This window comes from Eleginops maclovinus, chromosome 11 (genome assembly GCF_036324505.1).
Source record: "Eleginops maclovinus isolate JMC-PN-2008 ecotype Puerto Natales chromosome 11, JC_Emac_rtc_rv5, whole genome shotgun sequence".
NCBI lineage: Eukaryota > Metazoa > Chordata > Actinopteri > Perciformes > Eleginopidae > Eleginops > Eleginops maclovinus.
The window spans coordinates 25,228,669-25,372,847 of record NC_086359.1 but is presented as its reverse complement, the minus strand read 5'-3'; the positions used below and the strand labels follow the sequence as shown (position 1 = coordinate 25,372,847).

The window sequence follows — 144,179 nt, the reverse complement described above, 5'->3', positions numbered from 1 at the left end:
GATTTTCTGAGCCTAACAAAAAGGTTTTTTTAAAAACCATAAGGCTCTTTACGGGTCATTAAACCTTTCAATTTGTTAACTTTGTTTCTTTTGTACCCTAACCAGATCTGAAGTCGTAATGACAAGTTCACGTTCCCACGGTGACATAAACACATTTTCGATACCTTTATCAAAATAAAAGTCTTTTGCATCTAAGACGGAAGGTGGCATAAGCCTCTATGAATTATTCAAATAATAAATGATCATTTAGGCACATATCAAATTAGGCACAAATGAATGTAAATAATACTACTTCCATAGGGTTATTTAGGCTACAGGTTGTTTATGTCAAACAATGTCAGAGTAGGTCTGAAAAGCCAGGTTTAATTTTGGCCGGTAAAAATATGATGGTAATATGCTGGTAATTATTTTCATCTACCAGTCATGTTGGCTGGTAAGCCAAAAAGTTAATGTCGAGCCCTGGATGCAGAGTTTGAGGATTCAAACGCACGAGGGGGTGAGTGCAATCAATAATCTTTACTGAAAAGGTTCGGTAAACAGGTAGGCAGTTCAAAAACAAATAAAACCATATCCAGTATGGGAAAGGCAGTAGAGGAGTCCGATGGTCACAGTCACAGTCCAGGTTCGATGCACGGCAGGCAGGTCAGATATAGAAGTACCGGCGAGGAAGAGGCAAAAGAGTCGTCGTTGAGGCAGGCAGGATGGTTCGATGCACAGGTAGATGATCTGAAGTAATAATCAATTCCACCAAGATGATTTAGTAAAACGACTCGCATTAACTAAGGCCAAGTGCACAATCCAACGCAAATTCGACACCACCGTGGCTGTGAGACACGTACGCCGCCAGCCAAACAAGTTATAATCGGCCATCTAATGCTGTTGTTACACACACAAAGCATACAGGTCCACGCAGTAAAATGCAGTCAATTAACCATCAACACATAGGCCCACACAGCTACTAAACATCAAAATTGGATTTGTTTTCACTCACCATTGACGCTACTTCTTTATGAGGAAAGTGGCACTCCTCGCAGCAGTGCGCTTGATGAATTCGTCTGCGATTACATCCAGATTCCTATTTCTTGATACATCCTTGTGAGTGTTCAATACAGCAATATGGGTCAGTCTTGCTTGCCCCATCGTGGACCTCAAATAAGTTTTAAGTCGCCGCAGGCCTGAAAATGACCTCTCTGAACTGCAGGATGTTACTGGGACAGTCAGTGCGAGTTTCACTAGTTTGGTCATCTCTGGCAACATGATTCTCAGGTGCTCTCCCTGATTGCCTTTTAGGAAGTCCACTACATCTTGAAAAGAAGCTAGGCGAACTCCTCGTTGCTTTGCTAAGTCAATGCACATATCACGATGCAGCCTGAGCCTTTTCTCATCCAAATCATCCCTATAGAACTCCATGATGCTTTTGCAGTCACCCTTCCCGATCAGAAAATCCTCAACATCTTGCATGCGTTCGAATACAGAAGGACTAAACCTGCAGTCCAGGCATGTTGACGCTGTATCCATGATCTCAAAGAATTGCTGTCGGTACATTGTTTCTGGTGTTTGAAAGCAGTGCGGCAAACCTCCATCTTCCAGTCGGCGGGGTATTTTTCTTGGCCTTGGCACAGCTGGGCTCTCCAAATTCAAGTCATGTGCTGCTGCAGTTGTGTTTTCCCAAAATCCTTGGAATCCTTCTTCACGAAGACACTTTATGTCTTCTCTGAGCGTGTCAACCATCTGCCTAGCTTTCTGTAGGTGCAAACTCCTCTTTTGGAGTGCAGCATTGACTGTTTCCATGCGAGAGAAGAATTTCAGCATGAGTTTCAAAGAGAAAAAAGTGCTAAATTTCTGCAGGTGCAAAAGAAAACCGTAGGCTTTACCTCCTGCGTCACCTTTTTCGTTCAGAGACAGGTCCTCCAGAAATTCCAGTAGCGCGCTGTAGTTGGAAGCAATGGCTTGTAACGAGGCCGTTGTCATGGTCCAGCGCGTCGGGCATAACGGTTTCAAAGATGATGCGTCTTTGCCTTGAAACTCTTGGAACCAGGTGAGTCGCTTTGGGGAATTTCTGATGAGTGTTACCATGTCACGAATAAGTACCATGAAGTTCCGACATGGTGGAATGTTTTGGGCGACATCATGCACAACCAAATTCATAACATGAGCAGTGCAATGGATGTACTGTGCTCGGGGCTCCAGCTCCCGCATGCGAGCCTGTAGACCTGTTCTAATGCCAGACACATTTGACGCACCGTCATAGCATTGTCCTCTGCATTTACTGACTGGCAGTGAGAATCTAACCAAAACGTCTTTTAAAAGCTGAAAAAGGGTTTCTGCTGTCGTTTTTGATGTCTGATAAAATCCAAGAAAAAGTTCCTCTGGTTCCAGATCTTCAGTCACAAAACGGAAGCAGATAGACACCTGCTCTTTGACCGTAATATCGGCGGTCTCATCCATAATCACAGAGAAAAACTCAGCAGACTTAATTTCTCCAATTAGCGTTCTCATCACATCATGGGCCATAATTTCAGTCATCTCGTTGAGGATGTCATGAGATAGCCACTTGCTCTCCTTCCGAGCCAGCCATGACTGTAACTCCGGGATATCTTCTGCACGTAAGTTTAGCAACTGTATCAAATTGGAAGCCTGGTCTGTTTTTCCTCGAATGGCCAATCCCTGACACGAGAGATATTGAATAGACGATAGGACAGCCAACAAAGCTATTCTGGCATCAGACATCTGCTTTAGTTTTCCAGCAGAAATAGAAGCGGCAACATTAACACCTGCATTAGCAGCAGCAACAATGCTAGCAGCAATGCGATGCAAATTTGACTTTTCATGAGATCTGAATCGTTCCAGTGCTTTAGATCAGCTGGAAAAGCCATCCTGTACAAAACCTTTGAACGATTCTTGATCGTGTGTTGTTGATGGAAGCGGAGCATTCATTTTTTTAGCAGTTGTGCAAACTTCACAAAATACCTTGTCTTTGGTGGTGGCATATGCTATCCACGGGAATTTCGTCTTCCAACTAGCCTGAAATGACCGTCCTTTTTTCCGCACACCTTCACTGCTTTGGTTATCTTCGTTAGGCCTACCGTTAGTTGACTGGGCACTTGTGGAAGTTTGAGCATCGCTTGATGTTTTTTTTGGGGGGTTTTATCAGAAATCTCTCCATTTCGTAAGCCAGCTGCGCTCTACATTGGCGGTTAAACGGTTTAAATCTTCGTGGGGTGCTCGGCAATCTCCGTGTGTGCGGTTAAATCTCCGTGGGTGCTCGGCAATCTCCGTGGGTGCTCGGGCCCCGAAGCACCCACGGTATCGGCGCCTATGAGCCCAGGAGTCGATTTAAAAGAAACGAAGTGAAGCTCCTCTTATAAGTTTTAAAAGGAGTGTTTAATAAAAAGGATGCAGCAGTAGGTTTTACAAAAGTTTCACAGCTGTGGCTCAATAGCCCGGGACACGCGTCCACAGGCCGCTGAATGAGTGGAGCTCATCAGTAGTTACTGTCTGGCGGTCGGAACAAAAAGAGAGAGATCGATTTCACAATACAAACATGTTTTATAGAACCATCCCTTTCCGGCCATACAATAATTAACTTCGAAATAAGACATGCTCCGGTCTCGTGCTCTCATTGGTTGGTAGCGGGGGGGGGGGGGTCGCCATCTTGAAAGTGATGTCCTGAAGCTCTCACCTACAATATTCTATTATGCAATCCTTCTGAAGTTTATCAGTTATTAAACACGCGACAGTATCATTGCAGCATCAATGAGTGAGAGGTAGAGGCGGTGTGCTTAGGATGTAACTCCACGCGTCCTTCTCCCTCTACTCATATACAATATTAGCTATATGCTATCTGAGGCTAAAAACAACATCCGGTAGTACTACCGGAATTGGACAAATATGATCCGTCCGGAAACAGTGAATTATCTTTTAATGTTCCGTTTCAATATATTGATTATTTCTAACATAATTTAATCATATTAGCCGCTATTAATCAATCAGATCGATGGATTCCACAGAAGAGGAAACTTTGAAGGCCTTTTTCTCAAAATGATGACTCGGTGACAGTCATTATATAATGTGACATATTTTGCTTAATTAGGGTGACCAGATTTGAGGTGGCGAAAAAGAGGACACTTGCGATTGTTGGGGGGTGGGGGGAAGCGCCAGTCAATTTAAGTACACGCTTAATGGTCCCAACAGTGAAAACCAGGCGTTTTCATGAATTTATAAAACCCCCCACTTGCGATTGTTGGGGGGTGGGGGGAAGCGCCAGTCAATTTTTAATGGTCCCAACAGTGAAAACCGGGCGTTTTCATGAATTTATAAAAACCCCACGGACGCTCCGGACAGGACGTAAAAAGAGGACATGTCCGGGCAAAAGAGGACATTTGGTCACCCTAGCTTAATATGTGGAGTACAAAAGCAATGCTGATATCATTAGAAAGCTAGGGATCCCCTCTTTCCAACAGTGTATAACTCAAAATGTGCCTTCGGGTCAATGTGACTGATTTTGATGTGCTAACGTTAGCTAAATTTGAACAACACAGACTGACTGAATCACTAATGCTAACGTTAGCTACATTTGAAAAGTCGGTTTAGCCAGTAAAGTTGGCATGTTTGGTAACTTAACAACGCAAAACGATGTTCAACTGCAACAGCAACGTGATTTAAAAAATGTGCGTTAATTAACAACAATAAGCAGGTCTTACCTTTGGTAACTTGGCAGTCACGAAGTGACGTGTGGCAGACGCAGATGATGAACTGCCCGCGCAAAATGCCTGGGGGCCAGTAGGCAGTAGAACTGACGACCTCCAAATGAGTAGAATTTATCAATATTTTGCGTTTTTTACGCTACTAAAAATATACCATTAATTTCCACTCAGTAATCCACAGCTGATTTTATTTAAACAAAACTAAGTAAAATATAATTAATAAATCATTCAAAATTGTTTGAATTTAGCTTAATGTGATTCCAAACTACACAAACTATTGTGTATAATTTACTTTGTATAATTTATTTAATATTAATTGACCCCAATCCCAGTTTTTACAGTGTACTGTGAAAATAAATAATTATACTATGTGTTGTTTTTTTTTCTCCAATGACCCTCCAGCAATTTTACTATTTTTATTTTCCAATTCTATATTAACAAAATAACAATTTTAAACTCCATCTATTTGGGAAATTTCACAATTAACAGTGTCTGCATTGAATTTTCATTGAGCCTATTCTGAAGCTTGACGTCACGGTAAGTAAATGACCAAACCACTACATCGCCGCAACATTACTTGCGTTACCAAGTGGCAACGTTAGCAAATGACCACACCACTACTTCGCGGTAACGATATTAAAAGCACCATAGGGCAACGTCAGCAAATTACCACACCACTACGTCGCGGCAATGTTACTCCCGGTACCAAGTGGCAACGTCAGCAAATGACCACCCCACTATGTTGCAGCAACGTATTTATTTTACTTGAAGTCGCCATTACCAAATGGCGACTTGTAGGCAATGTTGCCGTCTGGTCGTGTGTTAGCTGGGGCGGCTGTAACCGCCAACTGCGCATCTCTAGTACTTAGGACTCTGGCGCTATATGACGCCCAGGGCTTGGAGGCAGTTTAGAATCTTGGCGACAGATGTCGCCCAAGGCAGTAGACGGGTTAAAGAAAACAATAACAATAACAGGCCAGGGTCAAAAGGAATAGTAATTCTGTATTTTGTAGGTGATCTATATCGTGGTCTATCCCTCCAGCGTTGTCCTCACCACTGTCACTGTCACTCCCAGCGTCTGACACGGCTGGCTCAAACATATATGGTTGGACTCCCAGTGGCTCTGCCACGTCGATTTCTCCATCTAATGACGGCTCAGGGGCATCAGAGAGCTCACTGACGCTTTCATCGTGTTCAGTACCAACAGAAACAGACCAATTTTCGCTGAAATCACTCTAATTAGTACTGCTAGCCATAGTTGCAACATCTCTAATGCACGGTTCTCAGCTCCTTGTTCGCAAACGATCGTGGAAACAGTCAACACAACACCGTAGTTCAAGGCAAATACATAGCTGCAACTTCATGATTATGTATACTTTTAGACAACACAACAGTGGCTAATGTGTATATTCAGGGATGGACTGGGGCTAAAAAAAGGCCCTGGACTTTTTCAACAATTTAGGCCCACAGCCCATACGCGATTTTGTGTTTAAATAACCACTTGCCAGCGTTTCAAGATACTATACCAAAAGCCTTATATTGAAGATATTCACAGATAATAACATTACACAATCAATGATAATTTCTGAGGTGTTTATTTATAACAAAACATCAATAAAACAAAAGTACTTCAGAAGACTCACAAAGAAGGTAGCCCTAACCTGTATTAACTTGAACTTGGAGGTTGCTAATGAAAATGTACTCCATACTGTGGCAGTAAAGGCTTACTCACTGGTCTCTGCAACTGTATCTATAATGAGCTCACTGCACAAGGACGTTAAGATGTCCTTCTCTATGGCCATAAGCATAAATGCTTCAAGGTGTTCCTGGGAATTAGTGCTCCTCAATCTATTCTTTATATATTTGAGGACAGAGAAACTTTCTTTCACAGGCTACTTGGGTCACAGGAAGAGTGAGGAGAAATGTGTAGCCTAGGCCAAGGATGTGATAGGCATCTGTTAACATGTTGTACCATCGTCAAAATCTGGTAACAACATGCTGGGCCGTTTTTACAAGCTTAGCAGGTGCTCAGTTTAAATTCCTCCTCTTCTGTGTCTTTGTTCTCTTCTGCCTCTTCTTCCTCCACTGTCCTAACTTTGTATTCATCCAATACAGACTGTTTCAGACGTGGCCATTGTGCTGCCAAACACTTAAGCTCACTTTGCAAATTAGCAGCAGTTGCATTGCTCTCAAACTTGAGTAAGCATTTGCTCAACCCTTGAAAAGCAGTATCAGGCAGACCTGATAAACAAACTTGGGTAAAGTTTCTTGGGTCAAGGAGAGCCATGTCTGCATAGAGGGAACCATGGGATAGAAAACGCCATTGGAGGCTCCCTGTAACTGTGCCCATCACCTGGTTATGGACCTCTTTTTCATAGGCACTGTTAGCATTTCCAAAGCTCTCATCCCTTGCCATTTCACCATCCATCATATTTGTTCTCCTCATCCTTTTCTCTGGAAGAGCTTCTTCCACTTCCCTATCACATTCCTCCTCAGACAATTTTGTATTTGCCCACTGAACAAAAACATCAGCAGCTTTCTTCACTGACTCAAAATCTCGTGACATGTTCTTGAGGGCATTTTCAGTGCTCAGAACCATTCGGTGAGCAGTTAATATGTCTAAACCATGCGTCTGCAAGTATTTAGAGAGTGGTGAGGGAGTCCAAAGATCCTGAGGAAAAGCTGAGCAGTCAGATCTCTGTGAAACCTCATTAAACCATCCAAACACCCTTTTGCTTTGACACGCGCTGATGTCTTCAGGTTAAACTGGCCTTCAATGTTTTTCAGTGCCCTGATGACATCAGTGTAGACACACTGGCCTGGCTTCCCAAAGGACCCAAAAATCCTCAAGGCAACATCCTTGGCCCACCACCATCACCACTGCAAGAAGCCTTTCCTGAATGGTGTCTTTGACATACCTTAAGACTATAGCACTGGTCTTGGGATGTTATGTCTTGGGTTGTGTCGATCTGCACTGAAAACATCTGAGCCTCTCTAACCTCTTTTGCAATGGTCTCCTGTATAACTTGCTGCACTGTAGAGATGACTTTATTCACAGTGGTTTTGGACAAAAATGTCACAAGAGAGCCTCGACCCTGATCTCCTGTTTGATGCACCTTCTTACTTTTCTAAATGCACTCAGTGAGATGTTCCTTCAGACATACATCATATTTCCCAAGAAGAATTACAAGCTCCAAAAAGTTCCCATGGTCAATACTCAGGTCATCCAATGTGTGAGCTGCTTCAGATTGTGTCCCTCTATAGCTAAGTCCTCTCTTACCAATGACTTTAACTATTTCAACAACTCGTTCCAACACTTGCCGTCTTTTCCTTATTTGGTCTCTGTGGGACACTATTTGGGGACCATGTAGCAGACTGGCTATATCAGCTTTTGATGCACGTAAAAAATATGCTTCAGCACACACCCTATGCATGGCCCGCCTTTCATGCTCCTCTACTTTGATTGACATGCTTCCAGTCCTGCATTCCACTTATGAAGGGATTTGTTTCATATGGCTGCAGAGACAGATTTTGGGGCTTTTACTGGGGGTTGTTCCAGGCTGTGACTGTCTGACTTTGGGCGTTTGAAATGTTGTGATGCTGAGCATCCTGGTGCATCCTGGCACTTCCCTGCACTCTCCCTGTCATCTTTTGAGCTGCAACTATCTTCTTCAACCTGAATTAACAAATGATACATAATGAATGCATATATATATATATATATATATATATATATACAGTGGGGCAAAAAAGTATTTAGTCAGCCACCAATTGTGCAAGTTCTCCCATTTAAAAAGATGAGAGAGGCCTGTAATTTTTATCATAGGTATACCTCAACTATGAGAGACAGAATGAGAAAAAAAAATCCAGAAAATCACATTGTAGGATATTTAAAGAATTTATTTTCAAATGATTGTAGAAAATAAGTATTTGGTCAATAACAAAAGTTCATCTCAATACTTTGTTATATACCCTTTGTTGGCAATGACAGAGGTCAAACGTTTTCTGTAAGTCTTCACAAGGTTTTCACACACTGTTGCTGGTATTTTGGCCCATTCCTCCATGCAGATCTCCTCTAAAGCAGTGATGTTTTGGGGCTGTCGCTGGGCAACACAGACTTTCAACTCCCTCCAAAGATTTTCTATGGGGTTGAGATCTGGAGACTGGCTAGGCCACTCCAGGACCTTGAAATGCTTCTTACGAAGCCACTCCTTCGTTGCCCTGGCGGTGTGTTTGGGATCATTGTCATGCTGAAAGACCCAGCCACGCTTCATCTTCAGTGCCCTTGCTGATGGAAGGAGGTTTTCACTCAAAATCTCACGATACATGGCCCCATTCATTCTTTCCTTTACACGGATCAGTCGTCCTGGTCCCTTTGCAGAAAAACAGCCCCAAAGCATGATGTTTCCACCCCCATGCTTCACAGTAGGTATGGTGTTCTTTGGATGCAACTCTGCATTCTTTCTCCTCCAAATACGACGAGTTGAGTTTTTACCAAAAGTTCTATTTTGGTTTCATCTGACCATATGACATTCTCCCAATCCTCTTCTGGATCATCCAAATGCCCTCTAGCAAACTTTAGACGGGCCTGGACATGTACTGGCTTAAGCAGGGGGACACGTCTGGAACTGCAGGATTTAAGTCCCTGGCGGCGTAGTGTGTTACTGATGGTAGCCTCTGTTACTTTGGTCCCAGCTCTCTGCAGGTCATTCACTAGGTCCCCCCGTGTGGTTCTGGGATTTTTGCTCACCGTTCTTGTGATCATTTTGACCCCACGGGGTGAGATCTTGCGTGGAGCCCCAGATCGAGGGAGATTAGCAGTGGTCTTGTATGTCTTCCATTTTCTAATAATTGCTCCCACAGTTGATTTCTTCACACCAAGCTGCTTACCTATTGCAGATTCAGTTTTCCCAGCCTGGTGCAGGTCTACAATTTTGTCTCTGGTCTCCTTTGACAGCTCTTTGGTCTTGGCCATAGTGGAGTTTGGAGTATGACTGTTTGAGGTTGTGGACAGGTGTCTTTTATACTGATAACGAATTCAAAAAGGTGCCATTAATACAGGTAACGAGTGGAGGACAGAGGAGCCTCTTAAAGAAGAAGTTACAGGTCTGTGAGAGCCAGAAATCTTGCTTGTTTGTAGGTGACCAAATACTTATTTTACCGAGGAATTTACCAATTAATTCATTAAAAATCCTACAATGTGATTTCCTGGATTTTTTTTCTCATTCTGTCTCTCATAGTTGAAGTGTACCTATGATAAAAATTACAGGCCTCTCTCATCTTTTTAAATGGGACAACTTGCACAATTGGTGTCTGACTAAATACTTTTTTGCCCCACTGTACATATATATATATATATATATATATATATATATATATTGATACAGTTGCTAATCTGATATATATATATATATATATATATATATATATATCAGATTAGCAACTGTATCAATATTTATATATATGTTGTTAGGCAATGTACATATAAGTTGATTGTGTAAACATCCGATTCTTATCCTTAAAAAACCTATTCAATATTTCTTCTATATCATAACTTTTAATAAACTATATTGTTCAAGTATGAAGAACACAATGGCTGGGTCTAGGCTACTTTTAATTAGGCTCTGCCAATTCGGAAAAAAAGAGGACAGAATAGTGTTCGCGTTTGTGTGTGAGAGGGAGAAGGAGGGAGAGGCGGGAGAGACTACTAATACGTTCCGTGTCCAAAACGCAAAAGTACCGTTGTCATTTTCCCCTTTTTCTTGCATATCAGACGTGACACTGAAAATGATTGAAATAATCACGCACTACCCGAAATTACGGGTATTTTATTTTATTATGTTCCATATTGCAGTTTGTTCGTGATATTTCACGCATTAACGTTGTCAGCCACAAACACGTCAGGTTGGACTGCCCTGAATCGTGCTGAAAACTCCATGTTTATAGCAACATAACCCAAATAAATAAGTGAGCCTATTATAGCCTAGCCTACTGATGTACTAGGTCAGGGGTGTCAAACTCATTTTCACCGAGGGCCACATCGGCATAATCGTTGCCTTCAAAGGGCCAGATGTAACTTATAAATGTAATTAAATGCAATGTAAAATAAATGTAACTACTCCTTAATGTTAAATAACTCTGAATTTATTTACTTATTCAAGTTACAAATATTACATATGTATTTGCATAGATGTAAAAAAAATATTTTTGCTTGTTGCTCTGTTATTATAACATAAATCCTTTTAATTTGTCAGGTTATGAAACCCACATTACTCCATCAATCAACGATCAAACTATCCAAGTGAATAAAGAAAAATAACATCAAACACAAGTTATGCATTAACTTTGTTCAAAACTTAAAAAAACAAATAAATGTAAACCAACAAGTGTGAGCTGCTAAGAACATGTGTGACAGATGTAGCATTTTACAAAAACCAATGGCTGCACACAGCCTTGAAGGGGGGACGAATCCAACTAATGAGAGATGGTTTGATTACAGCAAACATTTGTCTGCATAAACACATAAAACCGGCAAACACTAAATACATTGCTACACATATAAAGTAATATATGTAATAAACTCAAAATAAGGGTTGTCTCAGTCCACATTGGTCAAGTTTTTAGGTTAGTTTTTGATGAGGAGATGCTGCCTGTCCTTGAACACACCATGTGGATCCCCTCTCCACCATACTCATCCATTGATCATGTTCTGAAAATAACAAACACAAAACAAAATGCAAGCACAATCATTAATTTGCACATAGTTTAACTATTCTTCTTCTTGGTTGAATTACATGTTATTATATTTTATCATAGTTTAACTATTCTTCTTCTTGGTTGAATTGCATGTTATTATATTTTATCATAGTTTAACTATTCTTCTTCTTGGTTGAATTGCATGTTATTATATTTTATCATAGTTTAACTATTCTTCTTCTTGGTTGAATTGCATGTTATTATATTTTATTAGATTTTTAAAAATGCTTACCAATGTGTTTTCTGACCAGATGTCTGACACCGTTTTTCCGTGGCCAGTGTGTCAATGTCTGGTTTTAGGTCCTGTGCTGTAGCAATCTGTAGAACAGCGTGGAGGTTGTCGTCAGCAGTGGCGATTCTAGAGTCTGTTGGGGCCCCAAGCAAAAATTCCCAGGGGGCCCTTCCGACCGGTGTCTTTTACAAATGCTGCTTACGGGCCTTGGCTTGTGCAAATGCTGACACTATGTCCTCCAGATCCACAGACCTTCGCACACTGTGCTCTATTGAAATAAGAGCCAGTCCTGAAAGTCTCTCTTGTGACATGGTTGACCTGAGATAGGTTTTGATTCGTTTTAAAGCTGAGAAACTTCTCTCTCCAGAGGCAACAGTGACTGGAAGAGTTAATAGCAGACGGAAGGCAATGCTGAGATTTCCATAAAGAACCAGAAGCTGTTCCTTGTAAATGTAATCAAGCATCTCTCTTGGGGAGGCAGATACATGATCAGGAAAGGCATAGACAGCAGCCCTGATCTCCAGAACCAAATCCTCAGAATCAATGTCATGTAGTGTGTTTTCCAGTTTCTTGCAGCTGTCTTCAAGTTTGCCACCCTGAATATTTTTTGACATATTTTCTTTGGAGAAGATAAAACCATAAAGGGCATAAACATCCTCCATTTTTGAAAATCTTTCCTCCAAACGAGTGAGGGCTGTGTCCACTAGGGGCAGAAAAAACTCTCTGTTAAAGTGCTCATCTGGAGTGGACTGCGTTTCTTCTCTGCCCTCATACAGGAACTGCCTGGTTGTTTTCCGCTTTCTTTTTTCAGGAAACTTCATATCAATCTCTAGGTTTTCTGCTATCTCTCTAGCATCAGTCTGAGAGGCAGCAAGTCCATTTCCCCTGAAATTCTCCAGATACACTCTCACTGTGCTTGTTTCTCTTTTAAGTGTTTCAAGAGAAACAGTGGGGCTCTGGAGAATCTTGCTGACGTGGTTGATCTGATACAATATGTTGTACCAGATTACAGTGCACATTACAAAACTCCATGTCAGGAGTTCATCCTTAATGCTGGTTGCTGTGGACAATGTCTCTGAGTCCTTCTTCTGCACTGAAAGTTTTTGGAGAGCAGACAAAGCTTGTATGATCTCCGGCAGGTGGTAACGCACCACATTCACACTGTCAATCCTGGCCACCCATCTGGTCACTGACAAAGATTTTACTGTTAACTGTTTGACATGTTCCTGTAAAACTGCCCAGCGTTGCACAGAGTAGCTAAAAGGATTATACAGTCTCTGGAGAACACCAAAAAAGGAGATGGAGACTACTGAAGATTTTGCAGCATCTGCTACAACCAGATTAAGAGTGTGACTACTGCATGGGACACACAGTGCCTTCTCAATCATTTGCAATATTCTTGCTTGAACCCCTTGTTTATGTCCCATCATGTTGCTCCCATTATCGTAGGATTGTCCACGGCAATCTGCAATGCTCAAGCTGAACTGGTCCAGCTTCTCCAGGAATGTGTCACACAGACCTTTGCCAGTGGTGTCTTGAACATCAACAAATCCTACGAAATGTTCAGAGATAGATGCGCCAACTGATGGCTCGCAGTTCACCATTCTCAAGACAACAGAAAGCTGCTCGGTGTGGCTAATGTCAGGAGTACAGTCCATTATGACAGAAAAGTACTTTGCTTTTTTCACCTTTTTGACTATCTCATGAATTACTTTGTCTAGAATTAGTGCTATGATTTCATTTTGGGTTTGACTGCTGAGGTAGTGCACCTTTGTTTCCTTGTTTTGGATCCTCCTCAAATGTTCATTCATGATTGGATCAAATTGTGCCATTAATTCCACCTGTGACAAGAAATTACCATTATGTGGGTCATATAGCACATTTGTATGCCCTCTCAAAGCGAGGTTCCTTTCAGCTAGGTGGCATATTATGGCAATCACTCTGCGTATGACACCTCTCCAGTGCTGCATCTCAAGATGCATCAAATCCTGGTTGATCTGATCAATGGCTGTTTTAGTTTTGAGCCTCATCTGGAGTTCATGCCAAGTTGTCATATAGGTAATGTGTGTTTTGGAATATTCATGTTCCTTTAGATGTCCAGCCAGATTCCTCCAATTTCTGAAACCTCCTTTTGTAAGTGCATTGTCCTGTTTACCAAAACCTTTGCACGCAAAACAGAAGACAGAGTCTGTGCTAACTGAATAAAGAAGCCATGTTCGCTATATCTTTTCCCCATTTCTCATTACCATTTCGTAGTTTTCCTTTGTGAATCTACGTGGATTTTTCTCAGAATTCTGTGGGAAAACCACATCTTTGATCTGCTTAGGCCTATTTGTGACTAATGCACACACTTCAGTATGGCTTAGAACACTTGACCATTCTGCAGGGTCTTCTGATGTGGTCAAAGCTGTTGTAGAAGCAGGTGACGTGTCATGATGAGGGGTAGGAGTTGCAGTCCTGCTGGAGGTGGACGTTGCCGGAACTGAATGACAAAAAAACAAACAAGGTATACATTGTCATAAAGAATCTTTACAGGGCATGGTATATGTTATCAACTAAAGTAAAATGTATTGATTTATTAAACTCAGTCATCTGTATCATAACCTGGGATGGGCACTCGATGTGCCTCTGGTGTCTCTTCCTGCTCATGACAACCACCAGGCGGAGTGTCCACTATCCCACTGGAGGTAGATGTTGCTGGAACTGATATGACAAAAAACAACAGGGTATATATTATCTTAAAGAATCTTTTCAGAGCATGTCACATGTTATCAATTGAAGTCAAATGTATTGAACTCACAGTCATCAGCATCATATCTTGGGATGGGCGCTCGATGTGCCTGTGGTGTCTCTTCCTGCTCATGACAACCACCAGGCAGAGTGTCCACTATCCCACTGGAGGTAGATGTTGCTGGAACTGATGTGACAAAAAACTAAATTGTGTAGTTCTATATTGTCATAAATAATCTTTACAATTAACAATTAAACAGTTACAGTCAACAGTTAACAATTAAAGTGGAACACTGGACTTACGGTTTTCATCGTCAGCATTTGGTAGGGGCACTTGATCTGTTTTACTTGTGGTCATAAATTTAAGTAAAGATCCTGAGGAGAGATATGAAAGAGATTTGTAATTGTTCTCCTTGGGCATAGCTTTCATTATTCATTGCTATCATAGCATTCATAGTAGCTAGCTTAACACTAGCTGCTAGTCTGTCTCCCTGTTAGTTCAACAATAAATAACACTAGTCAGTAGTTCAATAACAGTAGTCATTTACTGTTGATGTTATGCTTAGATCATTATCTGCTCCACTTACCACTGTCTTTCTTTTATCTTCATCATCTTTTTTTTTCTTCTTCTTCTCACAACCAGATGGATAGCTCCTCTTCATTTTCCTCCAGCTTAGTTTCCAATTTAATGAACGATGGCATCACACGGGTTAACGTGAAGTGGGATAACTGACCTAGAGACGTCACCCATTCACTTATGTTCATTTTCGAAACCGGGCGGGAAGTTGGGTTTCTGACTCGGCAAAGCCAATGTCAATCAACATTCCATCCAATCGGAATATGTATACGAAAAGACTCCCTTATTTACTTGACGTTGCGTAGCAACGCTGCGCATGCGCAGTTGGAGAGTAGCACGTTTAAGTTCGCGGCCAAATAGTAATTAACGTAGTTTGTTACTATACAAGTTAAGCGCCTGTAACATCAGTGTTAAATGCGTATGTGCCGGTTGGTGTGCGTACTAGTAGTTGGCTTAACATGCCAGCTCTTGGGGGCCCCCTAGCGGCTCGGGGCCCCAAGCAGTTGCCTGCCTCGCCTGTTCACAAGCTGCGCATCTGGTCTTCAGTGATGCGTGATCTGTGCTTGTTTTTGTTTAGATTCATTATTGAAAACATCTGTTCGCACAGATAGGTGCTCCCAAACATAGACAGAACACGGGCAGCATGAAGTCGAAGCTGCGGCATGAAAGCATGGGGCAGTAGACGGTAAAAGTCCTGGATTGTAGCATCTTGGAAATTTGCTCTCAGGCCACTATCGCTTTGAAGCTCTATTAACTCCATCTGAAGGTGTTGGGGTGCAGTGCACACGTCGGTCAGTTTGGTAGCCAACTGAGCACATGAGAAAGTACCGGGACATGAGGCTGAGATGCTCTGACAAACAGGAAAGTGGGCAAGATTGTCCTGTTTCACTTGGCACATCCATAGGTCAAGTTTACGCTGGAAAGCCGTGATTGTGTCGGATATCTGCGTGATGACTTGTTTGCGTCCCTGCAGCTTCTGATTCAGATGGGCGAGATGCTCTGTTACGTCACACAACATCAAAGTTGAAGAGTTTATCGCCGGCCACTAGAGGGCAGTGTCACTGCTGTCGCTGCCCGGTTATGCCGTGCTCTGACCCGGGAGTGCCGAGCGGCCATTTTAGTTCAAACATTGTTCATTCACTCCGCCTCGAGTTGAGACGTTCGTCCACTCATTCATGAGAATGACTGTTTCCACTATTATATTATACTATATATTATACTATATATATATTATACTGTTATACTGTTATACTCTGTTTCGTGGTATATATTTGTGTTGATTAAATTGCATGGATGTAATACTTTGTCAGCTTATCTTGCTGCATTACTCTGTTTCAGGGTGTCGTCATTCTTGTCAATAAATTACCGAAACTGACATTGAGGAGTGTGTTTCTTCATGACGACACCATGGTCGTTGTTGGATGCCCTGTCCCCGGCTGCGAGTTCAAATCCGATGACTTGTCTGAAGCACTCGTCATTGCTATATTGACGATTCATGGATGTAGCCACCAGCACGCAGCGCCTGTCATGGCCGCGCCAGCCCAGGCCCCAGCCCCTCATGGCCCGAGACTCGATCGGCCCAAAGTTGATGTGGGCGTGGAGGAATAGAACGTGTTCATCCGCCGTTGGAACGTATTCCGCGCCGGCTCAGGCATAGGGGACGCACAGGCCCCCTTCCAGCTGTTTCAGTGCGCTGGGCCTGTACTTGGAGACAGCCTGTTGAAAGCCGTCCCCGACGCCCCTTCCGGACCCTTGCCAGACCTGATCAGCGTCATGCGTTCCCTAGCTGTCATCCCAGTTGCTACATGCGTCCTGCGCACCGAACTACTTCAGTTACGCCAGGAACGCGACGAGGCATTCCGCGCATTTGCTGCCAGAGTGCGGGGTAAAGCAGAGACATGCGCATATAATGCGGTATGCGAGTGTGGTAAGGACGTGGACTATACCGACCACATTATCCGCGATGTGCTGCTCAATGGCATCTATGACTCGGACATACGCCGCGAGACGCTGGGGACAACTGACGTCCTGGTCAAGCCAGTTAACGAGGTGATCGCACTCGTCGAGAACAAAGAGATGGCCCGTAACGCTCTCCCGTGGTCCTCCCTATCAGCCATGTCGTCATTCCGGCGCCTGAAGACGACTCCACAGGCGAGCCCCGCCCCGAGCCCTGCGGACGGGGCTAAACGTGCCTCGTGCCCGGAATGTAAGAGCGTCTTTAACGTCTTCACGGAGGGTTCTCGCGGGTGGAATCCTAAGCCTCACCAGGTGTGCATCGGCTGCTACAGGGCCCGCCGACGACAGAGGCGTCAACAGCCGTCATCCGACAGTCAACAGGCCGCCATGGGGTCGGAGCTGGTATCCCAGGTCTTGTCGGTGCAAGCTGGAGCCTGCCCTGGCCGATGTCGCGGGAGCCTTCGCCGACACCGCGCCCTTACGTCGCACGGCTGTGTCGACAGGCCTGCACCTATCAGACTCGAGCACCACATCTTCTCCAAGGGCGAATGGAGGCGAGCCAGGCTGAGAGACCACCCCCGGGCATTAATCACCATCTCGATGGACATGCCAGTCAGGCTGAGGGATGGCACCAGCAACCGGGGCTCGGCCGACGGAGCTCGAATATCCGCCGTCGCGGACACTGGCGCGCAGTCGGACCTTTGGTCTCTGGAGGAGTTCCTGGCCTGCGGTTTCGCGCGGGACGACCTGCGACCGGTCAGCCTCAGCCTGTCGGCCGCCAACCGCTCCCCTATAGCCATCGAGGGAGCGTTCTTCGCTAGGCTCTCGACGACCTGCAGCGGGGGGCGTACTACATCCTGCCGTTCCATGGTATACGTGAGCAGCTCAGTCCGGGCCATGTACCTCTCCTACGAGTCGTTGCTCAACCTCGGCCTCTTGCCCATTAACTTCCCGTCGGACGACGTTGCAGGGGGGCCCAAGGACAGGCGTAGCCCTGACACGGCTGACACGCCAGTCCAGCCCCTGTCCATCAATGCGACGAGGTCAACCAACGGCGGCTGCGTGGGGCCAAGTGACCCCCGGGACGCCCAGTGCTCATGTCCTCAGCGCACTGTCCCCCTGGCGCGCCCCGCAGTACTGCCGTTCCCTTGTACGCCAGCGAACAATAACCGGATGAAAGGTTGGCTACTCGGGAGATATGCCTCGTCGACATTCAATACTTGCCCCCATCGGGCACTACCATGCATGGAGGGGCCAACTATCGAGATGCACGTGGACCCCGCAGCTACGCCTAAAGCATGCCACACCGCGGCTACGGTGCCTCTACACTGGCAGCGGAGGGTTCACGATGACCTCCTGCGGGACGAAGCCCTTGGGGTCATTGAACGCGTGCCATACGGCGAGCCGGTGGCGTGGTGCCATCGTATGGTAGTCACTCGGAAGCACGACGGTTCCCCCCGCAGGACCGTGGACCTCTCCCCCCTCAACAAGTTCTGCCAACGTGAGACCTTCGCCACTGAGTCCCCGTTCAACCTCGCACGCCGCGTCCCGAAGGGCACCTGGAAGACCGTCACGGACGCCTGGAACGGCTACCACAGTGTTCCCCTGCATAAGTCGGATCGCCACCTCACTACCTTCATCACGCCCTTCGGCCGTTGGCGCTACACCAGGGCACCACAGGGTTTCCTGTCGTCAGGGGATGGCTACAACCGTCGGTTTGACGCCGTCCTCTCGGACTATGAACGCAAGGAACGTTGTGTGGATGACACCATCCACTATGACACCGACCTGGAGCGACTTCCTGACGCGTGTCGGCCGGTCGGGCATTGTGTTGAATCCGGACAAGCTTCAGTTCGCGGAGAGGTGCGTCGACTTCGCTGGCTTCAGGGTGTCGGAATCTACCATCGAACCGCTCCCAAAATACTTGGACGCCATCCGGGACTCCCCCACCCCAGGCTCCACGACGGACATCAGGAGTTGGTTCGGCCTTGTCAACCAGGTGGCTAACTATGCCCAGTTGCGTGACACGATGGCTCCATTTAAGCCGTTCCTCAGCCCACGCTGTGTGTTCCTATGGTCCCCCGTTCTGGAGGAGGCCTTCCAGACGTCCAAGCAAGCCATAATGGAGGCCATCCGCGAGGGCGTGGAGATCTACGACATGCAGAAGCGTACCTGCCTCCGCCCTGACTGGTCCATGCGTGGCATTGGCTACTTCCTGCTCCAGCAACATTGTCACAGTGCCTCGGGCATACCGGACTGCTGTCCAGGAGGGTGGAGGATCACCCTCGCGGGTTCGCGTTTCCTGTCCCCTGCGGAGCAGCGCTATGCGGCCGTCGAGGGAGAGGCCCTAGCTGTGGCCTGGGGCCTGGAACAGACGCGGTACTTCACGCAGGGGTCCGACAACCTCGTCGTGGTCACCGACCATAAGCCGTTGGTGAAAATCTTTGGGACATTCAGGCCACCAGGGACGGGTGTGCAGACTGCAACCGCAATGCTCCGTCACAGGCGGCTACACCCCCCCGGCCGTCCTCACCCCCGTCCACGCCCTTCGAGGCGGTGTTTGCTGACTTCTTCGACTATGGGGGCCGTCACTACCTAGTTGTCGGGGATCGGCTCTCGGGCTGGGTAGACGTCCTGAGCTCTACGGCGGGTACTGCCCTGGCGGGCTCAGCTGGCCTGGTCCAACACCTCCGGTCGTTCTTCGCCACCTTCGGCGTACCGGAGGAGCTCTCGAGCGACGGTGGTCCGGAATTCAAGGCGAGCCACACTGAGGACTTCCTCCGCTTATGGCACGTCAAACACCGTGTGTCTTCCGTTAGCTTTCCGCAGTCGAATGGGAAGGCGGAGGTTGCGGTTCAGATCATCTTCGGCCGCCCCCTTCGTGGCTCGCTTTCCTTCGTGAACCGCCTCGAGAAGTTCTCGAACCCGCATATCTGCCTGCTATGGCGTGAGGCATGGGCGGCGAAGGAGGACGCCCTTCGGACCCGTATGTCCCGTACCACCGAGTCTCTGGGGACTCACTCGAGACCGCTCCGCCCATTGGCACTCGGCGAAAGGGTATTCCTCCAGAACCAGCAAGGCCCGAGCCCCCACAAATGGGACAGGTCAGGGATCGTGGTGGAGTCGCCGGGCCACGACCAGTATCGGGTCAGGGTTGACGGTTCGGGACGTCTGACACTGCGCAACCGGCGGTTCCTCCGTGCCTACACGCCGGCCACACCCTGCGCTCGTGAGCAGTTGACTGCGCCGTCGCCGCCGCCCGCTGCCCTGGGTCATCAGCCCCCACCTATCCACCCGGGCTGGGCGACGCCCCAGGGGATTGCTCAGCGGCTGGCTGTCGGGCCCCGCGACTCCGACGCCTGCTGATGAGGCGTCCTCTGACCTCACTGTTCCTACGGGTGCCTTCCTGGGTGCACCGCTCCCGGTGCCGCAGTCGCCGCCGACGCTGCCCCAGCCGATTCGGCCGGGCCGCGTGAGGAGGCCGCCTGCACGTTACGAGCCCGAGTCTGGCAGCTGGATACGGGTTCTAGACCGTTAACTTATTCCCGCCCATAGCTTTCCGGTCTGGGGGGGATGAAGATTTTATCGCCGGCCACTAGAGGGCAGTGTCCCTGCTGTCGCTGCCCGGTTATGCCGTGCTCTGACCCGGGAGTGCCGAGCGGCCATTTTAGTTCAAACATTGTTCATTCACTCCGCCTCGAGTTGAGACGTTCGACCACTCATTCATGTAAGACTGTTTCCACTATTATATTATACTATATATTATACTATATATATATTATACTGTTATACTACTATACTCTGTTTCGTGGTATATATTTGTGTTGATTAAATTGCATGGATGTAATACTTTGTCAGCTTATCTTGCTGCATTACTCTGTTTCAGGGTGTCGTCATCCTTGTCAATAAATTACCGAAACTGACATTGAGGAGTGTGTTTCTTCAAAAGTCACACAGCCAGTTTGGAACTGACAGTTCAGACAAGGGTTTTCCTTTACTCTGCATGAAAAGAGCAATGTCTTCCCTAAGCTCAAAAAATCGTTTGAGGACTTTGCTCTTACTCAGCCACGTAGCCTACTTCTGTATGGTACGGCACGTCTTCGTGCGCCAGCCCATCTCCTGCAAGTGTAGCAGGTATATAAATATACAGGAATGCATTCCACCAATAATCCCTCACGTTTTATTTTATTGTTCCAATATTATTTATTGTCACTTTTATTTTGGTATGTTTACTACAAAAGACCGTTTTGGGAGCTAATGCTTTTATTTTGAAGTCTTCACTTTCGGCAGTGACGTCATCTACCTGCGTTGCACCCTCTCTCACTCAGTTGTTTGATGGCAGACTGAGGTGAGGAGAGTTTGTCATGTGCTCTTTGTAGATTTCTGTTCTAAATGATGTTTACAGTGTTTATATAATCTGAAACTGTGAAACAAGGTTATAATATCATTCCATGGTGCTAATGTGTTGCTGTGTAGTTGTTTTGCAGAAGTTTGAGTGTTTTAGCAAACTTTTAGTTAAGTGTACTGTTTGGCGGCACTTGTGAGGACTCACACACAGCACCGGCAGCATGTTTAATGGCGTCTTTTCCCCACCACAGACTGGTGTGTTGCAGACGTCCATCTTTATTAATGCTGCTGCATTATTGTCTTTATTTCATGCAGGTATGTTTGTTGCTCCCATGTTTTTGGTCTATTGTGTTTTGTACTATGTGTTTATTTTATTGTTTTATAAGTACTAGTCTCTCAGTTGTTTGATGGCAGACTGAGACTGGTGTGTTGCAGACGTCCATCTGTATTAATGCTGCTGCATTATTGTGTTTATTTCATGCAGAGGAATAAATACGCCACAGTTTCGGTTAAAGACAACAATTGAATCTCCTTGTCCATCAAACACGCACAACACAACGCAGAGTCGTAGCAAGGGTCTGCTGAGAAGTAGGCCCAGACCGGCTACATTGGTGCCGTGACCCGGATGACATCGTGGATCAACACCAGCTTGGTCACCGGAGGTTGTCGGAGGTCAAAACAACAACAAAAAAGAGGTTCCCTTATGAAGGTTATATTGAAGTGGCTTTGTCACGGTTATAAGGACATTGTGTTCTTTTTGAACAAATGTGTGTCAAGTGAAAGAAAAAGACATTGAAAAAAAAGTCCATTGTTTATTGTGAATCAGTATTAACTGTTTTTGTTGACATTAACTATATGTTTTTGAAACAAAAAATTCAATGTAATGGGGAAAGCTGTTCAAAATGTTTCTGGTTTTGGGAGGGGGGCACAACTTCCTGGTTTGGAATTATTTAACTCTCCAGTTGCTGGTTTGGGGAGGGGTGCACCGCTGTTTAACTCTTTTGGGAGGGGGGCACAGCTGTTTAATTCTTCAGTTGCAAGTCCAGGCGACATGATGTCGCCAGCGCCCAGCTACACCCGCCCAGTTATTGTTCCAGACAATGGAGGTTCCCCAGTTCTCACCTCCACCCGTCTACCTAGCCACCCATCCCTTACCGACAGACCTACCTTTTCACTTTCGGCCATCCCAGACAGGAGTGACCCAGCTTTGAGGGATCTCATCGCACACATCGCCCAGCAAGTGGGACAGTCTATATCAGCTCAGTTAAAGGAAGAGAGTCAAGCGAATGAAGGCAGTCAAGCACGGGTTCAGAACTCGGGTGCAGGCCAGTCGCGCGTTGACTCCACACTTAACCTGACTGGTGTGAAGTTAGTCATGCAGTCCGATGTGAGAGAGCCTCCTGTGTACAGAGGAGATGGGTCTGACAAGCTCTCAGTGCATGAGTGGGAGGAGCTCATGGACACGTACTTGAGGAAGAGGAGCATACAGCTGGGTGAGCAGCAACAGGAGATGTTGACTAGATTAATGGGCAAAGCCAGAGACATTGTGAAGATAACGCTCCGTAGCAATCCGTTATTGAAGCCTCACGAGAACCCAAAAGTTATAACTGACATTTTGAAACGGCATTTTGGTGGTGTGTCATGTTCGAGTATGCCCCTTGCAGACTTCTACAGCACTGTGCCTGTAGCAGGAGAGGACCCTGTCGAGTACTGGATCCGCCTTAACAAAGCTGTTGATGCAGCTGAGGAGGGCTTGAGCAGACATGGGAGACATATTGATGATCCCCGTCGAGAAGTAACCATGATGTTTGTCAAGTATTGTCCAGATCCCTCCCTGGCTGCAGTGTTGCGGTTCAAAGCGCCAGAGAAGTGGACAGCTGGTGAAATACAAGAGCATGTTGACCGTTATCAAATCGAAATGAGAGAACAGCTGAACACCAGACCAAACCGCCCCAGCGCAGCAAGACATGTGGCAGCTCATGTTCAAACACCTGTGTCTGAAGAGGTGTCTATGCCTAGCCTTCCAGTGTTGCCCCCTGTCCAGGCTGAAGCGAATGTCACATCTGCTCCTCAGTTTGATGGTAATTGCCTAAAGACTTTGATTGGCCTGCTTGACCGCACACTAGCTCAGAACAGCCAGGCGATGGCTCAGAACAGCCAGCCGATGGCTCAAAACAACCAGCCAATGTATAGGCAGCACCCGTCTGACCAGAGAAAACACTGCAAGGTATGCAAGTCTATGGAACACTCCACTCTAGCACACTGCTGGCGGGAGCGCCTGTGCTTGTCTTGTTTTAAGCCTGGTCATATCAAGAAAGACTGTCAGAGTTACACTCCCGGACGGGAGGACCAGGCCGCACATTCACCTCGAGAGCAGCAGCCTTTAAACTGACTGGCCCGCATTTGGAGAGGGGACGTGTGGGTGAGGACAAACAAACCCTCGGAAGTGACAGTGAATATGAACAGTGTTATGTGAAGTTGTGCGGTGCAGCACCGGCTGGTGTGACGATAATAGCACAGAACACGCATAGAGTTGAGCCATATGATGAGCTATTCTATGCTCCAGTCAATGTGAATAATATGTTCCAGATGCAGAGAATGCTTGATTCAGGTTCCATGGCCTGTACTTTCAGTGAAGAAGCAGTGGAAAAGATGCTGAGTGAAAAAGTATTGTCAGAACCAAGACCGATGACTCAGGAAGTGGTTTTAGTTGGGTGTGGAGGAAAACTCACTAAACCGAAGTGCATGTACGAAGTGGAACTGAAGGTGTATGGGGAGAGCTGCATCGTTCCAGTTCTTGTGGTGCCAGGCCAGCGAGATGATCTCATCATTGGCACAAATGTGATCAAGTTTCTCATGCGCAAGTTGAAGAACAGTGATGATTACTGGCGGCTTATCTCCGTTTGCAGTCTTTCCTCATCCCCAGAGTGTGAACAGTTCTTGGACCTCATGGCGAACACATCCCGTTGGAGGGGTGAGGAGCTACCAGACAAAATTGGCACAGTCAAGCTGAAGCAGTCAGTCACTCTCCTAGCAATGCAAGAACACCTCGTTTGGGGTAAGCTACCTAACGATACTTCCATGTCACCGGGAAGCACTGTGATAGTTGAGCCGACCTCATCCAAGTCCATGCCACGTAACATCATGGTTGGCCGGATCGTGACACCTCTGTGGGGTGATAGGTGGGTCCCCATGAAGGTCACCAATCTGTCTGATAGACCAGTTACGCTGAAGAGGAACTGTAAACTGGCAGATGTGTCCCCCTGCTTAGCTGTAGAAGATTTTGAGCTCCTCCAAGGCTCTAGTCAGATTGACAAGGCTGTCCCAGGCAAGCACCATACACCAACCAGTCCTTCAGATCTCGAACAGAGGCTGCGAGATGTTGGCCTTGACAAACTTGACATACAACCTTGTCATACTAGCCACACAGGGAAGGAGAAGTTAGTCCAACTGCTCGAGTGTTACAACGATGTCTTCTCCAAGCATGAAATGGACTGCGGCGAGACGAAGGGCTTTGTCCACCACATTCGACTTACCGATGATCGCCCATTCCGCCTTCCTTACCGGAGAGTACCCCCTGCTCACTACCAGAAACTACGTCAAGTCTTGACAGACATGGAGGAGCAAGGGATCATTCGGAAATCTGTGAGTGAGTATGCCTCACCACTGGTGATGGTATGGAAGAAGGACGGAAACTTGAGGATCTGCACCGATTTCCGGTGGTTGAATGCGAGAACACTCAAGGACGCCCATCCTCTTCCACATCAGTCAGACTGCTTGGCTGCCTTGGGAGGGAACACCTTCTTCAGCACGATGGACTTAACGTCCGGCTTCTACAATGTCCCCATGGCTGAAGAGGACAAAAAATACACAGCCTTCACCACACCGCTAGGCTTGCATGAGTATAACAGGAACAGGACTGTGCAATAGTCCTGCCTCATTTATGCGCATGATGCTGAGTATATTTGGGGACATGAACTTCAGCAGCTTATTATGTTATTTGGATGACTTGCTTGTTTTCGCATCAACTGAAGAGGAGGCCCTACAGAGACTGGAGGTCGTCTTCCAGCGCCTGCGAGACAACAACCTCAAGTTGAGTCCTAAGAAGTGTCACCTGATGCGATCGTCTGTCAAGTTTCTGGGTCATATCATAGATGGCGGCGGAGTAGCTGTGGATCCCGCAAAGTTGGAAGTCATATCCACTATGTCGAAGTCTGATCTCATGGAAGATGACGGATGTACACCCTCAGTAAGGAGGATCAAATCCTATTTGGGCATGGTGTTCTTCTACCAGCACTTCATCCCTAATTGCTCTTCCATTGCCAAGCCACTCTTTGCTCTGACTGCTGGACAAAAGAGAAGAGGAAGGATGAAAGTGAAAGTGAATGTGAAGGCAGGAACATTCAGGAAACTGAAACCTGATGACTGGACTCCAGAGTGTGACATCGCCTTTGACAGTCTTAAAGAAAGTCTGCTGGACTGTGTGGTCCTTGCACATCCTGATTTCTCACGTCCCCTGATTCTGTCAACTGATGCTTCCTTGGACGGGCTTGGCGCAGTGTTGTCACAAGTAGCAGCTGGTGAAAGTAAAGCCCGTCCCATAGCTTTCGCAAGTAAGACACTGAGCAGCTCTCAGAAGAATTATCCAGCTCACCGGCTTGAGTTTTTGGCGTTGAAGTGGAGTGTGTGTGACAAATTCAGCCATTGGCTGAAGGGCAATTCCTTCACAGTATGGACGGACAATAATCCACTCACATACATAATGACTAAGCCCAAACTCGACGCCTGCGAACAACGATGGGTCGCAAAGCTCGCTCTTTATACTTTCAGTCTGAAGCACATTGCAGGAACCAAGAACGTAGTGGCTGATGCTCTCAGTCGGGACCCGTTTGCCAAGACAGTTGGGCGTAGACTTGTTACAGAGTCCTATGGCAATCTGCTTGCCGAATCTGATGAAGTTGGAGAAAATGGAGTTCAGGATGTCTTTCGCTTAAAGGTCCAGTGTCAGCGGACTGTTGTGATAACGATTCTGAACCCAAGAGCAGACAAGAGACGGTGTTGAATTGATGCAAGAGGGTTTATTGAATGAGGTGGAGGAGCAGGTAGAGGACGCGGAAGCCGGGGGGAGGGTGAGGCAGGCGAGCTGGATTGCGTGATCCGGATAACTGCAGGCAGAGGGAAACAGAGTTAGGTTGTGGTCAAAGGCAACAAGAGACGAGAGTTCGGTAGCGAGGTAACAAGGTAACAAGGTAAACTGGAGCCAGGCACGTATCATTACCACTGTAGAGCGAAGTACGATCTGGCACCGACAGCAGGGAATCCAAGGGTTTATGAAGGGGAGTTGATTGGAGATGACGACCAGGTGAGCATGATTGCAGATGACGGCCAGGTGTGAAGTGAGACAGACAGGGGGAGTGGCAAACCCAGGAGGAGGAAAAACACAGCAGACTGCTGTGACCACAACAGTACCCTCCCCTCAATGGACGCCTCCAGGCGGCCTAGGCCTCTCTGGGTGAGCCAGATGAAAATCCCGGATGAGGGAGGGGTCGAGGATGAGGCCCCGCGAAACCCAGCTCCTTTCCTCTGGCCCATAACCCTCCCAATCCACGAGGTACTGATACCCCCTGCCCCGACGACGAATGTCCAGCAACTGCCGGACGGTGTAAGCTGGGTGGTTGTCAATCAAACGGGGAGGTGGGGGGGGAACGTCCGGGGGGGAGAGGGGACTGGTGGAGACTGGCTTTAAACGAGAGACATGGAAGGTGGGGTGGACGTGCATGGCTGGAGGCAGCTTGAGTGTGACCGCTGAGGGATTGATGACGGAAATAATAGGGAAAGGGCCAACAAAACGAGGGGTTAACTTCTTGGAGCCAGTTGGGGAGATCCCTAGAGGACAATCACACCTGTTGACCCACCCGATAGGCAGGAGCGGGAGCCCGGTGGCGATCAGCAATGCGCCGGTTCTGCTCTGCAGAGCGCAGCAGAGCGGTGCGTGCGTCCCTCCACGTCCTGCGACAACGGCGGAGATGGTGCTGGACCGAGGGGACGGAGATGTAATCCTCCTGAGCAGGAAACAAGGGTGGCTGGTATCCCAGGGAGCATTCGAACGGGGACATGCCGGTGGCAGCACAGGACATGGAATTGTGGGCATACTCGATCCAAGAGAGATGGTCGCTCCAAGCCGAGGGGTTGCGCGCAGCCACACAACGCAGCGCGGTTCCGAGGTCCTGATTGGCTCTCTCAGCCTGCCCATTAGTCTGCGGCTGGTACCCTGATGACAGGCTGACAGAGGCCCCCAGCGCTCGGCAGAAGGCCTTCCACACTTGGGAAACGAACTGGGGACCACGGTCGGAGACGAGGTCAGCGGGAATCCCGTGGAGGCGAACGACATGCTGCACAAGCAGCTGGGCAGTCTCTGTGGCAGTGGGGAGCTTAGGAAGCGCAATGAAGTGAACCGCCTTCGAAAATCTGTCCACAACGGTGAGTATTACAGTGTGGCCCTTAGAGGGAGGAAGACCAGTCACAAAATCAAGGCCAATGTGGGACCAGGGCCGACCAGGAACAGGAAGAGGGCGTAACAGACCAGCAGGAGGTTGATGGGAGGACTTGGCCCGAGCACACACCGTGCAGGCAAGCACGAATGCCCGGGTGTCAGCGTCCATCGCTGGCCACCAAAAGTACCTCTTCAGGAGGGACAGGGTGCGGCCCACGCCAGGGTGACAGGCAAAGCGCGATGTGTGGCCCCACACCAGAACTTGAGAGCGAACCGAACTGGGGACAAAGAAACGGTTAGGAGGGCCGTTGCCCGGATCTGGTTCGGTGACTTGGGCCTTCCGGATGAGGGACTCTATCTCCCAGGTGACAGCAGCAACCTTGAGGCAGGAAGGAGAGAGGATAGTGTCAGGGGAGGCCGGTGTGTTCATAGTGTTAAACTGACGAGAGAGGGCGTCAGGTTTGACGTTACGGGATCCGGGACGGTAGGTGAGGGAGAAATTAAACCGCCCAAAAAACAGGGACCACCGGGCTTGGCGGGAATTCAAGCGCTTAGCTGTCTGGATGTATGACAAATTCTTGTGGTCGGTCCAAACCACGAACGGCTGTTCTGCCCCCTCAAGCCAGTGCCGCCATTCCTCCAATGCCAGTTTCACAGCCAGCAGCTCTCGGTTACCAACATCATAGTTACGTTCAGCAGGTACCAGCCGGCGAGAGAAAAAGGCGCAGGGGTGAATCTTCTCATCAGAAGCTGAGCGCTGGGACAGGACCGCCCCCACCCCCGTGTCAGACGCATCGACCTCCACGATGAACTGCCTGGAGGGGTCAGGTTGGATAAGAATGGGGGCAGACGAGAAAAGTCTCTTAAGACCAGAGAAGGCAGTCTCCGCCTCAGGCGTCCAGGCAAATGGGCGGGCAGGAGAGGTGAGACGGGTGAGAGGTGCTGCAACCCTGCTGTAATCACGGATGAACCTCCGGTAGAAATTGGCAAATCCCAGGAACTGCTGCAGTTTCTTGCGGGAATCGGGAATGGGCCAGTCTGTCACTGCACTGACCTTCTCGGGACAGGTCCTCACTTGCCCGCTCTCAATGATGAACCCAAGGAAGGATACAGAGGTGACACTGAACTCACACTTCTCGGCCTTCACATATAATTTGTTCTCCAACAGCCGCTGAAGAACTTGCCTGACATGCTGGAAGTGTTCCTCCTGGTTGCGAGAGAAAATAAGGATGTCGTCTAAATAGACAAAAACTGAGCGGTTGAGAAAATCCCGGAGGACATCGTTTACCAGGTTCTGGAACACGGCAGGGGCGTTAGTGAGGCCGAAGGGCATGACCAGGTACTCAAAGTGGCCGAGGGGGGTGTTAAAAGCAGTCTTCCACTCATCGCCCTCCCGGATACGCACCAGGTGGTAGGCATTGCGTAGATCCAACTTAGAGAAGACTGTAGCACCCTGCAGCGGCTCAAATGCGGAACTGATGAGGGGCAAGGCATACTTGTTTTTGACTGTAATGTTATTGAGTCCCCTGAAATCAATACATGGACGAAGAGACTTGTCCTTCTTGGCAACAAAAAAAAATCCTGCACCAACAGGAGAAGAGGAGGGTCTCATGAGGCCAGCCGAAAGAGAATCCTTAATATACTTCTCCATGGCCTCCCTCTCAGGACGGGACAAGTTATACAGGCGACTACTGGGCAAAGGGGCGCCGGGGAGGAGATCAATGGCACAGTCATAGGGGCGATGGGGAGGCAGGGTGAGTGCACGACACTTACTAAACACCTCTCCCAGGTCATGATAGATGGGGGGAACCAAGGAGAGGTCGGGGGTTTCCTGGGGCAAGGGGACACCTCCCTCTGTTGGAAACAGGGCAGACTGTAAGCAGGTGGAGTGACAAAAAGTGCTCCAACTCACCACCTTGCCAGAAGACCAGTCAAATTGGGGATTGTGCCGCTTGAGCCAGGGGTGGCCCAGAACCAGGGGAGTAAGGGGAGACAGGATGACGTGAAACTGAAGCATCTCGTGGTGATTACCAGAAACAATTAACTCAAGGGGCTTAGTACAGTGAGTAATAAGGGCCAGGTGGCGGCCATCTAAGGCGTTAGCGTTTAATGGAGAGGGTAATTGTTCCAACTGAATGCCAACCTGAGACGCGAAGCCGGCGTCGATGAAGTTCTCATCCGCTCCCGAATCCACAAGGGCCGATACCGGAAAGGGATGACCGAGGGACAGCAGAGTGGCATCCAGCAGTGAGCGTGCATAGTGAGGAACGGGGACGGAGGGGGCGTGGCTCAGCAGGGCCCCGAGTCTCACTGCCGAGCCCTGTCTTTTGGTAGTGACGGACAGGTGGAGATGAGATGCCCGGGCAGCGCACAGTACAGACACACTCCGGTCTTGATCCGATGAAGCCGCTCCGCTTGGGTAAGACGAGTGCGCCCCAGCTGCATGGGCTCCTCTTCAGTGACTGCATGTGTCACGGGGGCAGAGAGAGCAGCTCTCGGGAAGTGAGGAGAATAGGAAGCAGCGAGTGCCGGGGGTACGGAACTGCCTGTCCTCTCCCTACGCCGCTCGCGTAGACGATTATCCAGCCGGATGGAAAGGGAGATCAGTTCATCGAGAGTGTTAGACTCCTCCCTAGTAGCCAGCTCATCCTTAATTGACTCGCTGAGAGCGGAAAGAAAAAGCCCACATAGTGACCTGTCGTTCCAGCCCGACCTGGCTGCATGGGTCCGGAACTCGACGGAGAACTCAGCTACACTGCGGGAGCTCTGACGAAGGGAAATAAGCCGCTTGGCGGCGTCCCCTCCCTCTACTGGATGATCAAAAACTTTCCTCATTTCGGCTACAAAAAGCTCAAAATTATCGTTGACTGGGGAATCACTGTCCCATAATGCTGAAGCCCACTCTAATGCGTTACCCTTAAGTGACCCCATAATGTAGGCGATCTTAGCCTTTTCAGTGGGATAGGTGAGGGGCTGCTGACTGAAAACTAGTGAACACTGGATCAAAAAGGCTCTGCACATACCATGTCCCCAGCGTAGCGCTCAGGCGCAGGAATGAGAGGCTCACGAGCTCGTGGCAGGTGTGTCGGGAGAGTGGGGGCCGGCGGAGGTGAAGCTGACGGTGGAGGCGCTGTGGTAAGGGGGGCTAGTAAGTCCAATTGCGCACCCATCTGAGTGACTCGGGTAGCGAGATTCTTAAAGGCTTCCATAGCTTCCCGGAGGGCTTGGCTGTGCTCAGCAACCTGAGTGCCTTGGGCGGCGAGAGCTCCGCGGATGCTGTCAATGTCCGCTGGGTCCATTTTGGCCAGATCGTTCTGTTGTGATAACGATTCTGAACCCAAGAGCAGACAAGAGACGGTGTTGAATTGATGCAAGAGGGTTTATTGAATGAGGTGGAGGAGCAGGTAGAGGACGCGGAAGCCGGGGGGAGGGTGAGGCAGGCGAGCTGGATTGCGTGATCCGGATAACTGCAGGCAGAGGGAAACAGAGTTAGGTTGTGGTCAAAGGCAACAAGAGACGAGAGTTCGGTAGCGAGGTAACAAGGTAACAAGGTAACAAGGTAAACTGGAGCCAGGCACGTATCATTACCACTGTAGAGCGAAGTACGATCTGGCACCGACAGCAGGGAATCCAAGGGTTTATGAAGGGGAGTTGATTGGAGATGACGACCAGGTGAGCATGATTGCAGATGACGGCCAGGTGTGAAGTGAGACAGACAGGGGGAGTGGCAAACCCAGGAGGAGGAAAAACACAGCAGACTGCTGTGACCACAACACGGACGAAGAGGTCAAGACAAGGTGCTGTGACTCAGTCCCATTGTTCCCCGCCCCTGTGTAACAACATTGTGAAAGCTGTCCTTGATTCTCATGACCACTGGGATGCAGCTGCAGAGACCAGGGCGACAGAGTTGATCCAGTCCGTTCAACACCTTGTTCCACCAGGGCAGGATCTGCTACCTGCCTTCTCCCTGGAAGAGCTCCGAAAAAGCCAAGAGCTTGACCCTGGCATCTCTTAGGCCGTAAGGTGAACCCCGTTTTCGTTTAGGCTCGCTCCGTGCTCTCCGTACTACATGCCCGTTTCTGACAAAAATGACCAAGTTATGTTGCACTTATAAAAAAATTTCCGCCTCACAGAATCCAGTACTTTTCTTAAACCGAGACGTTTTCTGAAGAACTATTTTCCTCAGATTTTGACGTCACAAGACACCACGTGACCGCGCTAGACCAATCACGTAACCGATTTACGACAACAAACTGGAAAAATGACAACCTGTCTGGTGCTGTCAAATCGAACCTACAGAAAATAATCTCCCAAAATATCATTTTAAAGTGAACATAAAATAATAATTATCAATGATAATGCTCATTTATGTATTTCTGAATTGGGCCAAATAAATTCTAAATAGTGCTTTATTTACAGCACGAAGCACAGTTATGCAAGTGACCTTCCATGTTGTCATTTTGATTAATGGAATTCCAATCGTTATTGATACAGGGTATATACAGAGATTCTTAAGTTGAATTTACTACCTTTTACTACCTCTTTTACTACCTTCAATTTTTTTTTTACTACCAGCACGACTTCAAGCTGCAACTGTAGCAGCGTAAAGTGTGAAGTAAAGTGACGCGTAAAGTAATGAAATATCTTTCCAAAACGAATTAATAACATATTTCATCACAATTTAACAGGGCAATTATAACTTCCACCACTGGACACAAAAACTGGCCCACACACACACACACACACACACACACACACACACATAGAGAGAGAGAGCGAGAGACTCTGTAGGTGTATGTGAGTGTCTGTTTGTTTGAGCAAGCTAGTGAGCTACATTTAAGTGAGAAGGAACTCTACCATAGGAGTTGGATTAATCAAGATGACACAACAGGCCTTGGTCCATAGTTTTTACTCAAAATGTCAAAAAGTAACAATTGCATAACAAAAACTAATTTCAAGTGGTTAAATTAGGGCCTTGAAAAAAAAGAATAAACTAGATAATAATAAAGTGCAACTTTCACTGTAATTACAATATCTTATTAACAAAGAAATAACTTTAACTTCAACTGGACGCAAAAACTGTCCGAGAGAGAGAGAGAGAGAACTTAAACAACAGTTAGCCAGCAGGGTCACAAGTGCCTCAACTGTGTGGCCTTTTCTTCAATCATTTTATCCACTTGGAGAAGTTCTGCTTTTTTTCCCCTGTGTCTTCTCCGAAAAGTGTTTGATTTTGTGATGAGCTCAGCCATCTTTGTTCCTGCCTTTCCCTCGGCCATCTCTGCATATTTGTCGGCGTCATTTTGGAGTGAATGGCACACACTGTGGAGTACCTGCCGCCGGTTCCGGAGGTCCTCCAGCTCTTTCTCTGCTGCTTTCCTCTTCAGCTCCTGTGTGGCATTCTCCTTTTTTTTTCCGCTCACTATCAAGGTATAGCCTGTATAGAGCTCCTGCGGTCACGTGACTTTTGGTTGGGAGCCACCATTTTGGCAGTCAACATGACCACCGGTGCCAGTGTTTTCTTACCGAGCGAGTATACTTCTCATTTTAATTCAAGTGAAATTCGGCTTTATAGTACAAAATTAGAGAGATTAAATATAAGCGACCCATATAATTCACCCGGTGTGCTTTTCAAGAGCATAACCTCCTGCTCTGAAGACGATGTACCCGACTTGCGCTACGCAGACATCCACAGCTATCTTGTAAGCTTTCCATCAGTGTACTCAGGAGACTCCCTCAGAGCGTACAAAAGCTTGGAGGCTTACAAATGGTGTCAGTCCGGCTTCGTAAACAACATTCAACTGTGGAGTCTTACATCCAAAAACTTCGGCATCATCACTGCAAGGGTAAGTATTAAATTATTCCAGTTTGATAGGCAGTGTCACGTTAGCATTGTTTGTTTATTAGCTTGGCTAGCTACGGAAGTGTCACGTTAGCATGTTTTTTAGCTTGGATAGCTACTGCAGTGCATCTGTAACTTGCTAGTTTGTATTTTTGATCGTACTCAACCAAAGTGGCTGGCGTTTTTTACCTTTATTTATCTGTTTTGGAATTTCATATAGGTTAATCACTCCCAAAGGCTTAATGAAAGTCAACTAAAGCCATGGGTGGTGGTGAGGAACGACGGTGTTGTGCTGGGAGCCCACTGCAACTGCACAGCGGGACTCGGGGAGAGCTGCTCTCATGTGTCAGCTGTTCTCTTCAGTCTGTGGGGAAAAAACAACGCAAGGCACGAGGAGATCAGAGAAGTGCCTGGAGACAGTAGTTGGGTCGATGCCAAAATAAAAACCCAAAAAGTCAAATGTTAAGTTCATTCGAAGCTTCATCAAAGTCAACATGTATTGTTGAAAACATGTTATTGATGATTTAACTTTGAGAAATGGAGCCAGATATTGAAAAATGGTCATGAGACATGCATAGGTTGCCAGCCCAGTGAGGACATTCACCTTTTTATCATTGTTATTTAAACTAATCTCTGTCAGGGTCTTCCTATTAATCTTTTCCCTTAACAACACATTTTCAGCCCTTAGAGCTTGGCATTCTTGCTCAAGACTCTGGATGCGGGTACAGCAGGTTTCAGAGGTGCATGGTGGTGTTACTGGTTCAGGCTGGACAGGATCATCGGCTGAGTCTTCCAACGGATCTGTGATGGGGGGCTCCTTCAAAGGCTCTGTGATATGGTCTTCTGGGGCTGCATCAGTTGATGTCCTGATGAAAACACAGAAGCAGCAAAATAAGCTTTCATGCATACAATACTGATGGCAGTTTGACATGTTTACATGTTTACAGTTTGACATGTTTAATGGAAATCATATGATATTAGCCTTCATTAAATGACTGGTGTGACGTTATTGTTTATAACCATATCACGGCAGTTAACTATTTGAAATAAAATAATCTGAATAACACACCGATCACAAGTAGACCCAACATGTAATCAGACAGGAGTTTGATCTACCCACCTTTGACGGATGGCTTCTGCAGATATCTTTGCCTGCTCTACTTTGTGCAGTTTAGCCTTCTGCCTTCTGTTAAAAACCTCCAGTCTCGTTTTATGTCTCCTCTTCTCTGGAGATGGAAGGTAATCGAAAATTGAGGGGATAAAATCCGGACTCAACGGATTATCACTCTTTCTCCCTACAAAATAAGAAGGAATATTTCAACACGGGTTTGTTTACCACTAGCTTGCTACAAGCTAACTTGCTAACTGGCTAGGCTGCGCCAGAGCCACACTTGTTGAGTTAAAAAGGGACATCACAGTGTCCGTTAGCTATAATAACTGGGTGCTACTTCTTAAATTAAACTAATTAAATTTAATTAAACTGACCAGAAACTTTTTGTAGCATTGTACTGTATTCCTTCACCCACCTGATATGAAGTGATCACTGCATAAGCGAAAGCCAACGGCCGGGGGGTCCCATCTTTCAGTCTTTTTCTGAAGGCTCCTGGCTCTTTTAATCGCTCCAATCCACTTCTCCCTCCTCTCCGCGTCTTTAGGAATGCGATAATACGATACACCTTTCTTTTTCCCACGCCTATTTGTGCAACCTGGTGCACAGCAGTTACCCACCATCCTTGACAGTCTGCCAGTGCCTGTCAATTTACTGCCGCGATGACTGCCAAAATGGCTGCCCCTGTCGTATCTCGTCACGTGACCAGCATATATGACATCATCTGCAGGAGCTCTATTGTGACCTCGATGAAGCAGCAGAGGCCAGGAGCTCCTTGGTCAGAGGAACTTTCAGAACGCCGCCACAGACAATTACCTTATCGCAGATTAATCTGAGGGCTTCGAGAGATTCATCACGGAGGTTGCACGTTTCTACCTCCTTATTTACTGAGAAGCCTCTCTCCACTGTGGCTTGTCCATGGGACAGGAGGAGAGCACTTTGGCAGAACTTTAGCAGGTCAGGGTGGGACGTGCAGAGTTTGGAGTGGAGAAAGACATCCAGACGCTGCCTCAGGGGTTGGAAGGAAACAAATTCTTCTTCTCTGCCCACGACCGAGAGAAAGGATGTGAATTGCTGAATGGTGACATCACCTGCAACATTGATACGAAAATTAAGATATATTAATTTCATTAACACATTCCAGTCAACTGCTTCACCATCCATTCGACAAAAGTACATACAGTACATCGTAGATACACATAATAGTATCTGTAGCAGTGGTTCTCAACCTGGGGGCACGGAGGTCTTGTCTAAATTACAAATTGATACAATTGCGCGTCGGTGACTTGTTTAGCTGAATCTGCTTGCAAGGTGCCAAAACACCTTCTACATCAAACAGAGTAAAATCACATAACTCACAAGAACACTGGATGTGGCTATCAAAAAAGAAAAGAAAAGTAGAATAATTTGAGTGCTTGAAATCATGCATTGACATCAAGGTTGGTGGGGGGGGACAATATTCTAACCTTTGAAAGGGGGGCTCAACTTGCAAAAGGTTGAGAACCCCTGATATAGAGAGCTATGAGAGCATAAAGTTTAATTTTGTAAAAGCAAGACACTTTCACACCTGTCACAGTAAAAAAGCAGAAAACCACAAAAGAGATTCCACGCACAAGACCTTAATCAATTTGAATAACTTATCCACTTCTACTGTCCCTATAAAATATGTTCTTACCAGCTGCAATGCCACCTGCCAGCTGCTGCCCCTGGATGAAAGCCTGCACTAATGACTTCATCTGTAGGATGCACCACTCTGGATCCCTGGCCATCCTTGTGGGATCCAAACAGGTGATCTGCCTAACTATGGGGAATTTCAATGGCGATTTCTCCTGCAGTTTCTTTACGATCTTAATCAGACCCTGCAAACACTCTTTTCTGAGGTGGAGTACAGAGAGTTCACCTATCTTTGATCCTGGTTTGCCCAGGAGTGCCTATTAAGGAACATTAAGGAACATTCATGTCAATGCTTTCTTTGAAAGGAAATGTTTACATAACTTATTGTGATGATAATATTAATACTGAACAAATTGTATTTGCTAGTTGATTTGTGCAAGCATCATAATTCACAAATTCACCCCGCAAAACAAATAAACAACAATAAAATTACCTTGATGGCAGATTCAGCCCCCAAGCCTATATCTACCCTTTTGAGGGAGACCCAGTTCTTCTCCTCAGAGATGTCCAATTTAATCAGCTGCAGGGGGGTTTGGTCCTGTAGGAGTTCCCTTTTGATGAACCGCCGCAGTAAACTCTGATGATGACAACAACAACAAGAAGATAGTTACCCAGACATTCATATACATTAATATAGGTTTACATTCAAATTAATGAATCAAAATCTTTACAGTGATACTTACCAACAGGAGCTCAGTTAAATCTTCTGCCAAAAAAGGCAACACTGGCTCGTCTGTTTGGTACTTCTTGAGAAATGGGTTAAAACTTCTCGCAATGGCGAGGAAGAATTGAAGCTTTGGGATTAAGAGTGGATCCCCTTGTGCTGCCAGGATGGCATCATAAGAGGCCGTGTTTGGTTTTGTGACCTTCTTATCCTCAACAGCATTGACAAACTTCTGAATCATGGTCCAAACTTCCAGGACTCTCTCTGCAACCGGCACATTTTCCACCCATCTGTGGCCGCAGAAAGAGAGGGGAAAGCAGGACGACCCGGTGATGTTGGTGTAATCCTCTCTCCGGGCAGGAACGTTGTGGAAGAGGTAATGGAGAGCGCGCAGGAGTTTGTCAATTTGCCAGCCTGTAAAGCCTGCCTTCATGGCATTGTGGAGGGTATGGAGTCCACAGCTCCCAACCATCAGGACTTGAGCACCTCCATGCAGCTCAGCATGTTCCTTTTGAAGGAGATCCAGGAGTTTGAAATTTACATTTGGGCCATCCATTCCTACTGAGAGAAGCTGCCTCATGTTGAGTTTTGCAACACATTCCTGTGAATTGTCACACAGAAATTAATGAAGTTAATGTTAATGTATTGCTTAAGTAAACCACATTCAATACACATCAGAAGGTAATACTGTATATGCTTCAAATCAAACATTTAGCTTTATTATCCTAAAGTAAAACATGAGTCAGGTCTTGGGATACATTTCACAGTGATAGATATTAGGCCTATGTCAAGGACTGCTTTGTCAAAGTTAGATCATTGGTTCTCCAAATGTGGCTCACTATAATAAACTAAATCCCTATAATATAGGTTTGGCTTTATCAGAGCCATGCTCAACCTTCAGATTAAGGGTGCGTTCGTAAATTGCCACTCCGAGCACACTCTGAAACGTTTTAACAGTTCGGAAATTCACGGCCAGAAGAACGCTCGTCTTTTTCAAACTCAGAGCGCGATTCTATTTTTCAGAGCGTCAGATTGAATTTACGAACGAACGAACGAATTTAAGCATAACGGCTAACACCTTGACCTACAGTCTTGTGACGTCTGGTCACCCTAAGCTTTGTTGGCTGATACATCTTTTTAATTGCATACATTTTACAATATTATATTACAGAAATTCAACAGTAAGCTAAATAAATACAATTATCAAAAATCCATGAAAATGTGCAAACAATCTCCCCTATGTAACCAATAAGTATAATAGGAAAATAAACTTACTTTGATGTGCTGCAACAGATCGTCAGCTCTCCCATGTCCCAGGAATTGTGAGCCAAAATACCTCGAGCGTACACAACCATCCTCCAAAAAATGAATGTGTATGTCCATTTGTTTTTTCTTTGACGATTGATTGAGTCTCTCATCGAACATAAGGACGTACGGTCCGGCATTATTTATGGCCTCAACCAGTTGCCTCTTAAAATAGGGTGCGATGCCAAATTTTATTATGTACCCGGTTTTATCCTTGCCCAAAGCGAAGGATTTGGCGATTTCGGAGTCCGGGAACATATTTCTGAACAGCTCTCCTATGCCTTCGTTCGAGTTGAACGAGTGGTGTTTCATTGCTACATCTAAACACCACAGTACCTCAGCCTGCAAGGTAGAGGTGGTAGTGCCTAGCGTCTGCTTCTGACCGTCTGTCGTGCACCTGTTGCTGGTGGTAGGACTACTGGCAGGGTATTGCAGGGGGAGAGCAAGCGAGGTTGAGGGAGCAGTGGAGGTTGAAGGAGCAGTTGAGGTTGAGGGCGTCGATGTAGCCGTTGTGCCAGTGTAAAACAGTGACAGCGGTAGCTGAGCGTTACGTCCACGCATCCTAGCTTGGTGGCTACTTGATAGCATGTGCGATTTCACCGCCTTCACCCCCATCCAGGTAATGCTTATCGTCTTCTTGCAGACGTTGCAATAAGCCTCTTGGCTGTTGCCAACTACTGGCCTAAGCCATTCTTTAAACAACGATTCCTCCAGCCAGAGGTCCGAAAATTTGCATTTGCCCATGTCTTAACTGGCGAACTCGCGAAGAGGTTTGACAGCAAGCTAGCCGGGTACCTAAAATGATTTTTTTTTTTTTTTAAATCAATATGTTTATATTGGATTATCTCCGTTAATATTGGTAGTAAATGAAGTAGCGTAATTGGAAGTTAGTCTTAACTAAGTTTGTTGTAGAACAGATAACAAGAATAAGAAACTCGAACAAGATCGGAATAATACTGTAGGTTATATAAGGAAAGACCCATTGCTTGAGGCATTTAGTGTCTTAGAGTCCCTCCAGATTTCTCAGTCATCAGCCACCGGACCAGGGCGGGCTGCAGTCACTACAGGATATCCTCTAACCACGGCCAGCATATCTTCAATGTCCGTACGCTCTTCATCGGTTCGCCCGGTGGCCAAGTCGGGTCCTTCATGCGCCTCAATATATCCCTGTATCGTACCTAAAATGATTGAGGGAGTGCGCGAGGTACATGTGACATCATTGAATAGCCGCGAAAATTTTGTTGGACTTAGCAACAATAACTAAGGGGGGGCGTGGCTTGGCGAACTTCAGCACCCACTGCTCAAAATTACTTCCCGCGGCCCTGCTACTTGCAACATGAAAATAAATCCACGCAAGTTTAGTAATTTAAGGAGATAGGCCTGCACGTAAATTACACAAATAGAAAAAATCATACGCCCAGCTGGATTGGTGTTCGAAAATTTACTACCTCGTCAGATGACGTTTACTACTTTTCACTACTTTTTACCGGCCTTAATTCGGCCTAATTTCATTTACTACCTTTTACTACCTTTCACTACCCCGCGGCAACCCTGCTGATAACCATCCACGTGTTTGCAACGTGGGCTAAATTAATTCAGAACAGTGCTTTATTTATAGTACAAACAACTATTGTGCAAGTGGATGCTAGGTTACCTTTTCATGTTGTCATTTTTTATTAATGAATGGAAATAATTCTAATTCTCAATGATCAGGACCATTCAGGTATTCATTTATTGATTTATTCACTAATAACTATACAACACGTAAAAAATCAAAACAGGTAGGGCATACACATCAACTGGCATTTACATCAACCGGCATAAACTTATATACATATATACATAACCATAATAAAAGAAATTATACAAATGGAGTAGAATAGAGGTAAAAACTTTACCTCTATTCACACACACACACACACACACACACACACACACACACACACACACACACACACACACTATTCCTCACTGTCAGTGTCAGGGTAGCTGTCATCTTCTTTATCCCCTGTTTCCTTTGTGGTGTTTGAACAGCTGGAACACCTGCACAAGTCTGTACAACAGAGTCCTGCAGAGAAACAGGAGCATCTCTTTGTCTCACAGGCACTCCCTCTGCAACCACAGTGTATGACATGTAAAACAGAGTCTGGGGCTGGATTTCTTGTCATCCATGTCACTTCAAGATTTCCATCTTCCAGATGCCAACCATGTCCAGTAGGAGATGGAGCACCAATCTTTTGCCTTACACATGACCTCATTATTTTTGCCTGATAATTTGCCCTTTTGCAGTGCTGGTGGAGGGCATCACTTGTTGGGGGGATGGATAATTCTGGTAAGGCTGATGATGCCATACAGAATGCTTTGTACCTTGCCTCATTGATGTTTTCTGCAGTTGGCTGATCGTACAAATGGCATACATATTTGCAAAGTAATGCAAATGTAGAGTGGTCCAAGTTAAATTCAGTCCCCAGATTTCTGAAAGCCTTCAGGTAGACATCTTTCTCGCATGCCACAGCAAATGTCTTTTTTTTGCCTTTGCCATAAAAGGCACTTGTGGAGTCACACCCAGTGAATGTATGGATCCCAATCAAGGCTGAACACACACTGGCTCCCAGAGCTGAAGACACCTTGGTAATGTCAATTATGCGTGTTCTGTTGCCCGTCCCTGTGAAAAAGTACAAGCTGCATGGCAATTCTTTCTGCAGACTCACAGCAATGACTGCTACATCAGTGTTAGGGCTCTTAATAATGACAGTCTTATGTTCCTGTGCAGCATGTTGTGCATGCAGAAACACCCTTGTGTCACACTCTTCGTGGTCACACTGCAGGTCTTCCACAGCATGAACAGACTGCACACCTTCCTGTACAGTCACACAGTGACATTGGTGTTGATGTGCTATGTACAAGCTGAGGTTTCTTCCCACTGCTCTAAGATCAGCATGTGTCCACACATCGTATAAGAACTCAGCAAGTGCTTCTTTATTTGTTCCTTCTGCAAGAAACTTTTTCCACTGGGTTGGGGTCCGCTGATCTGGGCCATAGATCTGCACGCGTTGTGATCCTCCATCAGCTCGACGTGCCCGTTCAGTGCTTTTAATACTAATGTCGGGGTATTGGTCAATCACAAAGTCAATGCGTGCACACTTGTGCTGTGAAGCAAGTTGGACTATGTACTGGAGTATGGTCTCAGCAAGCTCTCCAAATGTACCTGGTCTGGATCTGATAGCCTGAATTACTGCCATGCCATCAAAAAGAATGGCACCATCTGCTGGAACACTGTCAACTAAGCAGTCTCCACCCTTGCTCTCGAGTAAATCCATTAGAGCTGACTTGTTTGTTTTAGCAATTGAACCATCAGCACTGGCCAAAGGGTAGGATACCGTCCCCAGGGAGTAAGACAGAATTTCCCTCATTTCTATCTTTCTGCTTTGACCTAAGATGAGGAGCCTGGAAAAAAGATTCTTGTCAGCACGCAAAATCACTTCCTTGCCAGCTGCAGATTTCTTTTTTGCCTTAGCCAGGTCACTAAAAGTCTTCAGTTTTTGTGACTTTATGGGTGCAAAGATGTCAACTGAATCTGAAAGCAGTCTCTGGTCCATAAACTCTTGTGTGGCATTTTCACCCTTTTCTGAGGCCACAAGCAAGTCCTTTGTGATGTATTCAGTTGCTACTCTTCCAGAGCTAATACACACAATGTGTTCTTGGTGTGTATCAAAAGGGTTCAGCATAGAATCAATAGTGGAAATTATACTGCCGACAGCCTTTTCATCAGCATTGATCCGTGTGGTGTCAAGGTCTTTTCGTTTGCGCACTTCAGGAGATATGCCAGCCATGGTTTTGCACTGTCTTGCTATTGCAGCCCTTTCATGTTGTGACAAAATCCAACGATATACTGCGGAGCGATTCTGTGTTATGCCTGTCCAGCCACCTTTGGTCTTGGCATCTCTGTTGCAGGTTTGTTCGATAGCCTGGTCACAGGCAATGGAGGCAAATCCATGTCCACTTTGTCGCTGGACAGTCCACTGACCTTTCACAGTCATCTCAGTATGGCAAGAGGGATGTGTAATTGGCAGATTCACCATCTCCAGCCAGTATGGAGGCAAGTACCGAGCATAGTTCACTCTGTTGTAGGCAAAAAATCATGGCATCATTAACCTGCCAGTTGCCAGGTGAAGCTGCCAGTCTGACTCTCGTGTTGCTCGCACGAACAGGAGGAGTAGCTGCATCATGTCGATATACGAGCTCCAGAAGGCAAATGTTGGGCTTTCCGCACTTCTCTTCTGTACGAAGTCAGAGTATTTTGAGCACATACTCTGAAACCTCTGCTCTGTACTTAAAACATCCAAAAAGGTGTCTGGAAAAGAATGCTTCATCTCACTGATGGCCTGCATGTATTCAGCTCTCTCCTCATTTGACAAGGTGTCCAGAAAGGTGATAAATCTGATGCGCTGCAGGCTTTCATACAGAAGTTTATGTGCCCTCATGCTTCGATTGTAATGATGGCCATTTATCACCCCATTGATGGATCCTGGGGCGACCACTTCGGATTCAATGAGAACATCTTGAAGCCCTGCATCTCCAAACCTTTTTCCTAAAACACTCAGGTAGGACATGGTTGTGTGGAATTCCCCAAGTCTAATGACTAAACGCTGTGTGAGGTCATCATGTTTCCAACGGATTTGCTGAGCTTTGGCATATATGGCTTGGTCAAACACTAACACCATGTGATCCAGTTAAAGCTGGTCAGCAATCTGGACACTTCGCTTCAGGATAGTGTTGACTGTTGACATCTCAGTTGGTGATGCCTCAATGACTGGCATATAATACAGTGCTGACTTCAGCAGAGTGTTTTCAGCTTGTAGCAGTGTATGGAACCCTGTCCAGCTTGGGATTGCACTTCCTTCCATGGACTTCACAAAAACATATGCTAGTTCAGCTTGTGCAGCAAAGTGGGTGTCCATTCTGCATGCCTCTGCCTCCATCAGCTGACCCAAGTTGCGTGGGCCCTGCCTTTTGGTCTGATGGTATGGCTCCATGGGGACTTGGGGTGGAGCTTTGAAGGAGGAAACTCCCTTTCTCAGAGGCTGTCTTGTGGCAGTGGACATGGTCTCGCTGGAAAAACTCTGGAGCATTATTCCATTGGTGTGATGAGTTGTTCCACGGCCTGATAGTCTCCTCACCAAAGTCAATGTTATCCCACACTAGTGTTGTGGGTGCCCTTTTTGAGAATCCCTTTGGTACCCTGTCAGTACCCTCTAGCAGTGTCAGCTGTGCAAGGCTAGTGTCCAGACTCAAGACTGTGTCCCAGGATGCACAATGTCCCAGTTTGTTCAGCGGTGAAACAATACGTGATGATCCTGTTAAATGTCGCACGGTTAAGCCTAAACACAATGACTTGGGTGTCTGTTTACGGCCCTTTGAGGCAAGGTACACAATGTCCTGACAGACAGAAAGCACTTTGAAATGCATGTCATCAGAAATGGTGACAAACTGCTCCAGTGTTGGATCCTCTGTGTCACCTACAATCCAGCTGACTAAATTGTAAAGTTCAAGGGGAACAACTGTTTGTGCTTCAGTGAGATTGAAGTTTTCTGCAATGGGGGGCCATGGGCATGACATGCCAGGACTGTTACTAAGCAGTCTTTTCAAAAGCAAAGCTGCTGTGTAAAGTGTCCGTGTGTCCTCTGTTGTTGTTTGTTGCTTTGATGTTCTTCTTTCCGTGTCGCTGTCTGTCTGGCTCATTTCGCTGGACTGAGTCGTTTCCGCACCTGATGGTAACAAGTCCAAGACTGCATGTGTCGGCAAGTTCTCAGCAAAAACCAGTTCAGACGTGTTGCGTTTGGCGGGGGTGTGGAACACTAGCTGAGGAAAATCACGGCTGAGTCTGTTCTTCAATGCATCCTGTCTGTAACACAACAAATCAACAACAAAAACAATAAAGAGTCATATGAGTACCAGCAAAGGGGGGCTTCATGTTGTGGCTGATATACAATAGCCACCTTCACAAATCAACACAGAGAGTGAATAAAATATTATAGGTGGAGTTTACTTGCTATGCAATAAGTATAATACTGTAACTAACATCACACTATCAAGAAGACTGCCATCCTCCTTATTGCAAAATAATACATGTATGTGCAGATGACAAGCAGAGTGGTCACACATATGTATGAAAATTCCCTTGGATTTGACAAATAATTACCTGTAGCTTGAAGCATCAACACCTTCACTTGACTGCACCAGGTCAGTAAAGGCCTTCCTCAGTTGGCTCATCCTCAGCACCTCTTGGTTGATCAGCAGCCTTTGACGGATTACCCTCTCGCAGAATAATTTATAGCTCAGATCAAACGTTGGCTCGATCCTTAGAAAAAAATATAGGAGAAGATATGTGTTGTGAGAGCATACGTTGTGATACGTGTTGTGAGAACAAACTGTCTCATTCATAGGACACACCTTGTACTGTATGTGTTTTTATATAAAATTAATATATGACTTACTGTTCTTTCTTTGCTTTGGCAGGATCAATCAAAAATCTTGTGTACTGTCTGTAGCAACTTTTGTGGTACTGCACCTCCAGAGCCACACAGTCTCTGTCCTTGATGTGAATGAGGATGCTCTGGTCATCCTTTACTTCAGCAGCTTCCTGCAACTTGCCTTGTACAAAAGAAAAGAAAAAAGGATGAATAAATAGGCAGGCAAACGATTAGACTCCTGGTGGAGTGGTGTTGTAAAAATGGCGCTAGGTGTTGCACCCAAAAAAGGATTCCTTATGCACACAGATGTACACCACAGCCAGGACAGACGTCTAGAGACAGAGTCTGGTTGAGTGGCATATTAACATCAGGCATGCTATGACATCCATGCAAACATACACACATTAAGGTCAAAATGTGCTTCATTCTATATCAAAAATCTAAAACACTGGGAGGGGGGGGGGGGTAGCAGTGTAGGCTAGATAGTCATTCAACTTCTCCCAACATCTCTCTCTCTCTCTGTGTGTGTGTGTGTGTGTGTGTGTGTGTGTGTGTGTGTGTGTGTGTGTGTGTGTGTGTGTGTGTGTGTGTGTGGGGGGGGGGGGGCATATTATAGGCATGGTGATGTTATGTATTGGAATGTAATTTCACACCCACACACATTATGGCAATTCACACATACATTCATATTAGAATTACACTAGAATTAGGGGCCGCCCAGCAACACACAGGGACAGAAGCGGAAAAATCCCAAGTGTACAAGTGTGATAGAGGGGCAGTGGGGGAATGGCCCGGGGGATGGGCTGGCTGCTGATAAGCAGTGTGTTGACCAGAGAGGACATCAGGCTGAGGAGCCACAATTCTGAACAGGTATTCAGTGGCATATTAACATCAGGCATTCTATGACATCCATGCAAACATACACACTACCCTATTAAGGTCAAAATGTGCTTAATTCTAAAATCTAAAACACACGGGGGGGGGGGTAGCAGTGTAGGCTAGATAGTCATTCAACTTCTCCCAACATCTCTCTGTGTGTGTGTGTGTGTGTGTGTGTGTGTGTGTGTGTGTGTGTGTGTGTGTGTGTGTGTGTGTGTGTGTGTGTGTGTGTGTGTGTGTGTTGGGGGATGGGATGCATAGACTACCTACTGTGTGGTGGGGGGGTGAGGCTGATACCCAGTCTTACCTGCAGTTAAAGTCTGTGTTTTTGTCAAAGCTTCTTTTTGACGTCTGCCACCCCCGACGACAAATTTGCAGGCCTTCTTGCAAATGATACAGATGGCAGGAAGAACGGGACCAGAGCTCGAGATGGGCAGGCTTGACCTGGACCGAAGTTTCCTGGTCGGAGTAGTCCCAGTCGATGGAGCAGGCATAGCCTCGCTAGTTTGGGGGTCTTGTTGATCATCCCTCTCTTTCTCTCGCAAGAGACGCCGTTTGGTTCTCTCGATGTCGCGCTTGTCGATAAATCTCCGGTAGCATGTAGGATGGAAAGCTGCATCTTCAGGAATTTCCTCATAGTCCAATTCTAGACAGTGTTGGAAATGTTCTGATACGTCTCTGCACTCACCCCTCAACTCTAGCCACTGCCGAAGACTGTTTCGATATGTATTCCACCTTGTGCAGGTGAAATTCTGTGTTTCCTCATGCTTAACTGAAGATATGTGCATGTAACAAATCTTACGTTTAGAAGATTTTTTTTTGGCAACACTTTCGATTGGAATTTCGTCTTCTTCGGTACTGCTGAACGATCGCGCTGCTGCTGCGGTGGCTGCCATGCTACTTCTGTTTACCAGCTCAGCTGACATACCAGCTACCCGATTCGTCCATTCTGATGACGTTTCAACCGTGGCACCTCTCGCGGGCCAAAGTGTTATTACGCCTGCCGAATATGTACATACGCCTTGCCAGACACTAGTTCTTCCTTTAAACGTTGCGAACGAAAAAAGTACTGTGTTATAAGCGGCGGAACTTTTTTTACATTCTCAACATAACTCATTCTTTTTTATGAACTAAAGCGCGTTTGGTACGGAGAGCACGGAGCAAGCCTGGTTTTCTGAAGGAGTTTTCGAGGTTCACCTTACGGCCTATCTAGAGTCATGCCTTTTCTGAGTCGACAGAGAAGACCCTCAAGGCGGGAGAGAGACGGTCTGAACGCAAGTGCTCTGGTACTCATCAAGCAGTGGGAGAGACTTAATGTCATTGATGGAGTGCTCTATAGAGTCACCAAGGCTCCCTTGAGCAAACAGAAGAGGCGTCAGTTTGTCTTGCCCCAAAGTCTGGTATACAAGGCCTTGCGTGGTGTACATGACTTGGCCGGACATCAAGGGCAGGCAAGAACGATTTACCTGACAAGACAACGCTTCTTCTGGCCTAGAATGGAGCACCAAATTAAGGACTATGTGAAGTGCTGCCAGAGGTGCATCCTGGCCAAGACACCGGATCCTTCTGCCAGAGCTCCGCTTGAAAGTATCAGGACCACCGCTCCTATGGAACTAGTGTGTTTGGATTTCTGGAGTGCGGAAGATGGCAAGCAGCGTTCAGTAGATGTTCTTGTCCTGACAGATCACTTCACAAAGTTGGCCCATGCCTTTCCCTGCACAAACCAACAAGCAAAACAAGTTGCTAAGAAGTTGTGGGATAACGTCTTCTGTGTGTATGGGTTTGCGGGGCGCATACATACAGATCAAGGAGCCAACTTTGAGAGTGAGCTCATCGCAGAACTGCTTAAACTATCGGGTGTCTCCAAGTCACACACTACAGCCTACCACCCCATGGGGAACGGAGGGACTGAGAGATTTAACAGGACTCTGGGGGGTATGCTCCGTTCACTGCCACTGAGAGAGAAGGCCAAGTGGCCCCAGCAAATCCAGACCCTGACATTTGCATACAATGCGACAGTGCATGAGACGACTGGCTATGCACCCTTCCACTTAATGTTTGGTCGGGTTCCAAGGCTCCCCGTTGATGTGATGTTCAAACAGGTCCTACACGACCCAGTGGTTGTTGACTATGGCAGCTATGTAACAACGCTTATGTCCCACCTCCATGAAGCAGCAGACATTGCTCGAAAGCATGCCATCAAGGAGCAAGACAAGCAAGCCAGAGGTTACAATCGAAAGATCAAGGGGACTTGCCTGAACGTGGGGGACAGAGTACTTCTCGCCAACAAAGGCGAGAGGGGAAAGAAGAAACTTGCGGACAAGTGGGAACCAACAGTCTATACTGTCGTGGACAGCAACCCACAGACTCATGTCTACATGTTGGAAGATGACAAGGGTAAAACAAAGGTAGTGCATCGCAACCTTATCCTGGATATCAGCTTCCTGCCTATAGAGTCTGCTCAAGGAGACATGCCGGAGACCGAGGACAGTCTTGATGATTCAGAGGACGGGTCTCGGATGGAGGATCTCGTCAACTCTTTGGATGAGGAAGAGGGTTCGGAGGATAGGACAAGCGCATGGGCACTGAGTGGGGCGGAAGACACTGCCAGTCACCGGTCCTGTGACGGAGCTGATACAGACGAAGATCAGTCTGATGCAGAGCTAGATCAGTCAAGTGTACCAGATACAGCATCAGTGATCGACGCAAGCAGTGTCCAGTCATTCAGACCGGTTACAGCGTCAGCAGTTGACACATCAGACTCAGTGTCGATGGTTGACACAGGCCATGTCCCGACCGTTATTTCTGACACTTTACCAACGGTTGCAGAACAGGGCCGAGACAGCCAAGTACCCACTCAAGCAGACACGCAGGGTGTGGTCAGGACACGTGCTGGCAGGGTTGTTAAGAGAGTCAGCCGTTTTGTAGAGACAATGGCTCAGAGGCCGACCAGCATGAGGGGGTTCGCAAACTCTTTCAGTAAGAGATCCCAGTCTCTTCTTACCCTGTTCTAAAGGGGCTGTATTATTTCTTCTTGTTTGTTTTCTTTTATTGAGATGTTTCTTTTTTTATCGTTTTTTTTTTTTTTACATTTTGCAATGTGTCACTGTAAGTGATGTACTGTTTACTGTATGTGCTCACGAGTACGGTTTGGGACTCAAGTAGGCCGGGTAGTTTGGTGTACACGGCACCAAGCAATTCTAAGAGGGGACTAAGGGTTGATCACCCTTTTGATTTCTCTGAACCTGTTTACCAGGTAGCTTCTAGCTGATTGTGAAGATGGTATCTTTATGTGAACCCGTGCCAGTTTTAACCCAGTGTTAATGTCCCTGTCAGTGTTATGTCCTGTCAGCCGCTCAGGATTTTGGTGTAATTCAGGAGGGGTGAATGTAGCAGGTATATAAATATACAGGAATGCCTTCCACCAATAATCCCTCACGTTTTATTTTATTGTTCCAATATTATTTATTGTCACTTTATTTTGGTATGTTTACTACAAAAGACCGTTTTGGGAGCTAATGCTTTTATTTTGAAGTCTTCACTTTCGGCAGTGACGTCATCTACCTGCGTTGCACCCTCTCTCACTCAGTTGTTTGATGGCAGACTGAGGTGAGGAGAGTTTGTCATGTGCTCTTTGTAGATTTCTGTTCTAGGTGATGTTTACAGTGTTTATATAATCTGAAACTGTGAAACAAGGTTATAATATCATTCCATGGTGCTAATGTGTTGCTGTGTAGTTGTTTTGCAGAAGTTTGAGTGTTTTAGCAAACTTTTAGTTAAGTGTACTGTTTGGCGGCACTTGTGAGGACTCACACACAGCACCGGCAGCATGTTTAATGGCGTCTTTTCCCCACCACAGACTGGTGTGTTGCAGACGTCCATCTTTATTAATGCTGCTGCATTATTGTCTTTATTTCATGCAGGTATGTTTGTTGCTCCCATGTTTTTGGTCTATTGTGTTTTGTACTATGTGTTTATTTTATTGTTTTATAAGTACTAGTCTCTCAGTTGTTTGATGGCAGACTGAGACTGGTGTGTTGCAGACGTCCATCTGTATTAATGCTGCTGCATTATTGTGTTTATTTCATGCAGAGGAATAAATACGCCACAGTTTCGGTTAAAGACAACAATTGAATCTCCTTGTCCATCAAACACGCACAACACAACGCAGAGTCGTAGCAAGGGTCTGCTGAGAAGTAGGCCCAGACCGGCTACACAAGAACAGCTGGAACTGACGATGATTCAGGCCACGCGCCCGAAAGAAGTTCACTGTCTTCATGACAGTGGTCACTATATCATCCATCCCCAGCACCTTCCCGCACAAAGCTTCTTGATGGATAATGCAATGATACGTTATCAGAGGCGTGTGACAGTTACTTTCTTGCATTTTCTCCTCCATTAGTCCAACCAAACCCAGTTTTCCTCCACACATTGCAGGTGCATCGTCTGTAGTTAATCCCACCAAGTTTTCCCAGGGCAATGCATTTTTACTGATGGACTTCTCCACCGCATCAAAAATGTCCCGTCCCGTTGTGGTCCCATGCATGGCAGCCCCATCCAACAGCTCCTCAGTGACAGAGAGGTCCGACTTCACGCCTCTAATAAAAATAGATAGCTGCGCTGTATCCGTGTTGTCTGTGCTTTCATCAACAGCTAATGAAAAAGCTATGTAGCTGCGTGTCTCTTCGGCCAGCTGTGTTGCCAGGTTTCCTGCTAGTTCCTTAACTCGGTCCGCGATAGGGTTTCTTGATAAACTGACATTTTTAAAAGTCTGTATCTGGTCGGGACACACCTGCTCACAGACCTTCAGCTAGGGTGACCAGATTTGAGGTGGCGAAAAAGAGGACACTTGCGATTGTTGGGGGGTGGGGGGAAGCGCCAGTCAATTTAAGTACACGCTTTATGGTCCCAACAGTGAAAACAGGGCGTTTTCATGAATTTATAAAACCCCCCACTTGCGAAAGTTGGGGGAAGCGCCAGTCAATTTTTAATGGTCCCAACAGTGAAAAACGGGCGTTTTCATGAATTTATAAAACCCCCCCGGACATGACGTAAAAAGAGGACGTTTGGTCACCCTACTTCAGCATGCACTGCTTCAAAAACGCTCCCTCTGAAAAAGACTTTTGCGGGCGATTTCTTCAGCCACAACAAATCTAGCTTTCACTGCCGCATTGTTTTTGGTTGTGGCTTTCGCGAACACATTCTGCTGCGATCGCAGTTTGCCTTTTAATTCTTGGGCAATTTGTTGTTTTTCTTGATGGCTAATTTTGGCATACTTAGCTCCGTGTTTGGTCTCAAAATGTCGACGTAGATTGTACTCTTTGACAACCGCCACCGCCTCATAACACAAAAGACATACCGGTTTTTCTCCTTGAAGCACAAACTTGTATTCGCCTTCCCATCTTTCTCGAAACACCCTTCCATCTGCATCAATTTTTCTCTTCCTGGACATTTTGGGATCATTATTTGTATTTCTCAATTCCACTTGTTGGGAAAATCGCATCGACGTGGAAACACTGCGGTCTAGTGGCGGGACGCCGTCACTTGCGGGTAACATAATTGGCATGCATTGTGGGAAATGTAGTTTTTGGTCAATGTTTTGTTAGTCGGGGCCTTTGGGAGGTTTGCAAGTTGAACCAACTCCTGAGAAACACCAATTCCAGCATGGAACTTTAGTAGAAATGGGGAAAACTGGGCAAAGTGGACAAAGAGGGAAACTGCTCTGGATCTTCAGACTTTGAGGGGCACTAAGTTCACCGGGTGGCATACAGTTTGAGCAGTGACGTGCGGTGAAGTTCATGGCTGGTGAGGCACTGACGTCATCACAATCAGATTTGAACTGGACTCACTAGCACCCACTGCCATGAGGCAGGAGAACTGCGTGCCTCACCTAGTCTCTCTTCGCAGCGGGTTTGCTCAGCACAAGAGACACGTTACAGACATACAGTTGACAAAAAACACTGTATATTATATACACCAGCTAAAGTATGGAAATTAGTTAATATAGCCAGAGTGTTTGAACATTTTAATAGCGACATACAGACAGCAGTTACAGTCTCACTGTATAGCATGTCAGCAGGTTGGTGCCTCACCGAGCAGCCGTTCTCAGTGTTTGAACTGATGAAATGGTGAAATTAAAAGGAAAATAACTTTATAATACAAACAACTGGATAAATATGATCATTAAATTTATTTCTTCATTTTACTTTTCATGATGACTCGATGGCACGGCCTCACCTGCCTCCCCTCACCGCACGTCACTGAGTTTGAGGTCATTCAATAAAAAAATAACATGAATCGATATGAAAAGCGCAACTTGTGTATCAGCTGTGAAACTTGGAGCCCAGTCAAAAGCTACTTTTAAGATATAATATTGCTGTTGATTTTAAATTAATTTGCATTTCAACTTATCACTGAACCAAGCTGGTAAATGAAGTGGCCCAAATAGCTAAATGTTAAAATGTCAGAAAAACGAAGTTATCAGTGCAAAGTGTTCTTCCATACTGTATCATGCACTTTGAAATCATCTTTTTGAAAAGATGTGCAACTGAATTAATTATCAAAGGTTCAAAATTTCAAAAGGTTTTATTTGTCATATGCACAGCAGATACAGCGTATATGTTGGCAATGAAAATCTTATATCCCAGGCTCCTCCAACAACTCAACATACATAGAGCAAATAAGATAAATAAAATAGTGCAAAAAGAGAGAAGAATATTTACAATAACAACACTAAGGATGTAAAGATGTAAAATATATACATATGTAGAATGAATTGAGATTATTTAAATATACTGTACAGTAATTTAAATACTTTACACTGTTGAAGAGGTTTAGACGGATGCATATATTACGTATAACAGATGTGTATGGCAGATATGTATAATATATAGATATGTGTACTATAAACAGATGTGAGTAGACATTCACAGAGCTCAGGAGTTCAGCAGTCTTATAGCCTGTGGTATAAAACTGTCTCTGAGTCTGGAGGTCTTGGTCCGGATGCTGCGGTACCGTCTGCCAGACGGCAGCAGACAGAACAGATTGTTGCTGGGGTGATGGGGGTCCTTTAATATCCTACCGGCCTTCTTCCTACACCGCTGGGTGTAGAGGTCCTCCATGGATGGCAGCTCCGTCCTGGTGATGTGCTGAGCAGTTTTCACCACCCTCTGTAGAGTCTTATGGTTGAGGGCGGTGCAACTGCCATACCAGGCGGTGATGCAGCCAGTCAGGGTACTCTCGATGGTGCACCTGTAGAAGTTGCAGAGTATCCTGGAGTCCATGTTGAACTTCCGCAGCCTGCGGAGGAAGATGAGCCGCTGTCGAGCTGTCTTGGATATGACCCTGGTGTGATGTGTCCATGTCAGGTCCTCACTGATGTTAACCCCGAGGAATCTGAAGCTGCTGACTCTCTCCAAAGGAGTCCCGTCGATGGTGATGGGTGTGTGTGCGTCTCTCTGCCTCTTCCTGTAGTCCACAATCACATCTTGTGTATCAGATAATGAAAACTGTTAATGTCCAGATTAAATGTATTTTGGTGAAGATGTATGATGAATTAAGCTTAGAGGTTTATTATGCAGCTATATTCTAGAACTGTCACAATCTGTCTGTGTTTTATTTTGTATTGTAAAGATCTGTCTTTGTTTTCCCGTTTTATTCTGAATGCACCCCGCTAGTTATGTCTGCCTCTACTTCCTGTCTTCGTGTTTCCCTCATGTTTGATTACCTGATTGTGTTCATCTGGTGCTCCTGTGTTTTTCCTCCCTCCCTATCTGTGTGTTGTCTTTGTGATTACTCTTGCTGGTATTTAAGTTCTGTTATTTTTTCAGTTGTTGTGAGATCCTTGTTGAAGTTGAATGCATTCTAAAGGGAGAGAGTTTGGTCTGTATGTATCTGGTTTGCCTTGAAATAAAGGTATTTTTGGTTTAAACCTGTATCTGTCCTGCACTTGGGTCCTACCTGCTACGCTCACCCTGACAGAAACAATGTATGGACACCGGTAAGGTCTGGACTTCAGCAAAACTTAGGGACCAGGTTACATTATCTCCGTTTCTCTCATGGATGTATAAAGAGCTGCAGGGTGTGAGAGAGGAAACTGTTAGAACTGTCGCTCTGTGACATTTCTTAAGTATTCTTCTCGGTCAACATCTATGAGTGGGGGAGAAGGGGCACACTTTAAAGGGTGGGTTAACAAACACCAACGGTCTAGCTGCTCTAATGGTGCCATTACAAAAACGGCATTACTTTTCATGTTTAACTTATACCTGCATACAGTAACATAGACAATATGAAATTGATTGCTTTTTAATTAATTTTGTTTTACTGTTAAAAAAAACCCTGCTTCATTGATGATGAGTATGGAATGTATTAAATCTACTTTTAAAAAAATAATCAATCATCCTTAATTTATAGAATGTGTAATGAAAATAAATAGACAGAATTTACACACACACACACACACACACACACACACACACACACACACACACACACACACACACACACCTCATTGATTATACTAGAAATATAATCATTTAAAAATGAATATGGTTCCTGCCAGGTGCTTGTTTAAAGTCATTCCATGTAATGTAGGCCGCATTTATTGTGGCCGGGGATTTTAACAGAGCCAACATGAAGAAAGTCCTGCCGAAATACTATCAGCACGTCAGCTGCCCCACGCGCGGTGGAAATACACTGGACCATGTTTACACTCCTTTCCGGCATGGATATAAAGCCCTCCCCCGCCCCCCCTTCGGCAAGTCAGACCACATATCTCTTCTTCTGCTCCCCGTTTACCGGCAGAGACTGAAGAGGGACCGACCTGTGACAAGGACAGTGCAGCGTTGGTCCGAGCAGTCTGACTCTGCTCTCCGCCACTGCTTTGGCATCACGGAGTGGTGTGTGTTTGAGGAGGATGACATAAACACACACACTGACGCGGTCATTTGCTACATCGGCAAATGCATCGATGACGTCGTGCCGCGGATTACTGTACGGACATTCCCAAATGAGAAGCCCTGGATAAACGGCGAGGTCCGAGCTAAACTTAAAGCACGGGCCATCGCGCACAGCGGCGGTGATTTGGATGAGTACAGGAATTCCAGGTATGCACTTCGGAGAGCTATTAGCAGTGCGAAAAGACAATACAGGGACAAGGTGGAGTCGAACTACAAGGGCTCCAACGCCAGAAATATGTGGTCTGGACTAAAAACAATAACACACTACAAAAGGACAACGAGTGGTGCTGAGGAAGTGTCTGCATCTCTCCCAGATGAACTGAACACATTTTATGCACGCTTTGAGAAGCCCCTGGCTGTGGAGGGTCAGAAGGCCCAGGATCCCTGCTCACTGGTTTTAACCAGTGCAGATGTGTGTAGATCTCTGAAAAGGATCAACGCACACAGGGCTCCTGTACCTGATGGCATCCCTGACCGTGCTCTCAAGGTGTGTGCAGTTCAGCTGGCAGATGTGTTCACAGACATTTTCAATAGGTCACTGCTCCAGTCTGTAGTCCCCACATGTTTTAAAGAGTCCATCATTGTCCCTGTCCCCAAAAAGACAAAACCCATCTGCCTCAATGACTACCGCCCAGTTGCACTCACCTCCATCATCATGAAGTGCTTTGAGTGGTTAGTCAAAACTTTTATCACCTCCTCCCTCCCTGACTCACTGGACCCCCTGCAGTTTGCCTACAGAGCAAACAGGTCCACGGATGATGCCATCTCCCTCACCCTCCACACTGCCCTCTCCCACCTGGACCAGAGGAACACTTATGTGAGAATGCTGTTCATTGACTACAGTTCAGCATTCAACACCATTGTACCCTCCAAGCTCATCATTAAGCTCAGGGACCTTGGGCTCAACAGCGCCCTCTGTGACTGGATCATGAGCTTCCTAACGGGCAGATCCCAGGCAGTGCGGATGGGGAACATCACATCCTCCACCTTGACCCTCAACACCGGAGCCCCTCAGGGTTGTGTGCTCAGCCCTCTCCTCTACTCCCTGTTCACGCACAACTGCGTGGCCACACACAGCTCCAACACCATCATCAAGTTTGCTGACGACACGACCGTCATCGACCTGATCACAGACGGCGACGAGACGGCGTACAGAGAGGAGGTCAGAGCCCTGACATCTTGGTGCCAGGACAACAACCTCCATCTCAACGTCAGCAAAACAAAGGAGCTGATTGTGGACTACAGGAAGAGGCAGAGAGAGGCACACACACCCATCACCATCGACGGGACTCCTGTGGAGAGAGTCAGCAGCTTCAGGTTCCTCGGGGTAAACATCAGTGAGGACCTGACATAGACACATCACACCAGGGTCATATCCAAGACGGCTCGACAGCGGCTCTTCTTCCTCCGCAGGCTGCGGAAGTTCAACATGGACTCCAGGATACTCTGCAACTTCTACAGGTGCACCATCGAGAGTATCCTGACTGGCTGCATCACCGCCTGGTATGGCAGTTGCACCGCCCTCAACCGTAAGACTCTACAGAGGGTGGTGAAAACTGCTCAGCACATCACCAGGACGGAGCTGCCATTCATGGAGGACCTCTACACCCAGCGGTGTAGGAAGAAGGCCGGTAGGATATTAAAGGACCCCAATCACCCCAGCAACAATCTGTTCTGTCTGCTGCCGTCTGGCAGACGGTACCGCAGCATCCGGACCAAGACTACCAGACTCAGAGACAGTTTTATACCACAGGCTATAAGACTGCTGAACTCCTGAGCTGTGTGAATGTCTACTCACATCTGTTTATAGTACACACATATATATATATATATTATACACATCTGCCATACATATCTGTTTATAGTACACATATCTATATATTATACATATCTGCCATACACATCTGTTATACGTAATATATGCATCTGCTCATACCTCCTCATTCAACAGTGTAAAGTGTTTAAATACTTTCAATGTATTCCACATATGTATATATTTCACATCCTCAAATCTTTATTGTTGTTATTGTAAATATTCTTCTCTCTTTTTGCACTATTTTATTTATCTTATTTGCACCATGTAAGTTGAGTTGTTGGAGGAGCACGCGACATAAGATTTTCATTGCCAACATATACGTTGTATATGCTGTGCATATGACCAATAAAGCCTTGAAACCTTGAAACACTGACATAGAAAGAGAGAAAGTGGTTATTATGGTGGAAAATGAAAAATGTATCACAAAGTGCATTAAGTTACGCTTAATCTCTATGTGCAACAGAGTATTCTAATGTGGATGTGTTAAACAATCAACACTTGTTTGATCACATTATTTAATTAAGTCAACTAGGATCAGGAAATGTAAGTATTTCTGAAATGTGCAATGACCAAAGCATCTCTCAACACTGGAGAAGATCTCTATCCTGAACAAGCAGGGCCATAATTACAAGGGTTGACCACAAGATGTCCTCAGAGTTCTACAAGTATTGTGACCTGTGGGAAGGAGGGCACGTTGCTGTCAGATAAACCATGAGTACATCTCTACAAGCATGCAGTTGCCGATGATTTATTTATTATCCATATTAGCAGGAGGTCCTTATTGGGAAAGGGCACAGAGGCAAAATCAAAGCTAAAATGTATTCAATTAATTCATGAATATTTCTGTAGTCTACTACACCATCTACATGGATCCGGAGTGTTGGCCTATAGTAGACTTGTGTGTTTGAAATGGCTGCCTAGAAATGGGAAGTATGCCATTTGATTTTTTCTCTTATTTCACAATTTGTGATGTTTTTTAACCACAGGTTTTGTAAGTGAACATGTAGGCTACTACACTATATTTTCCATTAGATTAAAATAGCTCTTTACCACTATATGAAACAGGACACAGGACGCATGCCAAGTTCACACTACACGATTTTTAGCCAAATCGGCCGCTCCCAGACGGATTTTGGAGTTCGGGGACGAATCGGCGCCAAATCGGCGCTCGGCAGTCGGCGTTTGGTCGTTATGTGTGAACTGCTCAAGAGCAAGGTGAGAGACTCCCCGACACCTCCCGACGCCGGAGGCGAGTCCAAATCCTGTAGTGTGAAAAGGGTTGTGCCTGGTAATGGGTGCGCCGACGAGCTACAGCCAATGAGAGCGCAAGTCAAGGGGTGAGGAGAACCCCCGGGGAGGAGCTGCACAACTTTCACAAAAGAAGAAGAAGCGTTGTCCAACACAACAAGTCGACACAGCAGTTTGAAACCTGATTTTGAACTGTAAAGTTGTAGCTAGGCTACACAATTCACTGAAGTTAACATTTGCTGATGTGCTAACAAGCTTAAGCTAAGTAACTTATTGACAGTTTCTAGGTAAAACATAATAACGTTCGAAATCCGCGTCATTTCCCGTGTCACTTCTCGCGTGTATTCCAGACCAAACAGACTCCTCGGGGATTTCTCCTGGTGACATATCGTGTAGTGTGTGACCCCCTGTTGCCGTTCAATTGCGTAGTGTGCACACCACAAACACTTCAAGACTCCCGAGCGAGTTGTGTAGTGTGAACTGGCAAGCGATCGTACGACTTTGAAAGTCGTGTAGTCTGTGCAAGGCATTATTAGTTCGCCTGCTCTGCCGACAGAACTGCCTCACACAGTAAATGTATGGAAGCCATCCACATAAGTGTTGGAGGAAATTACTGACTCTACTTAGGTTTCGTTTAAATCAGAAGTCCACCAAACAAACACCAAGAGTCCTACCCTGACCACAGAATGCCGTATCCTGACCACCAGATCACAACAACCCAGTGGCGGCTGGTGGAGTTTTCTCCAGGGGGGGCTATAACTCCAAAATGTATAAATAAAAATAAAAAAGCATGCATACATGTACTAAGGTATCAAACGAGTGTATTTACATAAATGAAAACAACAAAAACAACATTATAGATAGATAGAAGTGCAAAGAGAAACAAGTGCGATATATAGAGTATGTACAGTATATGCAGTTCAGAGTGATTATGTAAAGATAAGGGCAGTATAAAGAGGTGGGAATAATTGGCATAGTATAAACAGATGTAGTATGAACAAATATACAGATGTGCTATATTACTATACAGATGGCCAATATACATATTTAATAAATATCTATCTATCTATCTATCTATCTATCTATCTATCTATCTATCTATCTATCTATCTATCTATCTATCTATCTATCTATCTATCTATCTATCTATCTCTATCTATCTCTATATCTATCTCTGTATCTATATATTTAAATAATATATCATATATAACATGGACAATACACATACTTTATGACAGAAGGCTGTGACGTCAGCCCCGCCGCCAAATCCAGCTGCATTCAGCTCGGGGCGCAGGAGAGGTGCGCCCCAACATCGTCCTATCTCTTGTATTGAAGAGGAGCTACTGCGCATGTACAACTTTTAACGAGAGTCTATGGGCAAAGATTCCTGCGCCCCAGGGCGGAAATACATCACCAATCACACAATGTCAACGAACAAAACAACTTTACTCATCATTAACTATGAAATATTTATCTTGCACATCTAAAAAAATATATGCATATATTTCGAAATATTTTTATTTTATTATTTCATTTTTATTTAATTTTTTTATGTCTTATTCAAGGAAATGTGGTGAGAGGTGAGTGGTGGGGCGGCGCCCTAGCGCCCTCTATTGGCCAGCCACCACTGCAACAACCACTACACATCAGACACTGGAGATATGAATCTCTACTTGGCGCAGGAGCCTGTCTTTAGAAGCACTTGTAGCATTTTGTTTAAACGTAATGAGAGGTTACGAATGAACATTTCCTTTAAAACCCCTAGTCCATTTAAACGACAATTTACACCCCAGCAGGGGGCGCTGTAACTGGCCCGAGTTCAGCGTGGGAACCAAAGTCAGCGATTTTCAAGCTGGACACAGTGCATGATGACATGACAGGAAGTTATACAAGTAGACACCAAAATAAGGTCTCCAACTAACCGTAATCACGAAGTTTTGTATAACATAATGACCCATTTACACGGTCTGTTTGATTTAGGCCTTGCCCTGGTACGGAGCCTTATTTGTACGGTATTGTTGGAAACTGAATTTATAGCAGACCACCACAATCACACAGTGTGTACTTGTGAAAATATTAAAAGGGTCATTCCAGAATTGGAGGACATTTTCTGTCCCACCTGTACAATTATAAATAATCCATGCCCAAAATGCTAAAACATGCACTTGTGTTAAATATACTTGTCCTTAGATAAAATGTAAATTCAGTTGTAGAAAAAGTGGTTTAAAATATTATTAAAAATATCAAATAGCTCTAAAACCCCTCTAAAATGGCATTTTCCCCTTGTCCCTACTTCTTGGTGACCAACTTGCATGTCTAATACAACATTAAAATTAGGATTTTTACTTACTTTTATACTATTTTTGTGTTTATACATGTCTTTTATAATTGCCATAGCAGTTTGTTGAATCATAAACCTATTTTAAATAACAGTAATTTTAAACTGAAGGTGTGTCCCTAACATGCGCGCAACCCTGTTAACCCCAGGAAGTTAAAAACACTGCAGTTTCATGACACAGAGGAAATAACATCATCAAGCATGTGCTACGGCCATGGGTAGACCAAAGCTCAGTCCTCTCTTTTATTTTTCATATGCATCTTGTTCTTTCTGTCTAGAACAAGCATGGCACTCTTACCTACTCAACCCTGTTACTCATATTATCACAATAAGACAAATTAAATTCAAAGTTGTCTTTCTTAAGTCAAATAACTAAGTTTGTCCTTGCCTTGAAAGTAGCATTACATTCTGCAGCTAGCATGAATTCCTAATGTAAAAGCTAACATAAGCATTGATTTGCAACCCTGTTACTATAATTAAATCAATCAATAGTTAATTACAATAACAGAGTTTCATTTCCGGTAGTAAAATGTATTATTAAAAAATATATATATGTAAGTTCTCTATATATTTCAGCATAATTTACATGTTTTAAACATTTTCCAGACTATGAATTCCTTATTTTGTTTATTCAAAGTTAAAGTCTATTGATTTTTAAGTTCCAGCCGCCATTAAGCGCTGTTGAAAAGCAACAAATAAAATATATAATAAAAAATGTACCATTGATGCCTGAAAAATAAAGGATTAGTTTTTTAAAAGTTTTGATGTCAAAATGTCCTCCAATTCTGGAATGACACACAAATAAACATACTATTTTATGAATAACAATGATTTTTGATTTTATTAAGATATAAGACACAAAGAATAATACTTATTTTAAATATTTTAAAGTAATTGTCATATTCGTACATTTTTCACAATGGAGCTTTTATTGTGGAAATCTACGTCCGGAAGTAACATCTATTTTTATTTTGTCTATCTAACGTTACAGTATGTGATAAAGACTTGTACGGGAAGAGGAGCCCACAGACGCGAGGGACCGAATCTAAGACTGGGTTGGTATCTCAGAGTGTGGAGGGGTTCTGCAGGTCTAGTCGGTCTGTAACTGAAGTCCTGTGGGAGTCCGTCTCCCGTTAGTTAGCTTACCAGCTAGCCTACCATCGACATGTAGCCCTGCCGTCGTCTCATTCTCTGCTCTCTGTCTGTCTCTGTCTCAGTCTCAGTGTTGTCAGGTGGCTCAGAGCCTTTGGATACCCACACCGTAACAAAGCCACCTTGTCCCACTGGACTTGGAACCGTTTTGTCTACCGGTGCCGGTTTATCTGCTGTAGGATGTCTGGACAGAGCATCACAGACCGGATCACCGCCGCTCAGCACAGTGTCACCGGCTCCGCCATATCCAAGACTGTTTGCAAGGCGACCACACATGAAGTCATGGGGCCGAAGAAGAAACATTTGGATTGTAAGTATGCCGTTTATTGTTTATTAGTAGAGCTTTTACTTTTGTATTGCAATTGCTATGAGAATTTATTTGAACTGAACGTTGGAACCTTTATGGTGTGTGTTGGCAGTGAGGCCTGCTCATACATGTAACCTGACGCTAACCTTACCATTCCACTGAGTCTAACGTGACCAACCAGCTGATTCGTTTCAACATCCGACGCATAGACATGTTCAGTTGCATGGTTATTAACAGCAAGGCTCTATATATATAGACAGAGATATACACCACTATCTCATGATAGACACATTATTATGCTGGGCATTGTCCATACCCAAGTTTAATAAAATACTTCAATTTGCTATTTAGATTCCACAGAAATGCTCACATTTAATACTATTACACATATTTACAGTGACATCACTACATACTACACATAATGTTAAATGGACTGCATTTATAAAGCACTTTTCACACAGAGGCAGAGGCTGCCGTACACGGTGCACCTGCTCAGGAGACGCTCACACTCACAGGCATTGGCTCCATTGGGAGATATTTAGGGTTCAGTATCTCACCCAAGGACACTTCAACATGTTGACTGCAGAAGCAGGGGATTAAACCACCAACCTTCCTGTGGTGGACGACCACTAGCCCCAACCAGCTGTTGATTTAGTATCATTGCAAATTCTCTCATTAAAACGTGCGGGCCTCAATGAAGTCAAGGATAAAGCCCCATTAAATGTTTCCCCCAAGTATATTGAAGGCTTTTGAAAAAACGGGTTTAGACTGGCATAGAGAAGTTTCCTTGCCTTTTCAGGCAATGTACCGGTACAGATGAACATGTACCATGTTAAAAACAATCGTCTTCATTTTGATCAAAATATAAATTTAAAAAAAGCACAAGTACATACAGTGGTCCTGCAGTGGCTGAGATGTGGTTGCACTCTTGTGTTGATTGTAATGTGATTCTATTTGAATGTTTACAGCTTTGCACTAACCAAAGTCTAGCTGGGTGGACCGGGTTTTCACAGTTTTCCCCAGAACCGCTGATCCAAATACATTTACACACAGCACTGCACTCCTTTGGCTCCTCAGCAACACACATGCCAAGCATGAAGTAGATTTAAGACACACACACACACACACACACACACACACACACACACACACACACACACACACACACACACACACACACACACACACAGTCACTTTGGCTTAGGTGGTTTGACTCCTAACCATACCTTACATTATAAGAGGCATTATATTTTATATAGGCACTTAAAGCTCAGTATTATATTATAAGTGATATATCTTATTATGAGTTTGTACTCATTTCACTAATGACTATGGGGTTGTGAACTTGTACAGCTTAATGAATAAAAAATCATCAGGGTCACAACAACCACCACAACAATATTATCCAGAAGGTTATTCATGTTTTGAGCTGATCTTGAGAAGGCATTCAGCCAGCTCTGTGCATTTGGAGACTTTTGAATTGTTCACAGAGCCTTTGCCCTTTCTGAGCCTTTGGCATCACGGTTTAATTTGAATACAGTAAGCCAACCTGTTGAACACATGGTATATACCGTAATATTCTCAACATTATGCCTGTATTTCACAGAAATATATTTAAAATAGATAATTCATCTATTCAAACTAAGTGACAACAAAACAATGTTATAATTCATAGATCATTGTGATGCATATGCAATCTTTTGTGATGTATGTTTCATCACAGTGCTCTCTTCTGTTATGCTAACATTTTTCTATGTTGTTTAATTTCAATTTCAAGTTTTACATTTCGTTGAAACCATCAGGAAATCAGTCATCTGATTAAAAAAACACTTCTACTTGCAAAGAAATCACGATCAACAGTTTATTGTATATCACAGGCACCCCCTTGTTTCCATGTGGATTCACTTCCAATGACCTTTTAAGGCCGTAAAGTGCCCTGTTTGTTCTTGGAAGATGTAGGTTTTTGTAAAACTCCACTAACAGCTGATGGAGTATCAGTGACCTACTGATTGGAAACCTCCAGGTGATATGTGGAGCTGCTGAACTGAAGCCTCTCTCTGAGGCAGCCTATAAGCCACTGAGGATAAAGGATCTATCTTAGGTTTGAGGTATTTAAAGAGGCTGAAGGGTGCACTTGTACCCCCCATTAACAGCCCTGATGTGTCCAGCTGTGATATGTTTGTTCCTCTTGTCTCTCTCTCAGTTAACATATGGCCTGTTCTTCACATTCTTTAACACCGCCATGCTATAGAAACTGAGTCACATGACTTAGAGTCTTTGGGGATGGATGAGGATGAACAACTCTCTGCTGCCAGCTTCAGCTGATTGACTTATGTGTTTGTTTGAAGTGAGTGTGAAATCACTTATGGGACCAAACTTATTGCTACTTGGTTTTGTGCAGTTCATACCCCAGCACTAACTACATACTTTTGGACATCTGGAGTTTGTTGCTCCACAGTTTGCCCTGTGTGTGTCTCCTCCACTGTGTTGCTGTTGAGTAGTTGCATGGCAGTGATAATTTGTGTCCAGGTTATTTGCCGTTTTGTAAAGTTCATTACACCCTGCTGTTAAGGGCTCAAAGGTCTTTCATGAGGTATTGAATATATGAAGCCAGCAGTGGCTGTTGACCTTTGGTACAGGCATAACAATCCTGATTCAAGTGGAAATTCCCATAAGGTTTGTAGACATATGAAAGGCCGTATGATGTTCTGTTGTTTCAGTTATTGAGAAGCTGCAGGCTCAAATGTGTTCATGGCACACACTCTGTAATTTGACAGGTGAGGTGCTTTTTTCATGGCTGCTCTGTTCACATCAGTTATAATTCCTCTCCCTTACGCCTCTCCTCCCCGCGTGAGTCGATTATACATCAAAGGAAGACGTCGAGAGTAGAAGGCCATTGTGTGTTATTTTGTAGCTATTGAAATGGAAAAGTAATGGAAGGCTGAAGGCATACTTGCGACTATGTTTTAAGGTGGATGTGAAATACAGGTGGAGTAACCACTGCATGTTAAATATTAAAATAGGTCCCCACCAAACGAATTGGGACCATGACGTGGTCAAAATGCTGCATGTGTGATAGGGCTTGATGATTGGTGCTTTATAACAGGCTTCAGTTCCAACAAGACATGTGCACCACTTCCTGTTACAAGGTGCAGAGGGTTTGTGCTCTGCTGATATCTTCACGCTTGCTATGTGTTTATTTCCATTGTCATATTAAAAGAGCCTTTGTAATAGAGAGTTTTATGAACTACTCAAACAGTGTGCTCTATTTAAAACCTCAACTAGTCAGAGTATAAAACATGTTTATGCATCGACTGGCTGTAGCCTACATATTTTATGAAATATGTTTTACTGAAAGCAAGCAATGTTGAAGCAAATGTCTGGGGTAAGTGAGGAGCTTCTGTTCTCCCACACCCTGGCCTACATGCAAAGCTGTACGGAATGAAACCGTGGTGCTTTGAATGACGTCATATCCCACCGGTTTTGACTTTGATGGCTGGATTGTGGCTCTAATTTCATCTGGTTATCTGTTGGCAACGTTTGCTTTGCCTAATGGAATTGTATGACCTGTGGGGCCAACAATTATTTAGGAATCTGAGTTCACAGAAATGTTGGAAGTCTAAAAACGTTCTGGGCATACATGCAGTGCCAGCTAAAGAACTGTTACAACGTGCAAGCAGAGGATTTAAACGCCCTCAGAGTTGTGTCTTATTGCTAAAGTGTTTGGTGCAGAGTCGGAAATGTTAATGTTATTTGAGATGTTATTGCTTTGGCAATTGTATTTGCACCTGCATGTGCAGCATGATTAACTTAGTGGAAGAATGCATGTGTTGAATCACAATATCCGCTGGATCATTAGAGAGCAAGATTTGAGAACAGTGCTTTGAAATCAAAATGTTTCACCCCCCAGTCGTACAATATCTTGGGCTCACTCTCCTAGAGTTCTTACTCCTTTAACCTCAGTCATGTCTACCCGTTGAGAATTTACTTGAGTAATATAGCAGGCACACAAATATACCTCTGTACCTGAGTACCCCCCCTCCCCCCCCAGAGGCCCTGCCACATGGCCCCCCCCCCCCACACACACACACTGAATGTAGTACTCCAACAGAAGCATTTGATTTCAGGGCATCAAGTGACACCCCCGGATGAGAGTGCTGACACCCAGTGGACCAGCTGAGCTGAATGGAGCCCACTGTGACTCCGAAGGCCTGTGAGCTCTCAGGACTCTGTCTTGAATGCATGAGTGATCTTTATTGTCATTGCTACTAAAAAAAACAAGTTTCCAGAACAACAAAATTGGAGCAATCCCCTAATGCGTTAACAAGAATAGTAAAAATAGTCGTAAGTGTAGAGGGAGTAGAGGAGGGGGCTGAGCACTCAGCCCTGGGGAGAGTCGGTGCTGAGGTTCAGGCTTGATGAGGTGTGGCGGCCTATCTTCACCCTCTGGGGGCGGTTTGACAGGGAATCCTTAATCCACAGGCAGACGGAGAGTGAAAATCCCAGTTCAAGCAGTTTGGTCACCAGCCTGTCAGGGATAATGGTGTTGAAAGCGGAGCTGTAGTCCACAAAGAGCAGCCGCGCCTAGCTCCCTCTCTGCTCCAAGTGGCTCAGAGTAGAGTGTAGAGCTGTGGCGATGGCGTCCTCTGTGGATCTTTTAGCTCTGTAGGCGAACTGGTGAGGTTCAAACCCGGGAGGGAGGGCTGAGGTGATGTGGGACCGGACCAGCTTCTCAAAGCACTTCATGTTGATGGATGTGAGTGCAACTGGTCGGTAGTCGTTCAGGCAGCTGATGGTGTCGTTTTTCGGCACTGGGATGATTATGGAGGTCTTCAGGCAGGATGGAACGACGGCCTGGGAGAGAGACTGGTTAAAGATCTTGGTGAAGACCCCTGCCAGCTGGTCTGCCCCCCCCAAAGCCCAGTCATGTTGTCTTCTTTGACATCATGTGACACCTGTCTGCCTTGTGATTCTTTCAAGTTTCTTAATATTATACAGTATTTCTCCACTAGCTCCTGCTAGCTCTCAAGTAAAAGCAGGTATCTCATCCCACTTCTAAAGCAAGCCAACAGGAAGTCGTTGCATAACCAACCCTTTCCAGAGCTGATGTTGTGCCAGATTGCTTGGTGTACTTTTGATGCATTTCCTGGCAATTATACTTCTGATTACATGATAACAGAAACCATATTTGGACTCTAGAATGCTCTCAACTGTTATCATGCAAACTTGTCATCATGCAGACATATAATAAACAAGTTATCTTAAATATCTGCAGGATTTCCAAATTGTGCTCCATCTTAATGGGAATTGCTGAGGCGTTTTCCAGATAGGAAGTACACAGGTGTCAATGTGTTAAAGGAGTAGCTTACATTCAAATGCTGACTGAAGCCTCACAAAGGGGCAATTGTACCACAACGCTCTTAATAAAAGTCACTGTGTTCTTTATTGGTTAGTTTATTTTGCATATAGAAACTGGAACATGACAAGCTTTGCAGCAGATATGTACCTGCCTTCCTGGACCAATCTTTGTGAGAAGACAGGTGCAACATATAGCACAGAAACAAAGGTTAACATTCACCGTGTGAGTTTGGCTACACAGAGAAGGACATTTACAGTGATGGTTTATTGTGGCTTTTTTTCATCATACCTTGCCCCAGACTCAAAAACGCAGCTGTTAAAAATATATTTAATTTTTCAGTTCTATTTGTTCACAAGAGATTAAATGACACCCATAAGTAGCCTGTTGGCTCTTAGTATCCATTATAAGAAACTGTTAGAGAATATAATTTTTATATATGCTGTTAATCTCCCTGCTTAGCGGCTGTTGCTAAGGAGGTATAGTGTTCAATAGGAAGGTCGCTGGTTCCATCCCTGGCCCTGTTTATAAGGTGGATTACTTAATTAACACATGTCTGCGTTCTATGAGCTTCCTCGTTTCAAATTGACTTCCTGTTGTAAGTCTTGTTTTCTAGACCTTTCTAATGTTGACGTTGCAAATTATTTAGGGCGATATTTGAGCTGAAAATACTTTCTTGCTGCAAGGTGTACAAACAAATGTAATCATCATTTATTTTCCTGACTCGCCTCAAGTTTAATTTAAAATCTGTGTTTTTTTAGTACAAGATGCGGATCTATGGGATCCCCCTTCCCTGGCAACCTGAGAACCCTGATTGTTCAGAGTGTTGTTGCTAGTGCTTCACAGGACATGCCACACATACCCAGCCATATCATTATTTCATTTTTTTACTTAACCCAGATTTTTTGTGGCAGCAGTGAAAACGACGACACACACCCCGTCTCTTCATGGACCAAGTGTGGGGAGGGCTTTCCTCATTTTAGTTCCCGATGAAACATGATAATGAAAAGCTGTGCAGATGAAATGTATGCAGCCCCCTCCAGCCCACAGCCTGTGTGGGTTCTATACGTATCTGTTACAGAACATTTGGTGACCTTTTCATGTGTGCTACACAACATATGAAAGAGGACTGGGAATAATGTCCTCTTTGTCTTAACTGTCTGTCATTTTGCTGACAGAAGACTTTAAGGTTGTATTTGCCAAGAGCTGTGCTAATACTTGTCTTTGGAAATAATTGCACAAGTACAAAGTGTTTTAGAAAAGCTGCCCATTAAGAGGATGTTTGCTTTGGCTTTTAGCACTTTCAGTTTTGTTTCAGTTCTACTTTTAGGGAAGTTCTTGTATTTCCTTTGTGAATTCCAAATAATTGCCATTTCACAAACAGTTATTTTGACACATTCTCAAAATACCACACTGGAACTCAACCCAGTCAGCCGGGGCAATTAAGGAGACGGAGACTTGAGAGAATAAACAAGTCTCTGCTCTCTAACCACCGGTCCTTTGGGAACAAGACTCTTGTGAACTTGTTCAGGAGAAACTTCATTTCTTTAAACTTCATTTTATTCAGGCAACATTCCAATATCAGATGTATGATGAACAGGAGCTATAGGCAGCTGCCTGGTTTCAAACAGTAGCAGTGCTCAACAGAAATGGGTGGAATCAAGTTATTGCTTCTCAGTTGTAGCACTAAACAAGCTTAACTACCCATGGTGCACTCTGCTGGATGCTATTTTTTGTCCTTGTGTCTTTCTTCCCCTCTCTGTTCATATTTCTGTGTGTTTTTAGACATACGTGAGCACTGATACGAGCCTTGCATACTATACTGTAAACTGATGTACTCTCTATCTGTTGAAGTAGATCGTTAACCTCATAACTGATTTACCATAAAGGATTTTAGACTACCTTCACTAGCATGAAAGTTATTTTCTAACTTTAATTCAAATAATTAAAAATTGCACCGCGACCGTGCTAATTTGTGTCAGTATAGTGTACCTGTTGTAGGGCGACACGACAGCAGAGAGCAGGTTGTGTTTTCACCGGCTTGGTTTGGGCTCAGCTTTAGACAGTGAAGCTGTGGTCTCTGTCCCAGCTGTGTGTTGCTTTATATGCCAACATTAGAATGCTGACATGCTGTACAAGTCCTGATATATACCAACAGAGAATGAGAATCAGCATGTGCGAGTCACAGCTCTTCTAACTGGAGGTCACGTGCATACAGGAATAGGATAAGAAACCAGAGGAATTTCATTGGACCCTGTCATAAGAATACTTCCACCTGCAGGTCTGTGAGTTCAGTGACTTTTGCGGGCATGTTCTAATGTTCTGTAACGTGTTTATCTGATGATCAGCTGCTGGTTGTTGTGATTTGCATTTTACAAAGCAGACCTCAGGACACCAGCAGATACAGTTTGAACTGACTTTGTACTCCACACAGCCATTTCAGTTGCATCTGAAAAGGCCTTTGTTGTCACATGTGTGGCCTATTGTGCCTGTAAAAAGCAGAAAGCCTTTTGTGTGGCTTTCAGCAAATACTGAGGAGGATTCATAGCCGGCCTCATGCTCGACAACTAACCTAACCACGTTACTCCTATGGTTTGTCGCTGTGCAGAGTGGCATTCATTCCTTTGACTATTCAAAACTGAATATAATCTTAATCTATAGTAAAGCCACTTTGCTCTGAATGTCCTTTTCCCTTTCTGAAGGCTGTTGGCCTGGAGAGGATCAAATATAGGCCTTCAAATATAACATTCACATTCATAGGAATATTGATAACTGGCTCATCCTAAATAGTTTGTCATGTGAATTTCTAGAAGGGGGCAAAAATAAATACTTCCTTTTTGAACACCATCAAAGTTGGATCATATCAACCTGGGGTTCCAGTCCCCTGGATCTCCGAAAGTGCTTTAGGGGGTCCAAAGGCCTTCTTGAATTGAAAGGCGATATGAACCATTTTAAATGAAATATATATACATATGTATGTGTTCAGCTGGCTCAGGAAGCGTTAGGAATGTGTGCTCATTCAGAGTTAGTGTGATGAAGGGCTGAAAGATGAGACACTTCTTCTCCTTGCATAAAAAAGGAACAAAAAAATCGACCAAATTGTTTCGTTGAGGAACTTGACATTTGTGCATCTCTAGAGTTTTCTCTGCGACGGCATTGTAGCCTCACATGCTGGTGCTTAAGGAAGCAGTCACTTTATCCCCTCCTCTGGGTTAAGGTAGTAATAAACCTATACATCATTTATGATTTGTGTGGTGTTTTTATAAGTGACAAGCAACTGATGTGTGAAATATATTCCTGTACCTTTCCGTTTCGTGAGAGTCTCTGTTTACCTGACCTCGGACTCATTGATGTGGTTACCATGTGGTTCTGAAAACGAAAAAATTAAGAACATGAGGAAATGTCACAGACTGTGCATCTTGTGCAACACATCTGGCAATATAGACACTTTTCTCAGTCCTGTGCAATAATCACCTTTTATGTGAAAAACGTACTTTGTAATAAATGTCCCACATTATTAAAAAAAATATCACAACAACTTATATATTAGCTATTTCATTTTTAGCCATGGATGTGTACATATGTCTTTATTTTTGTTCTATTATTACTAATATGTGCTTTTCTTCTCTTTATTTAATAAATTGGCATATTCTTTATTAAAGCATGCCTTTTTTTCACCTGCTATGCTACTTCTTGCTGTAACACTGTACATTTCCCTGCTGTGGGATTAATAAAGGTCTTCTGATTCTAAGGATGCTCCACTTCAAACTTCCATTTCTTTCTACCTCCTCAGATCTGATTCAGTGCACAAATGAGATGAATGTGAACATCCCTCAGCTGGCTGACACCCTGTTCGAGAGGACCGCCAACACCAGCTGGGTTGTTGTGTTCAAGTCCCTCACCGCCACACACCACCTGATGGTCTACGGCAATGAGGTCAGCACCTGCAGCTGTTCTCCACCTTCCCTGAATTAGATGGAAATAAACAGTATTTTTATTTTTAGTGTATGAGATTTATATCATCTCACAGTAATGTTACATGCTGAAGTTAAGAGTTACACTCTTATTGCAGAACAGTTCTATAACATACAGAGTTCCTAATTCTGTTTGTTTGCAGAGATTTATACAGTATCTGGCTTCCAGGAACACACTGTTCAACCTCAGCAACTTTTTGGACAAAAGTGGCCTACAAGGTAAGGCACTGTACACACTTTGCAACAATAAGCTTGTGAATATGTATTGATCGTGTCGTGACTAATCATAACCCCTCACTGGTTTTGTATTTAATGCAGGATATGATATGTCGACGTTCATCAGGAGGTACAGCCGCTACCTGAACGAGAAGGCTGTGTCCTACAGACAAGTGGCTTTTGACTTCACTAAAGTGAAAAGAGGGTGAGAAGCTTTCCCTGTGACAGTCTGGGCTGTGTGTGATGTTTCACCTGAGCCACAGAACGTCATGATATCATGTTCCAGGAACTCAGGGCTCAGTGATACACAATGATTACATTACAGCGGTTGTGTTCCTTTAAAATACAGTATAGTAGTTTTATCAAGAGTTGCAGAAGATGAACAGATATCTTTTACAACTCCATTGTGGATGGGGGGTCCTGTCTTTCCTTTAGTTTATGTTAAAGCCAAAATACTGGTTATTTAGTATTTTTTACTTTAGTTATCACTCTGTCTGATGCGCTATCAAACAGGACCCTCCGCTAACACTGCTCATAATGCTCTATGACTTGGAGTTCAGGGGTCAGCCATGTCCTCTTACAGTTCAAAATACTCCATTACTAAATGATTAGAGCAGAAATCCGGTTTCCATCAGTAATAACATGCTCGCAGATATCCGTGTGAGCATCCCTTTGTTTTGGTGGCACAGGTCTGACGGCGTAATGAGAACCATAAACACAGAGAAACTCCTCAAGACCGTCCCAATCATCCAGAACCAGATGGATGTGTTACTCGATTTCAATGTGAGTGTGTAGTATTTGTTGCAGTGGGGGGTATCTTTAATGATTAGCTGACACTTGAAATGTGATTATTGTGAAGTAGTCTCAGCGCCGCCGCCTCTCTTACAGGTCAACGCCAACGAACTGACGAACGGTGTGATCAACGCAGCCTTCATGCTTCTGTTCAAAGATGCCATCCGCCTGTTCGCAGCCTACAATGAGGGCATCATCAACCTCCTGGGTAAAACCCCGCTTTAGAGTTGGCTTAATAAATGCAATGTTCGGAATATTTTTTTGACATTCTGCATTACGTTGTCTCTACAAATGATGAGTGACTGCAGATGCCAGTATTACATATTTTGCGAGGAGCTCTCAATGCAAGGGTGTGCTTAGAGATAGTTTATTAGCAGTCCTCCAATGTTTTATTTGAAGGAAAAACTGAACCACTGATGGTTCCTGGAACAGCACACCTTTTTTAAAAAGCTTATTCCATAAAAAGATCAGGGCTGTGGCAAGCTATTTTCCTGGCAGACGTCATTGATCATTCTAAACTCATACTAATATGAATATGTAGAAGGCTTTCCTTTCTTCTGTTTTAGAATGGGTTAGCACCTACAAAGGCTCAGCACCTTGTTTCAACTTCTTCTATGAAGAAAATAATATTCAGTAGGCATGATCTGCAAAACGAGAAACAGAATTCACTGCTATGTAGTTTGAGTGAAGAACATATGATGGAACTTTAATATTCAAAAGAATCTATATGCATCTTTTATCTGTGTGCTGCTGAGACGGGTTTGTTTGATGTATATATTTAAAAGATACTGTACCCGTAAGAAGATAAATTGTGTTTAATAAATATAAATACCTCTAATTAACTGACAAACCAGAAATGAAAGAATTGATGATATTGTTTCCCATAATCTTTTTTGTCAATCTTGTTAATAGAGAAATACTTTGACATGAAGAAAGTCCAGTGCAAAGAAGGACTTGACATCTACAAAAAGTTCCTCACACGAATGACTAGAATCTCTGAGTTCCTCAAAGTAGCAGAGGTAAGTCAGGACTGCAGATCAGCCAATCACGTGCCTGGCAGCAGTTACCGGTTTTCCATCAAAGTCTGATGTTGTTTTCTCTTCCTGCAGCAAGTCGGGATTGACCGAGGGGACATCCCAGATCTCTCTCAGGTAAGCCTACATGCAAATCATGTTTTTGGTGTCCGTGATGTCACTTTTAAGTAATTTGTCTTAATTTAAAACGCTTCTTTTTCACTGGCTTTGCTGAGATAATAAGTGGAGAATTGCCAGATTGGAAGATTATTTTATAATACATTTAGGCTGTGTGTATGGAATGTGACATGCCTGTATTTGCCATGAAACTGCACACATGGGTTTTTCAGTGGGAAATCATTGTTGGCTGACTTGTGTACAGTGGCACCTGCTTTTAAAGTCACATTGAGTGAGAGATGTATTAAAGGTGTCCTATTTAGCTCTTTTATGGCAGATTTTATAGGTCTCAAATATATAAAAAAACATGTCTCTGACATGTTTTTCTCAAAATACCAAACAGATCATGCATTTTAGAATGTCCACTATCCCTCTTTCAGCCTCATTTTGGAAAGTGCTGATTCTTTGACTTTCCCTTTCATGCAAATGAGCTGAAGCTGGCCACGCCCCTTTGGAGCGCAGCTCTCTGTGTGAAGAGAGAAGTTTCTAATGGAGAAACTCAGCTAAACGCTGCTGTGATTAAACATCATATTATGTTCCAAACCACATCCAGCATTATTTCTGAAACACTTCTCAGTGTTTACCACTAGAACAGAGACATTATATGTAACTCTAAGTCCCTCCTGCAGACATCCTGCTGAACACACACACACACACACACACACACACACACACACACACACACACACACACACACACACACACACACACACACACACACACACACACACACACACACACACAGAGAGCTGCTCGAGGGGATTCAGCTCAGCGACTGTATATTGCGGACGATAGGTTGAGACGCGTCACGTGGGCGGGACGTTGCCAGGAGTTCAGTGTAAAGCCAGCCCACATTTCTGCTATGACATTATATCGGCAGAAAATCTGGATCAGCTCGTTTGCAACCCCGTTTTTAGAGATGTGGTTTCTGACACTTTGTCGGTCTCTTTTCACACTGGGGACACATATTTATGTATAAAAGACAGCAAAAAGTGTATTTTGCACAATAGGGGAGCTTTAAAGCTTCAGTTTACTAAAATACAAATAAACCTAACTGGCAAAACACCCAAACTCTGTATGCAAGAGATTTGGAGAGGTAGAGATCTTACAGAATTATTGTCCAAACTAATAGTAGCTATTTAGATGTTAACTGTGGTTCTTTGCAGACTCTACTGTCATACAGTATTTGATTGTGTGTTATATTGAGACAGCGTAAACAAAAACATGTTTTGGCCTTCAATGGGTGCTGTAGTGACCTCCATAATATGAACGTTGAAGATGTGGCTATGATTGCCCCCCCCCCCCCCCCAGCAACTTCAGGCCTGCCATGTTTTAACACCAGGAGCTGTGCATGCTCGGCAATCCCTGCATGTTCTCCGTATCGCACTGACAACAATTTCCAACTCACACTGTCTCCTGACCTTGCACGTCGTACAGCAAATAAAGGTGTTAGTGAAGAGTGTGTGATATGATGAGGCCATCCCATAGACTCCAGGCACCTGCTGATCTGCTCGGTTGTTCGTAATGTATTCAGTAGAACTGTGTAGCTGTAGCAGATAAGCCACAATCTTAACATTTTCTTAATAATCTCTTGACTGTTGCCACCTTTATTTTCTGTATTTCCCTTTCTTTCTCTCTCTGGTTTCAGTTTACAGTTTGTGTAAGTATGCAAACCTTTTCTCTCTGTGTTTGGTAGTATCTGTGTTTGTGGACTCGTGGCAATAACTTGGCATGCTTAGAGCTTCTTTTTTAAAGGACATTTTTTTCGGTTTTCCTTAGATTTTAATACTTGTGTTTGAATCCCGTTCACACCAGGCACCCAGCAGCCTGCTCGACGCTCTGGAGCAGCACCTGGCCTCTCTAGAGGGAAAGAAAGTGAAAGACTCGACAGCAGCCAGCAGGTAGGTGTGCATCACTGGGTCAGAGCTCAGACTCTCTTCAGCAGCTTGATAGATGTTGACTTTGGATTGAGATGACGAAAAGGTATGATTTTAAAAATACATGTGTGCAAATCTCACTGGTATTAAGGCTTGGAGATACTTGAGTTCGGTGAAGGACTCGGTGTGACTTTTTTGTTGTTGTGCGTGTCCTTTAATTCAGGGCTAGCACCCTCTCCAATGCCGTCTCCTCCCTGGCCAACACCGGCATATCTTTCAGCAGAGCGGACGAGAGGGAGAAGCAGGCCGCCCTGGATGAAGAGCAGAGTCGCCTTCAAGCACTCAAGGTAAACTCTCCTCACTCCTCTGCTCGTCTTCAGATCCGTGCACTTTAGGCCGGCAGGCATATACCTTGACGTTGAGAGCAGTTCATGTCTTTAGGACTCCCTTCTCGTAATGATATCAAATGCAAAGCCACAACGTATCTAATAGATTTGGAACAGTTGGGCGATCCCATGGCCATATGACAGCGATGTATATTAACCCCATTGCTCCCCATCTGACTAACCACACACTAGTCCAAAGCAAAATGGTGAGAAATCTTTGAAAGGTTTGAACGGTGTAGTTGCATACAGATTAGCCTCTGCCTCGCTCAGACTGTGCTCCTGATGTTAGGAGCAGCGTCTGAAGGAGCTTCAGAAAAACCCTGCCGAAGCAACCACAGACTCCTCCCCCGTCTTTGCAGAGGGCGGGACCATCAACTCAGCCCCTACCATCGACCTCTTTTCCACCCCCAGCTCCACCAACTGGTAAGGCCCAGGACTTCTTCATCTCATGGTAGACCAGACACTCTCCTGCAAATGTTTTAGAGCTGGAAAGCTGGAATGTGTTTATTAGGAGCATGAGTGGAGGTTTGGACATTTGAATGTTTACAGCTAAAATGTTGGTAGATTGATGTTGACTAATTGAATTTAGGATTACTTCAATTTAAATAAAAGACTTATGTTTCAAAATGGTTTCACACTAAGATTAGATCCAACTTCATAGAAACTGGGGTGATGCAGCAGAACTAACACTAGATGAAGCATAAGAAATGAAAAGTGGAAGTGTGTATGCAAATAGAGGCAAAATGACCCACTAACAGAACTAAAATGTGGTTGGGTGACCCGGCATCGCTCAGGGCAACACATTCAGTCGTGTTCTTTCTTATAATAGCAGACTTTTGATGGGCCTAATGTTTTGTAAAAAAGAGACCACTGTAACCCCGCCCTTGTTTTCCTGTTTGTTTCTTCCAGCATCTCCAAGGCAGCTATTGAACTGCTCGACCTGCAGCCAGCGTTCCAGCCCTCGCTGCCTCTCTCCACCACCAGCTCCTGGGGAGGTGAGGCCTTCAGTGCACACTAACACACTGCCAACACACTGTGCACGGGTCTGTGTAGCAGTCACACACATCTCTGACATTTTTGTGCAGTTCACACATTCAGTGGTAGAATTCCTTTAAAATGCATTTACCTTTTTATAAAATGAATTATGAAGGTTTAAAGGGTTATTATTCACGGGGCTGGGCTGATGTCATTGTCAATCTTAAGACTATTAAACACCCCCACGCATATTGTCTGAATAAATATTGAGGAAAATAAATAGAATATTAAATATAAGGATTAATTACGGTTAGTTGAAATCTGCTTTTTTTGTTTTTTACTTAAGTTGGGGTTTTTCCCTCTGCTGTAAAACATCTATTCTTAGCGCTGTAAACAAATGTCCTCTTCCTCATGCACACACCTCACCTGCAAACCCTTTTACATTGTCCCTATCAGGCACAGAGCATCATAAATGTGTAAATCATTCACAGGATTCATATTCTCAGGCCATTTATAATAAGTGTGTTCCACCACTCCATTTGCTAACTGCAGAACACACTCAAACAACAATGTGCTTATGTGACATGTCAGAATCGTATATATTAGAACTAAACATCATAATGTGAAGGTCAGTGTTGTATCCGTGTTTAGGATATGATAGAATTTGTGACTTGTGCATGATTTGCCTGTGCCTCTGCTTCTATTTGGACTTTGCAAGGTTTGGATTTGAATCAAGAAGTAAGTATAACATTGACACACAAGGTCCATTCACAGCTGCAACCTGACAGTCATGTTTATAATGTGTGCTTTTCAGTTAAAAAACATTATAAAGCCACATGAGATCAGTTACAAGGTGAGGTGTGTAGCATGTGGAGGACACAGGGGACAGCAAGGTTGCCCTATAGATGAACATATTAGTGAGCAGATAAAATAGTTTAAGAGTAGCCAGTTAGTCCACACTCCTGTACTTCAAGTGTCTTTTGTTAGTAGTTGTTTTAAAGCACATTCGATTCGTACCAACTCGGCTGACAGAGGTTAACATCTGGAATGTAGGAGAAAGTAATAAATCCAAGTCTAAACATTTCTTGGTTAATGGTTCTGACAATGCTCTGGATGGAAGGTGTATGTTTTAGCATATCATTGCCTGTGTTTTTTCACATAAAACTCAGCAAGATTCCCCAAATCAACCCTTTTTCTGAAAGGCAACATATAGCTCTGTTGTTGTGCGCAGGGTGTTTCCTTTCTGATAATGAAGAGCCATGACCTCACAGCTGTAAATAAAGAGGGTAGAGGTGCTGAGCTTCGGGCCAATCAGAGCTGTGCAAGATATCAGCGTGGTGCTGTATCTCTTACAGCATTTGAATCCTTCTCTCGTGCATCACTGGCTTTAACCCCCTGCACATTGTCTTGCATTCCATTTTTTTAACTTTACTTTTTTTAAATTTTCCTCATCCTTCTCAACACCATCATTTCTTTGTTCCTTCTGTGTACTTGTCTTTCTGTTCTCCCCTCTGCTCATTCGGATCCTCTCCCCTCTACTGCAGAAGCTGTGGAGGAATCCATTCTGAACTCAAACCCTTTCCTCACTCTCCCTGTCGAAGCTGTCCAGCTGTCCCTAGCGTCCTCGGACGCCGGCAGCCTTTCTTCTAAGACCCAGAGCCATCATGTGTTTGGTGGGATTGTTTTTCTGCATCTGCTCCTTTCCTTTTCTCTGTCTACATTTTATTTTGTGTCCACACAACATGTCTGTACATTGTTGTTATGAAACCATTCTCATTTCTTCTTCCTGGCTGATGAGATGTTGTTTGAAATGTATGGTGTGAGTACATATGAATATTTCAGAGCAGTAGGGAGAGAGAAAAGCCTGAAGTGGTGTAGGGTCACTGTTCTCACATTCCCCCAGGATCTGGCATGCTAACCTACACCAAATATTTGTTTCGTCCCGCAATCATGCAAAGTTTCTAAAGTGTCTTTCCTCAGCCCTCTACTCTGAGATTAAGGCCGTTTTATCTTTTATTTGTTTTCTCTTTGGATATCAAAAGCCAAAACTCTGTAATGCAAGTCGATCTTTACCAGCACTATTTTTTTCTTTCTCCAGATCATTACAATCCCTTTTTTGCCTCAAGCTCTTCGTTGGCCTCTGATCTTGAAACTGCCGCACAGATAGAGACGTGCCTCACAGGTACAGGCCGTCTGCTGACATCAGAGTAGTGAGATGTTTTGAAATGTTTCTATGATATCATGAGTGGACCTTACTGATATCATGGAGATTGCCATTTAGTGTTGACACAGATTGTTCCTGCTGAATATGCAACTCCCCCCCTGCTTCCTATGGCTGTAAGCCTGTGATGTTGTGGTGAGTCTCTGGTGGTGCTGCCCCTCATTTTGCCCTGTATTAAGTCTAGCCATGTGCTATGTGCCAGCTTCCTCTGCTCATCCTCTGGTACAATCCGTTCCCACAGTCGCCTGGCTCCTTGCTGCTCGCTCACCGCTATACTTCCTGCTCTCATATCTTCTCCCATCTTTTTCCCTCTTCTTCCTCTGTGTTTCTCTGCCTGACTGCTGTGGTTGTGAATGTCAGTCTCCTTCTGTGGGCCAAGCCCTTACAACACCACTGCACTCTTCCAGTCTGAGCCCCCTGCTGTAGCTGGTCTCTTCAGAGGTATGTTTCTCAGGTTCATTGAGCTCTTACAGGTGTTGGTCACAAATCCAAACTTATACACCAGACACACCTCACAGTTGATCTGTGTTGTCTCAATCTCATGGGGAAATGTCTTCAGTGACCTAAATCAGGCATTAAGGCAAAGCTATAGCCGAGTTTGATACACAGCGGAGAAATGGATTTCGCGTTAAAGTAGCATTTTATATTTCATTTAACTAACAAGTTCCGAATTCTAATCTGTCCTTTGTACAACAGCAAGTGACCGGCTTTATGAAAGCATGATGCTGCCTTCAGGGCTTCAGGACATTGATCAGTCGTCAAGTCAGTGCTATGGTCTGCTGAAGCAGAAAAACACAAATTGTCAGGACATGTGTTTTTTTTTTTAACCAAACAAATAGTTGTTGTTTCTCTGCTTGCTTTTGCTGGTGTTGGGAGGAACAGAGCTAGTGTGTGTCCATATTTGGAGACATTGGTTTTTGCGTCTACAGGGTTCCCAACCTCACCAACAGCCCAGCAGCCTCAGAACTCTCAGGGCCTGAACGTGGACTTTGACTCCGTGTTTGGCCACAACGCTAATGCTAACGACCGGGATCCTACAGGTGAGTGCTCCTACATACTGTTAGAGTGATTCATTGCTCTTTGTGAGCCAGTAGACCTCGTGAACTCTACTGCCCCCTGAAGGTTTGGGGATCATGCTTCACCTTTTATGGTTTTTGGGGGCTATTGATGTTCCGAGCATATTCCACATGTTTCACTGATCAGGCCTTTTGACATTTCTTTTTAGTTATCATAATAAGAACTAATTGCATCTGAATATGATATACTGTACCATTAACCTCGACTGATTCAGCATCGGGTAAATGAGAGCTTCCTTAATGGCAGAAATACATTTTGTGACTCTTGCAGAACATAACCATAATGACTGGGCAGGAAGTGGCACTTTTTGGAAATATCTTGCCTTCACGGACAGCTTTGCATATATTTGAGTATCCACTCGTTTGTAATGTGCTTCTGTCAAAAGACAGATAAAGCCCTTCATCTAACGACACTAACATTTCACTTCAGAATATATATTTGATAAATAGATTTTCAGGTTTAGAGATATTAAACCTCCTGCTCGCATATTTTCTCTAATGCAGAGAGCAAACAACATGCATCTCTTTGGGGAGTGCATTTGTGCATGATTAATAACAAAAAAGCACTGTACAGTACAGTACCAGCCATTCTGGACCAAGATCTTACTTGGAACCAAGTTTTGGTTCACAACCCTGATATAGGCTAGAACATAGAACATGGATCCTGATCCATCCATCCATCCATCCCCCCCGCTCTACATACCCCCACTCTCCATACCCCCCCGCTCTACCTCCACTCTCTATACACCCACTTTCCATACCCCCACTCTCCATACCTCCACTCTACACACCCCCACTCTCCATACCCCCATTCTCCATACCCCCATTCTCCATACCCCTACTCTCCATACACCCACTCTACACACCCCAACTCTCCATACCCCAACTCTCCATACCCCCTCTTTCTATACCCCCACTCTCCATACCCCCACTCTTCATACCCCCTCTCTCCATACTTCATTACTGTCAAGCAAGTTCTGCTCTCTGGCAGTGATGTCAGGAACCTTAGGAGCGGTGACCGAAATGCTTATAGTCTTAGGCCGTGTGTCTGTGTGTGTACTGAGACAGATGCAGTTCATTTTGATGAATGACTGTGATTGACATTTAACCCTTTCTTTATTAATTGTACCAACAAATACTCATAAATACATTGATGGATAAATGCTTCATGTAAGCTCCTGGAAAGTCTTCCACGCTCGCGGTCTGTACACCCAGACTGGGTGAGGCTGCTCACGGTCTCACATCAGTGTTTTTCTCTCCTCCTTTGTCCTGGGTCACACACTCTCTGGGCTCTTGGCTTTTTGCATGGCATATGCATGACTGGGTGAGTTGACTCAACACACACTCTCTACACAGTCTCTGCTTGATGATTTTTTTTCTGTGAGCCCCTCTTCCTGCCTCATCCACGCTAAACATGTTCTCTCTGTCTGTGTGTGTCATATCTGTTGGTCCTGTGTGTGTGTGTGTGTGTGTGTGTGTGTGTGTGTGTGTGTGTGTGTGTGTGTGTGTGTGTGTGTGTGTGTGTGTGTGTGTGTGTGTGTGTGTGTGTGTGTGTGTGTGTGTGTGTGTGTGTGTGTGTGTGTGTGTGTGTGTGTGTGTGTTTTATTGTCTTCAATTGTTTTGGGCCCCCTACCTCTCACCCTCCTCTCCCTTCCTTCCTCTTTGTCCTGCCCCCTTTTCGTTAAGATGTTTTAGGTGACCTCCTCAAACCCACAGTGGCGTCCTCTCCCAACCAGGACCTGACCCTGAACGGCCACCAGGCCCACAAACTGGTATCCAACGACCTGGATTCGTCACTTGCCAATCTGGTTGGCAGTAAGTTCCAAATGTTATACGACCATTTAAGAAATACAACCAATCATGAAGCAAACAGATTTTAAAAATATCATGGTATTTGAAAAGGCACGATTTAAAATGATAGTTATGTATAAACTAAATACTAATTATGTAGTATTTGCGTTAACTACACAGAGTAAAAGGAGATCAGTGGTTCTACCGTTTTTATGCTGTGGTTTCACAATGCATTCATTCTGCTGCATCTGTCTTCTTTAGATCTGGGAATTGGCAATGGCACAGCAAAGAAGTAAGTGTGTGTTCCAACATTATATTGATGTTGATGCTGCTTATTAAACACGACTAACAATCCTACTCGCTCTGTAGTGATCTTCATTGGAGTCAGCCTGGTGAGAAGAAGCTGACCGGTGGAAACAACTGGCAACCCAAATCTGCTCCTTCTACCACCTGGAACCCTGCAGCCATGGTAGGTTCTCCTATCTGCCTCTACAGTATCTGCTTCTACGCCCAACCAGAAAAAACTTGAGGCACACCAGAATGTGTTCTTTCAGCAGCGTTTCACACCGGTTCTTTCCGCAGCGTTTCACATCGGTTTCACACACTGTGCTGTAAGTCCAGTTTTGGCATGTACAGTTCTCTCATCTGAACCTGGAGAATACCTGCAGAACCGTGTCCGGACATCACACAGACTAGGGCACTGGCAGGGTCTGTGAGATGTCCGGTCTGACCAACCTCAAGATTCAAAGGTTTATTTATAACATACAGTATCTCACAAAAGTGAGTACATCCCTCACATTTTTGTAAATATGTTATATCTTTTCATGGGACAACACTGAAGATATGACACTTTGATCCAATGTAAAGTAGTCAGTGTACAGCTTGTATAACAGTGTAAATTTGCTGTGCCCTCAAAATAACTCAACACACAGCCATTAATGTCTAAACCGCTGGCAACAAAAGTGAGTACACCCCTAAGTGAAAATGGCAAAATTGTGCCCAAAGTGTCAATATTTGGTGTGGCCACCATTATTTTCCAGAACTGCCTTAACTCTCTTGGGCATAGAGTTCACTAGAGCTTCACAGGTTGCCACTGGAATCCTCTTCCACTCCTCCATGATGACATCACGGAGCTGATGGATGTTAGAGACCTTGCGCTCCTCCACCTTCCGTTTGAGGATGTGTGTTGAGTTTTGAGGGCACATCAAATTGACACTGTTATACAAGCTGTACACTGACTACTTTACATCGGATCAAAGTGTCATATCTTCAGTGTTGTCCCATGAAAAGATATAATAAAATATTTACAAAAATGTGAGATACTGTATATACAATGTATCAAATACTTAGATCGCAGGTTCCTCAACAGTGCAATTTACGAGACCTAAAAAAAAAAAAAAAAATCTAAAATAGTGCAAACTCAGGAGTTTAATAGTTGTATGGCCTGTGGAGTGAAACTGTCTCTGAGTCTGGTGGTCAAACACTCACCACTCCGTAGTTTCAAAGCAGAGCTGAGTCTTGACTGCTCACTGCAGCGCTGTATAGTCCGTGTCAGCGGTCTGTCCTGTTTCAGTCTCTGCCTGTCAGCAGGCAGAAGCAGCAGTGAGATGTGATCTGATTTGCCGAAAGGAGGGCGGGGGAGAGCTTTATGTCTATGTCGGGAAGGGGAATAAACATGGTCCAGTGTGTTTCCACCGCGCGTCGGGCAGCTTATTTGCTGGTAGTCCCTCGTCAGGACTTTCTTCATGTTGGTGCAGTTAAAGTCATAGGTAGGAGGCCGGCTCCCACGTTTCCGCCGCCTCACTAGCACCCAGGCCAGGGATCCCCGCTTTGTCTTGCTCCTGCACCGCTCAGCTACAGCAGCCACAACAACAAAAGGTAGCCATGGCGATTCCCCATTGCACTCAAAGAAATAACTTGTAGAATTTACTTAATAAAATCCTTGTAAGTATTTGCACTCAAACTTTCTAAGTAAATTTTAATCCTGTTATATCAAGTATAACTTACTTACCAGTATCAAGTACAATGTACTTACTACTAACCTTAACATTTGTGAAGATATTAAGTAAATGTTATTTAATTATTTTCATACAAGGACCATCAGTTATCAAAATATTAAGTAAATCTTACATGTCTGTAATATTTACTGTTATGAAGTGAATAAGTAGATTTTACTAATTTTTTCTGTTTGATAATTACGTAGTTGTATTAAGTTGTTTTACTCACTCTACTTATGCAATGTTACTTATTTTCTTTTGATAAATCTTAACCTTATGCAGTTAATATACTTCTACCACATACCACACAATTAAAATGTAATGCAATTAACTGTTTATTTAGTCAGAACAGCCATGCTCTCTGATGGAGATACTCCATCATTCACACATTATATTATCTTAACGTTGGGGCGGGGGGCAACAAAAAATGTCGGAGGTCCGTTGAATGCTCATTCACATGACTGCTTTTCTTCACCAATTTTTTTTTTTTTTTTTTAAATAACTAAAATATCACTGGTGGTGACCATACATACTGCCTGTCAAAATGTTTAACCCATGTTTTAAGGGCATCAAATAGAAATGAGAATATCACAAGGAAGAAAAAAAACACAACAGGAGGTGAAGTTTTACAGCGACAGAGCTAACACCACCAAAATTCTAAAAGGAAAATATGTTTTACCATTAGTAAAATTAACAATCAATGCCACTCCAACCCAATGTTTTTGTCTCCAAGTATTACAATATATCAAAGATAAAACACTCCATTTGTCGGCAAATATTACAAAGATGTGGTTGTGTCAATATTATCTTGCTCTCAAAGACAAACACACATACAACACAACACATAACACAAATTAACGGGAAGCCAAAAGCATTTGACAACTTCCAACAACTGGTTGGGATGGTGATCAGGTGGAAGCATTTAAGCCAGCAATTTGGACTTTAAAGCTTGTATTTTTGGGGACAGCTTAATGCCATCCAAATCCAAGAAAAGTTTTTGGAAAACTTCAAAAGTGTATCGAAGAGCTGGTGGATATGCAAGGTTGAGGGCATAAATGAGTCCCATAAGCAATGCGCATGCTTTAGCGGTGCATCCACATCCTTCGATCATCTCCTTTCCTTCAACAATGATGGACACAGCTGGATCCTCTGCACCATGAACCACCAGGATTTTGAGGACATGTTGCATGGCATCACTGCGGCAGTCCTCCTGCATACAATTTACAAGAAAAAAAGACAGTTCTATTGAGCGACAAATCAGAATTTCTTCATTCATAATGACGTCATTTCCAGAAAGTAAATCATTAAGCTGATTCTGAGCTGTAATCATACTTTACCTGGCAATCTTCAAAAAGGTCCTCCCCTTTCTCACCCAGGTACACAATGAGGCTGCGGATAACAGTGTCACGTTTCTCCTCAATGCTTTGGTTCTGTTAACAGTTTAATATAGTGTCAATATTGAAGCCTTATTCATAAACAATGAACTGTCTCAGGAAAACACAAGAGCATACTGTACATGCGGAGGAGTCATGTGAGCCAGTGTTGAAGCTACTGAGTGTGAGAATTTGTGCTGTATATGCTTACGAATGTGTGTGTGAGAAGAGAGTCAGAAAACTGAAGGTCCATCTTCCTACAAAAAAGTGAGCAAGCACACCTGACTTAGTCTGTACAAAAACGGTCTCAGCGTGGTCCCCAAAACACCTCCCTTTGCCTTCATCAGGGTAATAAGTTTCGGTGTGTAGTTGTCAAGTTTGTACATGAAGCTCTGCTCCAGGGACATTGTAGATATCCTCCTGAATTCTTCCTTGATCTGCAATGACATAAATGACAAATACAATAATCAGGAAAGGAGATCAATAATCTGGTGCTAAATGAAAGTTCAAATTATGAGAGAATTTAAACCTTCCAGATATTCATGGTGATATTTATTATAGAAACATTGTTAGTGCCCAAACATTGTTAGTTACAGTTCATACTTGTAAGAGTATAGATTCACCTACCCCATCTTCACAAAACAATGCAGGCCATCTCTCTCTGAAGATCTCAGCAGTTGGACTTTCACTCACAATCTCAAGCCTTCGAATCGAGAATGTTTTGGCCATTTTCTCTTGAATCACCTTGTTGTTGTTACTCTTCTTTACCTCATTAAGAAGTTCCTGTCTTTCAATCTCCAGACTGTTGCTTGTTTCTCCACTTGGATGTGGAGGAAGGTAGTTCACCTCTGCTTCTGGTTATGAACCGAAGCTCGTCTACAATCTCATCTATACACCTAATAGAGACGTTGAAGATGCAGTCTAATTTAAGTAATAGGGACCCAAGCTCATCAACAATGACTTGAACAAAATCTTCACCCTCACTGACAAGTGTTTCATCAGAAGTAACTTCACTTTCATCTACCAGCCAACTACCATCCTCTGTTCCCTGACTTGAGTATGTCTGAAATATAGCATGTTTAAAATCGTCAAGGCTGTGAGGATTGTGCTTCCTACTTTTGTGTGAGGCAAAAGTAGAATAAATATTAGTAGTGTAATCACAATCCTTAAAAACACAATGAACAGTTTCGTGCTTTTTTAGATGAACTGCAATGTGTTCAAAATATTGCCTCTCGGTGTGAACACTATATGAATTGCATACAAGACATGAAAATGAATTAATTTGCCCTAACTGTTCTGCTTTCCTATGATCTCTAGACAAATGGGTATGAAGGGCCCCCCAACTTTTAAATGAACAAGGACAATCTGAGAACAAGCAGGGTATTGTCCGACCTTGACCAGTGTGGCAATGTTTTAATCTATAGTGCTTTATGAGATCTAAACGTTTTGAGGCACTGAAATCACATTTTTTGCATGACCATCTCATAGCATAACATTCCTACTGTTTCTCCCTGATGATGCCAGCATGGAAACCCTTTAATCTGTCCTCAATCTGTCCACTGCCCTCATCCTACCTGCAAGGTCACCCTGTAAATCACAATTTAAAATATTAAGAGTGAATAATGGCTAATACTAACCGCAGCAATATTATATCATGCATAGATTTGTACTTGCCTGAATGAGACTCACACTCCCTGAACTCACACTCCACTCCACTCTTGCAAAAATCCTCCAACAAGTGACACCTCAACTCACTTCTTTCTGTTGAGAGAAATATATTAATAGCACAAAATACAGATTAACTTCATAAATACAATGTTTTAAGTCTAAACTAAAGCAATGATGCGTTCTGAGTTTTTTCACAGCATAAACATACATATATTTATTTTTGTTTAAATACATTAAATAGGTCTATGTAAAGAGCCTATTTAAAACGAGTAATGTATTCTCTGTTCTGGAATGCTAGAAACTCGGTGAATCTCTGATCTAACTCTGCAACACTCATGCAGAACTCCCTTATAAAATTGAGTTTTTAGGTGTAGGTCGAGTAAAATAAATTTCACATAGGTAATGCAACATTAGAAGCCAGTTTAAGTCTAAGCATTTTAGTAGGAAAATGTGGGCTTACTTCAGCCTAAGTTAGTGCTAACTTATCAAAGTTAGGCATGGCTAACATTGCCGCCAAAAGTTTTAGAGGTATTTTTTTTTCTACTAGATGTATCTAGACCTTAAACCCCTAAATATATATAAAAACAACTCGTCGTTTTGAGTTGAGAAATGTTAAGGTACGCGTGGTAAACTTTATTGTACTTTTTATCCAAATAAATGGCAGCTCACCTCTTTACAGACCTAATACATTGTCATAGTCTTGTCCAGACCAAAAGGGCTAGCTAACGTTATGGCATCACAACTAGCTAATATGCTAATATGAACGTTACAGTGACAACACGTATTATTGCGTTTAGCAGCAAGACTCAAACTATAAAAATGCATAGAATTCCATATATTATCACAAATCTAAAACAGAAGGCAATACTTACAGCTTTACTCTCAATAAAAAGAAAACGGCGACTCCAGTGTCTCATCACAACCGTCTTCAGCCCAACCGTCTGAAGTTCTGACTTCTGTGATTTTGGCGGTCAAACGACGCACGCGCGATTTCAAATGGAACTTTTCAGAATAAAAGTTACTTGATATTTTCAGGTGTTGGTGCTATGACAATAAAGCATGTAAATGGTATGAGCAAATCTCTAATAATATGTACTCTTCCCACTCAATTAATGAATTACCTGAATATACTGGGTATATACTTCTGTTTTTAACTAGTTCTAGCTGAAACTTGATATTTCAATGTAAAAATTACTACTTTTGAATTAATATATATTACTACACCCAAAAATCATTTTTTTGAGTGTGTCTGCCTGTCTCTGTGATCGACTGCTGTCCTCAGTTGGTGATGTGTAGAAGTTCCTCTCTACCTGATGTGTGGTAGAGTCGGCGTGGTCGGCTTGCATGTTGACAGGGCAGCCCACAATCCATTCAGGTGAATGGCCTTAGAAAAGTCAGTAAAATCATGTATCCTCATGACCTAAATGGAACATCTACCAGCTAGGGCTGCAGCTATCGAATATTTTAGTAATCGAGTATTCTACCAATTATTCCATTGATTAATCGAGTAATTGGATAAGACGTTTTAGGAGAATTTTACAGGACAGTAAAGGGGTTAAAGAGAAATGAACAACTAATTGGTTTCCTTTTTAGAAAAATCTACATTTTTATTGCACAATCACATTTTTGGGGTTTAAAGAAATCTTTGTCTGAAATTCAAAAATAAATATAAAAAATAAAATCACAATTTCAAATACATTTAAAAAAGGTAAATACAACCTAAAACTAAGGCATACATTTAACAATGATATAACAATAATAATAATAATAATAATAATCACATTTTGGGGTTTAAAGAAATCAAACAAATAGAAAAAATAAAATAATTTTAAAATGAATTAAATAATAAAATATAGACAAATACAAGCTAAAACTAAGGCACACACTTAAATAATAAAAAATGTGTGTGTGTGTCAGCCTTTAAAGTAGCATGTGGTTGCAATGAAGAAAAGTGAGCATATCAACATGCTCAGAGCTCAGGCTTGCCTTGTGCTTTAATGCAATGTTTCCTGCTGCAGAAAACAGACGCTATGATGGCGTTGATGTTGCTGGAATGTACAGAAAGGACACTGCCAGCGTTGGATATCGCGCTGCATTTGTTTTCCACCATAACAGTGGATTCTCCTTCTTAGACAGTGGATGTTCTCCGAAATACATCAAGACCTCCTTCTGCACAGTTTGGTTTAAATGCTGCTCCCCATCCTCTTCATCACTGATGCTGGAGTCTGATGATGATCCCAGTATTTTGTTGATGAACGATGTTGCACCCTTGGCATGCGTTACTGGGTCGCCTTGTGCTGTGCTTGAGGCTCCATTTTCATTTTTGTTGAGCTGCCTTTCTTCTTTTTTGGCAGCAAGTGCCAAGGTTTGCACTGTGCTTTGTACCTTGAATACTTCTTCAGCCTGCAAGAACTTAAGTTTTCTAAACCTGGGATCCAGAGCAGCCACAGTTCGGACTGCGTTTGGAGATACAGGTTGAAACAAAAACAGTCCTTGCCATCTTGCTGTGATCTGCTCTACCACATGAGCCTGGTATGACTTGACTACTGCAGTCTCAAAAGCTGAGGTCTGTATGGACTTCTTAAGGCTTTGCACTAGCTGTGGAAGTGCAGAGAGGGTAACATATTGTTGCCCACTGCCAAACACCGTTGTTCTGCCCCTGGCATTGAAAGTGTGTTTTTTGTAACGTATGTGGCATAGGTTCCTGTACCTTTAAGAGGGAATGCTCTAAGGGAGGGGCTGCTAGTTAGGTGACCGGAAGTCACAAGCACGTTATTCACATAGAGAGCATGCAGGATCGACAGCTTGATCAGCTCTTCCATTAAGATGCAGTTCCACATCTTCTTGTTTGTTAAAGCAACGTCTGTAAGTGTTATTTTTATTTTCCATGTGTTGAATTATAGATTTACTTCTTTATGCTTACTGTTTAGCTTTATTAATACTTACCTTATGTTTGTATTGTGTTTACAGTTTCACGAAATTACCATTAAACTACACGAGTAATCCTCAACACGCTGTGGAGTTTTTTGGGAAACGTTTAACTGAATGGATAGTTAGCTTGCTTGGCTAGCGAGCCCATTACAGTGAAAAGACGGCAACACAGCTAACAAGATAGCCGAAGACAGCCATCTTACAGAGCTAAATTGCTAACCGGCTAACGGAAAGACATCCATACAGCCTGTACGCCATCATATCTGTTGCTGGTATTAAAAACGCACCGTCATTATGTCAGCAGCTAACAGTAAAAACAAAGAAAATGGAGATAATAAGTCTGTGAGCTCTCGCTCTTCCGGTACATCGTCCAGCTCAAAGATGTCTATGGCTGTGGCCATGGCCAAAGCAAAAGCTGAAGCAGCGCAAGCTAGAGCGGCGCATTCAAAAAGGGAAATTGAATTAAAGGTAGAGCAAGCACGGATTAATGCCAATCTTGACGCATTAAACGAAGAGAAAGAAAAAGATGCTGCCATAGCGGAGGCTGATTCTCTGATGGCTGGTATGAGAGAACAGTGGTTCGAAGTGGTCAGTGAGGCTGCCAGTAAAGTATCAAAAAAAAGCAAAGAAGAGCGTACTGCTGCTTAGGTGGCAGAGCAAGCCAGTATAACTGCAGTTGATTCGCCAGCCAATATAAATGGTGACAATCCCACATTACCAAACCCACAAAGCATCAGCCAAGCCCAAGACACCACTCCTTATGAGACTACGTCATTCTACGCATCTCAAGTGTCGCATTATAGAGAGACTACACCTGACTACACACCGCAAGTCCCTCATCATATTAAAGCGTCGCCACATTATAGCCTAAATAAGCATTTGCCATCCCCTGTACATCAGCCTGTCCATGGAGCGCCCTGTAGAGTTGGATGCGACCACTCTCAAACCACCAATGACCTCGCTAAATATCTGGCCCGCAGCCACCTCGTGACATCAGGACTCACTGTATACGATGAACAACCAATGAACTACTGGTCATGGAAAATGTCGTTCCATAGTGCTATTGACAACCTGGACTTGTCTGCTGGAGAACAGCTCGACCTTCTCACCAAGTATCTCGGAAAAGAGTCAGCAGAACAGGTTAAACGGATTAAATCGGTCAATATCAGACACCCGCCTACTGGATTGACTATGGCATGGGAGCGGCTCGACGAGCTATACGGCTCACCGGAGACCGTCGAACAGGCCCTCTTTGGTAAACTGGAAAGCTTCCCCAGAATCACAACAAAGGATCCACCGAGACTTCGAGATTTAGCAGATCTGTTGTCAGAGCTGGAAGCAGCTAAACAAGATGGCTACTTCACCGGTCTTTCATACTTGGACACTTCAAGAGGAGTCAATCCTATAATTGAGAAACTCCCACACAACATTCAGGAAAAGTGGATCTACTTCGGATCACGATACAAACGTGACCATTCGGTCAGTTTCCCTCCTTTCTCTGTGTTTGTCGACTTCATTCGCAATGAAGCAAAAGCACGTACAGACCCAAGCTTCAACCTCTTCACACAAGTTCCAGCAGAGAAAAAGAACAAGTGGGAGAGGCCTATGAAGGCGCCTGTATACGTTCACAAGACCCAAGTCTCTTCAGTGGACAAGCCTGAGTCAAGAGTAGGTAACAAACCAGTGGACCCAAGCAAACACTGCCCCCTACATGGAAAGCCTCACCCCCTGATGAAATGCAGAGGCTTTCGAGAAAAGAGTTTAGAGGAACGCAAACAGTTACTCAAAGAACACTACATCTGCTTTCGCTGTTGCTCCTCCACAGAGCATCTCGCCAGGAACTGCTCCGCCGATGTCAAATGTATGGAATGTGAGAGCACCAACCACACGACAGCACTACACCCTGGACCAGCAACCTGGAAGTCCAATTCGTCCCCTCCCGCTTCAGAGCATAGTGGGGAGGAGGACAAAGCGGAGGCCCAGGAGGTCACTTCGAGGTGCACTCAAGTGTGTGGCGAAGGATTAAGTGCGAGAGCCTGTGCTAAGATCTGCCTCGTCAGTGTGTACCCCACTGGACACAGACAGGAGTCCAAGAGGATGTACGCAATACTCGATGATCAAAGTAACCGCTCCCTTGCACGTTCAGAGTTCTTTGATGTCTTTAAGATCTCTGGGTGCTCCTACGAATACACTCTCAAGACATGTGCAGGACTTAAAGAGACAGCGGGGAGAAGAGCCATCGGTTACACTATCGAGTCACTGGACAAGAAACTTAGCTTTCCTCTACCTACGCTTCTCGAATGCAACGAAGTCCCTGACAATCGAGCTGAGATACCTACCCCGGACGCCGCACGCCACCATACTCACCTGAAACGTATTGCAGATGAAATACCACCTCTCGATCCTGATGCTAACGTACTCCTCCTTCTGGGAAGAGACATTCTGAGGTTACACAAGGTCAGAGATCAGATTAATGGTCCAGGCAATGCACCCTTTGCCCAGAGACTGGACCTAGGGTGGGTCGTCATCGGTGACGTTTGCCTTGGAGGTGCACACAGATCACCACAGGTGAACAGCTATAAAACATCCATCCTAGAGAACGGTCGTGCTACCCATCTACAGCCATGCAACAACCAAATCAAAGTGAAAGAGGTTTTCAGTCAAGCACCTACATATCAAAACCATCCAGTACCTACCTTCGCATATAGCTTAGGAAAGCTAGCAGAAGACAGCTTAGGCCAAGCCATCTTCACTCGTACTGCCGATGATCACAGACTTGCACCTTCCATGGAGGATCTAGAGTTCCTTCACATCATGGATGCTGAGTTCCACCAAGACAGCTCCAAAAGCTGGGTCGGACCTCTGCCTTTCCGATCCCCAAGACAACGGCTGCCCAACAACAGGAGACAAGTGCATGACCGCCTCCTCTCGCTCCGCCGCACTCTGGAAAAACGACCGCAGATGAAGGCCCACTTTCTAGAGTTCATGCAGAACATGCTTAGCAGAGGACATGCAGAGATCGCTCCACCCCTGCAAGTAGGGAAAGAATGCTGGTACTTACCCCTGTTCGGCGTGTACCATCCCAAAAAGCCGGACAAGATCCGAGTGGTCTTCGACAGCAGCGCATCACATGAAGGAGTCTCACTCAACGATGTCCTGCTCACCGGCCCGGACCTGAACAACAGCCTGCTAGGCGTACTTATGAGGTTCAGGAAGGAGCAAGTAGCCATTACGGCTGACATCGAACACATGTTCCACTGCTTCGTGGTGAAGGAAGACCACAGGGACTATCTCCGCTTCCTATGGTACAGGGACAATGATCCTACCTGCAATGTCGTGGACTACCGGATGCGAGTGCACCTTTTTGGGAACAGTCCTTCTCCTGCTGTGGCCGTGTACGGTCTGAGAAGAGCGGCCAAAGAAGCAGAGGCAGAGTATGGCAGTGACGCAAGAAGACTCATTGAACGTGAGTTCTATGTTGACGATGCTTTGAAGTCGTTCGCTACTGAGGAAGAGGCCATCAGCGTTCTTGGAAGAACACAGAAGATGCTTTCAGCCTCTAACCTCAGGTTGCACAAGATTGCATCAAATCGACCAGCAGTCATTCACGCATTCCCACCTCAAGATCGCTCCAAAGACGTCAACAACTTGGATCTCTTTGTCGATGACCTGCCAGTCCAACGTAGTCTTGGATTGTCTTGGAACATGCGAGCAGACACCTTCACATTCCAGATTGAAAACGACAAAAAGCCATTCACTCGCAGAGGGGTGCTGTCAACCGTAAACAGTCTATATGACCCTCTAGGGTTTGTTGCACCGGTCTCTGTTCACGGAAGGCTGATACTCAGAGAGCTCACCACGCAGGCAGAGGATTGGGACTCACCACTCCCAAAAAACATGGAGATCGAGTGGACAAGATGGAAAGAGTCGCTTCAGGACTTACAGGACCTCCAGATACCTCGTCCTTACACGTCCCTCTCTACCGCAGGTGCACAAGTAAGAGAACTCTGTGTTTTTGCAGATGCATCGGTGAAAGCTGTCGCAGCTGTGGCCTACATTAAGGTGACGAACCACGAAAACCAACCCGAGGTTGGCTTTGTCTTCGGGAAGGCAAAGCTGGCGCCTCAGCCTGACCTCACTATCCCAAGACTAGAGTTGTGCGCTGCTGTACTTGCTGTGGAGATAGCCGAGCTGATAGTTGAAGAGATGGATGTCACATTCAACAACATCACATACTACACAGATAGCAAGGTTGTCTTGGGATACATCCACAACCAGTCGAGGAGATTCTATGTGTTCGTGCATAACAGGGTTCAACGTATTCGTCAATCACCCTGTCTCGGCCAGTGGAAGTACGTCCGTACAGACCTTAATCCAGCCGACGTTGGAACAAGAACAGCTACTCCAGCCCTCCTACGCAGCACAACATGGCTCACCGGGCCAGACTTTCTTAAGAGTGAATCCTTGTCCACGCCTGAAACTGAAGAGAGCTACGACCTCATCGATCCTTCCTCTGACTCTGAAGTACGTCCTCAGGTGACCACAAGTATCACACATGCAGCCATAGGTATGGTTCATCCTCAACGCTTTGAACGCTTCTCTAAGTTCAGCACTCTCGTCACAGCAGTTGCACACCTGATCCATGTAGCACACTCCTTCATCCGCCCTGTGCAAGGCGAGTGCCAAGGGTGGCACATCTGTCGTCCTACAGAGGAAGAGCTGGCGAGAGCTAAAGTGTGCATCATGAGGAGTGTTCAGAACCATTGTTATGCAGAAGAGCTGAAGTGCATAGCCAAAGGGTTCCCCATTCCATCCTCCAGCAGCCTCTGGAAGTTGCATCCTCTCCAAGACCCAGATCAACTCCTAAGAGTAGGAGGACGCACAGCACAAGCAGGTTTAAACATGAATGAAACACACCCCATCATCATCCCTGGCCAGTATCATCTGGCGACTCTGCTGGTGTGTCACTATCACGAGGCTGTGAAACACCAGGGAAGACATCTTACTGAAGGTGCAATACGGGCTGCTGGTTTCTGGCTGGTGGGAGGCAAAACGCTGTATCGGCAGTCTGCTGTACAGATGCGTCACCTGCAGGAAACTGCGAGGAAAAACCGAACATCAACAGATGGCCGATCTGCCAGCAGAACGACTCCAAGTAGCACCTCCATTCACCTACGTAGGTGTTGATGTTTTTGGGCCATGGGAAGTCGTCTCACGCCGCACAAGAGGAGGACACGCTAACTCTAAACGATGGGCTGTGATGTTCTCATGCATGAGTTCAAGGGCAGTTCATATTGAAGTGATCGAGGCAATGAGCACCAGCAGCTTCATCAACGCTTTGAGAAGGTTCTTTGCCATCAGGGGCCCCGCAAAACAGATTCGGTCCGACTGTGGCACGAACTTCGTCGGCGCTTCCCGAGAGCTGGAGATGGACAAGACAAGTCCTACTTTCCAGAAAGTGGAAAAGTACCTGAGCACTCAGAGTTGCACCTGGGTGTTTAATCCGCCCCACGCATCCCACATGGGGGGAGCGTGGGAACGTATGATTGGCATCGCTCGCCGTATACTGGATTGTATGCTGTTGGAAGAAAAGAAATCTCGTCTGACCCATGAAGTTCTCACAACATTCATGTCCGAGGTAACTGCTGTCATGAACGCGAGACCACTCATCCCAGTGTCATCAGATCCGGAGTCGCCTCTCATCCTCACCCCGGCAATGCTCCTGACCCTCAAAACAGGCTCTACTCCTCCTCCTCCTCCTGGCCACTTTGATGAGGCAGATCTCTTCAAAGAGGAATGGAAGCAAGTTCAAAGCCTAGCTGACATCTTTTGGAGCAGATGGAGGAGTGAATATCTCAAAACCCTGCAGCTACGTCACAAGTGGCAAGGAAAGAAGCCTTGTCTCCAAGAAGGGGACATCATTCTCTTAAAAGATAGTCAAGCAAAGAGTGATGAATGGCCCATGGGCATTCTCACCAAGACCTTTCCAGGAGAAGATGGACTGGTTCGGAAAGTTGAAGTGGAAGTCGTCAAAGGTGGAACCAAGAAGACGTTCTTTCGTCCTGTTACAGAAGTTGTTCTGCTTCTGTCTCCTAAGACTGATTCTGTTAATTAATGTAGAGTCTTGTAAGACCCTAAGTGGGGAGTGTTCTGCCCCTGGCATTGAAAGTGTGTTTTTTGTAACGTATGTGGCATAGGTTCCTGTACCTTTAAGAGGGAATGCTCTAAGGGAGGGGCTGCTAGTTAGGTGACCGGAAGTCACAAGCACGTTATTCACATAGAGAGCATGCAGGATCGACAGCTTGATCAGCTCTTCCATTAAGATGCAGTTCCACATCTTCTTGTTTGTTAAAGCAACGTCTGTAAGTGTTATCTTTATTTTCCATGTGTTGAATTATAGATTTACTTCTTTATGCTTACTGTTTAGCTTTATTAATACTTACCTTATGTTTGTATTGTGTTTACAGTTTCACGAAATTACCATTAAACTACATGAGTAATCCTCAACACGCTGTGGAGTTTTTTGGGAAACGTTTAACTGAATGGATAGTTAGCTTGCTTGGCTAGCGAGCCCATTACAACCGTAGCTCCATCAAATGTCTCAAGGGCCTGGCTCAGCTCCTCAATCAGGTTCCACTGTTAGGGCTTGAGATCAAGGTAGTTTTGTTTTCCTCTCTGAGTCACTGCTGGGTCAGAGAGTGTAGCAGTCACTGGCCATCGTTGTTCCAGCAGCCTGGATAGCATGTGATAAGTGCTGTTCCAGCGAGTACTTACATCTTGCACCAGCATGGTTGGTGCATGCCAGCTCACTCCTCTTAAAATGTTCGGCAAGGCATCTTGCAGCAGCCACACACTTCGAGGTAGCTTGGTGGTTCTTCAGAGCACTTTGCACAACCAAGTTCAGGGTGTGACCTGCACATCGAACTGATGCCCATCCATGCTTTTCGGCCAAAATCTTCACCGCTGCTGCAACATTGGCACCGTTGTCGTGGACAACAGCTTTGATTTTCTGTGGTGGAATGTCGAATTTGGCAATAACATTCTCAAGCCATTCTGCAATATTTGCCACAGTGTCTCTCTCTTCAAGGGGCATCGTTGTCAGGCTGTGGGACTCCATTTCCTAATCCTCCCCAAGTAAATGACAAGTCACCCCCAGATATGCCTCAGTAGCAACGCTTGTCCAAATGTCAGTTGTCAGTGCAATGCAGTCACTCTCCTTTATGATGTTCTTTAACTTGTCTTTGATTTCTTCATACTTTTTCTCCATCATTTTCATGAAATAAGTTCTCGAGGAAAGCGTGTACCTGGGATTGAAAGGGGAAATAATCTTCCGAAAGCCCTCATCCTCCACCATGGACAGCGGGCGCATGGCTGTGTCAATCTTGTTAAAAAATCTTGCCGCCTCAGTTGAACATGATGCAGCTGTCCGCATGAAGCTGTCCATACGACTCTGTGATTTACTGGGGGAAAAAGGAGAAATAATAAATATTTAGATTTATTACTAGGCCTAAATATCATACTGTAAGTTCATAAGACTGGCAAATGTACATGTGTTTACTATGTTGAAACGCACTGCAGTCAAACTATACTGAATAGGCCTATACCTGCTGTATTGGATAATTTGTGCATCTCTCTCTCTCTCTTTCTCAGCAAAGCAAACTTGCTTTCTGTGCTATTTTATGCATAACTGAAGAGAGCGAGAACATATATGTAATTAGCATAATAACACGAATGGAGCTCAGGCTTTCACAAATTGACAGCAGCATTATATTTCCTGTGGTTATTTTCTTGAGCACATTTTAGCTAACTTAAGGACATCATAACCTGTTGCCACCATTGATTTAAGTTCTAAACTAGCCATTGCATACAGCCATAATTAAAGTCTTTACTATCCTTTATCCCAACTAGCAAACATAATGATAATGATAATTATTTACGTTTTAATGCTAACGCTAGCGTTACCTTGTGTTGGGTCCGCTCCGTGGGCTGGATGCCTTCTTTTCAGATGCTGAAGCATGGAAGACGTACTGTTGTGGTACGCGAGTTCAGTTTAGCAATGGATACACTGTGCACTGTTTTTTTCCCTTTTCAGTGTGTAATGATCCCAAACTTTTTCTTGTTCCTGTCTCTTCCGTTCGCTGCTTGCTGTTTTTTTAATGACGCCATTTTGACTTTCGCACCGTCAAATTACGTTTCTGTCTACTTTACGTCAGTCGTCAGAGCCGTCTCTTTCAACGACTCTGTGTCGTAAATCAACACAAAGCGTTGTCCCACTAATGATCATCCTTGAGAAACACAGAGCACCGCCATTTTATAGAGCTAGTTATATGGAAACGAAGCCTCGATTTTTCCCATCCTAGTTGTAAAGTGTGGATGCAGAAAAATAAAAAGGACAAGGGACTGCCTTATACAACCCCAGTGCCGCCGCTCCCATAACGCGCATTACGCGCTGTGCGTAGGGCACCAAGTGTCGAGGGGGCACCACCAAAAATAGCCTAATGAAAAATCGTCATAATAATTATAAGGCCGAAATTATTTCAGTAGACTATAGAAATATGAGGCACTTTTTAGGCATACTACTCAAAGGTACCGATGGTGCCCCCCTCTCCCCTCCCCTCCCCACTCACTCATCACAACTCATAATGTTTTTTTATTGGGGGGGGGGGGGGGGCATCATGAAGGAATTATGCTTAGGGCACCAAAATGGCTAGCAGCGGCACTGTACAACCCTCACTGTGATAAGACCAGACCGATTCTGTTGACCAATGTAGCCAAAACACGTTGTCGCATGTACTGCATGTATGAGAAGCAGAAGACTTTGAAATGACATTTGAGTTGTACTGCTATATTAAACACAGAGAGCACAGCTGGCCTCAGTGAGGGCAGTCAATACTGAAAGGAAAATATTCCCCCAACCACCATAATGAGCTCACACTGGAGGTATTGATGATGGAGCCCAGTGTCAGAGGATGATCAAAAGCCTCTAATTTTCTCGGAAGCCAGAAAGGAAGAGTTGATGACTTGATGGAAGCAGATAGACACAACCTCCATCAGCCAGTAAAGGATGAGCTGTTTGTGTGACTGAAATAAAGCGAGCCTCATCGCGTGCTTACTGCCTGTGAGCCCCGCTGAGTGAGGCGCACCTGAACAGACTGCACATTGTCAGAGAGGAGCAGCTCTGAGGAGAGCTCGGTGCAATGAACGAGCGCTGTGATCTATGATGAAAGCACCCGTTTTGGCAGCAGCGTCACGTCTGACTCACTTGTGCCTCCCTTGCCAGTGACTGAATAGTTCATGGAATGGATCCCCCCCCCTCCCACACCGAGAGACATCAGACAAATCTCGATTTGTTTTCATTGCAGGGGCTGTTGGCAAAGCAAGGAAGGGGGGGGGGGGTTGCACTTTTCTCTCAAATCTTTTTCCACAAGGAGCACCTGCCAGTTACCTAATGCTCTCCCCAGGACTCAAACACTCTCCGGTCTGCTTTCCGTTCCCCCTCATTCTCTGGGCAAAATCTTCATGTGTTTGGGTCGGAGCTGAACTCAAAATGTGTCTGGATAGGAAAGGAATGTTTGGCATTCTGCAGGATGGTTCAATGTGATCAGACTCTGTCTGTCAGGGTAAGGCTGCAGGGTTTCTATCTTTCAGGTCTTTGTGATGAACGTGTTGCCCTCTCTCTAAACCATGTAGGTTTTCAGGGTTCCCGCTGGGTTCTGCGTCTTAGCGCTGACTGAATGTCTTCCTCCCTGATCATCAAGTTTCGATGGACAGTGGTTTTGGTAGACTTTCAACTTTGCTCTGAGTGTCTGAGCTTCTTTTAAAGCCTTTCATATTTCCATCTGGTGTGTACCTTCCTACGTCACAATCTCTGTGGAGCTCTTTTAAGCCTAACTGTAGGATATTAAGTTATGGTTTGTAATCTTAGTATTCCTGAAGTAGTTGAAGTGATGCTTTAATTAAGTATGTATTAATAAAGCAAATAGTTAAGTAGGGTTAGTTTATTAGATTATGTTTGATTTATTGCTTTTTTATTCCTGGTTCAACATGTAACGTTGAAAGGGGTGTATTAGTTTTCTATCCAGTGCAAATCCTCATATTGACTATGGAATACTGCAATTGCCTTCCTTGAAGCTATTGAATGTTTTGAATGAAGCAGTGAAAAGCAGCTTCTGATTTGGTAAAAGGCCATATGACTGCTCAAATGAGAACATCCTCTGACTGATCAGAGCTGAGGTGGAACATGAAATTGATTATTATTGATGTTACTGATCTATATAGTTTCCCCAAAGTCTCAATCAGGACATTCCTGACTAGATGTCTTCTGGTTACTCTAACTAAATGCACATCGACTAAATTTGATGATTAATAATAATGTGAATATGAGCCTGGTACCACTGTCCTGATTCCTGTTCTGTCACCTCAGGCTCCATCTGTCATGGCATTCCCTGCAACCACACCCACAGGCATCATGGCATATGGAATGGTAAGTCTGCTAGTGCACACACAAAGGAGAATGACTTAAACATGAATTGCTCTGTAGCAAAAGTGTGTGTGTGTGTGTGTGTGTGTGTGTGTGTGTGTGTGTGTGTGTGTGTGTGTGTGTGTGTGTGTGTGTGTGTGTGTGTGTGTGTGTGTGTGTGTGTGTGTGTGTGTGTGTGTGTGTGTGTGTGTGTGTGTGTGTGTGTGTGTGTGTGTGTGTGTGTGTGTGTGTGTGTGTGTGTGTGTGTGTGTGTGTGTGTGTGTGTGTGTGTGTGTGTGTGTGTGTGTGTGTGTGTGTGTGTGTGTGTGTGTGTGTGTGTGTGTGTGTGTGTGTGTGTGTGTGTGTGTGTGTGTGTGTGTGTGTGTGTGTGTTCTCTGAATGACGGTGTCTCCTCCTGGCTGAACTGTAGCCCTTAGTGATGAAGCTCAGAGTCCTCACTGAACTGTCTGGTTTCCTTCACAGTTAGAACCTTATTTTAGGAGGTGTTTGTTTTTTTGTCTCCGAGCTTTTCTCTTTTGTAATCAGTTCAAAGCGGCTTTATTGGCATGTAAGTTAAAAGAAACAATGTGGCCAAAGCATCAAAATACAAAATAATTACGCAACTTTAACATACATTTCAAATTGTTACATATTAATTCTATATGTACAGTAATCCATCATTGTGGTATCACATTTTCTTCCTCAGCCCCCCCAAGTGAGCTCCATGATGATGACCCAGCCCACCATGATGTACTCCCAGCCAGCAAACCCTTTTGGCCCCAACCCCGGAGCACAGGTAATGGATGTCCCCCCCTCCTCACCTGAGCTCAATGATCCAACCTGAACCGCGTTAACCTTCATAATACATCAACAAGTTGTTGTTAATTGTAAACAAAATACAACAACGTGCATGTGTGTAGTATACATACACACATTTTGATATTGTTATCAGGCACCTAACCAAAGTAAGCTTTTATTCTGGAGAAATAAACAACACAACAAAACTGGCTTCTCAGATCCATCAGATGATATCACAAACACATTTGATCGATCCATGACTAAAAGAATGTCTCACAGGATCGGAGAATCCCTGAGCTAAGCTGCACATGTGTTACTGCTTTGCACAGCGTCGGTCCCGGTCCAGTAGGAGGACTCCAGCTCGGATCTTTCTCTACACATTACTTGTCTGGGTACTGGTTCTGCATTTCCGGGCAATAACAAAAAGTTTTTTGTTTTTTTTCTATCTTACTAGATGCAGTTTATGTAACCTGAAGGAGGGGGGGGGTCTTATCCCAAACCCATCTGAAGATGATTTACATCAATGTCAACTATCCAAGCAAAGCGTGCAGTTTGCTTCTAAGGAATGTCTCTCTCTGAGAATAAAAAGTCCAATCAGACTTAATGAACTCATGGTGAGTGGGGGGGGGGCATCACAGTGGACATTGTGCCCCTCTGGTCCTGTGGAAGTCTTAGAAGAGGAGGAGCATACTGCCATCCAACACCCTGTGGACAGGTTCAGCCCGACTCCATCCTGGACTAAGAGAAACTCAACAGCTTTCTGCTGTCTGTACCTTGGGGAAACAGTGAGGGTGGTTGACACAGTAATACGGAGTTGTCTTTTTTTGTTCCTCTTTCTCCAGGTGAGCGAGGGAGTCACTTATTTTGATTGTCAATCATGATTACATAAAGCATCCCCCACAGTAGGAGAACAGACATGTTTAAGTATTGTTTGCAGCAGACATTCCGTATGTATTGTTTGTATTTATTTATGATTACCTAAAGAGAAAATGACAAAAAAAGTAAATGTAACTTGTCGCTGACCTCTATGTGGAAGACCTTCAGATTTCTTCATAGGAATGGTTGATTGAAGAATTGGATTTTGAGTGATTGAGATGATCTTTTTGAAAAATAATTAATATAAAGTTTAAAGAGACCTTTTGCTGTTGGGTCTCTAAATATTCTCTGTACCCGCATGATGCCTTGTATCTGTGGCTATGGGGGTCACACTAAGGATCTGTATAAACAATTTTTAAAATTCAATAAAACCATAACGATGGGGAAGATTTCTACAAAACTGGCGAGGGAACATATTTCACACATCAGCAGAGCACTAGACTTTATGATGATGAGACGGCGGTGGAGAGGAATCTGCATTTATGCTTTTGACGCTTTTGGATGCCATTTATTCTTCCGTTTAACAAGCTGCTGCTGCCCTCTGAACATGAATGTGCGGGGGCCCTTTCATGCTCAGATCATTTTTCCATAGCTCTGGGGCACTAAGACAATGTGGCCGCAGCGGGTGAGGCTCAGGTCACACTGCTGACAGATGGCTAGGGGGGGGCAGAAAGGTTTAATGTTCAGCAGAATAGAGCACTGTGGATCGGTGCTTTGTGTAAATAAAACGTTCCTGCCAATCACAGGGCTGGACGAGTGCAGTAACAGAGATGATCTGAACATAAAAGTGGCCCTTTATCCATCACTGAGCCTTCTGCCGCATCCACCCTACAGATTCTATTTTTGTTTGTTTGATTTTTCCAATAAAGTGCAAGCTTCAACACTTTGACTGTTTTAGTCATTGAAGAAAAATATATTGGGCCCTTCGCCCATTAGAAAATAATTACAGTTGTTTCTGACAGACATGATGAAGACTCGGGCTCATGGTGAAGACTCAGGCTCATGGTGAAGACTCAGGCTCATGGTGAAGACCTAGGCACATGGTGAAGACTCAGACTCATGATGAAGACTGGACTCAGGCTCATGATGAAGACTCAGGCTCATGATGAAGACTCAGGCTCATGATGAAGACTTAGACTCATGGTGAAGACTTAGGCACATGGTGAAGACTCAGACTCATGATGAAGACTAGTGCTCATGATGAAGACTGGACTCAGGCTCATGATGAAGACTCAGGCTCATGATGAAGACTCAGGCTCATGATGAAGACTCAGGCTTATGTTGAAGACTCAGACTCATGATATGAAGACTCAGACTCATGATGAAGACTCATGGTGAAGACATGATGAAGCTCTCTGTGGAATCTGTCAGCCCGAACAGTCCGCAGTCCAAATGTTGTGGTCAGCTACTGTATATCCTGGTGGAGTTATGTTTCCATTAACCTTCCCTCCAGATGTTCCTTCTGACTCTTTGCTAACACCGTTAGCTCGTCCGTTTCACTAGCCAGTGGTCTTATGTTGCAGAAGACAGGACACAGCGTTTCTCCTTTTCTACATCACCCTCCCCTTCTTACTCTCTTCGGTTCACCCTGCATCCTCTGTGTTCTTCTCCAGATTTCAGTGGGGATAGCAGTTGTTCTGACCATCATATCAGCCAGCTGTTCCCTGGTCGAAACAAAGCAGCTACAGTGGGGCAAAAAAGTATTTAGTCAGCCGCCAATTGTGCAAGTTCTCCCATTTAAAAAGATGAGAGAGGCCTGTATAAAATCCAGGAAATCACATTGTAGGATTTTTAATGAATTAATTGGTCAATTCCTCTGTAAAATAAGTATTTGGTCACCTACAAACAAGCAAGATTTCTGGCTCTCACAGACCTGTAACTTCTTCTTTAAGAGGCTCCTCTGTCCTCCACTCGTTACCTGTATTAATGGCACCTTTTTGAACTCGTTATCAGTATAAAAGACACCTGTCCACAACCTCAAACAGTCATACTCCAAACTCCACTATGGCCAAGACCAAAGAGCTGTCAAAGGAGACCAGAGACAAAATTGTAGACCTGCACCAGGCTGGGAAAACTGAATCTGCAATAGGTAAGCAGCTTGGTGTGAAGAAATCAACTGTGGGAGCAATTATTAGAAAATGGAAGACATACAAGACCACTGCTAATCTCCCTCGATCTGGGGCTCCACGCAAGATCTCACCCCGTGGGGTCAAAATGATCACAAGAACGGTGAGCAAAAATCCCAGAACCACACGGGGGGACCTAGTGAATGACCTGCAGAGAGCTGGGACCAAAGTAACAGAGGCTACCATCAGTAACACACTACGCCGCCAGGGACTTAAATCCTGCAGTTCCAGACGTGTCCCCCTGCTTAAGCCAGTACATGTCCAGGCCCGTCTGAAGTTTGCTAGAGGGCATTTGGATGATCCAGAAGAGGATTGGGAGAATGTCATATGGTCAGATGAAACCAAAATAGAACTTTTTGCTAAAAACTCAACTCGTCGTGTTTGGAGGAGAAAGAATGCAGAGTTGCATCCAAAGAACACCATACCTACTGTGAAGCATGGGGGTGGAAACATCATGCTTTGGGGCTGTTTTTCTGCAAAGGGACCAGGACGACTGATCCGTGGAAAGGAAAGAATGAATGGGGCCATGTATCGTGAGAGTTTGAGTGAAAACCTCCTTCCATCAGCAAGGGCACTGAAGATGAAGTGTGGCTGGGTCTTTCAGCATGACAATGATCCCAAACACACCGCCAGGGCAACGAAGGAGTGGCTTCGTAAGAAGCATTTCAAGGTCCTGGAGTGGCCTAGCCAGTCTCCAGATCTCAACCCCATAGAAAATCTTCGGAGGGAGTTGAAAGTCTGTGTTGCCCAGCGACAGCCCCAAAACATCCCTGCTTTAGAGGAGATCTGCATGGAGGAATGGGCCAAAATACCAGCAACAGTGTGTGGAAACCTTGTGAAGACTTACAGAAAACGTTTGACCTCTGTCATTGCCAACAAAGGGTATATAACAAAGTATTGAGATGAACTTTTGTTATTGACCAAATACTTATTTTCCACAATAATTTGAAAATAAAGTCTTTAAAAATCCTACAATGTGATTTTCTGGATTTCTTTTTCTCATTTTGTCTCTCATAGTTGAGGTATACCTATGATAAAAATTACAGGCCTCTCATCTTTTTAAATGGGAGAACTTGCACAATTGGTGGCTGACTAAATACTTTTTTGCCCCACTGTATATGCAGATCAGAAGAAGTTCAACATGAAGAAATGAACAGAAATCTCTCTCGATACTCGATATTTTCAGAGAGGGTTAAGAAGTTACTAACAGAAAAAAGGCTAAGTAAGCCGAAAGTTGAAAATAGTAGAAATCTAGGCTGCACAACAATTGGTGCATGCATTTACACAAAGTTGAGGAATTTGGGAAAGATATCTTTAAAAAAAAAAGAAGGTTGAAATGAAAAGAGCAGATTTAATTTTGACTTTCAGCACCCAGCTCCAGAGTCCTACATTCAAATATCTTTCAAGATGTTCCTACCACATTCCTTCAGAGACTCCGAATACTATATTCAACTGTTCATAGTCCTTCAAGTCCGTTAATCAATTACATTTTTTTAACTCATATATTACATGGATTCATTACACACAAAGTGAAATATTTCAAGCCTTTATTTGTCTTAATCTTGATGACTACGGCTTACAGCTAATGGAAACCCAAAAATCAGTATCTCAGAATATTAGAATATTACATAAGACCAATAAAAAAAAACGATTTTTAATCCAAAAATGTCGGCCTTCTGAAAACAATGTTCATATGTATGCACTCAGTACTTGGTTGGGCCTCCTTTTGCAGGAATTACTGCATCGATGCGACGTGGCATGGAGGCGATCAGCCTGTGGCACTACTGAGGTGTTATGGAAGCCCGGGTTTCTTTGATAGCGGCCTTCAGCTCGTCTGCATTTTTGGGTCTAGTGTCTCATCTTCCTCTTGACAATACCCATAGATTCTCTACAGGGTTCAGGTCAGGCCAGTTTGCTGGCCAATCAAGCACAGTAATTCCGTGGTCATTAAACCAGGTCTTAGTACTTTTGGCCGTGTGGGCAGGTGCCAAGTCCTGCTGGAAAATGAAATCAGCATCTCCATAAAGAGTGTCAGAAGAAGGAAGCATCAAGTGCTCTAAAACTTCCTGGTAGACGGCTGCACTTTGGACTTGAGAAAACACAGTGGACCAACACCAGCAGAGGACATTGCTCCCCAAATCATCACTGACTGTGGAAACTTCACACTGGACTTCAAGCAACGTGGATTCTGTACCTCTCCACTCTTCCTCCGGACTCTGGGACCTTGATTTCCAAATGAAATGCAAAATGTACTTTCATCTGAAAAGAGGCCTTTGGACCACTGAGCAATAGACCTGTTCTTTTTCTCCTTAGCCCAGGTAAGACGCTTCTGACGTTGTCTCTGGATCAGGAGTGACTTGACACGAGGAATGCGACAGTTGTAGCCCATGTCCTGGATACGTCTGTACGTAGAGGCTGTTAATGCACTGAATCCAGCCTCAGTCCATTCATTGTGAAGCTGCAGTTATCCCTGTTGCTTGAGCACCTTTCCCTACCACACTTTTTCCTTCCACTCAACTTTCTATGAATATGCTTGGATACAGCACTCTGTGAACAGCCAGATTCTTTAACAATGACCTTGAGGCTTACCCTCCTTGTGGGATAGAAGATAGAATAGAATCGGAGGATGAAATCCTCCCTATTAGTCACATACATGCACACAGCAGAGCACACACAGTGAAATTAGTCCTCTGCATTTAACCCATCCTAGTACTAGGAGCAGTGGGCAGCTATCGTGCAGCGCCCGGGGAGCAATGGGGAGGGGGGATTGGAGGTGTCCGGTGCCTTGCTCAAGGGCACCACAGCAGGGCCTAGGAGGTGAACTGGGACCTCTCCAAGTAGCAGTCCACTTTCCATATTTCAAGTCTGTTGGGGACTTGAACCGGCGACCCTAAGGTTCCCAGTCCGTGCCCCTACTGACTGAGCCACTGCTGGGTGTCAATGATTGCGTTCTGGACAACTTTCAAGTCAGCAGTCTTCCCCATGATTGTGAAGCCTACTGAACCAGATTGAGAAACCATTTAAAGGCTCAGGACACCTTTGCAGGTGTTTTGAGATAATTAGCTGATTAGAGTGACACCGTGAGTCTACAATATTGAACTTTTTCACAATATTCAAATTTTACGAGATACAGATTTTTGGATTTTTCTTAGTTGTAAGCCGTAGTCATCAAGATTAAGAGAAATAAAGGCTTGAAAGATTTCACTTTGTGTGTAATGAATCCATATAATATGAGTTTAGTCTTTAATTGACTTAATGAAATAAATGAACTTTTCCACGATATTCTAATTTATTGAGATGCACCTGTATGTGCTGCTCAGCCCTGATGATGCTAAAGATTCATTCTGCTGCTAAACCCACAGGTGCATCTATACACACACACACACACACACACACTACATCCTGCTTGGCAGAGCCTGGACAGCAGCATAGGAGGAGGCCTTGTTGAGCTGCACTTCCCCTCTGTGTGTGTGTGTGTGTGTGTGTGTGTGTGTGTGTGTGTGTGTGTGTGTGTGTGTGTGTGTGTGTGTGTGTGTGTGTGTGTGTGTGTGTCAGGCAACTTAATAAAAGCCTTACTGTTTAAGTGAGGCCTTCCAATTCACAGCCATGTTCAGACCGTTACACTTATCCTACCATTTCCTGATTTATAACGGCACAATCGTGTATTTAGAAGAAGCTACGATGTTGACAGTATGCCGGTTGTAGAGTGAATTACTCATACTACATTTAATCAATAATTAATTTACAAGAATTACTTCATTCTACGGAAGAGGATTAGGGCCACATCAAATTTTTTTGGGGGGGATGTCAGAATTCTGATTTTTTTCTCAGAATTCTGACTTTAATCTCAGAATTCATTTTGACTTTAATCTCAGAATTCTGAGATTAAAGTCAGAATTCTGACATCCCCCCCAAAAAAATGTCATGTGGCCCTAATCCTCTTCCGTACCATTCTGCTTGGGCTCTTGAAACTGAAAGTTAAATTTAAATAAAAGATGTTATTCTAACGTTACAAACATGAGGCTCCACTCTTTACTAGGACAGCACAATCCATTATTAAAATCTCATGTGATGTGAAAACACACAACAACCAGTAATCAGGTTCTTTATAAATGAAAGGTGTATAGAAATAATACATAGAAAATGTAACTATTAAATAGAGAAAGTGAAATGATGAATGAATGAGTACAGCGTTTGAGCTTCAGCCATCACACTGCACTTCAGTGGATTCATGACTGTTCAACAGTGGAGAGTTTGAAAAGCTCCAGGGGAGATTTTGGTGCAATTCAAATATGAATTCTTATTTTATGAAGATCTTAGTTTTTGTCTAAACCTACTTAATACCTACTAATTTCCTAATTCGATAATTAGTAGTAACACCAATTGTTATGTACGTTCAAATACACATCTTTATATGAAGATGTGTACCTCTTTGCTCACTGAATGATTGAGATGCAGGTTAGTGTGGATTTGCTTCACGGATTGTCATGTGTGGGGAAAAGGAGGGAAAAGGCTCGACACCTCCTCATGCCCTATATCCAACTCCACCTGTCGGACCTATTTAAGGTATTTTAGTTCAGCATAACACGTCATTTGAAGTACTTTTGAATTTGCATCATTGTTTAAAGATACAGTAGGTCTGTCTCTCTTTTGAGGAGTCGTACAAAAGTAGTTGGAGTCGTAAAGTTAGGCCGCTTGTTGCTTAATATTGTTCCATCAGTTTCTGCTGGCCTGTCCTGCAGAACATCAGAATACTCTGTAACAATGCTGCAGTCACCAATCATACCTAACTACAAGATAGAAAATAAAAGTGAGGAATCTATTTTCAACATTTAACTAAAGCACTTTGCTGTGTTGAACTGAAAGTTACTTAATATGAAGGCTGTGTGACAATTCCCTTTCATTCTGCCGAGAAGTACCCACAGGATCGGAGCTGTGATGAATGGGGATGATCCGTGGCGTTTTCGCTGCAGAGCACTGAGAAAGCCCTACAGAAGAAGGAGCTGCAGGGTTTGCTTTATGTCTGGCTTAAATCACAGGTTAGACACCTCTGTGGATAGATCATGCAGACACTGCCCTCCATTGTCAGAGTCAACATCAACCTAGTTTACAAACAGGGAACCTGCAAAACAATCAGTTCCTGACACTGCTTCCTTCAGATAAACTCTGTCCTGTCATTCAAATACTTTGACAGTTCTTTGTCTGACATAGAGCTGTGTTATTAATCAGCATTGTATGTATTGCATTGTTTGGTTGGTTAAGGTAAATGTGTTGTGTAATATGCATAACTGTCAATCAGGGTTTCCGGGCGCTGTACAATAGCTGCCCACTGCTCCTAGTACTAGGATGGGTTAAATGCAGAGGACAAATTTCACTGTGTGCTCTGCTGTGTGCATGTATGTGACTAATAAAGAGGGTTTCATCCTCCGATTCTATCTCTAAGATCTCTGCAGGTCAGAGGATCAGCCGGTGGACCTGTGAGGGTGGCGCTCTGCTGCCCTCTTGTGGTGTAAAGTTGTAGCAAAGGACTTGGGCAGCAGGTTTTATACTGTGTGTTCTTATTCATCTGCTGTTTATGTCTTGTGTGAGTGTTTATGAGTCAGTAATTGATGTGGAGTTCCAGAGCGAAGGCCCCTGAAAGTAGGATGTAGGTGATGTGTTGCAGTAAGCTTTGTACCCCTAACCCCCCAAACAAAGGTGTTTGTTTTTTATTGTAAATTATCTTTTGATTCAGTGAATAATGTATTAATTTATAAACTCCAGCTTTAATATCATATGTAGCATTTTAATTGATGATTCAACAATTAAATGTAGGAATTTATTTATGTATTATAGTTGCCTGTAAATATATACAGTGGGGCAAAAAATTATTTAGTCAGCCACCAATTGTGCAAGTTCTCCCATTTAAAAAGATGAGAGAGGCCTGTAATTTTTATCATAGGTATACATCAACTATGAGAGACAAAATGAGAAAAAAAATCCAGGAAATCACATTGTAGGATTTTTAATGAATTAATTGGTAAATTCCTCTGTAAAATAAGTATTTGGTCACCTACAAACAAGCAAGATTTCTGGCTCTCACAGACCTGTAACTTCTTCTTTAAGAGGCTCCTCTGTCCTCCACTCGTTACCTGTATTAATGGCACCTTTTTGAACTCGTTATCAGTATAAAAGACACCTGTCCACAACCTCAAACAGTCATACTCCAAACTCCACTATGGCCAAGACCAAAGAGCTGTCAAAGGAGACCAGAGACTAAATTGTAGACCTGCACCAGGCTGGGAAAACTGAATCTGCAATAGGTAAGCAGCTTGGTGTGAAGAAAGTCAACTGTGGGAGCAATTATTAGAAAATGGAAGACATACAAGACCACTGCTAATCTCCCTCGATCTGGGGCTCCACGCAAGATGTCACCCCGTGGGGTCAAAATGATCACAAGAACGGTGAGCAAAAATCCCAGAACCACACGGGGGGACCTAGTGAATGACCTGCAGAGAGCTGGGACCAAAGTAACAGAGGCTACCATCAGTAACACACTACGCCGCCAGGGACTTAAATCCTGCAGTTCCAGACGTGTCCCCCTGCTTAAGCCAGTACATGTCCAGGCCCATCTGAAGTTTGCTAGAGGGCATTTGGATGATCCAGAAGAGGATTGGGAGAATGTCATATGGTCAGATGAAACCAAAATAGAACTTTTTGGTAAAAACTCAACTCATCGTGTTTGGAGGAGAAAGAATGCAGAGTTGCACCCAAAGAACACCATACCTACTGTGAAGCATGGGGGTGGAAACATCATGCTTTGGGGCTGTTTTTCTGCAAAGGGACCAGGACGACTGATCCGTGTAAAGGAAAGAATGAATGGGGCCATGTATCGTGAGATTTTGAGTGAAAACCTCCTTCCATCAGCAAGGGCACTGAAGATGAAGCGTGGCTGGGTCTTTCAGCATGACAATGATCCCAAACACACCGCCAGGGCAACGAAGGAGTGGCTTCGTAAGAAGCATTTCAAGGTCCTGGAGTGGCCTAGCCAGTCTCCAGATCTCAACCCCATAGAAAATCTTTGGAGGGAGTTGAAAGTCCGTGTTGCCCAGCGACAGCCCCAAAACATCACTGCTTTAGAGGAGATCTGCACGGAGGAATGGGCCAAAATACCAGCAACAGTGTGTGGAAACCTTGTGAAGACTTACAGAAAACGTTTGACCTCTGTCATTGCCAACAAAGGGTATATAACAAAGTATTGAGATGAACTTTTGTTATTGACCAAATACTTATTTTCCACAATAATTTGAAAATAAATTCTTTAAAAATCCTACAATGTGATTTTCTGGATTTTTTTTTCTCATTTTGTCTCTCATAGTTGAGGTATACCTATGATAAAAATTACAGGCCTCTCATCTTTTTAAATGGGAGAACTTGCACAATTGGTGACTGACTAAATACTTTTTTGCCCCACTGTAGATACCAACCATGTCGTTTTTGTTAGTAGTAATTCTATGCAGATATTGTGACCATTGAAATGACTCCCTTTGCATGAGATGTGTTTGCATGTCACATTTCACCGTGTTTCTGTGTTTAGGTCATCTATTTTAATGGAATATCAAACAATAAGGGTGAGAGTCCAGGCTATAATACAGATCCCATCCAATGAAGCTGGGACATTGTGTAAAACATTTAACAGAATACAATGATTAACAAATCCTTTTCGACCTATATTCAGTTGAATGCACAAAAAAAGACAAGCTATGTAATGTTCAAGCTAATAAACCTTGTGTTTCTTTTGGAAATATTCACTAATTTTGAATTTGATGCCTGCAACACGTTCCAAATAAGCTGGGACAGGGGTAACAAAAGACTGGGACAGTTTAGGAATTCTCAAAAAACAGCTGTTTGGTACATTCCACTGGTGAACAGGTGAACTGGAAACAGGTGAGTGTCATGATTGGTTATAAAAGGTACATCCCCAAAAGGCTCAGTCGTTTACAAGCAAGGATGGGGCGAGCTTCACCTCTTTGGGAACGACTACCTGAGCAAAGCCTACAGTTTAAGAAGAACGTTTAATGAACATACGATTGCAAGGAATTTGGGGATTTTATCATCTACAGTCCATAATGTCATCAAAACATCCAAAGGATCCGGAGAAATCTGAGCACGTATGTGGCAAAGGCCAGGAACCAACATTGAATGCCCATAAGCTTCGATCCCTTAGGCTGCACTGCATTAACAACCAACATCATTCTGTTATTCTGGGATTAGGAACAATTTGGAAAACCATTGTCAGTGAACACAGTTCCCTCTACATCTGCAAGTAACACGCAAAGCCAAAGCCATATATCAACACCCAGAAACGCAGCTGGCTTTTCTTGGCCCAAGCTCATCTGACATGGACCGACACAAAGTGGAAAAGTGTGCCGTGGTCTGATGAGTCCACACTTCAAATTGTTTTGGGAAATCATGGACGTCTTGTCCTCCGGGCTAGAGAGGAAAAAGACCATCCAGATTGTTATCTGAGCAAAGTTCAAAACCCAGCAACTGTGATGGTACGGGGGTGTTAGCGCCCATGGCATGGGTCACTGACTTGTACATGTGAAGACAACATTGTATGCATTGGTGCATACAGGTCCTGGAGCAACATCTGCTGCCCTCCAACAGACGTCTGTCTCAGGGACGTCCCTGCTTATTTCAGCAAGACAATGCCAAGCCTCAACCTGTGACAACAGCGTGGCTTTGTAGTAAAAGAGTTCCGCACTGGCCGGCCTGCAGTCCAGACCGGTCTCCGGAGACCCCGGACTGTGAAGCAACTGAAGTCGTACATCAAGCAAGATGAGAAACAATTCCACCAACAGAGCTTCAACAGTCAGTGTCCTCAGTTCCCAGAATAAAGCTTATTGAATTAAAAGGAAGCTGATGTCACACAGTGGTAAACACGCCTCTGTCCCAGCTTTATTGGAATGTGTTGCAGGCATCACATTCATAATAAGTGAATATTTGGGAGAACAATAAAATGTTGATCAGTTTGAACATTACATATATTGTCTTTGGAGTTTATTCAATTGTGTTTAGATCAAAAATGATGTGCAAATCATTGTATTCTGTTTTTATTTCAAATTGGGGTTTGTAGAATAGAATAGAAAGCATTCCTTGTCATCATACCAATATATACAGTGATATTGTGTAGTGCAACCCTGTCTGTCACAGTGAAAACAGACACACAACAAAAACACGCAGAAAATCCTACAAGGGGTAATAAATCACAAAGAGCATTAAAAAGATAATGCTAGAAAGCCGTGATTCAGACAGAGGCCTTACTCCGACTATTTAAATCCAGGCTGCTCCATATCTCACACTGCACTGTAACTTCTATTGATATATTTTCTACATGTGTTTTTCTATATTAGGTTGTTTTATACTGTTTTTAAATGCCATTTTAAATGTGTTTGCGCTGCACTATTTCTTCCTGCTCTAAATGTGTTTTTGTAAAGCACTTTGAACTGCCTTGTGTCGAAAGGTGCTATATAAATCAACCTTGCCTTACCAAGAGGTAAAGTAACAGCACTGTAGAGTAGTGTGTGTTTCCAGTGAACATGCAGGCTGCAGAAGGTGTTGCTCCTCCCACTTGCTCCCCCCCCCCCCCCCTCCCCCTGCAGCTCCTCAGGGTCAGTCTCAGGAGAGCTCTCCGGCAGCGAGGAGTGCCATAAGAGGTGAGCTGACTGCTTTCTGTCTTTTAGTGAACGATGGTGTTGGTCCTTCACTCGTAGTCAGTTTTGAAGAAATACTTATAACAGTGTGAGCCAAAGAGAGATAGGTGTGTTGTTGTCCTCTGTAAGCAGATCACCCAACAACTCACATATTATAACCTTAAGTCATTTTAAAATTCCTCATAGGAATAAAGTGTCGATTTTTAATTACGAAACTCTACATCTTCAGGGTTCTTAATCCACCAGAAAATATATGTTTGATAGCAAATAATCCAAATCCATGATATCTTTTTAAATCCAATTGAAGTCCGATCTGCAGCCAGGCTGGTTGCAGGGAAGCATGCTGTTAGATGTGTGGATGTGCAATCCGATTTTAAGTCATATTAACTCAACATGGTATGAATTATAGCTTCTAAAGTTAGATTAAAGTATAATATACAATAAAACATCTACCTTAGCATTGCCTTTACCCATACAGAGAGTGCTAAAATCATAGCTACATTACTTTATTAAGTGCCCTGTCACACAGCTGCACAGTGAAGTCAGTTCCTGGGTCCTCTGCTCCGGACCTTGGGTGCTGGAGGTTTGTGACACAATTTCAGCATCACCGTTAGTTTTTTTTTCAGCAGTTGGATTAGACTTAGTGGTCAGTCAGTGCAAATGGTAGAAATAAGGATTCATGTCACCAGTAGATGCAGTTGCAATAATGTAGCTTGTTAAATCTTGTTTTTCTTAAAGGAAGTTATGGAGAAATAAATCAAACAACAACAAGGAAATATATCCTCTGTCCTTTAGATAGACTTTTGGAGAAACAGGAACATTCTTCTTTTAAAATGACGAACTACCACATAAACCTGCATGAGCTCATGATTTTATTCAGGACTCTTTACAGCTCCTCACGCAGCCTTGTATTGGAGTAGAGGAGGCGATTACATCGTTCCTAGGTCGGATAAAGTATGAACAATGTGAGCCAACAACAACATGGGCTTTTCTAAAGTCACAATAACATAACTACCATTGTTGTGACAGAAACTGAACATGAACAAATGTTCACTTAGCAAAGAGTGTTTATAAATATAGTGTGCGGGTTATCAACATAAAATCAAGTTTCATCAGATCGCACAGAGCGCTCTGATGATGGGGCCCTGTTAGAACACGCAGGCATTCCTCACACACGTCTGATCTGCTCCTGATCAGGAGAAGCTTTGTAAAGATTTTTTTTTTAGTCTAAATCATTATGGAAAAAAAGCATTTTGTTTTACTGTTTGTATGACTATGGTTCAGAAACTCAAAGATCAATGCAGTTATTTCTCGCTATGTAATCAGATATGTGTATTCTAACCCTGACACACTGACAGTGCCTGAGGAGGGGTCAGTGAGAGGCAGGGCAAAGACACTTTGTGTTCGAGTGAGAGTAGCTGGAATATCAAGCCATAACCTGCTGCTCTGCACGCTCACAGGATATGCCCATACATGTTGTCTTTCTTATCATCAACATGCCGACAATTAAGAAAGTACATGCGTACAGACAAAGCACACTTAAATGATACCTGTAAACTCAACCAGAGCAAAATCTGAGAATTGAGAAAACAGAAGCAAATACAGAACATGCTGCCGGAAACTGTTCTCAGAGGACCCTAAAAAGTGACGCACACAGCTGGGACACGTTTGCTGTGGACTGAGAAAAAACCAACACACATTGTTTTGAACAATTTTAAACTAGGGAGGTTATAGCATTATTTCGTCAAAGTTTATTTAAAAAAATGTTGTCTGTTGAGAGATGCTGATAGAGAAACAGATGGAAACTTGGAAACGTTAATTAAACGTATTATGTCAACACATTTCACATAACTCTATTAGGTTAACTAATTATAAAGTAATTATATTAAGTTGAACCTAATATTTTTAACTTGATAAAGTGCACAGTGCAGCTGATTTCAGGTTCAAACTGGACTACAAAGTGGCAAACATGGCTGCAGAGGTAAACCCTAGCTGAAGGAAATCAGAGGCTATAAGGAAGGCCGCTCAATCATTTGAAAGACTTTTAGCACAAATCAGTCTGTTTGTCTGAACCTATGACACTGACTTGACTCAGTAGAAAAGATCCGGACTCGGGACCTTCAAAAGAACCGTATGAGCGGTCATCATGATCAGCCTCTAGACTCACACAGACCAGCTGAGGACGCAGAGCGGCGCCATGATCGACCTGAGCTTCCTGACGGAGGAGGAGCAGGAGGCCATCCTCGCTGTGCTGAAACGAGACACCGAGCTGAAGAAGGCTGAGGAGCAGCGAGTCCTGTAAGTCTCTGAGTCAGGTTCTGGGTGGAAGCACAAAGTATTCTCTCACTCTGTCAGTTTGATCTGTCACAGACAGGATGAGTGGAAAGGATATAAAGGTGTGTTCTGAATCTTAGAACCTTAGTACTACAGTTTAAATTGGCTACCTAATAGCTACCATCTGGGTGTGTGTGTGTGTGTGGGGGGGGGGCTTCAGCTGGACTTCAGCTGGGCTTCATGAGTAGTTGTTGCATGATGGTGGAAAGCATGTTCTGGCTGTTGACTTCTCACAGTATTATCATAATACAATTTACTATTACAAAAGAAAACACAATTCTAGACAGGTCCTTCAAAGTGAACAGTGCTAGTTCTCTATAGAACAGAGACAACGATTACAGACTGTTTATATCCAAGTGTTCAGCTGAAGTCGATGTATTTCTGCCAATATTTCTAAATTTGATTTATCCGGTCACAGTGAAATGAGTGCTCAGGTGTGCCCAGGGAGATGCCGGTGCAGTTGAAAATGTTGCTTGCAGCGCACAGACGTGATCTTTTAGATTCTTTGCACAAAATGTATGAAATTCTTCATTTTCTTATACTAACATTTAAAATAAAAGCTCTTAATAATGAAGTACTTAACATGGAAATGTCTGCACTTAGGAACCTCCAGAGGACGGTGAATGACAGAGGCCAGCTGAGGTTCATGACTGGAGAATGGTTCTACGAGACCAAGCAGCTTCGTCATCAGGATCGCATCCATGGCTCTGAGATCATCAGGGCCTCCATGAGACATTCACAGAAACCGCTGACTATATGTGAGTGTTCTTTATCCTGCTGTTCTATTGCGTGAACATTGTTACATTAGTGTGATTCCTTAAAATGCAAGTGTGCTTGTGAAGTAAGATCAATCGGGCTTTTGTGAAAAAAAGTGCGAGAAGAAGAGAAAACAAGAAACCATCTCTCAAAAACTATAGCAAAAAAACCCTGACATGCTCATCAGGGTGTTGGGTGATTAGCATTAGGCCTTCCAGGTCATAAGGATCTCATCATGTGTTGTATTCTGGTGTTTAATGAACATGTCAGTCTTATGGAGTCAGCATAGCTATGGTCTTATAAGCTTTTATAAAAACCCTCATAACCTTAGCCTGATTGCTGCTAAACAGGATATAAACCCAGCTGATAATTCAGAGCACAGTTCTGAGTCTTTTTGTCATATAATCCAATAAACAAACTATCAACACGTACCCTATACCTTGGGTTGTGACTGAGGCCCTCTAATGTTGGACTGAGGGCCGACTCTCCTCTCCAGGAAGACAGGACTCTGAGCTAGCTGTCAGCATGCTCTTTCAGTAGATATCTCTGCAACCCATTACATACATGTCTCTGACATAATGTCAACTCACAATATGATGACAATGTTAGTTCATTCTTTTAAATGTTTTTAAATAAAATCTGGGCCATATTTGACATAACGCACCTTCAGATGAATGAATGCTTGGAGGCTCTAGAGGCTGGCTGGGATGTGGGGACTTCATTAGATCTGGGTTGTTTTTACATACAAATGTTTGGTAATTATGTTGCAATGAATATGAACGGTGTGAGTTACTATAAATACTTCACTTTCCTAAAAGTAGTTGTGTGTTGTGTGCTGCAGTGGAACTCTCCCAGATAATGCCTGAGAAGCCCAGTTTTGTCAGCAGTGAAAATACTGAAGTGTTCGTTCCCCCTGTGCTCTGTGGGCTCCTCCAGGAGCCCCTTATGCAGCCCAGCAGTGACAGGTGAGTGTAGGACGCTTTCACAGAAACACGTTCACCCCCTCCAGCAGCACTGACAGGCTGCTCTCCTTTCTGCTAATGATATAGCTCGACTTTATCATGTTAATGTATTTAGGTTTTTACTAATAAGTAGTTTAATATTTTAAGAAGTGAAGTAGTGTACATTTGGTGCTGTAGGAAATATTTTGGGGTGTGTATGTGATGGTTGACGTGGCTCATTAAAGAAATGCAATGGCACAGCTCCATTAGGAACTGGATTTGCACAGTAAGTATAATCCATTAATTGTTGATATGATTATGTACATTGGATTGGTTTCGAATGAGAAACATAGAATATGTTTAGCAGACTAGGAACAGAATAATGGAGGGATTTATTTTCCTATTTACTCAATATATGGTGTTCAGAGAGTTAGCAAAGCAAGTGAACATTTCAGGAGAAATCTGCCTCCTGCAGCTTTAAATAATCTGTGAAGAAAACTCCACATTGTAGAAACAGAACATACGGTGTGCATTCTGTTGTGAGCACCATCACATGCTCCAGCAGCAGATTATTGGGGTAATATGCAAGTGAGGGAGTTGTGCACACACTAAATGGATACTTTGTAATAGGCCCCTTAGTAATCTTCTTAGAAGGTCAGGTCTCACATGTTCATGTTTTCCACTGATCTGAGGAGCGTTTACAGGTCTAAGTGTTGTACTCATTCCGCACTGATTTTACATATACAGTATACAGTGTATATACAGTTATATATGTATATAACTGTAACAACAGTATCCCGTTTGATGAACGAATTGTTGTTGCTGGTAAGTCCACTTGTTATGACAAAATCAAGAGAACAGGCATTGCTGAGAGACTCTTATTTTATTAACCAAAATGTTTATTTTGTAAAGGAGGGAGTTAATCACTAACATCACATTTTCCAATCCAAAATTAAATCATTTGCTTTCGAACACCTGAAGTTTGAAGTAACTTGTCCACAGATCCTATCATCTTGGTGTATTTTATAGATATGAGAACCAGAAGTCATTTGAAACTCCTAGACCACTTTTACAGTCACCCACAAAGGTAGGATTCTGACTAGAGAAAGGAAAACATTTGAAAAGCAGCATGTGCTTCCATATTTCAGTGATATGCAGATGTTATGTTTAACTTTCTTTTGTTGAAGCAAAGAACAAATCCATTCAACAGTGAGGTCATTGCATGTCACACTTTTGAAGAAAAGGACAGTCAGCTATTGGTCGCAGCACTGGATGACACCGGTTCACTGACCCAGGGTGAGTTTAGGATCCTCACTCAGATTTTGTGTGTGTGTTCTGTGTGAAACATGTTCTGTGAGTGGATTACTGATCTAATGAATCCACATATGTTGTGTTTTGAATTGAGTGGACTGCTTGATGGACAATTCGTGAAAGTGTCATTACAAACCAATGTAAGTATGCTTAGCAATGAGTTTGACATCCGGGTGTGTGTGTGTGGGGGGGGCTTCAGCTGGGCTTCATGAGCAGTTGTTGCATGATGGTGGAAAGCATGTTCTGGCTGTTGACTTCTCACAGTATTATCATAATACAATTTACTATTACAAAAAAAAACACAATTCTAGACAGGTCCTTCAAAGTGAACAGTGCTAGTTCTCTATAGAACAGAGACAACGATTACAGACTGTTTATATCCAAGTGTTCAGCTGAAGTCGATGTATTTCTGCCAATATTTCTAAATTTGATTTATCCGGTCACAGTGAAATGAGTGCTCAGGGTGCCCAGGGAGATTTTCCCAGGCATTATCAGAGAGAAGGGAAGTCTGTATACACGAGGCAGCCAGACTAGCCAGGGGATTACAGAAAAGGACATTCCAAAGCCTTAATCTTCACCGCATGACTTGTGGCTGCTAGAAATATTTCAGAGGAATTTAAAACAATGTTTCAGCCCTGTTCCTGAAGTGCTGATTCTGTGACTGTCGCTTTAATGAACTAGCTGCGGCCACGCCCCTTTGGAGCTGCTGCTGGCCACGCCCCTTTGGAGCGTCATGATCTCTCCTCTGAAGAGAGTTTTCTACCGGGAGAAACTCAGCTAAACGCTGCCGTGATTAAACGCCATATTATGTTCCAAACCACATCCAGCTTTATTTCTGAAACACTTCTCAGTGTTTACCACTAGAGCAGAGACATTATATGTATTATATAAACAACAACTCTAAGTCCCTCCTGCAGACATCCTGCTGAACACACACACACACAGTGGTGCGGAGGGGTTTCAGCTCAGCGACTGTATATGGGGGACTATAGGTTGGGACGTGTCACGTGGGCGGGACGTTACCAGGAGTTCAACGTCAAGCCAGCCCACATTTCCGATATGACTTCATAGCGTAAGCAAATCTGGATCAGCTCGTTTGTACCCCGGTTTTTAGAGATGTGGGTAAGGAGGAAAAGAGAGAGGGTTTTATTTTCTGACACTGTCTCCTTACACACCGGGGACACATAATTATGTATAAAAGACAGCAAAAAGTCAATTTGGCATAAAAGGGGACCTTTAAACACTCAATGATAAAAACACACAGTTGTGCTGTTGGTGAAAATGGTGGGGATTTGTTTTTGTCTCTTTCAGAGTCTTTATCATCATCTGAAAGCCACGTTTCGTATGCAAGTAACCCTAATGATAGCCTGATCACCCAGAATGCATCTGTTCCAATCGCAATGCCGGAAAACAGAGCAGTCAGCATGTGTTCTCATGACTGTTCTGTTGAGGAGGATGGGCCCTGGGCTCAGCAGACTAACTCTGCTGCCCTGCGGGGCATCCTCAAGCACTTGTCTACTTGTAGCACCGCAGACTCCCTGCTCTCCCGCCTGGACCTGATTCCAGTCAGCCTGGATCCTCCTGCTGAGGCCTGGATAGACAGGAAGCAGGTGAGGTTCAGCTCCATGGTCGGTCGAAACGACGTGGATTTGCTCCATGGGAAGGAGCTGGGAGAGCACAGTTTGCTGGACATTGACTCCAACATTCCCTGTGACACAGAAAATAATAGTGACCTTGAGAAAAGTGGCAGTTCCGCCAATGGTCCGTGTAAGTCTTCTCTCAATCCGAGAAAAGTGGATTTACAGGAAGGTGAACTCAGTTGCAAAAATGAGGCAAACCTCCAAAATCAAGAAGATGGCCAACAGGTCCTTAGTGGTAAGAGTTTTATTCAAAACCAACGAGTCAACTAAACAGCCAATCAATCATAAGTCAAACTAACAGCCAGTGACACATTCAGACACACGTACACATCCTGCCTGTGCATGTCCTGCTTGTAGCTCTGTTATGCCTGTTTATAGAAATTGGTGGATAATAAGAAATGATCAGTTTTATTTGGCTTTACTGGGGTTTTTTTCAAACTGATATCGTATTATGGTCTACAATTCGGCTATTCAAGCCTTGTGCCATGTGTTGAGCTCTCCCCATAGCTTTAATATATAACTTTGAAATTAAGTGTGACATTGCTAATCTCAAAGTATTGTGGCTAAATTGCATTCTTAATAATCTGTTGATTCTATTTAGTACACAATTGAAGCTAATAACATTTTAAAGTATTATGCACTGTATTGTAGATTATTTGTGTTTTATAGCATTTTATACATTTTTCAGATGGCATAAGTGTAGAGCAATTTGTGCCCTTTTGTTGAACCTACAGCTGTCAAGGTCTTCTATAGGTGCCTGGGGCCTCATTTATAAAGCTTTGCGTAGGATTCACTTGGGAAGGTGGCGTACGTAGGACAAAGCAAGTAAATACGCACAGAAATATTCCGATTTATAAAACACTGCGCACGCACGTCCTACGCTGGTTTCCCTTCATAAATCACAATCAACTCGAAATGCGGCGCAGCTTTTGCACTTCACGTATTGCCCATATTTGCCTATTAATAGTCAAAGAAACGCCCTATATGAATATTCATTTAAACTGACTGCCTGATGACGATTGCAGGAAATGCCGACAGAACAGCTAAAAAAAACCAAACGGCGGGTTACACCTGTGAGTCTGGCACTCAGATGTAACGTTCTCTTTCCTTTTTAGAAATGATATTAAACCAAGTGCAATCTAGCTGGATTTACACATGTACAAACAGCTGGGACTTTGTTTACAAAAGAGATATCTGTTTATTTGATGGTTTGTGTTCCGGCTTTCGATCAGCTGTGCGCAGCGTCTCCACTGCATCCTGAGCGTCTCACCCCCCCAGAAGCAACTCTATCTGTGGTGGAAACTTCTGAAGCAATGGAGACGAAACTCAGAGAGACACTGGAGAGCAGGAACTTGATAGCAAAACACTGTTGGGTTTATTAGGAGTGTTGAACTTTCCTGTCACTGTCCCAGACCGTAGTCGAGGAGAACAGGGGAAGACTCTCTGTAGTCTTCCAGGGTCGAGGTTCAATAACCCACTTTGCAAAATAAGGCATGGAGGCTAGCTTTTCTTGGGAGGCCATGGCATTTATTCAGATTCTTAACTTACAGGGAAAATACTTCATGGACATACTTTTTCTGGTTCTTCCTTTTTATCTTCTCCAACACAACCAACCGACGCTCGCTCATCCCTTCCTCTACCATGCCCACCCACACATGCACGCGCCACACCCCTCTCTCTCTCTTAAAGGGATAGCAATCTCACTGCATGACCCTTATAGCATAACAGGAGTTACGGCCGGAGAATTGATAAGACATTTACTGTAGACACGAGTTGCCACAGCGGTTGCCAAACTTAACTTAAACTGTCATCTAGGTCACAAATAAGGTGTTTACCGGAGCATAGTGGGCCAGATCAACTGGAGCTAGCTGTCACTAAACAATAAAGCCAATCTTAGGTCAGCGTGAGCTTGAAGCCCAGGCTGCCCCTCCTTAATGAAGATAACAGCGCCTGCAAGGCCATAGAGCCAGGCCAGAGGAGGACAGAGAGAAGAGATTCAAATGAGCTAAAGATTTACAAGCTTACACAAAATATTGCCTAACACTATCAACCAGTTAAAGGACATAAACAAATTTCTAAAATGCTTAACAATTTAAACACATTTTCAATCATAATTACTGTATATAGTAAAACCATGCACACGTAACCAAAACGGGGTCAGTTTAAACGTAAATCTCTTTCTGTGTACGCATCATTTATGAGAGTACACTTCATAAAATGTAAGATAACATATTCGAAGGGGGGTTTACAATAACATCTGTATTTATTTATTTCTCAAAGTTATGTTTTTGTGTGCACTCAGGAGTCTCAAACAGGCGTTTGTCCATTTTTGCAAATGAATTCTTCATATATGATACATGAGAGGTAATATTTAGATTTATGGTATTATTTCACATGTTTCTCTCCATTCTTCCTTCTGCCAATGGTGTCGCAGTTTCTCATCTCTCCCGTTTTTGTGAGTATGCATGGGTCAGAGTGTGCGAGGAGGACCGCACATTTCCCATCAAGTTTGTTTTTTACAAATCGCAAAGATTGCTCAGAAATTGGCGTACACCATATTTGTAAATGAGGCCCCTGATCTTTACCATGCCTAATTTTTCATTGTACCTCAGAGGGACATCATATAGATCCCAAATATAGTGGCCATCAGACATAGTATTTTGCACAAAGAAAACATTTACATAACTAAGTGTCCAACTTCATTTAACAGTGATTCACCAGGTAAAATAGGCAAAATGGGCCATAGATACAAAACTTGATTTGATTTGAGGATATTTTAAATGATACTGTGCAGTGTAAAGGGGATATAATGTACATGACTGATCCATGTTGTACTTGCTCTCTTTGCAGATGTCTCTGAGCCGAGTCATTCAGAGTTTATAAGCCCTGCCGTGACCACACTCAATTCTGCTAGGCAGGACTGGTGTCAGCCTGCTCAGCCGGGCACAGAGCCTGCAGGCGGGCTTCCCTCTCAGGCTGAGGCCACAGACTGGCATACTGGATTCCACACTGATCCCACAAACATGCCTGAACAAAAAACTGACACTGCTGATGAGGACAACACAGATACCAAGCCGTCTACTGGCAGCTCAAAGGGCTCATCTCAAACTGTCTCACCAAAGCCTAAGCAAAGACTGCTCGGATTATTCATACGAGAGAAAGAAGATGAAGTACAGACTGGACAAAAAGAAGAGGTGAAGATACTTCAGCAGAAGGAACAGTGCAGAACCAAGAACCTCTCTCAATGTGCTGCAAATATGACTGTGGACCATCTTGCAAGTGTTCAACAAGAAGCTAAAGCTGCAGAGATGACAGAGGTCAGAACACTTCAACTTACAGCCCTGCAGAACACATCCTTTAAAGAAACTGGAGCATCATACGATGCAGCCAACCAACGGGAGGCAGCAGAAGGCAGAGCTGTTAAGTCTCCAGAAAGACTGAACAATCTGAAAGCTTTCTGGGATGGAGAAAACACTGGCCCCAAAATAACACTTATTCGAGAAGAGGCAGAGGGCAAAGACACCCCCAATAAAGGTATCGATGATTTAATGGGCCATATGTCTAACATTGATGAGAAGAGCATAAACAACAATCTCTCACATCAAATGGAAATGACAGTTGAGGATGCTGTCAACACGTCCCCACAGACCAGCTGTGGCTTCTTAGTAGATTTATCTAAAGAAGACGGCACATATAGAGCAAACCCAGTCCTGATCGATGAAGAGACAGATGATTCCCTAACAAGTTCACTAATAGAGTCACAGGTTTCTGAGCCACAGAGAAACATCATGTCTCCTGTACCTCCCAATGTAAGCTTCAAAACCCAAAAGCAACAACCGGACATTCCAGATCCTCTTCCCAGGCAGTCTAGTTCTAGTCCTCAAGAGGACAGACCAGCCAAGACTAGGGAGGTAAAGCATCTTTGGGAGAAGGAATATAATGGACACAGGGTAAGAGCCAATAGTCCTGTGGATGCACAATCGACATCTCACCAATACCATGTTAAGGATGAAACAGTATATGAGGAAAGGCCCCTCGGTCACATCAAATCCCAGAATCAAAGATCAAATGACCAGGAAGATGAGATAAGGAAGGGTCCATTGAAGGCCTGTCATCCAAGGGTCCTGCCAAGAGAATCCTCTATTCCTAAGAGATCCAAACTGGGAAGCCCTCGGTTAAAAACGTTCCCAATAGACATCGACCCCCAAGCTAAGGTGGTTGAAGAGCAACATAAGAAGCCAACCCTAGTTCCTAGACAGAAGAAGAGTCCATCACATGAAGCGATGCACACAGTGCTGCCTGACGCTAAATCCAGCACAGAAGTCTCCTCTTGTCCTCTCCCTTTCCCTCCTGAGGATGGTTGCCTTACTTCACCTCTATCCAAAACTTCAGAGAAGAAGTTGGGTACATTTACACGCCTAGCCAGATCTTTCATTCCTCAGGACTATCAGCACTACCTGGGGCCACAGGAGAAGGCCCATGGCCCTCTCTTCCAGCAGGAGACCTCTGCTGCAGCAGAGAATGATGTGGCTCACACACCACAGGATGCCCTCACACACTGCAGTCCCACTGAGGGGAATCCTCACAGAGTCAGTTCTTGGAGGGTGCAAAATAAAGAGGAGGATTCCAGTCAAAACACAGTGACCCGGGCCTGGTCTCTGTCCCGGGCGAGTCAAGGCAGTGAGCTTTCAATTCTTTCTCCATTTACAATTCCATCTTCTTGATTAGATTTACTTTAATGATCCCAAATGGTGATATGTTTTTCAGAAGCATGTCAAATGGAATTGCATATGAAAATGAAATAGGAAATGAACAAACTGCTAATGTTTACATACTAACGATAGAAATATATAGAAAAAGTATTATACAGTATTTAGAGTTCTCAATATACAAATACACAATATAAAATAAACAGAATAAGTAATAAAACACTATAGTAAAATGAACTACTATTTTACCTGAAAATAGATTATACGTATATATTACAAAGTGTGCAAAGTAGTTGCAGCTTAAACTCAGAACAATATGAACAAGGGTATCAGGGTTCTGGAGGGGCGAGAGACGGAGTGAAATCTGGCTCAAACAGGAAACGAAACAAAGGATGGAGCTGAGAGGGAGGTGTGCAGGGTTACTGCTGATGGCAGGAATGACCTCCTGTATCGATGAGTAGAGAAGGAGCTCCACTGTCTGTAAGCAGGAGGAGAGGGTGGGCAGGATAAAGAAATGGTAGACACATTACCAAGACTGAGAGTATATCGGCCCTGACAACATTTCAAAAATATATCTAAAATTCCATTTGGTTTAGTTCTTGTTCAATGAATTTTGGATTGACTGGGTTTTTATGATTAAAGAACTGCTAATGCCACAGATTTTTGGTATCCAGATTTTAGAATAAAACATATGTCCCCAGTGTTCACCATGATGATAGAAGAGCAACTGTTTTGCATACTAAACTGATTTACTAAGCATTATACCTGCCTAAAATACTCGACCAAAAATAAACCAGCAATTATTTTTTATAGTAGACAGAAGCATTCCATTTTCAATGGTTCTTCTTAAATCAGAAGTTGTGCTGAGGGTATTTTTTCGGAGCTAACTTTTTTCATTTGTGGCAGGTTCTGATGACTCGTCTAGTCCCGTGATCGCAGCACTGAAGAGACTATCTCCAAGGAGCATGTCCTCATCCAAAAGTCTGGAAAACCTCACCTCACACACAAGTAACAGAACAATTCTTTTTCAGATTCTGTTCTTTATTGAAATGATTTATATATGAATGTATGTAAAAAGTATCATCTTTTCTTAGGAGAAGAATGGACCTGCAATAAATCAGGAGAACAAATGAGTGTGAAAAACAGTAATCACTTGGTCCTCTCTTTTCACATGCATTAACCGGACACGCAGGCAGGGCAATGAGTTAAACATGAAATCTGAATTATTTTGACATACAGTATCTTTCTCCCAGGCCGCTCACTCCCACCAGCTGCCTCCACTCTGCCCGGCTCTGAGCAGATGGGAGGCAGTGTGTCAGTGACTGCTCTTCAGCACCAGGTGAATACCCTGAACGGAACCTTGCATTTTGCCATCAGTATGATCTCCAGTGTTTAACATCTGCACTGCCGTCAGGGGGGGACCACTCCAGCTCTCACAGAACTCTCACATCATTCATCATTGCTGAGTTCAGAGCGTCTGTTTTCCTGCATGAACACTTTCTTTATGTTTATATGCTCAACTGTCATTCATGCTCTTCTGTGATATCAGACAGACAGTGACGCCTTTGAGACCAACTTTGGCTGGAGAAGAAACACAGGAAGCTCCACGTCTAACCTCAGCCTCTCCTCAGGAATGGACTCCATGTCCTCTGTATGTCGATGTGCAGATCACTTGATAATTATATGTCTGATTGAAAAGTCAGCCTCCCTGTCTATGGCTCACAATTTTTGGACTTAAATCTTTAGAAAGGAGTCACCATTACAGGGTTTTAAAAGCTATTTCCTAAAACAGCTGGTCACTGTAGATGGATTTGGTATTTTTATGAATTGTGTTGACCAAAAGAAACAATAGCAATTTTTCAAGACTGATCATGTAAAGAAAGAAAATGCTTCATGTGCAATGATTGTGAAAGAACACTGATGAGTGCTCTATCTGTGCGGTGGTGAGCAGGTCAGCGGCAGCACCAGCAGCATCTACCCTGCAGACTTTGGAGAAGTTGAAGTCCAGGGAAGCATCCAATTTGCTGTGAACTACATCCAGAAGCTTGGAGAGTTCCACATATTTGTTGTGCACTGCAGGGACCTGGCCCTGGCGGACACTAAGAAGAACAGCTCCGACCCGTAAGTGCCAGATATTTCTGCAGCATAAAAATGGCAAAGGTCGAAATAAATATCATATCACTCAGCGTTTTGGGTTGTTTGATCAGAAAGGAAGCTGAAACATTTGAAATGGAACTGTATATGTGTTACCTCTTGTTGTTATTTGAAGAATTTGAAAGATTTCACTCTACATGTTTGTTTGTTTGTTTGTTTGTTTGTTCTCACATTTTACAGGTATGTGAAATGTTACCTTCTTCCTGATAAAACAAAGTTAGGAAAGAGAAAAACTGCTGTTAAAAAGAAAACGTTGAACCCCACCTACAATGAAATCCTCAGGGTAAGAATTTAGTCTTTTACACATTTCAAATGACATGTATGCTTCATACTAACATTGTTGCCTGCTTTCTCTTTCATAGTTTAAAATCATAATGGGAGCGTTAAAGACGCAGAGTTTAACCATCTCGGTGTGGCACAACAACACTTTTGGGCGGAACAGCTTCCTTGGTGAGGTGGACCTGGATCTGTCAGAGTGGGACTTCAGCAACACACACATAAATGAATATGCACTAAAAGCCAGGGTAAAGACTCTTTACACAGTCTCTGTGCATTATAGAAGTGTCGGGATGATTTTTACTCATCCCGCTTAATCCTTCAGGTCTTAGCACAAAGTCCAGCATCTTCTCCCTCGCGGCTGGCGGACAGCAGGGGACAGATGAGAGTGGCCCTCAGGTTCCTGCCGCAGACGTCTCACAGTGAGCACATGACTACTCACACGGGATCCATTACATCCTTTGAGTTGGACTGCATATTTTTGTCTGATTGCATCCACAGGTAAGAGAACATCGAGGAAGGAGACTGGTGAGGTGCAGATTTGGGTGAAAGACTGCAAGAACCTTCCTCCGGTCAGAGGAGTTATTATCGACCCGTTTGTGAAATGGTAGGATGTCCTGCAAACTGTACATGGAGATCCAAAGAGTTGGAATAGTTAGAACAATCAATAAATGAATAAACATTATGAATGATTGATTACACATCTAATGAATCATAAGAATAACAAGAAAATATATTTTTTTAATTGTGTAACATGACTGTAAGATTGTGAAATATGCCAAAACACATTGTGCTATTATGTCATTTTATTTCATTTTCTTTTCTTTTCACATTAATATACATCAGTTTATTGCAGGTCTTTCTTTTCTTTCAGTTCAGCAGTTTAATTATAACTGTAACAACAATTGTGTTAGTCAAGACAAAATGAGTAGAGCCAGTCATGTGATTGGCTTTCAACATTAAGCCCAACAGCCTATCACTGTGAGGTAAAAACAGACAAGGACATGTAATCAAACGTGCCTGATTCAAATGGATCTGACCTGTTAGTGTGAGACAGAGCAGGATGAGCCTACATTTTTCAACATAAGCTAAGATACTATGGTTATATGAAATATTTGTTCAATATTTATTTGATTTATTAAGTTTATTATCCCTGATTTATTTGGTTTTGAACAGTTTGTGTCTCCCTCCTTTCATTTTGCTATAGTACTGTGCTTCCTGACACGAGCCGAAAAATCCGTCAGAAGACGCGTGTGGTGAAGCGGACGGCCAACCCCATGTTCAACCACACCATGGTGTACGACGGCTTCCGGCCGGAGGACCTCACGGAGGCCTGCGTGGAGATCACAGTGTGGGACCACGACCGGCTCAACAACCATTACATTGGCAGTCTGAGGCTGGGGTTGGGCACAGGTGAGACCCCCCCACTGTCACTCTTCTGCTGCTGAGGGGGGCATATTCTTACTTCCTGAGGCCACTTTGTGATTTGTGATGTTGGGCAATATGAATACAATGATAAAGCTGTAAATTGGGTTTTTGTTTGGGCCTTGTGCTCAATAAGTAGTCGTTTTAAATGTGTGTGATAATTGTATCTTTATTCAACTCATCATTACTACCTTCATATTAATACAGTCATTTGTGTGGCGCTGTGCGCAGGCAAGAGTTACGGGACGGAGGTGCTTTGGATGGATTCAACGCCAGGTGAAGGAGATTTATGGCAGAGGATGTTACAGTCTGACGGTGAATGGGTGGAGGATGTTTTACCTCTGAGGAAGTTGGTGATGGCAAAAAGCATGTCAAAGTGAGATTGTATAAAATGTGTTGAAAAGTTATGAGAAGACAGCATGAAGATGGATCTACAACACTTTGTCTGATGTGTATCTATATAACTGATGATCATCGTGTGGTACTTTGGTTTTTATAGCCATAACTACGAGTTAAATTTGTAATTAAAACAAAAAAAAAGAAGTATTTATTTAGAATACATGTACAAAATGGTAAGAGGATACAGTCTAAATGATTAACCACATACAAAGTAAAATCCTGATTGAGCACTAATGATTTGTAAATTATCCTGTTGTTCAATTATCTGATGATTGCATAAAGCTTTTCTAGCTTCAATGACAGTATATTATTGTGACTTTTGATTTGGTTTCATGTTTCAGAAATTACAGTGGAGTTATTGAGATGAGATAACAGACAAATTATTAGATTGGTCACAGTTTAACATTCAGCCATGTGTGAGTGTTTCACGTGTCATGTAACGTGTGCACATTATTCATTAAGGGCAGATAGGGTTTCAATTGGAAAAACAACAATCCATGTTTGGCAGAAATGTCTTTATAAGCTTCCAAAGAAATAAAGAAATCCAAAGCTGGCTCAGCATGCTCAGTATTGATGCTTTCATTTTGTAAACTGTGTTTATCTAGGTGCTGTTATGTTCTCTCTTTTCAAGTTATAGTACAGAGGCTGCACTGTCAGATATTTTATTTTCTTCATGGGCCCCTAGAGCCTGCTTTTAATCCATCAATGTGAACAGAAAAATATTGCCAAGCCTTACTGCAAATGATAGCCATTTACTACCACATACTGTACCTACATGTATAACCATACAGGGTGGAGACAAGACAGGCCTCTCTTATTTTGAAATACAACACCAACAATTCGTCTGAGTTAAAAATGTATCTTGAATCAAAGAAGAGATAAGATGAATTTAGTTTTATTTTCAATTGGTTCATGGTTTATAATTTGTTGTAAGTTGTTTTATCAAACATATTATTTCATTATTATTATTATTGTTATTATTATTATTATTATTATTATTGTTATTATTATTATTATTATTATTATTATTATTATTATTATTATTATTATTATTATTATTATTATTATTATTATTAGCAGTAGTAGCCCCAGCCGGAGAAGTAGTAGTTGTAGTAGTAGTTGTTAAAGTAGCTGTAGTAGAAGTATGATGCAATTCCCAACAGTGAAGTATAAGAATGATATCGATATTTTCAACGGTACATTTTTCGCAGCAACATTTTTACTCTCACCTTTACACAGTTGTAGGGCTTTGTCATTGGTTTAGTCACCCTGATGCGACAAGAAATCCTACTATACGATTGGTGGTTGCGTCCTGTCAATCTAGCCGGTACCAGTCAACTGGCGAGCAGCTTCTGCGTTGCTAAGGGAAGTTAAACAGCTACGTCAAGTCCACCGTATTTATCCTTAAAGTCAGACGACTTTGCCTTCAAAATAAAATGATGGAGTATGGCAATTAAGGCAAATAAAACGATTTAAGACGAATATTAACACCGGGGACATTCTTTTGGTGTTATCTCGGGGTGGAACCAAACCCCACCAAGGGACTCACACATTTAACCCTTTGATACACAAGCTATGAAAACCCCTTCTAAGGGACAACATGGGTCAAAAATGACCCGTATTGACATACAATGTTATTGCATGCATGGCTGAGGGATTCTTTGCTATATTTTTGGAAATCAATGTATTTAATCATTTAATATTCCAATTATTCATTAAATATCTTGTTTTTGATTAACATAAATTATTATTTCCATTCTGTCTTTCTTTATTTTCTAACTAAAACCATTTTTGTATCACTACATCAGGTTTACAATGACCCATGTATGCCAAGTACGATTCAAAATAAAAAAAGACATACTATAATAATAATTTTGTTAAAAATAATTGATTGAGCAGTGATTTGTACCAAGAACCTTTGATTTTAAATGTTTTCAGTTAGGAACATGTTTACTGTGAACTGCTTTTGACAAGCATAGCTCAGATTGTGGATTCAGTGGCAACATGACCATGGTGAGCTATGTGCTGAAGAAGGGGAAGGCTGTTGTCCTTCTGAACACCATGCATGATGACAGAGCAGTGGATGATGAAGAAGAAACCAGAAGTGATCCAGTACTAGCACAAAATTACCATCTCAGTGCACACATGCCTCACGAATGACAATCACATGTTTGTGATCCTTGCACACAGGGCTGGTGCACCTGGAACACCAGCTTCTGGCTTTTTGGTCTTAGGCAGCTAGGCACATCTTGCACCTCTTCCTTTTCACTTGGCCTTCCTGTTTGGTGTCCTCCTGTGGCTGGGTGGTGGTTGCGTTAGTTTTTTTGCCCACATCATTCCATTGCCCCTGTTATGTGCTTTCAGAGGTGGTCATATGTGGCATGACAAGCTCTTGGCCCAGTTCCTTGATGAATAGCTGCCATGCATTGCACCCAAGAAATCAGGGTATTGTGCCGTGAAGTTGGTGTAAGCATGGAGTGTGGTAACATCCAGCACATTTGGCCACCTCTGTGTACTCCACCTACATGTTTAGGTGTGAATCATCTGATCCATTGTGTCTACTCCTGATTTTGTTTTGCGCTAGTACTGGATCACTTCTGGTTTCTTCTTCACACTGTTGTCATCCACTGCTCTGTCATCATGCATGGTGCTCAGGAGGACAACAGCCTTCACCGTGGTCATGTTGCCATTCTATGTGGAGGGTCAAGATATGTCAAGTAATCTTCAAATATTATGTACAGTTATCTTTCACAATATATTAAATAGTTTCTTAAGGTAAAAGTACAAAATAACACTTAAAAGAGTCAAATGTGCAAAAGCATCCTGTTGAGTTGTGACATGGCCTGAAGTGTGGCATGTGAAAAGTAGACCACAATAAAATTATTCCTAACTGCAAATATTTACAGATCAAAGGTTCTTGGTCCAAATCACTGCTCAATCAATTATTTTTTAACAAAATTATTATTACAGTATGTCTTTTTTAAATTTGTATCGCATTTTTGACCCATTTGTGTAAACCTGATGTAGTGATACAAAAACAGTTTAAATTAAAAAGGGGGGAAGAAAAATAATGATTTATGTTAATGAAAAACAAGATATTTAATGAATAATTGGAATATTAAATGATTTAATACATTGATTTCCAAAAATATAGCAAAGAAACCCTCAGCCATGCATGAAATAACATTGTAGGTCAAAATGGGTCATTATTGAAAAAGTAAGAAAGGAACAATGAAAATAAGACTGTCATGATCAAAAACAAATTAACTGAGGAATACCTGGAATTCTGAATCATTCAAGAAATTAATTGCAAAGAACTCACTTTTGACCCATGTTGTGTATCAAAGGGATGACGCTTTGTTGGAGCCCAAGGGAAAATTCAGTTTTCCACTTTTATTGTATACAAACATTACGTATACACGTTAGGTGCGAATATAGATATGCACAAACACATGCGACTGCCAGGTTGTCCGGAGCCAAGGAGCAGTGGGTGTTTGACTAAGGACACCTCCCAAGCCAAGTCCCCACAGACTGAGCTACTGCCGCCCCCTAAACACCAGCAGTGGAAACGTTTAGTAAGTCACTGACAACATCACTTTGATATATTAAAGTTATAGATCAAAGCAAATTGGTTAGATTTTTTTATAATAAGGAAATACAGTATTTGCAGTTCATATTTTCAGTTGATGTATACACATCTGAAGATCAAAGAGTGGCAACATGGGCCCATCTCCATAAACCTGCTTACAGAGAGATGGAGAAGGATTTTCAACCAGGTTGTCAAAAATAAGAAATGTAATTTGGTAAAATAGTGTTTTATTTGACTGGCCATCTTGCAGGGTACATAGGTTTCCATAATTAAAACATGAGACCAAGCGACTCCTTCACGAAAAACATAAATATGATTGAATTTTAACCAAGCAGCTTGGTGTGTGTAGAGCTCTGTGTTATTATACATCAGCAGCCTGGTTGCTTTTGAGGTGATTTACTGAAGGAAGACGTTGACAGCTGCGCTATAGCCTACTGAAAGGCTGCAGGATAAATGTTATGAAGTCAAAGTTAAGTTGCTTTGGGAGCAGAACCAGCCTTGCTCTGGAGGAAAATGAGCACATAGAGAAATAATAGTTTATACACCCTGCAAATAAAAATGAAGCAAATAGATTACATGTTCAAGTTTTAAACAGAAATAATCACGATGGCCTATGGGAAGACGGCGTTTGTATTTTTAAACATGAAACGCCATCTTCCCATAGGCCATCGTGGTTTAAAAATAAAATTCTTATTGCACTTACAGCTAATTCAATCACTTTCAATAGTCTAACTCACAATTGTCTCTTCATTACACATCCATCAAACACATAGGCTTCGAGTAGGCCTGATAAGAAAGGATGTTCTGCAATCAGGGTCAAGGCAATAAAAAAGGTAAAGTGTTTTATTGTGAAACTTTTAAGCGGAAGTCTCATTTCTTTTTGTAGCTAGCTTGTTGATGGCATTAAAACTGTTGGTGATGCTGTCAGTTCATAATGCTAGCACTACAGTACAGTACCTGCCTTTGAATGAAGATATGTGGCAGCGCGAGGACAGTGCTGTTTCACATCAGAGGAAGTGTCCGGCGAATGCACGCGCACCATTTTTCGGAATATGAACATACATGGAGTCATTTGAGAGCCATGCGTTTTCTCCCACAGTTGGCAGGCAGGTATTCTCCCACAGCCAGGCTCGCACCGGGGAAGCATTTGATTCGGCACCGCCGCTGGATGGTGATTTAGCATGAATGCTAGCTAACTAATGAACAGCACGCTGTTTATAAGTCTGTACAGGCAGCGTTAACATGCAGCGCGAAAGGTTTTGTTAAATATTATCAATTGTCGTTATTCGCTTCATGGGTGGCACACACATGTCCGTCCAGAAGTCAGAACCTCCAGACAGAAACTCTGTGTGACGTCAGCTTGCATTTCTTACCAAAGGAACCGTGACGTGAGGGTTTCTTTTTAAACATTCATTTGAGTTTGAAGTACGCTCTACCCTGGCTTTTGTCTTGTAGGCAGGTAAATGACACTCCAGGTATGCAGGTCGGATAATGTTGATACAGGAAATGGAGCAGCTCTTCAGACAGAACCGAGCCAGGACTGCCGCCCTCCGGCTGCGTGTGGACCTGACGGCTCCTCTGTACCATGGAACACTGAAGCAGCTATCCTACACTCTCTGCACCCGGCTGTAAGGACTCCACACGTCTGTCCCGAGTTCTGTGTTGCCCCCTTAACCGTCTGTCGTTTGGACCAGCGTGATCTGCCTTCTTTTCAACCAAAGGAAGTTTTTTTGTTGTTGAAGTAAACACAGACTGTTGTCTTACACAACCTCAAGTTCCAAAGCATTCTCACACCGAGGACCCTTGCCTTGTTTTACAGGGGACCTTATCTTTCCACCTCTGTTGCTACCGTCACCAGAGGCGGGACTCCTTTAGCTAAAATCTGTGGAATGAATATTTTCACCTTTTGACACAGATCGCTAAGGGCCTTTCCTCTCACAAAGCTTGGGGGAGAACTCACTTTTTTAAAACCATCCCCCTTTTTGTTATCCCACCAAGAAAAAAAAAGAAAAAAAGACCATGAATTGAAGACTGAACTGAAAGCCTTAGTGAGAGTCAAGTTTACAGGGAGGTAGCCATGCCTATTAGAAAAAAAGGTGAGTGACTGTGCCACAGGTAATGAGCTGTAGTTTATTCAAGCTTTCATCAGATGATCTAAATAGATGTCACCTCATCAACATATTGTGTTAGTCCCTTCATTGTTTGAACATGACAATGCTGCCTGCTCAAACACAATGCTTAGTGTAGTTTTCTGAGAATTTATCACTTTACACTTAAACGTTGGACCTCTTCTGGCTGAATCGGAGCGAATCTCTGCCGCCAGGTTCCAAAATGTTGGAGAGCATAAAGCACAAGAGTGGAGGCAGTTATAGCGTAAACCTACAGGCCCAGGCTTTTGAAAGTGGTAAACGGTCTGCATGTATATAGCGCTTATCCAGTCTACGCAACCCCTTAAAGCGCTTTTACAACACAAGGCAGCATTCACCTGTTCACACAGAGGCAGGGGTTGCCATACCAGGTGCACCTGCTCAGAGAGAGAACAGTCACACACCGTTGGCCATTGAGAGTAACTTGGGTTCAAGCTTTGAAATGTTGACAGCAGGGGCTGGGAATCAAACCGGGGCCTTCTGCTCGGAGGACGACTCTACTACCCACAGTCACACCCTCAATATTTGATGTATCACATAGTGCTGGCATTTTGGAGTAGCTGGTGTATTTTTTTCATCTTGCACAACATTATCAAATGCAATTCATATTTTTTATGTAAAGTTTTAATGTTTATTTTGATGTAAATGTATATTTTTAGACTGAAAAAAAAAACAAAGCAAAGTGTCTGTTATTCACCTTTGTGTTGCAGACACAGCGCGGGCCCTCGGGCTGTTGGAGGAGTACTGTACTAAACTGAGGAGGCCAGAGGAGCAGCAGCTCAAAACTGCCATCCAGAGAGTCATGGGGATCTTCAAAAGCAACCTGTTTGGAGCTCTTCTTGGTGAGTCACTGAAGCACAACCGATACACCAAGCTGCTGTCTTTCAAGTAAGGGGAAAAGTCATTCAAAGCAGTGTCACATTCTTCTAAGTATTAAAGTTGAACATAACTGGCTCTGTACTAGCCTACTTTGTCTTAATAAGCCTTTAATAATAGAACCACTGCTCTGGCATCATCGACCTCGCTCGTGTTAAACTCTTTATATGTTTACTCATAGGAAATGCAGCTGTTTATAAAATAAAGTGCTCTCCAAAGTTTGGACTCTTTTGGAGAGCCGTCATCCCAGTTCTGTGACTTGCTGTCATTGTTCGGCTTGGTGAATGTGTCTCTCTTCTCCGACCATGAGCCCCCCTGAATATACCTCCCCCCCATCCTATGGACCTCATTGTCCTCTGTGTGTTAGAAACTGAGCCCTTTTTACCGTACTTTGTGGATGTGTGCTCTATACTGGTTTAGGATGAGTCGTATAACAAATAGTTTACACGAGCACACGATGATCTTATTGCTGATCTCAGGGTTCACCAGGTTGGTGCATTAAACTAAAACTAGTAAAGTTTTGGTTAAAAAATGTTCTGTTATATTTCCACATTTTTTAAATATTACAATAATATTAAAGTATAAAGTAATGTTACAAGATTTTACATTAGCTAGGCACAACAGGGTAAAGGAAGCAGTGCTCTGTTTAACCAAGGCTCACCACATAATGACAGCAGCAACAGTTCAGGGACAACTTATTGCTATCCTGCAACACACGGGTGTTCGACAAAATGCAGTTTATTTATGTTACACAAGAAAAACAAGAAAAAAACCAACGTAGGAGAAATGCTTTCCTCTAGTGCCTCTTTTACCAGGACGAATGTCAACAGCAACAACAATATTTATATTGTCAAACCTGTTTGAATTATCCTCATCAGCCAGGATCAGGGCCAATCCAGTTCTAGCTTACACTCATATTTTGGTTACTTTACTTTTAAAGTACAATATTTCATTCCTGTGGAAAACATACAAATATATACAGTTTAGCCTCCACTGGAAATTCATTGCTGTTTCCCTGACAAATTCCTAAGCTGTGAGCTAATTGCAAAACTGGAGACTGTGCACATACAAAGATGCTGGCTGTTCCTGATTGTGCAGTCTGTACATCTTTCTAATCCAGGTGACTTCTCATACTTTGTGTGGTGGTCACTTTAAGGCAGGCAGTTTATTTTCCAGTCAGCAAGAACACAACTTTATCCACACTTTTTCAACTACAGTGTTGAATACAAAATCCTTGCACACATTACTTTTAAGATGGTTGGTTGACATTGCTATCCTTTCTACAAAGCAAATAAAATGTATTTTTAAGCAATGCCTGAGCTCATATCGTCTTCCTGTTAGTGTTTACTAATTCCTCTGTCTTCTACCCTCTTTCCTTCTCTTGAACTGTTTTTCTTTCAACGACAGTTTTCCCATCATGAATCCAAAGTGTCATGCTCTCCACAAATATGAAAGTCTATAGTCAATGTTTGTTGCCCACTGCTGATGTTAAATCAACCAGACTTCTTTCAGCGGATTGATATAATGCACATAGTCCCTTGATCCTCCTTAGCAACGGTCTTGTAATCCTGAGCAGCGGTGTGTTAGCAAGTATTAACACCCTCTGAAATTGATCGATCAGAATTGTGTACTAACTAAGTCGGTGTAATCATACTGTATATGAACTATTTGCTTATTAATTGCAAGTGATATCGTCACTGCAAAATTCAACAATGTTATTGCATATGGTGTGTTTTCCTGGCTAGTGGCAGCTGAACTGACTGAACTTCTAAGGGTTTGTTTTGTATTCACTGCTGCTTGTTTACGCTGTCCAATACCCACTTCACAACAGGGAATTGACTCACAACATTCACAAGTTGCTTTGTGGACTTCTAGCTCAGTTCTCCTCCTTTTATGCACACACACATCCCTCACACCACACTGACACCTTCAGATAGATTTGTTTTTCTGCAGGCCCCCTCATTTTTATTTGAACATACTGTTGAGACAAAAGAAACAAGATAATAAAACATCCATTCAACAGTAATGATAATGTGAACATACTGTATATAATAAGATGGATACAAGAAAAGTTAGTTTGAATCATGTTATTTTAGTTTCATTGTCCCTTTCTATCATCCTTGCACTCTATTTTAATTGTCCTGTATTTTTATACATGAAGCCAAAAGCTATTCCAGACTGTGAGGATGTTGCTGACTCCTCAGCACTTTTCTCAACCCCCAGTTTGCACCTCCTCGACTCCTTGCCTTGCGTCTTAGTCTCGCCCACAGGAGAAGCAAGCAGTTGAGTCGACGCATCATGAATTTAAAGAAATGTTCTTGAAGTGGTCACTTGAAATTGGTGTCAACTACATATGACTGTAGACAGCTGCACAGCTGTCCATTGTTTTGTAATACAGCGTCTGTCAAAAGATACCGGGACAATCTATGTCACAGAATGAAATGAATGGATGAATCATGTAATGGCCTCACAAATCTTAAAGGTCTCCTATTATGCTATATTTGAACAATATATTGTAATATATCTATACAAAACATGTCTGTGAAGTGTTTTGCTCAAAATACCAAACAGATCCCCCATTGTAGCGTGCCTCATCCCCCTCCATTTCAGCCCTGTTCCTGAAGTGCTGATTCTGTGACTGTAGCTTTAAATTTGAGCTGAGCTGAAGCTGGCCAGGCTAAGGCGCGCATGCATGAACTCTCTGTGAAGAGTGAAGTTTCTAACAGAGAAACTCAGCTAAACGCTGCCGTGATTAAACGCCATGTTATGTTCCAAACCACATCCAGCTTTATTTCTGAAACAATACTCAGTGTTTACCACTAGAGCAGAGACATTATATGTATTATATAAACAACAACACTAAGTCCCTCCTGCAGACATCCTGATGAATTCACACACACACAGCTGGGGAAGGGGTTCAGCTCGCCAACTGTATATGGGGGACGATAGGTTGGGACGTGTCACGTGGGCGGGACGTTGCCAGGAGTTCAACGTCAAGCCAGCCCACATTTCCGATATGACTTCATAGCGTAAGCAAATCTGGATCAGCTCGTTTGTACTCGTTTTTAGAGATGTGGTTAAGGAGGAAAAGAGAGAGGGTTTTATTTTCTGACCCTTTGTGAGTCTACTTACACACCGGGGACACATATTTATGTATAAAAGACAGCAAAAAGTGTATTTGGCATAAAGGGGACCTTTTAAGATGAGATAAGAATTACTTTATTAATCCCAGACTGGGAATTTTTTGTTGAATTGTTCTGAATTATAACAACATAAGCCTATGATCCCACAATCAAACAATAATGTAATAGATATTAATGTAAACATATGGACAGCACATCTGAGACAACGTAGATTTCTACCGTGACTGAGTCCCTGACTAAAGAATTACTGCACACCCTCCTTTCAAAGCATCTATACAAGGAACCCAGCTTCTGGAAATAATTTCACAGCCCAAAAATAAAAAGGACCTGAATATATATATATATATATATATATATATAAAAACCTTTTTTAAATTGACCTTCATTTCTTATCACACATTTCTTTGGCTTCCTTGCATGTTCCTTTATTCAAAAATCAGTGTGATAATCCAAAATAAATATTTTCCAAATAATAGTTATTAACTGTGTGGACAAACCCTATTAGGACACGTTTTTCATGTAATGTGTGGATTACATGTTAACATCTTTCCCTCGTTTGAATGATTACATAATATCCTGCGACATATGTTCTCCAGGAGCCCGCTCATATCTTTCACTCATAACGTTGTGCATAAAGAAATGTTCCTACAGAGCAAACGACATAACTTTTCACGAATGACCAACAGCCTCTTGGTCATTTATTCATCAATTTTCCATATGACTATTAAGTAAAAGCAAGCAGTGACATATGCTTTCTACATGTTTGAATTTGGCGTTTTGTCATTTCTTTAACAATGGACTTTTTTATGGCCTCTTTGTTTTTTCTTAATCATTGCAAAGCTTTGTTCGTAGTCATTATTTAAGTAAACATTTTTTTCAATTCAGTACTCACCCAAGAAATATCTTATGGATTCCTTTGACAGGGATGATGACAAACAATTGGTCTCTGCATTAAAACAGAGTTACAACTGCAATACTGGAATAAATGCCTCCATAAATAGATGTAATCATTTTACAAAGCATTAGGTGCTGTCTAATCCGGCCAGTGGCGTGAGTGCTCCAGCTAAACCCCATCACTGGAGAGTGGATCCGTGTGTGGATTAACCCACTCACCATGCCCACCACTCCTCCATCACTCTGTGGAGTAGAAGGCTTTGCTGCTTTGCTTTCAGCGCCAGCTTTTTACTTCCTTTGCGTTAAAGTTCTTTCAGGTTGACAATGTCACCCCACATCTTCTCAATTCTGAAAATGAAGTGATGAGGTTGTTATGGTCTCCTAAACATGTGTTTCCAAGTGAACACCTCCATCAGCTCCCTTATAGATTTCTATTTGAAATGTCCATACCTCTGTGTCATCATTTCTACAGAGCCCATTCTCATGGTGCAGTGAGTAAATATAATGTAACTGATTGTGTTAAAATGAAGTAAACTAAATTAATTTTGCAAATTTAAAAAACATCTGAACTTATTGTTTAATCATAATTATACATTTGAACACTGCTTGCTTATAATATACATATTAAATTGTAATCCATTATCTGATTTGACTCTTTCTTCTGCTAGCTTAATATGATTGGGTCAAGACATTTGAAATCAAATGATTTCTATTAAAACGTTTAAACTCTGAATGAGTAGAAATAAACAAACAGCTTTGTGTTAGTCAACATGTGCTTGAGAATTGCCCAATAGTGTTATTAAAATACATTTTAGTTGACTGTTGTGATAGTTGACTTGGTAACGATTGAATGTTGCTGCTGTAAACTCACTAACTATCCAGGGAACGCACCTTATTTATTACCTTATAACAGGAAATTCCTGAGCTTAGAGAAATCCTCTGTATGTTCTTTTTAACTAGCCGCTAATAGGCAGTGGATGTTGATACTAAATAAACAAATATGTTGACCTGCAGATGACAGTCCCTTTTAGAATGTTAGATATAATATCACAGCAGCCATGCCTTTGTTCATTATGTTTCTTTAGCTCACTTTTTGGTGGCCTTTGCCTGACAGCTCATTTTGCCTTGCCATTCAAAGGTACCAACGTGTTTGTGAAATTGTGACCGCTGACCTGGAAACTGAACATCTGTAATATATTAGTCAACAAGCTCTATAGTGGTTTGATGAACAAGGCTGGTGGGTCCTTTAAATAGGAAGTGTGTCTCTGCTTCCTGAGAGGGTTTCTGTCCTGGGAGGCTTCATTTTCTTTAATCTACTCAGTGTTAATTGAATGTTACCCAGACAGACTCAGAAAATGTCTCTTCAGTACTGATTCTTGTAGGAAGTCCTTTTGGATTTGGTTATACTTTTTGCACTGGATCCTGGCATTGATTGAGTTTGCAGGTGCTGTGATGAATGTGTATATTTAAATCCCATATTTCAACATCAGTATTTGTATCTTTTTTACCTTTGGTTTGCACTAACGCCTCACATTGTTGCAGTATTCAGTTGGCGTGTGTTTGGTTCCAATCATTATGCAGTGGATTTGTGGTGCAAAGTTAACCAACTCAAGACTGTGTGATATTTGATATGGGGTTTAAGCATGGTTTTTCCAGATTACCCGTTCCATCCATAGCCAATATTGTCAACCATCGATAATTAATTGTTATGATGCAAGATTATTTGGGAACTTGGGAAGTTTTATCTATATGCAAGATTACAAAGTAAAAGGAGTTCAAACACAGTTGTTATGCTTTTTGCACTACCCTTTATTTTATCTGTTGCAAGTGAAATGTTGGGAACATACAATCACTTTTGGACTCCAAGAAAGTGCTTCTTTTTATCCAGTTTCTATCTATCCATCATCATGACATGTAACAGTTTGTCTTATTGCAATATGGGCTAATAAAGCTAGCTTGTGTGTCACATCAGTCATACGTAATCTTGTGATTTAGTATGGCTCTAACTGTGTCAAAGGTCACGAAAGTCATTGTTAGGTTTTAAGGGTTTCATGTGTACTTAATGGATTACGGGACTCCTCTTGAGCTTTGGATCAGAGAGATCATCTGTTTGAGTTCATTTACTACTGTTTGTATATGTCTGCTCCTGTCAGTGTTGGGTTAACAACATCACAACATTGGACTAGATTCGTTTTAACACACCTTTACATCACTTTTACAGGGACTGAAATAGTGTTTGTCCCTGGCATTAAGGTAATCACAGCTCAGTAAGAGTTGGTAAAGAACACTGCCATTGTGTGGAGAGAGAGAAAGAGAGACGGATGTTTTCCTTTTATTATACACTGAGTGAAGCTTTTATTTTCACGTGTTCTTTGAAAAAGATTTCCCTGCTCCAGACATGGAATTCTATGCAGCGTAAAGACTTGTACATTCAGAAGAGATTTGTTTGGGCAATGACATGCCTCATAGAATGAGTTTATATCAAATATTGACTGGATAAATGGTAGGCAGTTTGTATAGAGTTAAATGTATATAATATAATGTATAATGCATGTTCACAGCAGAAGATCTTTTTAAATTAGTTTCCTGGTTTTGATTTCTGGAACGTCACCCTACCCATCTAGAGGTGTTGGGTCTGGTCTAGTGTTCAGTATAACAGCTCGATTTGCCAAAGTGACAATGAGGAAAAGTGTTTCTACCGTAATGAAGTTTGTTTAATTCATGTTTTCATACTTTATGTGCACACACAACACAATATATATATATATATATATATATATATATATATGTCTCATTAAGGTGTGTTCATACCCTTCATCTGCTACTCAGCATCGTCCGTTGAGCTTCAGTGTAGTTTGTGTGGATGCCTGTTAGACATGCATGTATTTGGTTGAAATGTAGTTCCAGCAGAGGGAGCCAGAAGACTGGGTTTACTGTTGTTTACATCACCCTTCACTGCACCACATCTCACTCATTTCAAGATCGATTAAAGGAAGGCTTGCTGCTTCTTTCTGAGCAAGATCATCTGGAGTTGTGCAGATCTAGAGTCTAAAGTCTCTGTTAGCTTTGTGTCCACATGCTGAAACCATGTAGCAGTTTTTAACTAAGGATTGTGTGAGGCAGGTTGAGGCTTTATCTTTGTAGAACTTGAACTTGTAAAAGGTGATTTCCCTTTGATATAATAGAAGAGGTTGTCCATCTGTTTAACTTAATGGTTGGCAGATCTCAGTCCTTCATTCTCATCAGCACTGTCAGTAAAGTTATTCCTCCCACACTTGTGAGGTCATTACAACACCCACACTGACTGAGCTGCCCCTGCTGCGACGGACTGTGCTGTTCCTTCACCTCATGACTGACTTTTCAGGAAATTGAAGGCACACACGCATTAGAGCCATATGTGTCTGTTTATAGACAGCCATTATGCTGGAGGCAGTGAGGAGGCAGTACATTACCATGGAGCTGTGGGTTATGATTCATCAATTACAGTGTTCTTCGAATGCAGGTCCTCTGCTTCATCTCGTTTGGTCCCTTGATTATACAAGCCAAGATAATTGTGCTTCACAATATTATCCCGTTATTCATTAAAAACTATCTTAAAATGGCAATGCAACGTAATGGAATTAGCAACGATCCTAATCTGTAAATAAGGTCATAAATCATCATTCATGAGCCGCTCCTCAATACTTGATCGCAAATAACAACATTGTGTGAGTCGGTTCTCTCTTACATGATGAAGAACAGGTCTTTACCACGGCAGCGAGCTAGACATCTTTTTTCATTCCCCATATTGGCTCATATGAGCTTATTGCAGATTTATTGGCATATTTGCTGGTAGAACATAATCAAATCTCAGTGGATTAATAATAAAGGTGTGTTTTGATAGTGTTGCTATCTGTCCCCCAGGGAGTACTGACACTTTTTTTAAAATAAATGTATTTTAAGCAGTATTCCTGACAATAATGTATTCCGGACAGGTAATTAGTATTTTTGCTGATGACAAATCAGTCATTATTCTCCAGTATTATCACACTGTGTTAATAATAATGTTCTCACATTGTTTCAAATGTATACAGTAAGGGCATAATATCATTTATGTCTCAGTTGATGACAGTTATAAATCAGCAAGTGTCTTTTCTAGGGCTGAACGATTTGGGAAAATAATGTAATTTTTTTCCTCAATATTGCAATTGCGATTTAATATGCGATTATTTTTTCAAGGTCCTCTTCTCATGTATTTTTCAACAAACACAA

At 43.5% G+C, this 144,179-nt stretch overlaps 5 protein-coding genes and 4 long non-coding RNA genes across 54 annotated transcripts in view; 3 read left to right on the top strand and 6 right to left on the bottom strand.

Moving 5' to 3' along the window:
* Positions 1 to 578: 578 nt before the first annotated feature.
* Positions 579 to 2,835, bottom strand: LOC134871874 (zinc finger MYM-type protein 1-like). The gene is made up of 3 exons (XM_063894873.1): positions 1,875 to 2,835; positions 992 to 1,781; positions 579 to 726 (listed from the first exon to the last, which is right to left on the bottom strand). The coding sequence occupies exons 1-2, from the start codon at positions 2,728 to 2,730 to the stop codon at positions 1,000 to 1,002; spliced, it is 1,638 nt and encodes a 545-aa protein (XP_063750943.1). The 5' UTR covers positions 2,731 to 2,835; the 3' UTR covers positions 579 to 726; positions 992 to 999.
* Positions 2,836 to 26,362: 23,527 nt separating this feature from the next.
* On the bottom strand, positions 26,363 to 27,172 carry LOC134871892 (uncharacterized). Its single transcript, XR_010166755.1, has 2 exons — positions 26,583 to 27,172; positions 26,363 to 26,469 (listed from the first exon to the last, which is right to left on the bottom strand). It is a non-coding gene; the product is annotated as an uncharacterized LOC134871892 (long non-coding RNA).
* Positions 27,173 to 31,157: 3,985 nt separating this feature from the next.
* On the bottom strand, positions 31,158 to 31,565 carry LOC134871891 (uncharacterized). Its single transcript, XR_010166754.1, has 2 exons — positions 31,386 to 31,565; positions 31,158 to 31,264 (listed from the first exon to the last, which is right to left on the bottom strand). It is a non-coding gene; the product is annotated as an uncharacterized LOC134871891 (long non-coding RNA).
* Positions 31,566 to 34,048: 2,483 nt separating this feature from the next.
* On the bottom strand, positions 34,049 to 35,359 carry LOC134871886 (uncharacterized). Its single transcript, XR_010166749.1, has 3 exons — positions 35,163 to 35,359; positions 34,757 to 34,931; positions 34,049 to 34,502 (listed from the first exon to the last, which is right to left on the bottom strand). It is a non-coding gene; the product is annotated as an uncharacterized LOC134871886 (long non-coding RNA).
* Positions 35,360 to 35,487: 128 nt separating this feature from the next.
* Positions 35,488 to 37,422, bottom strand: LOC134871889 (uncharacterized). The gene is made up of 3 exons (XR_010166753.1): positions 37,102 to 37,422; positions 36,852 to 36,995; positions 35,488 to 36,675 (listed from the first exon to the last, which is right to left on the bottom strand). It is a non-coding gene; the product is annotated as an uncharacterized LOC134871889 (long non-coding RNA).
* A 23,645-nt stretch (positions 37,423 to 61,067) lies between these two features.
* On the top strand, positions 61,068 to 102,399 carry LOC134871870 (phosphatidylinositol-binding clathrin assembly protein-like). Of its 21 annotated transcripts, XM_063894853.1 has the most exons (23): positions 61,068 to 61,153; positions 61,316 to 61,560; positions 70,707 to 70,849; positions 71,031 to 71,106; positions 71,206 to 71,308; positions 71,793 to 71,886; positions 71,992 to 72,103; positions 72,808 to 72,914; positions 73,005 to 73,046; positions 74,901 to 74,986; positions 75,186 to 75,309; positions 75,638 to 75,771; positions 76,258 to 76,343; positions 77,868 to 77,996; positions 78,422 to 78,505; positions 78,905 to 78,985; positions 79,474 to 79,584; positions 81,307 to 81,435; positions 81,673 to 81,703; positions 81,781 to 81,880; positions 99,804 to 99,863; positions 100,546 to 100,635; positions 101,092 to 102,399. In XM_063894853.1, exons 2-23 carry the CDS (start codon positions 61,431 to 61,433, stop codon positions 101,104 to 101,106), a joined length of 2,067 nt encoding a protein of 688 aa, XP_063750923.1. In that variant the 5' UTR covers positions 61,068 to 61,153; positions 61,316 to 61,430; the 3' UTR covers positions 101,107 to 102,399. The 21 variants fall into 21 exon arrangements, 18 of the variants coding, with proteins under 18 accessions (XP_063750923.1, XP_063750940.1, XP_063750926.1 ...); XM_063894856.1 differs by having other exon boundaries at positions 61,108 to 61,560; positions 75,653 to 75,771; XM_063894854.1 differs by having other exon boundaries at positions 61,108 to 61,560; positions 75,644 to 75,771.
* LOC134871882 (uncharacterized) lies at positions 84,314 to 85,868 on the bottom strand. The gene is made up of 4 exons (XM_063894883.1): positions 85,409 to 85,868; positions 85,063 to 85,218; positions 84,746 to 84,838; positions 84,314 to 84,618 (listed from the first exon to the last, which is right to left on the bottom strand). The coding sequence occupies exons 1-4, from the start codon at positions 85,508 to 85,510 to the stop codon at positions 84,331 to 84,333; spliced, it is 639 nt and encodes a 212-aa protein (XP_063750953.1). The 5' UTR covers positions 85,511 to 85,868; the 3' UTR covers positions 84,314 to 84,330.
* Positions 102,400 to 113,300: 10,901 nt separating the features above from the next.
* On the top strand, positions 113,301 to 129,832 carry LOC134871858 (synaptotagmin-like protein 2). 9 transcript variants are annotated; one of them, XM_063894806.1, is made up of 17 exons: positions 113,301 to 113,337; positions 115,433 to 115,632; positions 116,272 to 116,426; positions 117,266 to 117,389; positions 118,395 to 118,452; positions 118,553 to 118,661; positions 123,167 to 124,996; positions 125,932 to 126,033; positions 126,279 to 126,364; positions 126,575 to 126,676; positions 126,977 to 127,146; positions 127,360 to 127,462; positions 127,542 to 127,703; positions 127,781 to 127,877; positions 127,957 to 128,062; positions 128,663 to 128,868; positions 129,112 to 129,832. In XM_063894806.1, the coding sequence occupies exons 2-17, from the start codon at positions 115,532 to 115,534 to the stop codon at positions 129,258 to 129,260; spliced, it is 3,660 nt and encodes a 1,219-aa protein (XP_063750876.1). In that variant the 5' UTR covers positions 113,301 to 113,337; positions 115,433 to 115,531; the 3' UTR covers positions 129,261 to 129,832. The 9 variants fall into 9 exon arrangements, with proteins under 9 accessions (XP_063750876.1, XP_063750884.1, XP_063750878.1 ...); XM_063894807.1 differs by having other exon boundaries at positions 113,303 to 113,337; positions 115,430 to 115,632; XM_063894814.1 differs by lacking the exon at positions 123,167 to 124,996.
* A 3,962-nt stretch (positions 129,833 to 133,794) lies between these two features.
* Positions 133,795 to 144,179, top strand: part of dlg2 (discs, large homolog 2 (Drosophila)) — a 186,728-nt gene continuing 176,343 nt past the window's right edge. For all 18 annotated transcript variants that reach the window (XR_010166744.1, XR_010166743.1, XM_063894821.1 and 15 more), the window contains exons 1-2: positions 133,795 to 134,964; positions 135,726 to 135,857. Coding sequence is in view for 16 of the 18 variants with exons in the window: in XM_063894821.1 (XP_063750891.1) it covers positions 134,946 to 134,964; positions 135,726 to 135,857 (151 nt within the window). In the remaining 2 variants the exon portion in view is untranslated. The remainder of the gene's footprint in view (positions 134,965 to 135,725; positions 135,858 to 144,179) is intronic.

Coding starts and splice junctions, on each gene's coding strand:
- LOC134871874 (XM_063894873.1), bottom strand. CDS start 2,730: ATGTCTGATGCCAGAATAGCTTTGTTGGCTGTCCTATCGTCTATTCAA. Junction 1,782..1,874: donor CGAAAAAGGTGACGCAGGAG/GTAAAGCCTACG, acceptor GCATGGAAACAG/TCAATGCTGCACTCCAAAAG.
- LOC134871870 (XM_063894853.1), top strand. CDS start 61,431: ATGTCTGGACAGAGCATCACAGACCGGATCACCGCCGCTCAGCACAGT. Junction 75,772..76,257: donor ACCCCCAGCTCCACCAACTG/GTAAGGCCCAGG, acceptor TGTTTCTTCCAG/CATCTCCAAGGCAGCTATTG. Junction 81,881..99,803: donor CCTGGAACCCTGCAGCCATG/GTAGGTTCTCCT, acceptor CTGTCACCTCAG/GCTCCATCTGTCATGGCATT.
- LOC134871882 (XM_063894883.1), bottom strand. CDS start 85,510: ATGGCCAAAACATTCTCGATTCGAAGGCTTGAGATTGTGAGTGAAAGT. Junction 85,219..85,408: donor CATTGTTTTGTGAAGATGGG/GTAGGTGAATCT, acceptor ATGTCATTGCAG/ATCAAGGAAGAATTCAGGAG. Junction 84,839..85,062: donor TTTTGTACAGACTAAGTCAG/GTGTGCTTGCTC, acceptor AACTGTTAACAG/AACCAAAGCATTGAGGAGAA.
- LOC134871858 (XM_063894805.1), top strand. CDS start 119,924: ATGATAAAAACACACAGTTGTGCTGTTGGTGAAAATGGTGGGGATTTG. Junction 120,552..123,166: donor TGGCCAACAGGTCCTTAGTG/GTAAGAGTTTTA, acceptor CTCTCTTTGCAG/ATGTCTCTGAGCCGAGTCAT. Junction 124,997..125,931: donor GTCCCGGGCGAGTCAAGGCA/GTGAGCTTTCAA, acceptor CATTTGTGGCAG/GTTCTGATGACTCGTCTAGT.